The following is a 140,763-nucleotide window of genomic DNA, read 5'->3' on the forward strand; positions in this document are numbered from 1 at the left end:
AAACCAGGATCTGTTTTTATTATTCCTTCACAAAATGATCCTGATCATTGTTTGAGAAAATATAATTAATGTAGAATAATGCCACAACATTAATGAAGGGATCTGTCAAGTCGAAACACCGTTTTATGGTAAAATCATGCAACTTAACCTTAAAATCAGAACCCCTATTTATCTAGGGGTCATTTATTATGACTGTAGTTGAACTGTACAGATGATTTAATTCTAGTAAATTTCACCTGCAGTCTGTCATCCTAGTTTGAAGCATTGGAATGCTTGGAGACTTATTGATTTTAGAGCATTGTATTCCTAGGTTGACCTACCTGTATATAATTGAATTGAACTAAAACTATTAAGAAGCCATTTCATACCAAAGGTTAAAACTTGGACAATGCAATGCTCCAGGGTCGTTACATGGTAATGTTCCCATTAATCCAATTTGAGATTCTCAGAACACCGGAAAGGACAGAGCCTAGTTAAAGAGATAAAGAAATTCATGAGTGTGGACATCTGAAATGCTAAATGTTACATTTAAATATATAACGTATGTTATTGAATTTTACAGACACCAACACTGAATGAATTTCTCACATATACTATACATGTGTGTTGTCTCATTATACATTAGTTTTAAAGGAGGGATTAGTGTGTGCTGTCTGGTGTTTTGAATGTCACCCATTTCTCACACCCTTCTTCAGCTGTTATTACAGGCCTGACTGTTATGTTTCACACTGTTGTCTACACTTTTCAGTAATGCACATCATTTTGGCAGCCCAGATGGGGGAATTTTTGCAGAACCTCAGAGACTGCAGCAGGTCAGAGCACTATACAGTAGCGTAGGTGCATCTGGACACACTCGAGCATATTTTAATTGCTTTTGGCACTTGCCATACTGTCTGCATCTTTTCCTGATGTCGTTTCTGTATTGACTCATTTCAATAACGTTTAGCAGGGGTGATTGTTATCTGAGACTAGAGATTAACAGCAAGGACAAAAAAAAAACAAAAAAACAAAACAGAACTGCCTTTGCTGTTGCTGAGGAACGGGACTCCACTGTATATTCCCTGTTTCAGGTGCCAGGTTTTAGAAGGTATGGTGAAGTGCCTCAAAGGGGTTTCAAAATAATTTCCCCTCAAAGCCAATGCTGAAAATTTCAGTTCTTAGTGTGTCCTATAAAGTGTTCATTTTTTATTTGCTTAGAGTTTTGTTCTGCTAACCTGAGCTACATCTGAGCTTGCAGATGACATCCATATCCTCCTGTTGTTGCAGGCAGTAGCTTTGGTGTCTGTTAAGTTCTTATAATGCCAGAGTGGCTAGATTGCAAGTAAAGAGGCAGCTTGTTTGACTGCAATTCAAACTTTGCCCTTGGGGAATGCAAACCAACTGGACAGTGAAATCAGACTGTTTACTTATGATGCTGCATCAATTTCTAAACTACTGGAGTAACAAGTAATAAACAATTACCAAGGAGTCCTTTTAAAATTGAACATGTTTGTGAGGCACTGCCTGCTTACAATGACTGAAACACAGGAGGGATATCATTAAACTGCATTGAGGAGAAATAAATGTATTGCATTCATTCTGTTGTATTGTAATTATGTAGTGCAGTATTTTTCCCAGTATCTTTAGGTCTTGTTCTGCTTTAGGTCTTCACTGGCTGTTGTGTGGTTGTTGAATCAACAGGTTTCAATTGACTCCCACATCATAACACACTAGCTCAGGAATTCGAGGAATTTCAATTAACTCTGATTCCCCAGCTAGCAAGGCCTCCTGGTACAGTCAAGGGTTTAGGAGTGGGAAGTTTGTTTTTAATAATTGCCTTGGCAAATAAATGTGTGTTTTTTGACTGTAACAATACGCCATTCCTTCATATTGTATGAGCACCATCTCAGTCTAAATGTTAATACTACCTAACAATCAATTTTAAAGTATCTATATTATATTTAAGCTCTTGTTCTGAAGGGTTTTTTTTTTTTTTTTTTAAAGAAACAAAACCATCTACTTTAATAAAAGTTAATTTTTTTTTTTCTGGAGTTGAGTAGAAATACATAAGTACTCAAAGAAACTATTAAATTAAAGGGGAAACGTTTCAAAGTCTTCAAATGCAGGAATACCTGAATGTCTTCTAATCTTTTGGAAAGTGTTATTGTTTTGGCTTGACCCCTAAGTGACACCAGGAGACCTTAATTGCATTTCTATTATTATTATAAAAAAAAGAGAGATTTTCTAAAAATGCGAAAGCATAACACACTTCATTTTTTGGGGGGATTGTTTTTAGGTTTTATTTGCTTGTACGTTTATTGTCTTCTCCATTTAAGATCACACGTGATTTGAAGATAAAAAAGTTAGGTAGACCATACAGAAGGTTATGTTGGAATTAACTTTTTGTGTTTTGTAGTTAATCAATTGACTGTTGAATTCAGAGATCTCAAGTTATCAAAAGGTATATTTAATTGCAGCACATCAAAAAACTTTAGCATTCTTCAGAGACAGCTCATCCTTCAGACAGCTCTTCCTCATCATCATTTTAGTAGGATCATTTAGTAGCATCCTCAAGTAGGTATGATCATAAAATATAACAGACAGGCAACAGAATGATGGCACTTCATAACCTTTACATAAGCTTTGAGTTCACCTGGGCTGCATTTTTCCATTCATCTCTGGCACTGCAATGTAATCTCCAGTTGGACAAGTCAAAAAAAAGTTACCATGTACATTTCTAGAGATGCATTTTTACTCCTCCTTCTCTTAAGTTGCTCCAGAAGAATGCCTATTCAAAATAAAATAATGTAAAATGCAAATCATTTTTTTGTTGTTGCAGGGTTTCAGTGGGGGAAAGTATTTTCTATTGAAATCTTCTTTCCTGTTTTTTTTTGTTATGTGCAGTTATTAAAATGACTCTGGTTTTTGTAATGTTTTTCCAGCCATTGACCTGCAGCGTGCAATAGCTACCGTAACACACATTTTTTGGACAGCCAGAAGGAGCCTTCCCAGACTGGCATCCAAAGATGGTCTTTGTTTATTTGAAGTAGTGCTAACCAATACTATAAAATCAATTTTCTTACTCCTGACTAGCTTTATTAATATTATTACCGCCCCCTTTGTATTGGGCTGCATATCTCTTGCTTCTTCACTTGTTTTTCTAAATGCACTGGCCTCTGGTGATCACTATCATAGCAACCACTATACACATGGCCAGAGTATTCATGTTTCATGAGCGCTACATTTAAAAATAAATAAATACAATTTAATAATTTTTTTTCATCTAATGTAATTTTTTAATCTCTTTAGTTGAAAATGTCTTCACACTTGTATCATTACCTATCTATCTAACTGAATTTAGTCCTTTAGAATTAAGCTTTTATTTCAGCCAGCTGTTTTTTTTTTTTGTTTTTTTTTTTTACTGGTAACTCAATTAAATGTGTCTTTCAATACCTCAGACCAAAATAACTAATCTCAGATCTCTGTTAATTTTAGTATAATACACTGAAACTAAAGTTACTTACTGCTGAAAGAGTTAAAACACTAGATTTTACCATGAGCTGTATATTTAATTAAAACATAAGACAAAACCTCAAACCCATAATAATGTATTCTTTGTTACTGCTGATCTAAATAAATCAAATATTTCCTCAAAGGGCGTATTTTAGGAAAGGAACAGTCGTTTCCTTATGTGGTTATTTCCACCCACACTACAGCAACAGAGCAACAGAAAGAGATAGCTATTTATAGTTCTGCATTACATAAAGATGAGCCAGAGTTATTTGCATGGTATCAGATTTGTTATGAGCATAACGGGAAAGATAACTTACCTATCAAGCAATATTGAGGCATAATTCGAATAGTCTTGAAGGTCTAATGTTAAAGCTGCAATGGTTTTAAAGAGGTTCAGGAGCTGCACTATGACTATTGCTCTAAATGCTCCAATAATTAGCATAAATCAACATTAGAATATTGCAATGCAGAAACAGTGCATCAAGTAATGTTTGCTAATATGTTAACAATTAGCTTTATTCACTTTTTAAAAGCATGACCTTACCGCTCACCACACAGTAGATATTGCAAATTACTAAGCAGGTTGTGTTTATTTTTAACAGAGCTGTCATCTTGCTCTTACATGTCTACAGTGTGTGGTTCAGCCTAGATGAAACACACATCCCTACATCTGACACCCTACACAATAATGTACTGTTATCAGTTCCTGATAAGATGGTACCATTCATCTTAAAAGCCCTTTTGTGTTTTGTTTGATTGCAGGAACAATACTCAACCTGTGTATGGGATATATCCATATATATATATATATATATATATATATATATATATATATATATATATATCACCATAACATGGACACATGTAATACATCTATATAATATAGTATATATATATGTATAACATTATATATATATATATATATATATATATATATATATATATATATATATATATATATATATATATAACAAAGTACATAAAAATAAACATGCAGTGGGTATATAGTGTACCCATATAGATTCATAGATAGATATCTTTTGAAATGTACATTAATGATGAACTGTGACACAAATATTGTAAACTTTACTGAATGACTTTCTGTCTGTTCTGGTACCATTTAGTACTGACATCAGTAACCACGATATACGAATAGTAATCTTACGTTTTTTTTTTCTTTACTCAGCTAGTCAGCAATCTGGGTAGTGTGTGTGTGGGTGGTGTATATATTATATATATCATATATATAATTAATATAGATAGATATATAATATTATATATTATATGCATACACACAAAACCGTAATATACGTCGTCTTAGGGCACAGTCACTTACAATAGGGCATTGATTTAACATCTCATCCACATGAGGGAGTACAAGGAGGTTAAGTGACTTGCTCAGGGTCACACCGAGTCAGTGGCAGAGGTGGAATAATGCTAAAGTAGGCTCTAAAAATAACGCTCCAGGCACAGTAATACAGGATTAGTAATATGATGGTCAGGCTCAACTATGGCCAAACATAACTTTCAATTTCAGTACTCAGACACGTCATAATTGTTATATATCAAATTATTTTCTTATAACACTAATCAATCAATGGGCAAATGCTACTGAACATACAAGGTGAACAAAAAAGTTGTGAAATAGCACCTAGGTTGCTGACCAAGTTTGGAAAATTCGTGAATTTGAGCTTCCAGGGTACCGTGGTAAGCTGTTGCATTCTATACTGTAAATCCCCATCCTTCATTCAATGATCAGCTTTCAATATTTAACTAACATACATATATAATAACAACACATTCAAGCTTTTTTTTTTTTTATTATATATATATATATATATATATATATATATATATATATATATATATATATATGGTGAACTGTGTAAATTAGAGATGGACCATACACATGTTTTATAAGACAATGGAGAAGAGAAAGAAACACTTAATAATCTCATGGACAGCTACACTTAACAGCATTGGATTATTTAGCATTAAAGCAATTGTCATCCAAGATTATAGATATACACAAGTAGAAAATATTCTCAACCAAGACTTGTCACAATATCTAAAAGTGAATTTAAAAGGTTTTACGCATTTGATTTTTTCTGAGACAGGTTGATCTTATCCCCAAGACTAAGAGCCATCCCCTGTAATGAGAAATAAAACAGTACTGTAACAAATATACAGGTAATAAAAAGGACACTAGTGTCAATGTATTCAGAAACACAATGTTCTATTTCTATTGTTGGGTTAGCTCAGGCATTCATGAAAACTATAAAAGATATAAATTCCCTGTAAAAAATACCTTGTGGCTGCAACTTACACAGCACCAACGTAAAACTATAGACTACAAGATGCACAGTATCTTCATGTTATGGTGTGCAAGTGTGCCAAGTTAGCAAGTTCAGGAACTTGTAAACAGCCATTTTCAAAATGTAAGAAATAAATGTTATGCTGTAATCCCTCCAATGCTACCTTATTGTTTTTGATTCAATAGCATTAATGTGCGTACCGACAATGACAAAGCAAGATCAACCAGTAAGTTGTTACCTGACTCTTTGCCCGGATACGAATGTGCCCGTTGACTGGAGCGTCTGGTCCAAGGTGGATTGGTTTCTCAATGCTGACGTTAGCGAGTGCATCTTCTCCAAATATGGAACGAGCATACAGATTGGCAGCCATGAAACCACAAAAGCCAGAAAGAGCCTAACCAGGGAATATGCAAAGAGATTAGCAATCACACAAAAAAATACATTTACACACACACACACAGAGAAACTGGACGTCTGAGGAGTGGAAGTCGGTCTTATGGACCGAGGAGTCAAAATTTGAAATATTTAGGTCCAACCGATGAGTATTTGTAAGATGCAGAGAGGGTGAGCGCATGAGTTCTGCATGTGTGGTTTCCACTGTCAAGCACGGAGGAGGCAGTGTCATGGTCTGGGGTTGCTTTGCTGGTGACAGAGTTGGTGATCTTTACCAAGTCCATGGCAAGCTCTACCAGCATGGCTATCACAGCATACTAGGCATGCCATTCCATCAGGATTACGGCTAGTTGGGCAGTCCTTCATTCTTCAGCAAGATAATGACCCAAAACACACCTCAAAGTTGTGCAAGAACTATCTGGCGAAGAAGGAACGTGATGGACAACTCAATCTAATGACCTGGCCTGCCCAGTCTCCAGACCTCAATCCCACAGAACTTGTATGGGACGAACTGGACAGAAGAGTCAAAGCAAAGCTACGCACAAGTGCCCTACATCTCTGGGAATTGCTGCAGAAGAGCTGGGAAGACATGTCGGAGGATTTCCTGCTGAAACTTGTTAACCGAATGCCTCGTATTTGTGAGGCTGTTATTAAGGCAAAGGGTGGCTATTTTGAGGAATCCAAGATTTAGAGACAATTTTCAATTTTCTTGAACATTGCTTTGATACTCCTTATGTTTTGTATATTGTAACATGTTTTCATTTTCAAGTATTTACAGAAGTGTACATGACGTAAAACATCAATTATGAAAAAACCTAGTTTCCAGCAAGTGTACTCAAACTTTTGACTGGTACTGTGTGTGTGTGTGTGTATATATATATATATATATATATATATATATATATATATATATATATATATATATATATATACATCACTTTATGTCACTGAAGCTATATTGTGTATGTATTACACATACATAATGACCGTAATTCTTTGTCAGTCAATCCTCCTAACTGAAGGACATTAACATTTTTTTTATTATTATTATTATTATTATTATATTCTTTGCAAAAGGCATAAATGTCTATTAAAAGCAATTTATTGATGTCCATATTGTTTTGTAACGTTAAATCTTGGAATCACTTCTCCTGCCTATCTAATCTTTTGCTGGTGGAAAGGTCTACCTACCTCACTGGACTACAGTCCTGTCTTTACTGTACTTTTCATTCAGAATGGTGTTTTTACACACAATAGAAGCATTTTACCTTTTCTGGAGTCAGGCACTTCATGTTGGTAGACTTCAGGATATGTTGCAGATACTCATTGAGATCTACGATATTGGTATTAACTGTAACCTTAAATAGAAAAAATGTATAGTTTAAGTACATTCTATGTATGAATTACTATACATCTAATACAAGTGACAATTGCAATGAAAATACAGATAAGTTGTATATATCTAAAACTGTAACTGTAGATGTTATAGTTGTGTGGTGTATATAAAGGTAAAAAAGTGCATTATTTTCTTAAGGATTGCATTGTCTCTTCCCAAAAAACATTTACAAGTCCTCTTACCTTGTTTTCCCATTCAAATTCAGCCCACATTTGACGGAACTCTGCATCTGTGCAGGATGCAGGTTGAATGTAGTCCATAATATCTATATGAATGTCACTCAGGACTACGCAGTTTCGGTCACTGGCTGCACCAGAAACATCATATACTAGAAAGACAATATGACAGAGAAGGATCAGTTATTATTCATTTTTTTTACCTGACCTGTTATAAGCAATCTTAGTAAACTACAGCTCACAAAAATGTTTGTACTTCAATGACATTTAATAACATTTATGAAATAGCTAAATGTTCCATTTACTGTACTTACCAATGTTACCAAATATGATGCCATTTTCTGTAGAAGCCACTTTCACATTGGCCTTTATGTTTGCAAAATCATGCGGTGCCAGAGTGAGAGGGGAGGGCTTTTCCACCAGTTTCAAATCTCCTGTTGGCGCAGCAAAAATAATCAACATTCAGAACTACAGATTGTACACCTTTTTTATACTAACAATACTTATAATCATATCATTTATATTAAGCAGAAGAATCACAGTACTGTAGCTCAAAAGGAAACCAATCTACAGTTACTTTGCACTAGAGAGGGTTGTGGTACAACAGCGCCATCTAGTGTTCTCAAAGTGTTAAAACAATATATGTTTTTGCATTAAAAATCAGATACTATATAGTATACCACAATGTGGAAAAGATGCGCTTATTTAAATAATCCCCACTTCCTAAAAAACTGCATAAATTATGAATCAACTCTACCTAGTGTGGCCAGTTCTAGTGTGCAGTTTTGCAGTGTGTCACTGGTCTGGTTGACAACAAGCACATCAAGTACGATATCATACTGATTCACGTGAACATAGGCTTCCGCATAGACTGGATCTGAGAAACCCGTCAGCTGGGTGACCTGACATGTAAAATAAAATAAAATTGTAAATCATAACATACCCCCAATTATTGTATTTGTTTATTACAGTCTAAACAATTTAAAAAAGTAATGGAATGATATGTTCTTTCAATTGATGCTTTCTAGAAACCAATAGTGCCAAAAACTAAAAAGTATGTTTACATGCATTTTAAATGTCTTTTTTTATCATTGCATTTCTGGGATTTCCTTTAATAGAAATCCTAATGCAAGACTAGCACAGTTCTCTGAAGACTACTTCCTTTTCATAGAGAAGATTACTGATTTTCAGTTTCAGAGTAAAACAATACACCTTATTGAGTTTGGAAGCCAGGGGGTCAGCTGCTTCTTTCCTCTGAGTGTTGCCCATGGCTGCGAGCAGGCTCAGCTGGAACTGGTCTTCTTTTGATGTCATCTCATTCTTAGCTGTGAGCTGCATGAAGGAGATGGGGTCGTCTGCCTGTACTGTTACACTCCTCTTTTCAGATTCTTTCTGAAGAAACAAGAAAAAGAGCACTCATTAGCTTAAATTGCTTAATATATACAAACAAGATACTCAAATATAAGTAGATGTTCTAAACAGGAATATATCATGCAGTTAAAACATACATTATTGATTATTTGACTAACAATTAAAAGGAGTGAATGCACGAAAACTGAATTCAAAGCTTATTATGTTTAAGTAGTAAAGTCGTGAAAATCTCACCTTTTGAGAGAGCTTCTCCTCCTCAAGTTTCACAGACAGCATGTGGGAGAGAGATTTCCTGCACTCTTTGTTAAAGATTTCATTCATCAGGGGAGAGCACTCAGACAACACCTTGAGGCACAGGGAGATACGATCCACATCATCATCTGTGATTGGCTTCTTGGGAAGGGATGACTTCCCAAGGTGAAGAATGGTGGCCATTATCAGCATAGCCTCAGCAATGAAGGCCTGTAAAAAGAGCAATTCATGAAAATCTATTTAAGGTTTTTTTTTTTTTTTTTTTTTTTTTTTTTTTTTAAGATAAAAGCAAACAAAAAAGCCAATAAATTTAATGACTAGAACAAAGATTAGGAGCATGCTTGCAATACAGCATATTTGAACTCTTGATTAAATCAATAAGAAACATTTAAAAGACTTACACATAATTACACAAAATAGTACTAAGCCTTAATGTTTTAGGCATGCATGTGTATGCTACAAATGGTACAGTACTGTCATTCATTATTAATAATAATGTTAGCTCAAATTTTACTTACATTATGTTTCCTTTTATCCTGCACAATGGTCACATAGCGCAGGGCGACCTTGGTAAGAGTTGTAGCTAGCGCAGCAGCAACAAAGAAATCTCCATCCATCATAAACCCTCGCAGAGGGGGTCTAAAAGGAAAGGCAATACCTTACAGTGACAAACGACAATTTTACTCTGACTTATGTACAGTTTACACAGAGCAAGAACACATCAGTTGGAAGTGTGAATAATGTTTTAATAACAAACTGAATAGGAGTGCGTCTGTACATTTGTAATGAAGTGCTACAATTCCTTGGAAAGTAGGTAAGAAATAATACATGAAAATGTCCTGATGGCCAAACAGTTTAATTGACAGCAAGCAGACACAAACATAAATGTAACTTTGAATAACTTTAAAGTAACACATTCAGTACCTGTCCTCATCCTGTTTGGATGGCCGGGAGCTGCTGAGAGCACTCTGTGTGGCATAGGTGCCCATTTCTGTAACCAGTTTCTGAGTAGGCGCCACCGATACCTCCTCTTCGGATTTGACTTCACCTGCTTCTTTCTTGATCTCATTCTCCACTATGGGGATCTGCAAAACAGACAATAATGTGAAAAAGTACAGTAGATACAACATTTAATGTATAAAACACCACTACAGTACTTAAAGTTGAACAATGGAACTTAACAAAAAAAAGTCAACATATGTTATTTTCAGAAGTTACTCTTGAGATAAAACATAAAACTGATCTGTCCTGCATTTAATTTGAAGTATGCAATAAAACTGCACAGACGGGACGTAATTCTAAAACCCACTTGTTATTATATGGCAAGCTACTAACTAATTTAGCTGTGCAGCATGTATGGCCTAAAGCATTATACATGTTATTGTTACAGAGGAAAAACAATTTAATCAAGTTGCCCGTACCTCTCCCAAAGACCTTCGGACCTCAGTCATGACGCTCTGAATGTCTTCCTTTGTATTACAGTATTCTCCCAGGATCCAAAGGGCACCTCTGTAAATCCTGCGTTTACAGAAACATTTTTTTTTCTTTTTAGTATCCCTTTGCACACATTTCTCTTATAAAAATAAATACATGACTGAATATTCTCAATCTTACTTCACAGTTTTTATAGCGTGGAAGACTTCCAGCATCTTCTCAATGATAAGGGGCCTGAGGTTATCAAACCTCTGAATGGCTTCTCGCACAAACTCCAGCACGTCAGCAGCAGCTGCCTCACTACTGTCACTCAGGAACTCCATCAACTAGCAGAAACAAAGGTTGTGATCAAGCTGTTTACATTCAAATATAGTGTCCTGGGAGCTGCTTTACTGAGTTTCACTGTTGCAGTAGAAACTGAAGGCTTAGACCAACTATTAAGATATATTCCAGGATTACAGTAATCTTTTTTTATTAATAATGTAAAATTATATTTTTCAATTTAGCTTTTTATTTATACATAAAGGCCTTTGGCTATAATAATAATAATAATAATAATAATAATAATAATAATAATAATAATAGATAGAATGTTGAATACCTGATTGAACACATTTTTTAGCAACTTATAGTAACCTACAGATAAAAAAGGAAAAGGATAAAATACTGAATCTGCAATTATAACTCACCACAGGGATAACATTTGCTGCCATATCAGGGAAGCGGACACTGCAGGAGTGCAATGTTCGGACAAGCAGCTGCCTGTACTTGTCTGTGTCTTCATGCTCTGTCACATTATTTGTTTTGATAACCTCTTTCTTCAGAACAATGACCAGCTGTAAAGAAGCCAAAAAATAAATGAGTACATACGTTTAAAAATAAATGTCAGAATGAATAATGAGAAACTACAGAGAAATACAGTCCCAAACCTCTTCCACGTTGCGTGAAGAAACAAGATCAAGGGCAAGCTGCAGGGTTTTCTTGCGCACTTCTAAATCTGGGGTGCTCAGAACTCGGAGGATGTCCATTACCAGGTCCTACAAGACATAAGCTTTATGAGGAGGAACATATACTGGAAACTATATTATAAAGTTACATTTTCACAAAAATGTATGTCATTTTAAAACTTTAGGGGCCAGTATTTTAGTACGTTATTAGCTTATCGAATGAATGTGATCTGTAAGTACTATGATTACTTGCAACTGCAGAAATATAACTACTTTCATACAAAAACCTTTGTAAAACACACAAAAAAAAACCCAAACCCCCAGCTTTTTGAATATTTTACCTGTAGCACACGTTCATGGGTAGGATGTTCCTTTAATTCAATAAGACGATCAAGGACAATCAGCTTCACGTTGTTATCACTCTCCTTAATAATCAGATCAATGTAGCACTGAGCAGCAGCCTGGAAAACAGCATAAGAAAAACATTAAATAAAATCAAAACTACTGAACTAAAAATGAGTAGTTGAAACGCAGGCAAATAGAAAACAGTCCACTGTCTTCTTTACAGACTCAGTTGAGAGGCAAGAATTTTAATCATTATCATAAGGCAGAATAGGTTTCATGACTTTTCATAAAACAGCAAGTCCTTTCTTTATACCAGAATTAGATGTTGTTAGTTTACCCCCGCGAATAATGAACGAGCCTTACCTTAATTGCAGTTGGTGCACTGGAGAGAGTCACTAATGTTCCTGCTGCTTCATATTTCACTGCAGGACTGGATGATTGCAGGAGATTGTAGATACAGCGGATGAACCGAGCTCTTTCTGAAGGATTGGCATGACATACCTACACCAAGAAAAATGAGTTATTTATCTTTGTGTCAGTGAGTTAACTCTCCAACAGGGAGTCATCAACATGGTAACAATATTTACACATGCAAAATGTCTCAACTACAAAAATGCACAATGGAGAGTGCAATAGAAATATGATGGAGAGAGTTCTTTTAATAGAGCAGTTGTAGGGGGCGTTAGAAGCATTGGCTGCAGATTAGACCCATAAAACAGACTCTCTTGTTTACAATGAGCAGGCTTAAGTAAGAGACTTCTAGTATAAATTTAATCTACACTCACCTTATAAATCAGCTCAACAATAACCAATTGAAGAATGTCTCCGAATGTATGAACCTGATCAATGCAGGTACTGAGGTAATCCAAGGCTCGGTCCTGAGAAATAAAGAGTTGAAGTACTCAATTTGACTGTCACTGTGGTCATTAGTCAGGTAAACAGATTTATATACAGGTTTGCACTGTACTTACTTACTGCTAAAAAGAAAGTAGATATCTAACACATTAACAGTGCACAGCATGCCATTTGTTTTGTTTTACAATTAATACCAAACCACTAAATTCTTTACATTTACAGACAGCAAATAAATGACCTGTTAATCACTTTATTTTAGGAGTTTAAAAACACACGGGAAACCTGGATAGGTGTATTACCTGATCAGCATGGATGAGCATCATAAAAGCATTTCTCTTGCAGCTGGCATCCTTCTCATTTACCAGGAAGTCGTGGATCAGCTCAGGAGCATCGGGAATTAAATTTTCGAAATTTCTACAAAAAAATAAATAAAAGCGACTGTGTAAAATCTACCTTTTTTAAACAGACATATTATTTTAGAGTACCTGGCAATATGTTTAAAATAAATCAGGGCACCACAGAATGCATATATTTTTCCATTCTGAAAAATGAATGCTTCTAGACCCAGAATAGATTTTCAGAGGTTTTGGTATAAACTGCTGTTATACGCCTATCCACACATCAGGTTTAATACTAAGAGATTTCTGATCTTTCTTACATTCCTGTTAAACAAATCTGTAGTGATCTACCCTTATTTTTTCAACTCCCACTTATTCAGGAGTAAAAATAAATAAATAACACCTATCCACCTGTAGATGGTGTAAATAGCCAGGACAGCATTTCTGCGCACATAGCTGTGCCGATGCTCCAGACAAGCACGGATTGCTGGCATCAGGGGCTCCAGCAGCTCCGATTCTTTCAGTTTACAAAGGAAGCGCAAGGTGGATCCACGGATGAATTCATTGGGATGCTGTAGGTCCTGGAAACACAGAAAGCAAAACATAAGACACCAGGCCAAATATCCACTTAAAAATATTATAATTATAAATAAGGATCCTTAGAATACTTTTGTTTTATGTTTCACATAAAAGCCATTTATTCTTACTAGCCAATCAGGTAAGCTTTTTTTTTTTTACATAAAACATATAGTATTTTGTTGTACTGGTGGTGTAACAATGTAACAAATGCCTTCACATTTTAACATAAAAGGTTTGTAAATATTATTTATAATAACTTAAATGTGATTATTTCCATGTAATCAAACATACCATATTGCTGTTAAATGTAGAACAGTACAAATAAAACTAATACAAGTACAGAATTTACCTACTGTATGAAAAATGCACAATAAATTATATGATTACCTTTCTGTAAGCATCACAGACCAAGATCATCTCCTGCAGCAGTTTACCATCAGGGGTGGTCTTGGGTACTATCTCCCAGAACACCAGCAATAGCTTTTTAATTGTGTGGTCCTGAAGAGGTAGGACAAAGCGAATGATCGTCATCAAAAGCCCTGGCAGCTTCTCTCCATTCAGAATCATAATGATCACCTTCTTCAGGGCCTCTGTTTTTGACTTGATGTCTCCTTTTTCTAAAAGATAGAAATAAAAAATAAAGGAGCTTTAATAGCAACAAGCAAGAAAAATGAACATGAACATGATCCTATATATTTAAAATGAACTGTGCATATATTATGCATGCATTCACAGAATGAAAAACAAACAAACAATCTCAAGATGTAGCTGGTACTGTATGTGCATTTGTATAGTACTTGTATGTCTGTGCTCCTGGTCTACATGTTATTCAGAGCAAATATAAACTGGGTTCACTTACCAAGGTCCGCTTTCATACTTATTTCCGATGGAGGTTCCGAGTCCATGGCGACATTTATGAGGGTGTAACAGACGTTTTCTGCGGCTGTCATTCTGCCAGCTATGTAAAGCTATTAATGGGAGGAAACTCCAATGTCAAATCAGCGTTGAAGAGACACTGATAAAAACAAAAGAAAATTAAATGACACATTTTTTTCAGATTACACATATATCAATGTTCTTGTTTACCACTTTTTATAAAGCGTATGTGGCCCCCTTAGATTAGCCAAGTGTTTTTAACGATCATTAATTTCTGTCTTGTATCATAACTGTGTCTTAATGTTTAAAAGTTATAGCTAAATCGTTTATGGCATTTTCTTTTTGCATTAGCTACTTTATTAAAGGAAAGATAATGTGTTACTGAAACATGCAGCTGATTAAATGCAGTTTACTCAGTCATACATAAACTTAAATGAACCCGTTTGTTTTTTTTAAAAAAAAACTATGCTATATGCTGATAACATAGGATTATTGGACGTTCACGACAATCTGACACATACTGTAAATACGTCTAGTTAGTCGCTAACATACTTGCAGAAACATTAATTTCTTAATGTGAACAGCTAAATAACCCTGCTGATAATAATTTAGAATCCCTGTCTGTTGTTTCATAGTTGTTCTTTACTTGCCAAGAGAGCTTGGCCTAAGAAGACAGGCCTCAGGGAGCCAACTCAACAGTTTTTCAAAACGTGACAAAAATCAGAAAATGAAAGCATGCAATACGAAGGAAATCAAATATGACCAATTACAAATGTGCACATTCTTGTAAATCCACCTCGGTGTTTCCGTACACACAGCAAAATGTATGTAAAACGTCTTCCTGTTTTCAATTCAGCACTCAGACAGTGCCTTGTTGGAAGTTTACCTGAGTAATGTGGAACTTCTTAAAAAGGCTGCTTTAATATTTACACTCACCGCAAAATCTACATGTAAATAAGGCAACAATATACATGTATGAGGTGTGATTTTGTGTTACCTTCTAGCTGTTTTTATTTCTCGTTGTTTTCTCCTTTTCTTTGCCTTCTTCAGCTTCACTCTCAGGCTACCCAGCTGCTCAGCGGTACAACATCCCGGTGACGTGGAACTGCAGTGTGTGAGCCACAGCAGTACTACAGGAAGCCGAGAGGAACAGAATCCACCAACAGGCAAAAAAAAAAACTAACACGTTTCGAAATGTGCACCCAGCATGGTAGATTATCGAATTCTATGACATTGTGTTGAAAATAAATAAGTGCATAACATCCTGACTTTGTGGTGGGGGGTGGACTTGGGCCTAGAATACATTTAAATGATTGCTTTATGTAATTTATTCTAATTTATTTACCTTTGTTGTGTGTGTATATATATATATATATATATATATATATATATATATATATACACACACACACACACACACATATATATATATATATATATATATATATATATATATATATATATATATATATTATATATTGAGATCATTGTTTGAACCATGCTAAAATCCAGCAACGGTACGATTTGAGGTCGTTATTAATGAAGACTTTGGGGAAATTTAGACTGAGACCCATAAAATCACACAGTCGTATAACCGTGTTTACCAACGTGGTACAAATGGTATAAGATTATGGTTTTAATATTATATATATATATATATATATATATATCTTATATATATATATATATATATATATATATCTACATTAATGTAAATCTTGTGCAGAACACTTCTTGCCGAAAACTTGATACAAGTTCCGTGAGAACATCTTTGTATCTATAACGATAATATCTTCCATACCAAGGTGGCCCTGTTCACCGGTCAACTTGTTACAGAGTATGAATCATGGTCACGTATGCAAGACTTTTAAGTGCTTGCCGTACTTTAAAACTTCCTGTCTACAGGTGGTAGAAGGACAACGGTCTGTTTTAAGTCGGTACCTAGTTGACAGGGCTTTTCGTCTAGGACGTCTGAACTTTCCCGAAAATATAGGTGGCCGACGTGGTTAGATCACTACACCAGCAACACTTGTCAAAATGTCGTTAGTGAGTTTCTTAATATACACACATAGGGTCACATATTCTCCTATAATATAAACACCTTGGAGACAGACAGAATCTGTCAGCCTGGCTGCCCTGTTGACAATGTCTAGTTATTTGCCCATATTGTTACAATTAAGAAAAATAGGGAATACATATATTTTAGGTCTGTAAAAGTATTTGAAAAATACTTTGATACACATGTTTATTTCACTTGCATGTGTCTGTTAGTATCTGGACAAATGCAGTTTGGTGATCTACAGTGCAGGGAAAAGGTATTTGCCCCCTGTCTGATTTTCTGCATTTTTGCACATTTTTCATGTTGAATTTGGTCAGATCCTTTTGTGGGTTTTAATAGTATATAGAGGGAGTCTGAGAGAAAAAATGACACCAAAGTTTGGTGCTTCTTTCATTTGTTTGGTGTGCAAGGTAATCAAACATGAAATCTTCAGGTGTGAAAAAGTTATTCCCCCCTAGTTAACTCAACCCAATTAAAGGGATAATTAGGGTCAGCTGTTTGAATACTTTGGTTAACAATCAGGCCTGATTTGGGCCAGCCCTGCCCAATATAAATCTGACTAACTGTGGCCCTTACCATCAGAGTGAAGTTCTAGCACACAGGTTCTAGATGCACGTCATGCCACGATCAAAAGAAATTCCTGAAGACCTCTGGAAAAAAGATGTTGATGCCTATCAGTCAGAAAGGGTTACAAAGCCATTTCTAAGGCTCTGGGGCTCCACCAAACCACAGTCAGAGCCATATTGTCCAAAGGGAGAAAGTTTGGCACAGTAGTGAATCTTCCCAGGAGTGGCTGTCCTGGCAAAATCTCTCCAAGAGCAAGGCGTAAAATCGTTCAGGAAGTCACAAAGCATCTTAGAATAACATCCAGGGATCTGCAGGCCTCTCTCACCTCGGCTAAGGCCAGTGTTCCTGACTCCACCATCAGAAAGACACTGGACAAAAATGGGATTCATGGCAGAGTAGCAAAGCGAAAACCACTGCTCACTAAGAAGAACATGAATGCTGTCTCAAGTTAACCAAAATGAACCTGGATGATCCTCAAGAGTTTTGGAACAATGTTCTATGGACAGATGAGTCAAAAGTGGAATTTCTTTGGCCAATATGGGCCTGGTTATGTCTGGCTAAAACTAAACACTGCATTCCACAGTAGGAAACTCAAACCAACGGTCAAGCATGGTGGTGGTAGTGTCATGATTTGGGGATGCTTTTGCTGCATCAGGACCTGGGAGACTTGCCATTATTGAAGGAATCATGAATTCTGCTCTATCAGATAATTCAACAGGAGAATGCCAGGCCATCCGTCTGTAAGCTGAAGTGCAGCTGGGTCATGCAGCAAGACAATGATCCGAAACAAACAAGCAAGTCTACATCAGACTGGTTGAAAAACAAATTTAAAGTTTCGGAATGGCCTAGTCAAAGTCCAGACCTAAACCCCATTGACATATTGTGGCAGGACCTGAAACAAGCAGTTTATGCTCAGAAACCCACAAATGTCAGAGTTGAAGCAGTTCTGCATGAAGGAGTTGGCCAAAATTCCTCCACGGCACTGTGAGAGACTGATCAATAACTACAGGAAGTGTTTGGTTGCAGTCTAAGGGGGCGATTACTTTTTCACACGGGGACATTGGGTGTTGCATAACTTTCTTAAATAAATAAATGAAATAAGTATCAAAATGTTGTGTTACTTGTTCACTCAGGGTCCCTTTTACCTAATATTAGATTTTGGTTGAAAATCTGATAACATTCAGTCAGAAATATGCAAAAATGCAGAAAATCAGACGGGGCAAATACTTTTTCACGGCACTGTATGTTTTACAAATGCATATGTACGAGTAGTTGTTTTCCTCTATAGGCAGCGTCAACCAATGCAGTATCTGTTGATCTTCAGTGTTTGTTCACATTCCCAGTAAATGTTATCTGCTTTCTGCTTCTGTGACTGCTGGAATCTTGTGTACGTGATAACATGAATTCACCAATGACACAATGAAAGGTCTGTATTGACTCACATAAGCAATGAGCTGTATTGATAATATTAATTGGTATATGGAGGAATTTCTTGTACAGACATTTACAATAATACCTGGTCATCAGTCACCAATACTATTTTGTAAAACTCCCATATTTGTGTCTATTTAATCTATTTAAAACAACAGATTTAAATTTTAAACAGTAAATTAGAGCAGATCTAAATACAGCTAATGTTTAAACAAAATAAATTAAAAGCAACTTCAAAGTGTTGGAATATTTGTCTTGTAATTAAAAAAGGTGCTCTTTTCTGCCACAATGAATTTCTAGGAATGTATTTATATATTGTAATTTTTCTCTACTAGAACAAGCAGCAAAGTTCATCACCGGATTTTCAGTTTATTTTGCTTACACTGTTCCTTTAAAAACACATGACACTTTACCAGATACTTAAATAAGGCTATTGAAATCCTCTGGGGTTTAATAAAGCAAAAATATTTATTTTACCGGAGACCCTTACTGGAGGCTGTGAGATTTCAATAAAAACAGTTCATAATGTTTGCTTACATTTTCAAGTTGGTTATGATAGAAAAGCAGAAAACTACAGTCTTTGTAGAAATAAAAAAACAAGGTACTGAATATTATGGGATATACAGTGATGCATAAGCAATTCATATAACCTTTTAAACTGAACTGGTCACTGCCTCAGAGTACAGTTTCAGTAAGTAATGCCTTAGAAAGACACCGGGGCTTTTTGTTGTAATTACAAACTAAACGGCAGACATCAGTGCTCCATTGGTTCCTCTGCTTTTTCTGCAGCAGGCTCTTCAGTAGGTGGGACAACCTACAAAATAATACAAATAAATAAATAAAACACAAACAATGAAATATCTTGTATATCATTTTTATATAACTTATTGTCAGAGGACAGATGTAGTCTGAGGCTGTAGCTCCAGTTCCCCTGCCAGGTGTGTTTGTGAACTGGTGCTGGTTCAGTCCTGATCTTTTCGTACCTGTTCTAGTAAAACTCTTACCTTTCTCTGAGGCCGTTCTTCAAGGCCCTCAAGGAATGGTGCAACATCATCATCATCATAGATAGTGAACTCCATATCTTTGGCAATAACTCCAATGGAGACATTCTGTGAAGAGTAATAGGAATTACTAAAGACTGCTTCAACATGCATCCAGATAAAACAACTTAAAAAGCCTTATTAAAGACAATTTAAATAGTTTGTGTATAAGCCATTTTACACAGCGTGGTCTCTCTCTTGTGATTTGCATGCTTACGTCAGAGTGGTTACAAGCTCTCCTGTAAACTTGCGAGTACCTAGGGAGTAATAGCGAGTACCTTTGTGGTGAGGTCCTGTTCTGCAGGAAGAGTCTCTCTTAAAGCATGCAGGCCATGTTTGACAAGTTCATTTAAATTACCTGTAAAATAAAACAATAACCAATATTAATACAAAATTTTGACCCAGCTAAATAAAAGTTTAAATGGCATGTTAAATTACTATCCCCCCACTTACAGTCAAGAAATCCATCCATGTGTCTTTCCAGGTAGGTGCGTGCAGATTGAGATCTGGCTCCAATAGACATTGCTTTACAATCAAAATAGTTGGCTGAAGGACATGTCTGGAAAATGTGAGGTCCCATGTCCTTTAAAAAAAAAAAAAAAGGGCTCATTATTATTATTACTAAAAATAAATACATTTTTCTAATTTCCTATACATAAATGCACCTCATGCTCCTTAATGTGACATTACCAGTGGACTAACAAAGGTGTCAAGAGGTAATAACATGCCCAGCTGGTAACGTCAGTTTCAACAGCACATGAGACTGCCATGTGCACTATACACTGTGGATTGGAACATGGCAAGCATCTCGTGCTAGTAACTACTGCGCACAGTGCCATGGTTGGCTATTTAAGACCCACACTGGGCAAATTCTTGTCCATTCTAACCACACATCTACCACTTTAGCCTTTATAGTGTATGGCTGTTGCAGTACAAAGGGATTGTCTTTTTTGATACAGCCTGGTGGTGTCCCTCTGGTGTTCAGGGCAGTTTATTACCCATGTAGAATGTTTTAAATGCCATATGCTGTCGAACTTTGAAAAAATAAAACTTGAACAGTTCAAACAGTGATGTTTTTATAGAATTCACAATACAGTACTACAAAGCAGTTCCTAAATGCAATTGTTATTTTTTTTAATAGACTATCTAGTTTTGCTATTTCTTTTCATCACAAAACAAAAGTTCTCCAGTCAACTTACATCGTAACCTGCAATAAGCAATCCAACACCATATGGTCTCCTGCCATAACGTTGTGTAGGAATCTGGGTTTCTGAGAAACACATGTAAGGAAAGCAACAAGATATTTATCATACAACACCGCCTCAAAAGTGCCATCTGCAACAGTTAAAGTTACATAAACTTGAACTAAAACACAATTACTGATTCAAAACCACAGACAGGAAAAAAACTAAATTAACATTTAACATGGTAATTAAAAAAAAAGTTTGCACCAGAAGCAAAAGCATGACAATCCAAATCGTTACAGAAACTCCTGCAGCTTATTATAACGACTGCTTTAAAGATGCACACAGTATTCAAATCGTTATTTAAGTACTTTGATAAATATAGACTGCTTCCAAAATATCTTTAGTACATTACTTCGCAGCAATGGATTCAATTAATTTGTAACATGCTGTGCTGGTTACAACCAGGAATCACTTAGAAGGATGTGGTTCTGAATGTCTGCTACCAATTCAAGCCAGCATAACTGCAAAGGAAAATCAGCACCCATGTGTTTTGCTCTGCTTGTCATTGCAATAGAAGTCCTTCATTTTTAATTCCCACCCTTACTAGATACTATGACCACTATTTAAGCTTTGTTTTTGTTTTTTATTTTAAACGCTGTTGTACAATCTACTCATTTTTTATATGATGAAACTAAATTAGTACTAAGATCCACTCAGGTTCATTTAATGATTGTTAAACACACCAAACATATTACAATTTTTCTTACATGTGATAATTAATCAAAACGTGACTCAATAAAACAACAAATGACCAAAACAATGCCTAACTTTATATTATAGTAGCACAAGTGTTGGCATTAACTGTAAAAAGGATACTGCTTCCAATCAAGGAGACCAAGCGGGAAACAGGAAGGGGTCTGTCAAACACGAACCTGGAGTCAAGACACTCCTGGCGCATAAAATTACTGTTATTGAAAAAAATAAACAAAAAACAATTAGTATGCTGTATTGTAAAAATGGAAATTAATGTGGTTAGACTTTGAATTGTAACTGCTTTTTTAACTATTTAGCGGCTAACTGATGGTATGGTCAGAGGCGTGCTTTGTTAGTCAGGTAACAAAGTCTTTCTAAACCTGGCAATCAAGAGGTCACAGAGGACACCACAAACAAAGACTAATGACAGGATCACATGATGGAGTTTACTTACAACAGAAATAACTGTCCTGGCAATGAGAACATGCATTATATTTATGCTCAGACACAAACATATTTTCATATTGATACAATATAAATGTAAATCACGAAGGAGCAAAATACAAACCACAGAAGCCTTGCATCAGCCGTGAGGCCAGCAATGGAAATACCAACGTGGCTGTCTACATGAAGGATTTTCTTCTGGTGAGCAGCTAGTTCAGACTGAGCTCTCTGCAGGAAGAAAATTAAAACAACATGGCAGACATTAAGAAACAATAATAAAATACCAAGAATAATAAAACTAAATCATAGCAATGTTTAAAATGATTATACATGTCAAAAGAACACGCAAGACAACAGAAATGCAGTAGTTAAATGCAAACTTTTACCCCCAGCAGAAATGCACCCATACCTTCAATGCCACCAGCACAGCATGGGTCCTGGATTTTAGCCCAACAGTGGCTGAACCCTGTTTCACTGCTTCCATTGCATATTCAATCTGATGGATACGGCCCTGTAAAACAGAAGGAGAAACACACTACGTAATGATGTCCACCCCAGAGGGTATTTAAACATGCTGCACTATTCGATTTCATTTTCTACAGGTTGGTTAGAAGGTCATTTGGCCTTTCTGTGCTGCTGCTACGGAAAACAACTATTTATTGGATAATAGTAATAGTTTGTAACTGTGAAATTGCTGCATTCTGTAATTTTTAAAGCTTTACCTTGCAACAATTAGTGGCCATTTTTGGCAGTCAATACAATTACATTTCATCTACAAGGTAGTTCTAATTTAGTTCCGCCACCTGCCATGTTTCATGGATCATGGCTGATTTAAGTGTTTCAGGAGTTGAAGTTCAACATACAAGTGAACTGTACAAGCTCCCACTTTGAGACACATATTGTTTCTGTCATGCGGATACTCAAATAAGTTTCCTGCTGGAAAGTCACACAATGCATAGGCTAGATTTATAAAAACTGCATTAAGAAAGAGCACTGTAAAATATAACAACAAATCAATGTTCAAACACATTCTCGAATGTATATTTTAACCATGCATGTAAACTTCAGGCCAATAAGTTTACAAACAATGAAAGGGTTTAGAAATTACTCCATTTAGCTTCAGCATCAGCATAAATGGTCTCAGTGAAACAGATACCAAACTTAACAGCCTTTTGCCAATATGTAACATTCAGAGTCACACCACAATTAAATCTTACCTGTGGGCTCCACACAGTAACATCGTTGTCATACTGATTACGGAACTGTAAAAGAAAGAAGCAGGAATGTTAGTAACTGGGAAATTGTAGAATATTCCTAAAATTTTGTTAAGCACCTGCGTTTCCTGAATCTTTGAGCCTTCTGTTGACAGTATGATTGAAATGTCAACATTTTAATACAACACTGTAACTTACAGTGTAACCAAATTATCACTGCTATACAATCAAATAGTGCAATTCACGACCATAACTGCAGTCACCACAGAAAAAAAAAACATACTAAATTCCTTATAACACTATAATCATTAATATTTCGCATTAGCCAAAACAAAGATTTACTGTCAAGCAAGACATACATTGAGGTGCTTCACCCAAAGAGCCTTACGCTGTAGGACGATGCCACCAACGCACAATGACCAAAGTGCACAAAGTGACAAACCGCGAAAGGATTTTTTTTTTTAAATGTATAAGTCTAGCACACCACCTGTTTCCTTTACAATCACAATAAACTGCAGTTGCTACTATAGTAAATAAGTAATTATTTGATCATTCCACACCTGCTCTGTTACTGTACCTTAATAACAACAACCGCAATTCATTTAATCCATATACATTGGTGTGATTACATTTGACGCAGAGGATATCTGAACTTTTCACGGATTTAAGATTAGTTAACATGGTTATGCACTGCAATATTCTTAGAACTATCGGTGTCAGGTATATGGAAACCAACAGCAGCACAGAATGTTATAACTTTATTTATTTGAATTAATATATTTCTTGGTTCTGTTCTCCTTTAATTGCCATCCATAAACAAAATGTTATACCTGCACGAAAGTGAAAGTGAAAATAACTGGAGTGGTCTGCTACAACTTAGCTAAAGAACAAAATATGTAGTAATGTTTCGTTTTGAAGTACAATAAGTGACAAACAAAAACAACATTACTATTTTCATAATTATTAAAATAATGCAAGTTTGTCTGGTACATTGGATAAAGTTCATATCCTATCCTATCATACCAACATATTGTACAGGCCTTACGTTGTTTACAAAAAACATTTCAAAAAACTGTATTTTGTATCTTGATTATTAAAAATCCTAATATGTGGTTAAAATGACTTTTAATCATTTTGTAATCTTTTACTTTAGGGACTTAATTGGTACTGTGATTTTAATTCACACACATGACAATCGTAAACGCTTACTCACTGTTCCATCCCCGACATTCATTCTCTCCCAACACCAAAACTAACAATACATGTCAGTTTTTTAGTTACTGTATAGGCCAGGTGTGTTAATACAACTATATATGCACAATTTAATATATAACATCCTTCAGTGTAACACTTAACCTCAATATAGTTTTATTTCATTCTTACCATCTTTCCTCCCCGCTGCTGGCTGGCCTTGGTAAACTGAACTGTTATGCAGCCTATCTATTACTCTTCCCTTAACCAGAGAGCCATATTTGACGCTTTAACGAAGGGTGGAGTAGTGGATCACAGAATCATCGTGAAAAGCAAAGTAGTCCAGTGAGAAACTTTGATACAGTAATTGAAAGTTATTAGGAGTTATCGTGTGTACAGTGTTCACTAATTATATGTGCAGACAGTCACTTATAAGGGGGGGCTAGCCTACACATATTATTTGGAAAGTAAGGATTGAAAACAACATGAAGTGTAATGCATAGGTCATCATTACCAGTAGGACCTAAACTAAACCTGTTAACACTGCTAAAATAATCGCTACGGTTATAAATACAAAATTAGTAGCACCATGACCTACATCCATGTAAAACAATGTGTGTTACATACAGAGGGACAGGTTCTTCCATAAATACCCAGATTCTGCTACTCATTAACTTGTGCTAAAGCGTGCCCTGACCACGTTTAATCACAACTGGATATATGCAAAAATATACTATAGTGGCACCTTGACTTTATCCCTGTTGACGACATGTGAAAATAATGTGGTGGTTTTCACTGGTTTGCATAATGAAAATTGTTTGCAGCATTAAAAGAGGATACCCACCTTAGAACTGATGCTTTTGTAAGTTAGGATAAGCTCTAATAAGTAACTTTCATCTTTGTGTTTGTGCAACACATGTTGACGTTGGAGTGGAGTTTTGGAAATGACTGTAACACTACTGTTTCTTTGCAATAGGCTGCCCCTCTAAAAAATAATAGCTGATATATATATATATATATATATATATATATATATATATATATATATATATATATATATATATATAAGCAAAACATATGAGAAAAATATGACTGAATAAAATGCATTGAAGAATTTCTACTTAAAACTAAATTTAGACACGCGTTCATAAACAATTGAATCGTTTGTATGAATGCATTTATTTAAGCTTTTTTTAGTACTACTAACACATCTAATTTACAGCTGTCTAGACTTCATATTGTCACTTTAATCTGCTGCAATGCTTTGAATGAACTGGGTAGAAATTGTTCTTGCAAGAAAACAGGTTACAGGTTAGAGGCGAGACGTAGCTTGATTACCAAACCATCACCTGAGACTACGACTGATTTCCCGCCCTTTTTTTTGCTTTTGGTTAAAACAGAAGCAGTGTTTCTAAAGGATTTGATAAACTGAATTCTACTCAAAACGTTGCTCATGACCTTTGATCTTCAGCATTTTGCCTAGTCATTTTTACCTTGTGACAGTCACCTGTAGCTTCTAATCTGCTTTAGGAGCATCACTTTCCTTTAATATAGGAACCAGCCAAATTAGCTATTATTATTATTATTATTATTATTATTATTATTATTATTATTATTATTATTATTTTATAAAACAAAACAATAGAAAAACCATCTAATTTTGGTATCAGAAAATGTATTTTTTACAAAATAAAACACCACATTTGTGTGGTATAATATATATATTATATATTATATATACTATATATATAATATATATATATATATATTTCGGTCAGAGTCTTGTAAACTATTCGTTAAGCTACATATACATACTTATTGCAGGGAACGACCGCTGGCTGAGGCGACGCTGCGCGTTCCCCGGTGTGCTGCAGAGCGCGCGCCCGCTAGGATTTCCTCTGCTCTTACTTGTAACTAGTATGCAGGTCCGACATCTGGGACCCTCCGCAGGTGAGTCCAACTCCGGAAAAAAAAACAACATTTTTACCTTCTTTTTCGCTTTACCCAAAATGCTTGAGTACGTTTGAGTGACCATGGACCGCGTTTGCTGTCATGTAATAATACAATAATATAGCGAGGAAAAGGGGGGCTAAAGGGAACTTTTAGCGGAATAAAAGGATTTACCGTTCAAAACATGGCTGTAAGGGAAGAAGGAGAGGTTTTGCACGGTAGAATCAAGCACCACGATGGGGTTGGCAATGCAAACACCACGGAGAGCTTTAGGAACGGCTATGTGAAGAGCTGCGTCACCCCTTTGAAAGAAGACCACCAAAGGGGCTTTTTATTTAGCGTATGCCGGTTTTGCAATGCGGATTTAACAGGTTCCAAACGATTTCGAGCCTCGGCTCTTTCCTTTGGTGCATTTGCAGTTTTTGCAGTTTCTATACTGGTTTCCAGAAGCCTGCAAAGTGGACTGAGCTCTTTGCTGCTTCTGCGGACTTTGCAGTCATTTTTGCTGGGTTTTTCACAATCACTTAGCCCCCTGTTCAGCATAGGCTGTGTTTTCTTTTTTTTAACCTTTTATTTGAGGAGGAACAAGAGGGAAAGTTCTAAACCCTGGCTGGTCTCGCTGCCAGCATCATGCTACTTGGGGGATTTCTTGGTTTTGCAGTTTTTGCAATGGGAGGACAATCAGCACCAGATGCTAATGGTGGGCAGGCTGCTCTTTGTGCTGGGCTGTGTGGGCTTACTGACACTGATCCCCACTTTGAAACTCAAACACAGTGTTTTGATTTTGATTTTTGCCAGTCTGGTGTGGCTCGTTTCCTTCACCAGCCTTGGCTGTTTGTCTCCCTCAATGAGACCCCTTTTGGCATGCCTATCGGGGGTATCTGGCTCTTGCCTGGCGCTGTATTTTGATAATTATTTTCCAACAAGAGAAGCTTCACACAGGATCTCCAGCGTAGAGGAAAAGGTGCCTGTGATCAGACCCCGGAGAAGGTCCAGTTGTGTTTCTTTGGGAGAAACTTCTACAAGTTATTATGGCAGTTGTAAAATGCCCAGGAGACCGTCTTTGCCTTGCATTTCCAGGGAACAGGTAGGTCCCAAAAGACGGAAACATGCTGTTTTGAATGCCACCAGTGTAAGAGTAACTTGCACTGACTGACTGCACAACACAGCGCAACACAGACGTTGGGGATCACTAGTAAATAACACAACTTAGATTTACTACCGTTTGCCATTTGTAATACAATTCCCCTTTACATATTTTAGACGGAAAACAGGTATGTTTTATTCACATCAAATGTAGTTATAGTTCTCAACAATTTAGACAGGGTGATATTCAAATTCAAGTTTAAACCAATCCGTTTTTATACTTCTGTGCTGTGTACCCTTGCCTGCCTGATTTAAGTGTGTTTACTAGTGGCATTTCACTGCAATACAGGCCGTACTGTACACAGATATCATAATAAAAAGCAAACCAGGAACAGCTTTTAAATTATAGTTTTAGAACATTGGCACGATTACTTTGGAGTGTTTTTATGGTACCGCTACAGTACACCTTTGTGTAAAATATACCCCGCTGTTGTGGTTATTTGGTTTGTCTTAAAAACAAAATAAATAAGTAAACAAGCGTTAATAAATAATGATTTGATTGTGTTTTTTTTTTTTTTTTTTAATATTTCGGGAAATAATCGTGAAAAAGAATGTGCGAGATAGTGAATCGGGTGCCTTAAGTTTCTTTATACGCAATTATTACAAAGTTGTTATTTCTTTTTTTTCAGTCTAAAATAAAACTGCATATTTACAATATGTTATATATTTGGTATTGTAGACAATAGATAGTAGGCACAGCACCCCAAAACGAGTCCAAACTTATGACTTAATTCTTATATAATGAAATTTAGAATATATTATTTTATATTATATATATATATATATATATATATATATATATATATATATATATATATATATATATATATGCAGATATATAGATATATATGCAGATATATAGATATATAAAACATACATTCCATTTAAAGAATAAAAGGCCTAATAATACAAAACATACAACGAACTGCAATTGTGGATGAAAGGTAATTGTAATAATATTAACTTGCAGGTGACGCTTTATTTTTATTTTTTATTTTACATAAAAGAAAAAAAAAATAAACCAAGTGACATGGAACAATGGGTTTGTTTTTTAGGTTTATTTTAAATTTAAATATTTAGTTTTGACATAACAAAATAAATATAGCCTATATAAAAAACGTGGCATGCTTACTAGCCTCACTCTGTTTGGTGGCGAGGTGGTGTAAATTGGCAAAAAAAGGGAAAAAAAAGGCAGGAGTAAATTATGAAATTATAATTTTTAGCTTCATACCTGTCAATTTTCAACCCTCACGAAAACAAGATGTGCACGGTATGTTAAACTGCAAACTTTGCTACTCTTGCTAATTTCCCAACACCTAAGATGTGTAAAATTGTTATTATTATTTAATTGAAGCTGTCTTATTATCACACCCAGTCTCTGTTAAACTCCTAGCTATTAGTAATGCTGTTTTATCGATTTAGACGAAGTACAGCGCCACTAAAACAAAGTCACCTCAAAAACAATCAGATTATGACTTTTTTTTTGCTTTTGTCAAGGGTTCTGTCCAATATACAGTATTTATTGCAAGAAAACTAAATTGACGTGTTACATTCCAAGAATGTCCTATAATAAAACCAGACAAGGCCATGTGCAAATGTGCGAAAGGCGGCCTGGGAAATACGTCAACAAAATTTTAAAAAACAAACAAACAAAAAAAAACCCAAACAAACAAAAAAACAATCATATCTCAAGACTATCAAGTGATTCTAAGTGGAGCTTATTTATTGCTCAATATACGCAAAACATTAACATTTATAAGCAATGCGAGACTAAACAGAACTTTACTTTTATAAATAGTTACTATGTGAAACATATTTACACTGTGCAACGTGACATGTAATAAAGTCGCTCACATATATGCATATCTATGAGTGACTTTAAATTCCAAGTTTTTCATCGATCTAAAGTCAAGAGGTCATCACGTTGCTGCCTCGAGCTAGTGACGTAGGGCCGCGTGCTAGCTGGTGTAAACATTGTGCACGGTCACTGTTGCTTTGTTGTACAGTAGGCCACTTGCAATGTGCATGAACGGATTTTATTCCCGTTGGATTGAGTGATTGCAGTCTATCTTGACAACACCTGCTCATTTTTGTCATCTGTTTTTTTTGTACCGCTATGTTATTTAGTTGTACTTCTAAACCTGGCAGTATTGGTGGCTAATATCATTTTGTTTTCTTGTTTTTTGTTTTGTTTTTTGTTTTTAATATATAATATCCTATAGAGCAGTATTACATGAATATTTTTGCAGTGTGTTGGAGATAAATGTGAAACATTGTCTTAATTTGATCTCAAATTAATATTTCACTCTTCCACCCATGGTCACACACTTTTTGTCATGTACCGTACTGGTTAGTTTTCAACACTGCTTCCATGACTAGTTTGCTTAGTACTTACCTTGCTGTTTCAGCATACTTATGCATTAGTATTCACAACTGACTCAACACACTTGCAAAAAGATACCACACCTGTGACATTGATGGCTGTTTATGTATAAACTTTCCAGCAGAATAAGGTGCTCAATGTGGTGGAGGGTACCCCAGCCCAGCCCAGTCCAGATTCTCTTCTGCTGATATATGCAATACTTGGAAGGTGTTGGAAACAGAAAAGGCTGAGGATAAAAAAAGCTTACTCTAAAATTGATGTGAAGAATTCCTATAGATTGGTCAAGATCAGTTAGAGGTAAAGAAATAGCCAAAGTACAACATTGTTATTCAGATTATCCCTCAACTTTACCACTCGATTTTAAAAGGTGAACGGGACATGAACTGTAGATAGAAGTTTGATGTTTAATGACAAACAGAATTGTATGGTGGTCAGCTGTATGTGAAATGCTGTTTTATCTGAGGGGATGGGATGGGTTTGTATTAATACTATCTTAACGGCTGTTAAGATAAAGGAAGTATTGATCTTCATGTAAATCTTAAATGGGTGTAGATCGACAGCATTTCACTCAACACAGTGCAGTGACTATAGCAACTGCTTATAAGGTAAATGACTGCTAGGATAGGAAATCACAAGCTGGAATGTTGTTTGTTTGGGTACTATCTATAATTATTTCTTATACTTCATTAGCTGTTTTTTTGCAAACCAGAGGAACAAGCCTATAAATAAAAATAAGTAAAAAGCCTGAATGCATTCCAATTTTCACTGTATATTTTTTGTTAGGTATAGTGCAATACCGATACCCTGTTAAATTATTCCACACTGCATGTCCTTTATTAATGTTCCTTGTTGTGAAGGATGTATAACATGAACCTTAATGAGTCTTTGTAAGGGAAAAAAGCCTATCATTTACACATTGCACATTAAATTATTTGCTTTTTGCAATTTCATAGTTTTAGTTGTGGTCTCAGAGTTCTTTGACAGAAAGCCAGCAGTGGTTTTAGAACTTCTATTCTTTGCAAAGAGCACATTTATGCACTAATACTCATTTTTGTTTATGGAACAGATATGTGGTTTCCTGTTCTTTTATCTGCCTAGTTGGGATGATTGCTTTCTAATAACACATTTGGAGCTTGCTCCTGTGCATTCAAAATATATTTATTGTTTTTTTTTTTGCTAGCTTTTTTTTTCTTTCTTTCTGCAGATGCTAGTGCAACATGTAACTGCAAATGTTTACCGTAATGTAGTTAAGAATAGCATGAATATACATTAGGCATGTCGTGTGAGAAAAATTGACATTTTGTTTTGTTTTACATAAGCCATAATAAACTAACAGTCACTCTCTCTCCACCTATAATGTTAATTAAAGTAACAAATGGTTTACTAAAAATGTATAGCAACTGACACTATTTAATATGTTTTGGGGGGAAAACCTTTCATGAACGACTGGTGCATCTGTTTTTTTTTTTTTTTTGTAATGAAAAGTAGTTTTGAAGTTGGAAAATCATTACCCTAAACGTGACACTAAAGGAGCAAGAGAACACAGTTACAGAAGGCTTTACATTGTTCTGAATGCAGCACTCCTTTTTCTTGAAATAGTTAAGTGTGTTAAAGTGTGGTGTGTAAAGAGATGATTTGCATTTATAAATAAAACAATCTTTTATTTTTAATGTATCTTAATGCACTTTATAAAAGACAATGTATTCCTTTTTAAGGTTGATTATTTTTTTTTTTATCTGGAACCAAAAACAGTCATTTGTTTGTAGATGGTACTGTTGTCAACATGCGCCTGTTACTTCCTACTCAAAGCCGAAGCACTTGCCGTTAATTGCCAAGTTCATTATGATTCTGAAATGTGTATGTAAATAAGATACTGCGTCTACTAAACCATTGTACAGTCCTGTAGAGGTTGCTGGTGGATTACAATAAAGCTAGAATGACTCATGTTATGGCATTTTATTATTTACTTTACTGTAGGTTCTTGGCATTAGGTTTATAGAATGGTTATTTGCTGGCAAAGTATGTGGATATTACCTGTGCGCGTGCTTATTTTAAGGCTTTGTGTACAAATTTTAGCTTTAGCTGTGCATTTTGTGATTTCTCCAACTGTGTACAACAAGAGAAAGTCTTCCCTCTGTGCCAGCAAGCTTATTGGTTTTCTATATCCGTACATATACAGTAGATATGATTCAGTCTAGACTGGGGGGCTTTAAGGTAGCATTATAGTTTTTGAGTTAAGGTTTCCTTAAGTGATAGTCAGATAGTTTTTGCTGCTATTAAGCAGACTGTAGAGTCTTGCTCGTCTCAACCAGGTCTTTGTTTCAATGGACCTGTAAGACTTAGACCATGGATTCACGGTACCAGGTAATTTGTATTAATGAATGAGCAAACATACATAGATATAGTAGTATCTGAAACGAGCGACTGGATAACTTTCCCTCTCTCCCTCTCTGTCGCCAAACATTCATGGTAATACAGAATAGGGTAATTTCATGGAATTTGTTGTATCCACTGCACCATTTTTAATACTAAAAGCTCGATGAGTCTAAGGGTATTACTATTATTATGAACAGAAGTAATTTTCATGTTTTGAAGAATGTTTGTTTTAATGTTGTTTATTTGTTTTGTTTTTCTACTGGATTGGATTAGGCTTGAGACTACTATTTTATCACAGTGATTTCAAGATTATAAAACCATGTTAAGAGGGCATCTAACATGGAATAATGACTGCTCTTCGCAAAACCTGATTGGCTGTGATGATCTGTGAGGTTTATATTAATCTTTAATTCAGGCTAAATTAGGTTTTTATTTAGGTCAGGGATTTTGTGCTGCAATAGATTACGACATTGACAGAAAGAGTGGTATAGACATACACTTCAATCCAGCTGGTTTAGAATGTAACTCAGTAAGCATCATACTGCAGTTTTATAAACATTCAAGTTAAAAGGCAAATGGGTGCACTGAATCCTAGCAACTAAAGGCAAATAGACTGATACGTCAATGCCACATTGATGTCAGCAGCAAGTTCCATTTGCTTGTGAACTCCTTTGTTTTACAGGACTATTTACAATGGGCCAGTTTAATGCACAAGCTGTACAGGATCAGAGGGGTGCATTTTGTGTACAGACCGAAAGCACAGATGTTATAAAACACAATGAAAGCAAAAGTTTTGTAGTCAAAACTGAGAACTTAAAAACAAACAAACAACAAAAAAAACCCACAGATAAGTAAATCAGCCATTAATTGCATGTTTGTACAAGACCAAGCACTCACAACAGTGATAACATGGCTGTGCGCTTTCAGCAGAATGTGGGTAGAAAATATACATTATTACCAAAGGGCACATTGTCAAAACCCCAACAATCTACCCCAAATGTTGTTGGTGGATTAACAACATTACAAGACTAATTCATCTGTAAATTATAAAGTAAAATGATAGATATGTGCACCTGTTAATTTACTGTACTGTTTCTTCTATGGTGACATGTATTCTATTTCACTAGTTGTATTGTGTCTTTCTGTATTAAACTGACTGTGTATTCCAGCATATTTATGAAGAAAAAATACTTGAGTTGTGTGCTGTAGGTAAACTGTGGCTGAAAACATTTGCATGCCAGTAAATTGACTGGAATGCGTTTCCCCTGCTGTACTGTTGTGTACATATAATGATGAGTACGGGCTACAGAACACTACACTTAAAACAAAAAAACCCCAAACAGTTTCTCATATTTTCTAGTATAAAAAGTAGGCACCTGTACTTTTGTGTCTCAGTTTAGAGGGGTGTTTGTGGTAAACCTCTATCACGTCATCAACCTTCTGTTTCCAGTAGATCGCTTGCATGCAATAGCAGGCCATGTCAGGAAGCGTTTGAATGACCACCTGTCTTTCGGAATGGAAATATGATCACTTAACAAAAAATGTACAACCTTTCATTAACAGAGCAACAGTTTCTCAGTGTCAGAAGGGATCGCTGATTAGTGAGGCCCTTTCGGTCTCCTATGTGTTATTTGCAGGAAAGGATTTTGGCCTACTATATTGTAAAACCACTGACACTCCAGAGGTGTATCTATCACTGGTCACTGGTCACTGGAGTTCAGAACAGAGTGACTGGGTTTGTCCAACAAAGGTATTATTTTAACGCTGTCCTTAAGTAATGCATGTCTTTGTCATGAAAATTAGCCAGGAAGCCTTATAACCCATTCACCACACTCTTTGAGATATTTGCTTTTAAATTAGGTACGTAACTGCCAATTCTATTATTTTTCCCAGTCAAGTTTGATTATGGAGAAAAATGATTTTTTTGGTCACATTTCTAACCTATTTGTTTACCTCTGATCATATCTCAGAAACGGTGACAAAAATTACTTTGTAAATAACTTTTAGTTGTAAATAACTTTTAGTTATACAGGGGGAATGTTTTCTTTTTTTTTGTACTGGGGAACCCCCCCCCCCCCCAAAAAAAAAAAAAAAAAAAAACAGGCTTGGAAAATTTGATTTATAAGGTTGTCATCATTAATACATTTTGATATTTCTTTGGCTTTGAAAAACTTTCAGTGCTAAAACTATACATCCTGACATAAGGTATTTGCATGTAGGTGTCTGTAGTTACAAGGCTGTACTGACTGCTGTCAGTAGTTGGCATACAGGTATGTCGATACATCTGCAGGAATGCAAATTGAGACGGAACACACTATTGAACTTGCTTCACAGGCTCCTTTAGCTATACAAACCAGCCCTATCACTTTTCTTCCTAGCTGATGCATTTTGAATTTGTTTGCATACATTTCAATATACAGTTCTGCAAAATTAATCTCTTCAATGGATAAAAGGTACAGTATGTATACCATAATCCTTTAACATGTGACCCTTTTATCCAATTGCAAAGCTTCATGGGTGTAAAAAGGCAACAGCTGTGCTCTTTCTTTGGAAACACCAATACATTATAATCTGTTCACAGTCAGTCTCCAGTATAGGATATATAGCTATGGCCAAAGGTTTCGCATCACTTAGAGTTATAGGATTGAGGGGAAAAAAAAAAAAAACGAAACTGTGTGAACTTAATGTAGATCTTTTATTTAACATCATGTAATCAAAGAAACTACAAAGTGATGTTGCAAAAGTCTACCGGCAGCCAAAATAGTAGTACAGTACTTTATGTTAGATTTTGAAATGTCACATTTTTCAGTTTTTATCAGTTTTTCATTAGGTATATGGAAAACTACAAAGCGGTACGTAATTCAATATGTTAACGTAACATTATTCAGCAGGTTTTATTCAACGTTGTGAAGTAAAATGTGTTAATTATATAGGGTGCTGCAAAACTACTGCTTTGACGAAATGTCATTATCTCCTAAGAGGAAATAATATATATATATATCTATATATTAATATATATATATAATATATTATATTATATATAGATATATATATTATATAGACATGTTCATGTCTAGGGGCCCTCATTACTTCACATTGGAATTAGCTGACCTTGGGTTACAGAAACAGTGTACAATTAGAAGATGTACTGTACTGTAAATCTTATACAGGAACTTCCAATCCTAGTTTTATGTTATTTTACAAGCAGTACGTTTTGCAAGCATACCGTCCAGGCTGCTCGAAGATTTCAAAATTGGTTGGCATTCTTTGTGAAAGTAGAATTATTTAGAGTAGATAAAGAGCTTTAAATACTGTACGTTTGGTTGTCGCTGTGATATTTTTTTAGCTTAGTTTTCTGGTCATTATGTTTTTCGTTTTCGTTTGGATTTGTGATGTTAAGTTCATAAATCATTGTTGGATGCCATTTATTGAATTCTATATATGACTCAGGCCAACTCAGTACTATAAAAGCAATGCATCTTCCTTTTTTAATTAGAACAAATTATGAACATATAGCCTATACTACAGGTATATTCCTGCTGACAGTCCTGAAGATATTGCTGATCAGTCACTCCAGTTACCTTTGCTGTAGGCTGTGTGGTCTGACAACTGTTTTTGAATTACAACACCTGAAGTTATTAGGTACACACCAGGAAGCAGCAACATCTTTTATTATCCAATATAATGTTAAAACATGTCTGCATTCCCAAATTAACTTAAAAAAATGTCTTTGCCACAAAAAAACGGCAAGACACTGATTGTAAACCTTATCACTCCCTGTAATATGCTGTACTAGTTTTTAATTTTGATGACAGTTGTATAGGCTTGTTGCTATACTAATATTAAATTATGTCTTTGGCTTGATGTTTGAAAGTGACATGAATTGTTTGAAAAAGGTTAACATTGCCCCACTACTTGTCCAATCACCGTTAATGATTTTTCAAAGTGACATTCCATCATACTCTGTAAATCCTATGCACAGGACATGCAACAAAATTCTAATGATAAACTGCACAAGATGACATCACTTAAATGACCTAAACATTTAAAAATCTTCCTGCTGGGTTTTATGTAGCATCATGTTGAAGGTTGGGTGTCGTACTGAAGAGACTTTACTTGAACTGAAAAGGAGCAGGACTGTTTTATCTGGTTATAAAAATGGCAGGGATGGAACCCTATAATTTAAAGAATGTAACTTCTTCTAAATTAATATTTATAGTTTTTTTTGTTTTGTTTTTTTTTTCCGGGCCCTAGACTTCCCTTCAGGATATCAGGAATTCACATTTTTCAGCTGTGTAATTTGCTTAATGGGAATCGGCTGGTTTTAGAGAAAGCTTTAGGACTGAATTGCATTTTAGCAAATCCTGCTGCACACTTGGGTTGAATGAACCAAGCCAGCTGCATCTTTTTTGACCCCCTTATTCAGTCAAAATGAAATATAGGTTAAATACATCATAGGTTAATCATTTTTTCCCCAAATATTATGTTTTCTCTAGAAATATTTGTGCATGCTTCTTGACTCGGTATAACTAGCACCCTGATAAATGAGGAATTGGTCCCAAGGGCCTCTAAATAAATCAATTGAAAAGTGAATAAATAATACACCAAGAGATATGTGTATGCCTTATACCTTGCAGCTGCTTCAACCAAAGTTATTTATTTAAGCCGGACAAACAGGACTATCTGGTCCCTTCCACTTTTTCTTTTTGCACATTCCCCCTAAAAATAAAAAAAATGGGGGTGCTACTGTATTTACTGTACAGTTAATGGGCAAGGTTACATAGTGAAAAGGATATGGTTTAATTTGTTAATTACATTTGGGGGTGTAATATGTTTTACCAACTTTCTGGCCAGCCAATTAAACATGTAATTGTCTGTTAGAAATGAATGACATCTGTCTATAAGTTAAGTTTGTGGAATAACTTTTAATGGGTGCCACACTTTCATCAGGATTTAAATGTTACAAAACTTAACATTTGCCCTCTAAAGCATGAAACCTTGAGAGACGGACCTGTACCCAGTTTAGCTGCACAAGGTCAGATATTGTATTGTGGACCTCTTTTCACTGTGCTTTGAAAGTATTTATTGAAGTTCACAAGGAGTCACTAAATCACCCCTAGAGCTGGTGATTCTCGAGTTAACTGAACTGTACATAAGATGCAAGTTGTTTTTTTAAAGTACGTGTGACTAGTGGCAATTAAGATTCCTTTTAAACACCACTATAGTGTACTTTGTTTGTTTGGTTACTGTTAAATGCTGTGTATAAATCATTCTTGCTGTCTCAGTCTGCTGGAAGATGAAACTAGCAAGGGAACAGTGTTCGATTCCTGGAAAAAAGGACCCCAGTCCAGAAACACAAAGCACAACTCAACAGTTCTTGCAGTAGTACTTATCCAACAAAAAGCGGCATGACAAACAGTGATTGGGCCAGTTCAGATACTTTAAAAGTGGAGCAAATATATATATAATATATATATATATATTATATATTGTGTGTATATCTAATAGATATATATATGTATGTGTGTGTGTGTGTGTGTGTTTTGTATAGATTTATGGAGTAAAACTCTTCTTTTTATTTTAAACTAGAATTTAGTAAACAAATTAGTTTTTTAGTGGGATAACCTGATTTATGATATATCTATATACACACACACACACACACAGAGAGGTTGCGCTAGCTTTTCTGTTCATGTGTTCCTGAAACGCACATGCCCAAAATTTTCATCAAATATTAAACTATTATTAACACAAAGGCTAATAAACTCCAGGCATGTGCATTTTTGCTACATTTTATGAATGTTTAAACTCAGTACGTTTCAACAATCTCTGTGTATGGATATACATATGAACAGACAAACTTTTTTTTTTGTTGTATACTAACAGTAGACTGTTTGTTGCCTTCATCTACGTGTGTAGTTTTCTACTTTCCAATAACAGCAACAGCATCGCCATAAATGCCAATTATTGTCATAATTTTCTAATGTTGCCTTTTTCTTCAAAAGGCCATGGGCAAATGTGAAATCTACTTCAAAGGTTTGATGCATTTTTTATTTTTTTAAATGGCAAAAACCAGCAACTTTTCTTATGCCTCCATTGACTCTACGTAGAATTTTTTTTGCCAAACTCTCTCTATATACCACAATGCTTTGCACGCAGTGAGATGGAAGTCTCCATTTAAAATCAGTGGAGTTGAGTATCTTGTTAAATAGAATATCTTTTGAAATGCCCTTCTAATAAACTGCAATATTATTGGCTGAAGCTGGATTTTCATTGGTTAAAATATTACTGTGTGCTCCCATTGGCTAGAAAGGTTGCAGTGTTTTTAGCACAGTGCGAGATTGACAGTTGGAAGTTTGTCTGTTTGTTAGAAAGTTGCAGGGAAGTTCGTGTAGCTGATTGGAAATTTGCAGGTCAAGCTCCGAGCAAACGCTTCAAACTGAAGTCCGTAAAGCCTTTCGTATTGACAAACGAACTGACAAACAAATTAGTGGCTAGAGAATTTTGGCGCAAATGGCGCTCCAAAGCAAACATTTTTGAGTACGGTTCTCGAGATAATTTATGTAGTGTGTACAGGGCCTAAAAGTAAATATCCTTAATTTTGCTATTTTATCTGCTCATATCTTTATAACAGGATGTGAGTGACAAAGATGGATTAATAAGGATCTGATAATCAAAAGACTTAGGGTTTAACGTCCTGGCTTAGACAGGAAACTGCCCCAAAATGGTCTAGCCCTGAGCCTTGAAAGTGGAAATGTTATGGGAGAACAATAATAGGAATTGTTAATTAAAAACGTATAAACTTGTTTATGTAATAGCTTTGTAGTGTTTTTCTTCTGTTCTATTTTACCCATGGTCATGGGTAGAACTTTCTGTCCTAATCTGGAAAACTAACTATGAATAACTATGAATTGCATGTATTCTAAATTGCTTGCTAATAAGTTTAAATCCCTTCTTGGCTCAGTTTAAAGAATACAAAGAACATGAGTATAAATAGTACTGTTAGATCTCAAGATAAAACATATAGTTAATATTATATCTGATCCTTGTGGATTTAGTGTTCATTAAGTGGGTTGGCTACCAGATGTGCTTCCCATCGCAGCTTTAAAAACAGACCTCAGTACTGACCAGACCACCGCCAGCCAATCGGTCCTCTTAAGTCTGTGTGGTTGTCTTGTGATGGATAACCTGAGACCAGCAAACTCGTTCCACTTGTGACCTGAGAGAAGAAAGGCAGGAGAGGCTAGAGAATAACACCGCTGCACCGCTAGCCTTTGTCTTATCTCCTCTTTTAAGCCTAGTGTACAAGAAATGTTTCTTTACCTGTATGCACATCTATGGAAAGGTGTATAAATTATGTCACCGAAACATACTGTCTAAAGTTAGCTTTTTGTGAATACAGTACTGTACAGCTTGTATTTTCTTTCAACTTACACAGTTAAAAGTTTTTATGGATCAGCTGATAGAGAAAATCAAAGTTCTCACCAACAGTTTTTTTTGCCTACTATATTATGTATTGTTGTATACTGGGTGCAAAGTTATTCTGTAGTGAAATACATATAACCTCACTATATGTTGTCTTTGTGAGTTTGAGATTAAAGTAAAAATAAAATGATAACATACTGTAGTTAAGCCAGGGCCTTTTGAGTTTGAAACTCATACCTTTGACGGGTATGGATTTAGTGTAAGCATTTCCAGCCTCTCTCTTTTTTTTTTTTTAACTAGGCAAGCACATCGAAGTTACCATTGAGCAACTAAAAGGTACATGTGTAAAAGGATACACGTGGAAGGCTGTTACTGTGTTTGTCTCAGTAACATAGCGTGCTGTAGAATTTAAGAAAGCGAACAACCCATTTTGGCATTACATTTTCTTCTATGCTTAATAAAGGCGACAATATTGTTTCTTTGGTTTTGTTCACTGTACAGCTTTCTTTGTTTTTGTGGGTTTTTTTTGTTTTATTTTACAGTTATTATTTCTGATTGTATTCAGATTTGCTCAGATTTGTACCAGCTCCCACACTCAACATACAGTAGCAGTAGAAATGTTGCACTGTTAAGATAAAGGGTTAAAACCACTGGAATAAAAACCATTGTTGATACTTGTGTCTGCAAGCAAATAGGTGTAACTAGTGTGCTTAACTAACTAATAAATGTATGGTTTCCGCACATAGCTGCAATGAGGCAGAAAGCAGAGGAACCTTCAGCTGTCACGTTCTCCTGCTGTAAAGCCATGTGGAATGATATAACATTGACGTTTCTTAACAGTGACGTGCATGTGTGTGACTGAGAAAAAAAAAAGCAGCATATTTCACTTATTGCCTTGTACAATTTAGTGGCTGCGTACAGGTTAGCTCAAAAGAGAGATGCGGGACCATGAAAGTGTGTTGTCAACTGCTATAGACTGCTCCCAAAATTCAGCAATAGACTGTTTATACAGTAAATGGGTATTTTAAAACTGAAGGGTAATTTTGAAGTACAGGCTATGACATTTTTGTATTTTATTTTTAATCCGTTTAAAATTGTTTTATTCAGACAAAGGTTGATCAGATTTATTACTGCAATAATTATATATTTTAAAACACCTTGTTACATAAAAAAAGGTAGTATTGGTTTAAAGAGTTTTTTTTTTTTTAATTTAATTAAACAAGATAATGATTTGTTTTTATTGCAGAATATTTTTAATCATTTGTCATGGTAGTAAAATAATATATATCTATATATATATATATCTATAGATATATATATATATAATATATATATATATAACCAACATCAGTTTTGTTGCAGACACAATAGCTACTGTATAGACCACTATAGCTGCTTGCATATTTGCAACATTTTCTACTGGAGTGTACTTCGACAACGTTATTTTATTCCATAGAGATGTATAGTAAAATGACGATAAAGACATAAAGCATATTTGAAGCCTTCCAAGTAAGAATATGTTAACTCAGCTTTTGCCAAACTTTGTTTTCACTGTCAGAAAATTCAAGGAGAAAGAATACATTTTATTCAACACGGTCACGATTGTTGCATTTAAAAGGCATTAGTTGTAAATGTTCAATACACTGCTTCTCCTTGTTTATATTTGGAATGTGGTCACATTTGGAGTAAGACAGTAAAACAGTTTGAAGGGGCATTATGATGCATATATGTTTTGGTTTCAAGTAGAAATATAATTTCATTGGCTTGGGGTTATTAGTGGGTAATTCAAATGCCCTAGCCTTTACCCAAACCCAAAGATCCCAGCATCCTAAGCTGATTGATGGGGGTCATATTTCTACAATACTCCCAAACTTTTTTTTAATTTTTTTTTTACAAAGATCTGATTTGCTGAGAGAAAGAAGCCTAGGAATGCAAGCAGACACTATTCGTTGCTGTGAGTTTATTAAATAGGGCTTAGCAATGCGCTTTATAAGTCTTTCAAGTGCAAGCAAGACAACTGTGCTGATTAGAAGTATAGAAGTTAGTGACCCTGTGCGGAATCAGTTTTAATAAGGACTGGTCATGTTACATAATATCACAGGAGGATATGTGGTGGCTGTGGGATGGGAATGTTGAAACTGCTTTTAACTTGGTTACATTTATTATTCTGATAACATGTTTTTCTTCTTAGAAAGCCGTATTTTAATACAGTACTGAATTATTCTCAGATGATTTTGAAGTTACTTTTAGAAAGACCTATCTAATTAAGTGTAATTAAAATAAGTTTGCTGCAACAGCAGTTGCATGTAGGATTGGTTAATCTTTGTTTTGATGACTGACCTACAACTGTAATATTGACAACACCACAGCACTTCCAGTAATTAGTTGACTTGTTTATTTAGTTGAAGGTACACATTCCTCTACAAATATAGACGCACATGTTGTTAATTTTTGTTTTGTGGCTGCAGACAGCCTTGTGTTTGTGAAAGGGTTAAGCTATACCGTGTTTTGTGTTTCGCTGGCTGCAGACCGAAACAGGATGCAGTGACTGCATTGTCAGACTGCTGGTGTGAGTGCAAACAGATGAGGAAATGCTAGAGCAGGCACTCCAGAACTCTGACTGTTGCCTTGGAAACCGTTTGCGTCATGATCACTAGCAATTAGCTTGCAGCGCTTTATTTTTGATGATAGCTTTGCAGGGCTCAGCTCAACTGCAGTAGCTGACAGTAAAGAAAAAGTGACCTCAGACAGGACTCTTACAGTCCTGTAGAAGAGAGCCATGAAATGCAATACAGGATGCTCTCCTGTAGCATGCTATATTGTACATTGTTCAGTATGTAGTGTTTTGTGATACGGGCTAACAGATGTGTGTATAACATTATACTTTTTTTGTGTTCATTTAAACGTATCTATGTTAAAGTTTGGCTTTTAGAAAATGCATTCCTCAAATGAAATGAAAAACGATGTTCTGTTAAATGACTGTACCTTTATGTAACACCCAATTTTGGTATTCTATGCATTAATTATTGTTATTTTTTTTTAAAGATGTTAACGTGTTAAAAGAAGTGTTCCTAAAATGGGACTTGCAAATTACAGTACTAGTCAATTTGTATTAATTTATTTATTATTATCAGATAGGATTAGCTCGCATCACAATATTTGTCCAGTGTATGATTTTGCAGTATGAATGACTGATGCTTTTGTTACTACAGTATATAGAACAGTGGTATTTACATTTTGGGAATTTTTGTAACCAACCGAGAAACATCAGGAGAAGCCCTTCATTTTAATGCTGGTATGTTTTAAATTACATATTGCAAAACTAATAACTTTACACTCATTATACACATGCTACTGTAAGCACTACAGCTGACCACTATATTTGACATGCATATGATGGTTAAACATTCAGGAACATTTGAAATGTTTTAACACTGAAAATGTTTAAACTGTCCCTAAGCTGTATTAAGTTTTGCTTCCTACTTATAGATGAGGCTATTTTAATAGTGATGAAATGTGTTGTCTGATTTGAAATACAATAGGTTTAGTTTAAGTACTTTTTCAGAATCGGTATGTAGTTAAATTCAGCCTGTTAACAGGGTGTACAGCTCAGCCACCCAGAGTATAAAATATAAAATGTACAAATGTATGTGTAAGGATAATAAAAAAATGAAAAAAAAAAAATTTGGTAAATCTTCAGGGGAAAAAAAAAGAATCTTTATTTTAAGCCAGGTAAGAAATGACTTCTTTCAATATTAAGGAAATTGACTCCTATTTCTCCCCCAAAAGAACCCTTTCGTAAACAACAAAAGCATTTTGAAAGGTTTTATTGTTGAAGCACAGTGTCTTGTTTTATGCTAGTGGTTTTATTTATTTATTTATTTATTTATTTATTTAGGTATACAAAAGGACAAATACTAAAAAAACATACAAAAAAAAAAAAAAAAAATAACTTCGCTGAGGTTAAACAGTTGTTGTCTCTCAGAACTGATATCCTGGGCTGAGTCGCTGGGCTGGAAAATAAGTCCTATTTCGTTATAAGTGCAGCTATGAGACTTGGTGGAATAGTGTTACAAATCGGCTTTGTGTATATATACACTGCAAAAGGTGAGATGTTACAGTTTCATACTTATCTGACATTTAGCATTGCAGTCTGTTGCCTAATAGTTTATCTTATTGCACAACCATAGATATTTTATTTTTTTATTTATTCTGGAGGCAAGAGCCTCTCAATTGTGTTTTAATGTAAAAACAAACCAAGTATGTCTCATGATGCTGCATGTTTAGAGCATGTTTATATAACTAATTAAAACATTCTGCATACAGTAGCTGCTCTATGTATTGATGTACTAGATGGGACTTCTTTTGATGATTTTATTTTTACACAGTTAATATTTCATGACATTAGTTTTGTGTATAATAAAATAGATGATGTGGACACTTAGGAATATAGGGGGTTAAGTGATAGGCAGCACAAGATACTGTAATTAGAATTTTAATGCAAAGTGAACTGGGATCATTCGGGGTAGGTGTGATCATGGTGTAGTCTAAATGTGATCAGTACAGAAAGCGTCACTGCAAGGCTCCGTTACGAATGTAGAAGCGGCGATCATGTCGAGCGGCAGTAGCGCAGTGCTCAGTAGTACAAGTTCTATCTCTTAAAGGGATTGTTGCCTGGCCCTGATTGGACAGCAGATTTCCCAACCTACTCAACATTGATTGGCTGGGCGCTGTCACTGCGCCACTAAACGCACTTGCAGTTGGTTTTTATTTTGATCAGAATCGCACTTTTGAAGAAGCCACGCCCTACGGGGCAGACCCCGTTTGACCCACTGGGGGGCCATCTAATTGGGTGTTAAAGAGAAGCAGTCACTCTGGTAACCCAGACAGAGGTTGTCAATCAGGTCTTTGGTTGTATCACATTGAGTGATTAATTATCATGAATTCATGTTAATTGAACTGTAAATTACAGTGCTTGTTTGTTAGTTTGTACAGTACCTGAAAAATAACTCGCCTTTTAAAATGTAGGTTGGCACTTCCAGATATTACATGTTTTTATTTTATTTTTATTTTTTAAAGTAATAAAATGCTAATCCATGGCTCATTTAAAAAATAAATAAGGGGCTGTTGTATTTGTGTAAGGGATGGCATTTTTTGCTGCAGCCTTTTAAAATGAGTAGGAAAAACAACAGGGCTTGGACAGTAACACCTGGTGCAATCCGACAATGGGCAAAAAAGGATTGATGAAAATGCATAACATAGTTCTTGGTTTTATCTCAATTTTAATGGGTAACCCATTTTATGCCCCGAGCCCTTCTTACGATCTATTCGTGTTTTGCATCATGGGTATGTCGTACTCCTGCAGGTGCTTTTAGGGGCAGTTAAATACTGAAGATACCGTAGTGTAATTCCAATGTATGGCTTTAATGAAACTTTTGTTCCTTTCAAAGCTTTCATGCTTGCCTACTGTCATTCTTTCTCACTTGAAAACACAGTGCCGGCACCACCGCTTTTACACCAAAAGGCTGTTACTAGGCGACTGCTGACGTCAGTCACTGCTACAGAGGAAGATTTGTGTGTTTAGCTGCTGGTGGACAGACCCCCCTGAAAAGGGCAAAACTATGAAGCACTATTAGTCAATGCCATGAAAACCCAAACTTTAGTGTCCAAGGATATTCTTCTGTAAATAATCTTGCTGTGTATGACACAGAGAATCATCTGGCAAATTGTATTTTTTTTTCTATCTCTTCTGCGGCCGAATTAAGATTTAAGAGGTTTAAATCTTTCAAAATTGCTCTCCAGTTAGCATCCCCTCCCCCTGAAAAAAAAAAAAAAAAAATAACTTATGACGTAAGTGAGGTTTCGCAGAGGGGGAAAAAAAATCAATCTCTTATCTCATCTAAAGTACGGTAACTGGTCTGTAATATGTAGTTCTGGGATTCACATAATCCAGAATCTACCTGAATAAAACTGGTGTTCTTATCTGCATTTCTTAATGCCAAATTAACAAATTAACCTTTTATTCCTTCTCATTCTATTAATGAGACCAAGTAACAAGACAATTCATTTTATTTTAATAGATGAACAAAAAAAATAAAAAGTTAAATTATGAAAACTAGTAATGCCTCAGTTATAAATAAATATTTATATAGGGGATTTGCTGCTTTGTCTCCAATTTCTTCACTTCATGGAAATATGTGACCCCTCAAAGGAGAGCTGATTTACATATTTGAAACCAATTACAAAAAGAATACTGATGCATGCATTAAAATAGATTGTCTACAGACGCCTAAGGTGCAGTTGTTCCGTGCTTTAAAAAATTGCTCTCTAAATGCCCAAATAAACCTCTAAATACAGTACTTAAAATCCTTAGGCTAGTTAAATGTGTGCTGCAGTCTGCGTTGTCTTTTGTCATAGGGAAGTCCAAGAAGAGTGTGAATTAAAAAAAAATATTCAAAAATATGTATTTGCTTGTTTTATTTGTGTTAAAAGGAGCCATTAATATTCTTTCTATAGTCACTTGAAAATTGCTGCAAGTTCAAGGCATTCAGGGTGATCTACTGAAGGGTGCTTTTCAGAGAATGAAAGAAAGAAAATGTTTTTGAATTTTTTCGGACGAATTAAAAGTCTAGGCTATGCAGTGTGTGTAGTTATGAAGTGTTCTATCGTGTACGGCACTGTCTTTACCTGGTTAAAGTCTGTATGAACTGCAGTGGAATATGAAACTGCATTCCTGTGCTCTAGGGACGTCAACAGACTGGCAATCTCCTGCTGTTAACGTCACACTGTGCGGGACAGGCATGCAGTGTCGTGTGCTACAGTACCATCTCCTGACTTTAAAATATTATTTAATATCTGTATCTGTGTGTCTGGGCTTTGTTCGTTAGTGAACTGTGTACCAAACTAACATATATTTTCTAACAAAAGATACTGTAGCAATATCCCTCCCTTTTGCGCTTTTAATTAAAAATAAATAAATAAATAAATAACACTATTGAGAGGTGAGTGTGTGTTTGTGGAAGTGGCAGACGTTTTTTTTTTGTATCTGAAATATTGCTCTCGGTAGTGATTCATAATCCAAGCTGTCCATACGTATGGGAAGTTTTAGCAATGCAATTTTAGTAATGACATGACAGAGTGACTTAAAGGATAATACAGATCCCTAACAAAAAACAGTGGTGCCGGTATGTAAGACATTAATATAACGATCTGGTTGTGAGGAGAACACAGTGCCCTCAATTGTACAAATGTCAAATGTGACATATGTCTACCCCAAATTGACTAAATGTATGTCGTAGTATAGTATTTGTATAGAAACTTTTTGTTTGTACAACAAATGCTGTGAGTCTGCAGGATTATGAGTTTATTACTGTACTGCTTTTGACGTGATTAACTGCTATTCTCTCATCAAGTGGTTGATGTAGAATGTGGCTAGTGAGTGCTAGGACTTGAGTAACACACCTGACATCATCAATCAGGGAGCTTGGCAGTACTTCAGCAGTTCGATTTAGCAAGTCCGTGGTTGGCAGTGCATTTTGAATGCACTTCAAGGAGTACAAACTGTAGGCATCTCTCCAAACAGGCCTGTCAATTATGTAACGTTGAACAGAGTACAAATGTAACCGTGCAGGAAAGCACTAATGCCTGTTTGGTTTGGGAATATAAAAAATAGCCAAATCCACTATAATCTGAATTTGCGCATTGTTCTTTATAATATGTACTACCAATCTAACACATTAGTCAATTTTAGATCGGGGTGAGTCTGAATATTTGAGTAATCGAGTATTCTAAATAAAGTTAATACTCGAATACTTGTTAAATTCTATAACAAATGGAAACATGTGAATGAAGTACAGGTAAGTAAGTCTCGTTTTTATGTTATGGTAGCATAGATGTTATTGAGCAAACATATTTTGTTGTGCTTTGTTAGTAAACAGTCGTGTTGTGTGTTTTTTGTATGAGTCGTCAAGGGTGTTAAAAATGCAGCTGAAAGTTTTGACGGTCCTTTTTATCAATCAGTCAGTCAATCTGTATTTTATACAGCGTCTTTCATAGTGGACTACCATCACAAAGTGCTTTACAGAATGCAGTAACAACAAGAAAATCCATAATACTTTAAATACAGAGAAATGCATAATACATGATAATAGCATAATACATGAAATAGTAGCCTAATAGTAGATATTAGGCAAAGAGCATGGAAAGCAAGAGAGAACAGGTGGGTCTTGAGAGTTGATTTAAAGCTAGTGACGGTGGGAGCATCACGCGCCAAAGCTGGGAGAGAGTTCCAAAGTGTGGTGCACTTTTGCTTGGGGATAACAAACAGGCCAGTGTCGGAGGACTTTAGTTGGCAGGCAGGGACATAGCGGGTCAGCAGGTTGAGGAGGTACTTGGGACCTGTGTGATGAAGGGCATTGTAGGTGAGCAGGAGAGTTTTGAAAGTAATCCTGAACTTCACAGGTAGCCAGTGCAGCTGGGCAAGACGTGGGTTGTTGTAATTACGTTTTTTCATCTGGTATGGATACTGGCAGAGGTTGCAGTAGTCTAGTCGAGAGGAGACAAATGCACGACAAAGTATCTCTGCATCCGGGAGGGAAAGGTAGGCACGGACTTTGGAGATGTTTCGAAGATGGTAGAAGGAAGATTTGACCACAGAGGAGATGTGGGCATCAAAGGCGAGGTTGCTGTGAAGAAGTACCCAGGGCTTTGTATTGTGGGGGAAGGCAGCAGCAGACAGTTTCTGAGGTTCAGGGCAGCTATATTGAGATTCTTAACCTGTTAAACCCCCAGCCTCCTACAGGCAATTTCCACCTGGAGGGCCATGACCTTAAATAAATCACATTATCTTCCAAAGTATAGACAGCACAGGCATGGTTCAGGGCTTGAATTCAAGGTAACCCCCTGGCCATTAGGATTTGATATAAGTCAGTACCACACTGGAAGGAGATACCCAGAAAAAAAAAAAACCATAAAAAACAAGAAACACATTTCATTTGTTTATATTCTATCGTCATTTTTTCACCTTGTAGCACATGAAAAGACGGATTTTTTTCCAGTGCTTCACCAACTGATTGAATAAAGGGATCAAATTCTACATGTGTTTTTACAAAGCTAGACCCAAGGGTCCCTAAACCTCTCCAAACCTCTCCAAAAATGAATATTGTGTAAATCTTTATGGCCAGTCATACAGTACCTTCTGGCAACTCACATACTATACATTGCCACATGAATTAGATTTTGTAATCCTCTTTTTTACTTATTTGTCCAATATTTCATTCAAAAGGTGGCCTTTTTGGAGAGCTCTGGGGTGCCCGAAATGTATCCATGATGAGTATGCATGACAAATACTCTCAGTTCATATGCCACAACTGTCAGACACATTGCTCTCACATAACTGTGTGTTTGTGCAGGAGAATATTGCTACTGAGATTTTGTAGCTCTGAATTTTCAGTACCTGACTGTATTTTTGTTACTCACTTGCTTGAAAGTATGTAAATGTCAAGAAGCAAAATAATTAGATTTTTTTTTTCCAAAATGAAGTGGTTACACTCATTCAAGCACTGCTGACAGGTGAACATATGTTGATTATTGTATAAAGGCGTCTGCTAAATGTGTATAATAATAATAATAATAATAATAATAATAATAATAATGAGATTGCGTACACTTTTGCTGCTCTAAATCAGGCTGCCAGACTGGAAACACCTCAGTTCCTTTCATCTTTACTTTGATTGACATGGTAAACAAAGGAACTGAGTGAGTGATTGTTGGAGCAGGCAGACAGCTTATCTTGAAAGGCTAAGAAACCTACACTGCCTCTAGGTGAGTAGCATCACCCCTTGGAATCATGGAAATATAAAAAAGTTTGCTAAACACTGCCATGCAATAATCTAAATCAATGAACATCAATGAGAAAATAATAAAGACGGCTGGGAAGCAACAATTACTTCTTGCAACCTGTATTGCAACGTAAAGATTAGGGACCGTATACAGCAGCACAGCACAGATGAGACATGGTGTTGCTCTTTGCTATGCAATAAAAATTGTTAAAAAAATGCTATTTCTATTCTCCATCTCCTCCAAAACTTAAAAAAGACTGAATCTTCTTCTTTTGGGATGCTTTGGAACACTGCTCGCCATTTCATTCGATTTTATAAATTTTAAAAATTGAAAAATGATCAGAAAACGGTAAGAAACTTTGATCCTATGTGCGTAATACTGCGCTCTCGCTTGCAAATATGTGTCTTGTTTACGTACGCACATCGATTACTCTTCAGTGGATTAGGCTACAGACAAAGTCAAGGTATGATTGGACAGCTTGTGACCTCCCCTACAACGTGATCAGGGATATTTCACCATCAACAGATACATGTAAGGCTAGAGCAGCGAAACGCACAGCTAGTCGATCGGAGTTGTTTTTGAACCGTGAGGTACTAGATACGTTGCAAAGGGAATATCTCAGCGGTTAAATGGCGAATTCGAAAAATTCCTTTGCTGTTTGATGGTAGAAAACAATGTTTTTGATATTGAGTCAGCTTTTTTTACTGTTTTGCTTTTGTAATAATATTACAGATGATTTTTGAAATATAATGGGTAATTGCAGTACCAATATTCCGCCTGCGGAACAGGGGGACGTAAGAGGTTAAGTTGCGTTTTAGTTGCTACTAGAAGGAGTTGGACCTTGGCAGAGGGGCTTCCAAGGTTGAGTTTTAAGTAGAGCTGGGTGTGGTCAGCATAGGAGTGAAACATGAGGCTGTGTTGGCGGATGAGGTGGAACAGATCCTTGGGGGACACCACAAGTGACGGGGTTTGTGACACCACTGCATCCAGGAGAGACATGTTCCAGAGATCCAAGCATACTTCTGAAGGTGGTCAAGAAGAATGCCATGATCTGTGGTGTCAAAAGCGTCTGTTATGTCAAGGAGAACAAGCACAGAGGGAGCACCAGCATCAGTTAAGCAAATCATTCACAATCCGGAGCAGAGCAGTTTCAGTACTGTGACACCTCTGGAAGCCAGGCTGTAGAGATTCAAGCATTTTTATCTGTGAGATATTTCATCAGCTGACTGGTTACAGCCCTTTCGAGAGTATTGGAGAGAAAAGGAAGATTAGAGATGGGATGGAAATTAGATAGTCAGCCAGGTCGAGGGAGGGTTTTTTGAGTAACTGCGTAACTCGGGCAGCAGGAAGCGAGCCAGAATCCAGGGACAGGTTATGCATAATAGAAGGAGGAAGATCAGAAGAGACGGACAAGGTTAGTCAGCCAGGGGTACAGAGGGCACGTGGCAGCAGTTAATTTCAACAGTAGGCCGGAAACATCAGCAATGGAGAGAGGAGAGAAGGAGGAGAGGGCAGGAGGGACAACCAGAGGAGAGTCAAGGTGGTCAAGTAATAAACTGGGTTTGTGGTGAGAGAGCGTAGAATAGATGTCAATTTTGTTCTGAGAGAGGAGAAATCGTGACAGGCAAGAGAGGAGGATGAACAGGAGATGGAGCTGTCAGTAGCTGGATGTAGGATTTGGTCAGTGGTCAAAACATTGGGTTTACTGTGTTCCATAGTTATGATTTCAGAGAAGTACTTCACCCTGGCCACGGCGAGCTCACGCCTGTAGCTTGCGAGATGGTTGCTCCAGATCTCTGTGAACCGTTAGTCCAGACGACTTCCAGTTGTGCTCAAGTTTGTGGCAGGCAGACTTAAGCACGCGAAGTTCGAGGGTGTACCATGGGCACTTTCGATCTTTCTTGACGATTCTGGTTGTAAGCAAGGCAACAGTGTTGATGATATAAGTAAGGGTTGCGTTGTAGAGGCTCAACTGAGGATGGGAGAGTACCCGTTAGAGGAGATGTAGAGACACATTCCGAGAGTTTCAGAGGATTCAGCAGATTCTTGGGATGGAAGGAGATAACAGTATCAGTAGCAGAGGAGAGAGCAGGGAGATTAATATTAGCAGTGATTAAGAAATGATCAGAGAGAGAGCTATCTGAGACAGTGAGATTGGAGATATCCAGGGTGTCTCCTCAGGTGTGAGTGGGGACGTTGACAGATTGAGAGAGTCCAAGACAGTCCAGAAGCATGTTGAAGTCTGTCACAAAGGGGAGGAAGGCAAGTCAACATGAACGTTGAAGTCACCTAGGAGTAGGATTTTGTCAGTAGATGTGCAGATGAAGGAGAGGAATTTTGAAAACTCAGCAGTCTTGGGTGGACGGTAGATAAGTGAGGGACATGGGAGAGGGGAGCTTGATGGCGAGATGCTCAAATGAAGAAAAGATAGGCAAAGAAAGAACTGAGGAAGCAAGCTGCCCTAGGATGTGTTGCCCTAGACAGCTGGCGCTTAGAATGGCTAGCATTCTAAGACACTGTTTGCCAATTTATACTACCCTGTAGGCCTGGAGCCATATACTTAACACTCGTTTCTAATCAGCCTCCCAGTTCAACGCAGCCCAGCACACAAAGGAAATCTAAATTACAGTTTTTAAGTGCAATCTGGTTACTTTAGCAATCGACGATTTAAACTATTAAATTAACTGTAATTCACTTACGTATTTCAATGTTGTTTCCGCCAGCAACTGGAAACATGTGTCTCTTCAGTTATACTCACAAACTGCATTTTTATAAAGTTCTACGTTTTATAGTTAAAACCCCTCTGCTGTGTATTCTTATTTCTTACTTCTAGTTTAATTATTTTTTTACTTTGAATACATTAGATGCCTTAGATGTTTCTTCGCTGTTATTGTTGATTTATTTCCATATGCATTCCTATGTGTGGTTGCTGCTGATACATTATAAGGACATGTTACTGTTGAGCAATTAGAGGTTGACTATGCGAGTATTCAAAACTTTTATTCTTGGTATATTCGAATATCTTATTTGAAATTCCTATCTTTAATTTGAGATAACTTCTGCATAGTTTCAGTGTTATGGAAACTCCTCAAGGAAAGTCGAATAGTACCCTTTATTTTGACCTAAGTTGGCTCCCGTATTGTGGTCCTAGCACTTTTTAATTTACAAATGACAAAGACCCAGGGGTGAAGTTCTGCCGGTACTTATCGGTACTCAGTAGGGGACTTATTTTGATGCCAGTACTGGGTACCAGGATTTATTTTATCTGCTTTTCATTCACCGTGCATTCCATTCACTCCACCAGCATTCTGTTGGAAAGCAGTGTTGCCACAGCAACTACCTTAGTTCTTGGTAGCAAGATCATGAGAAGTTATTTGGCAGCTTTGGTGTTAATCCAATCATTACAAATCTCTGGCAATTTAACTTTGACCCCGTTCACACTTACTGAGACGGCCCTGGGCCGTCTCTGGGCCGCCTCAAATTTCCGTTCACAGTTGAGGTTTTAGGGGGCCTAAGTGCGTGCACATATGTGGCTGAAATGGAAGCCTAAATTGCGGCCAAGTGCTTGTCGAGAATGTAAACAGTGACGTAAACGCTGCATTCCCGAAAATCAACATAAGAGATTGAGCTGGGAAATTTACAAATATAAATATGGCCATCTTATTTTCTGCAACACTGTTGGTACTGTACTTATTGCATAAGGTAAGATAAAGGCGTGTGTTGACCATGCAGTTGGTTACTGTGGGGGGAAAAAAGCACTGCTTTTTACAGTACTGTGCAAAAGTTTAAGGCAGGTGTGAAAAAATGCTGTAAAGTAAGAATGCTTTCAAAAATAGACATGTTAATAGTTTATATTTATCAATTAACAAAATGCAAAGTGAGTGAACAGAAGAAAAATCTACATCAAATCAATATTTGGTGTGACCACCCTTTGCCTTCAAAACAGCATCAATTCTTCTAGGTACACTTGCACACAGTTTTTGAAAGAACTCAGCAGGTAGGTTGGCCCAAACATCTTGGAGAACTAACCACAGTTCTTCTGTGGATTTAGGCAGCCTCAGTTGCTTCTCTCTCCATGTAATCCCAGACGGACTCGATGGTGTTGAGATCAGGGCTCTGTGGGGGCCATACCATCACTTCCAGGACTCCTTGTTCTTCTTTACGCTGAAGATAGTTCTTAATGACTTTTGGTGTATGTTTGGGGTCGTTGTCATGCTGCAGAATAAATTTGGGGCCAGTCAGATGCCTCCCTGATGGTATTGCATGATGGATAAGTATCTGCCTGTACTTCTCAGCATTGAGGAGACCATTAATTCTGACCAAAGGGAAGGGAAGTGAAGGGAAGTAAGCATGATGCATCTTTCATCTGCTGCAGTAAGTTTCCTTGGCCGACCACTGCGTCTACGGTCCTCAACGTTGCCTGTTTCTTTGTGCTTCTTCAAAAGAACTTGGACAGCACATCTGGAAACCCCTGTCTGCCTTGAAATTTCTGCCTGGGAGAGACCTTGCTGATGCAGTATAACTACCTTGTGTCTTGTTGCTGTGCTCAGTCTTGCCATGGTCTATGACTTTTGACAGTAAACTGTCTTCAGCAACCTTACCTTGTTAGCTGAGTTTGGCTGTTCCTCACCCAGTTTTATTCCTCCTACACAGCTGTTTCTGTTTCAGTTAATGATTGTGTTTCAACCAACATATTGAATTGATGATCATTAGCACCTGTTTGGTATAATTGTTTAATCATACACCTGACTATATGCCTACAAAAACCCTGACTTAGTGCAAGTGTACCTAGAAGAATTGATGCTGTTTTGAAGGCAAAGGGTGGTCACACCAAATATGGATTTGATGTAGATTTTTCTTCTGTTCACTCACTTTGCATTTAGTTAATTGATAAATATAATCTATTAACATGTCTAAAACTTTTGCACAGTACTGTGTGTATATATATATATATATATATATATATATATATATATATATATATATATATATATATATATATATATATATGAGAGAGAGAGAGAGAGAGAGAGAGAGAGAGAGAGAGAGAGAGTGAGTGAGTGTGAGTGAGTGAGTTTTAGCATTTTAATGAAAGCTGTACAGCGAAGAAACACTTACCATTCATGTCTGACCAATCATCATCGTCAAAAGTGTCGGTGTATTCAGTGCATTCCCCATCCTATTTTCTGGGCTGGAGATCGCCTTAGGTCCCGTAAAATCCAAGATCGGTGGTGGGTTTATCTCTGGCCTAGCTCCTTGCACCACAGAGATAACACGGACATAAAGGAGATAGCTGCTTCTGCATCCAGCGCTCAAAGAATATCACGGACATTTGCAGAGTTTTTTGAGATTTTATAGTGACAAAATAATGACTTTGATCGCATTATTGAGGATTTTGGTGATCAGGAGAGGATTTATCAGTATGCACGTCTATAAAGAGGCATGTGAAAAATACAGCGAACAAGGGGTGTGGTTTGGCTAGAGATGTTGTCCTTTTGCGATTCAATACCTTTTAAACCTGTTTTACTCTGAAACTAAAAACAGCATACGTAAAATAAACCGCGCATGTGAAAATAAATTGGACCTGATGCGCCTGACAAGCGCTGAATAAATGGACAGCTAAAGGTTAATTTCCTAGTAGGGGAGTGGTTTGAGCTATGTCACTGCATTGACGCGTTAAGGCCGGCCCAGGGCCTGCGTTGGGTTCACTCATACAGATAGGCCGGCCCTGAGGCAGCATTGCCTACTTTAGGCCGCATCAAAAAGCTGGTCTAAATTTTACCCAGCCCAGGGCCGCCTTTTCATTTTTCAAGCGTTCACACATGAGATAAGGCAGCCCTGGGCCGGCCTAAAAAGCAAGTGTGAACGTGGTCTTTGTTTCAGTGGTCATTGTTGATTGGTTGATCAGCGAGAGAAGCGGCATGAAAACAGCGGTATGGAGTAATGTTTTAGTCCTATCTGAATGTGAATTTGATATTAGATATTAGAAATGTGTTTTGCCTTGTACCGATTTACCACCTTGCAAGAACCTGTGCGACAGTTTCTAAAATGACGAGTGATGTGCGGGATACATAACACAGGATCAGCACAGTGCTGCTTAAGATTTGGCTTGCGAATCAGAATCGGGAATACAGATACAGGGTCTGTACGGCACTCAAAAATGCTTCATGTTTTCCAAACAATGGCCCAACGTGATCAGTGTTTTGTTTTGTTGTGATCGTATTTTCTGTTATGAGGAGACTTTGTGAAAAATGTAACTTTTGCCACATTGTTTATTGTGAAGAAACTAAAATGTCAGACTTTTAATAAAAACAAAATTAAAAAAAAAAAAATGTCCACTTTTTGTTCCTAAATACACACAAGAAAAATCAATTTTATATAATTAAATATAATTCCATCACATTTCCTCCAGTTCAGCTTTGAGAAGCCTTTTCTTAAACAATTTTCTTTGTGGAATAGTTAATGGTAATTAATCTAAACAGAAACACAACAGAGAAGCAGGCAGAATATATTATTGTAGAGAAATAATAAGTAAGCAAATAGGCTATCAATGTAGCATTGCCAGGTCCTGTTTTGGCGAGTACCCAGAGTCTGGAAGGTATGGTGTTGATTTCGGAGAATACTATGAAAATTAAAATGGCCAAGTGAATTTGTTATTTATTTATTTTTAAGAGCAGTGCCTGTTACTTTAAAAAACGGGTATTTCAGACCCGACTGTGCATTGTTTAACCTTTTTGTATAATTTGTAGCACAGCTGTTTTTTTTTTTTTTATAACATCACCCCCTTTTTTTTAGGATCTTGAAACAAAACTCCCTGTTACTGCATAGTGTAATATTTCTTATTACTTATCATTTCAAATTTAATATATTACAGTATTATAGTTATATTACAGTACATGACTTTCAGTGTCCTTGTTTATGCTGAATTGTATGTAATTTATCATTAGTTATTTTTAAGGCTTATTTTGTAGAAGGAATAGGAGTACCTGCACTTTTTTTGTTGAATTTCACCCCTGCAAAGACCTAACACTTTTGAGTTTGTATTTTTGTCCTCAGTCATCATTTTATAAGATTTTAAATTATTTCTGTATTTTTTCTTTTATTCTTTGTCAGAGCACCTCCTGAATTTTTGGCAAGGGCTAAATCAAGCCGATATCTTACTGTATCATATCAGCAAGTGATTATGATTTAATATCTTCCAGTGACATGTTTTGTAACTGATTTACTATGATACCAAACTATTATTAGAATAGATGTTTAGGCACATGTTTATCAGGATAACGGATGATGCTGTTAAATCATTTTTGTACAGTATTTGTTAGGATCATTATCCAGTAATGCTGTATTGTTTGCTTATTCCGCTCTGTTTGACAGGTTTAACACATTAACTGTAGGGCAGCACAAAAGTAACGGTGGCAAACTTTTCATTGGCATTGCAGAGCCATCATAGGTTGTCTGTGGCATAGAGCCTAGGCAGATCAGCCCTCCATGCTAACTCCAGATTACTCCAAGAACACTTTCTGTACCTATCAAGTCAGCAAGGCCAGTAAAGCAACAAAGGAGACTTGCCGTGCATTTCTGAGCCTTCCTGTCCTATGTTTCCTTGCCCATAAACTTGCTTCAGCCCCCACATTCCCACATCAAGGATTGTAGATGCTGTATTTGTGTATCAGTGTATCCTACTCTGGCTTTCTGTGTGACCATGTTGAGATGGCAAGTACAGCAGTGCAAAATAAACATTTATGGATTTGTGTAACTGAAGTGTAATTTGTATGAGGTGCACTTTACAACGCTTTTATTAAATAAGTAATCTTGTTTAGGGGTACCGTATTGTTGTTTCAGGATATTCCAGCCCTCCAGTAAAAACACATTTTTACAGATGCACTGTATGCCACACAATTATTTTTGCTATTTGGATTTTGCAAGCTCAATCTCGAGGTCTTTTTTTAAGTTTAACAGAATTAAAGTGCTATGCTAAGTTAGACACAAATGTCAATTTGTTTTATTTATATTTGCATTGCCTTTTAAGAGAAGGTTGTGTTCTACTTAATGCTACTTAATTGCCAGTGTCTAGGTTGTTTCCAGTTATTATTCATTTTGATATTATTATCAGGAATTCAAGCACGTGTTGAAGGGATTTTAAGTCTTTTACTTTTTGGCTGAGGAATATTAATTTAATTTCAGGTTTTGTTGCCACAGTCTGGTAGTTCTTTAAGGTTATTTGATTTTTACAGTTGAGTTTTCTTTTGTGATTATGTTTTGGATTTAAATTAATACTTGGAAAGTTTTAACAATGGGGAAACTCTGCTGTACTGTACAATACTGTAAATGGATAAGATGAAGTTTGTATATTTTACATATGTTTGACATTCACCTTCGCTCCGTCATGTGATATTGTACCTTTCGTTCTTGGTTATTTCATAATTAAAAGACACGTATGTCATTAAGCCTTTGAACTAAAAAGATTGTCTAACTAACTCCAAAATTATGTTATCTTCCAAAAAACCTTGATGAAATGCAGTCAAGTGAAATGTCAACTTAGGCAATATATTACTGGTTATGCAATCGCTCCCAGTATTCACATTCCACTCCTGTGGCTGCTTCTGTACCCTAATAAAACACTTGAGGCAATGGGCTGTGGTTTTACTTTCCTGCGTTCCAAGTACAGCAGCAGCATTCAGCAGGCACACAAATAAAAGAAAAATATCAAAACTCAACGTTTCTTCTTAAGGAACTAAAGGGACAGCATGCAGATTGCTTGTCGTTTTGCACAGTTTGAATTGCTGTGTTTTACTATTTTTGTTGGGGTTACATGTAACAGATTGTGTGGTTTAATTTAGGAATACAAGAAGGGGTGTATTTTTGTTGTTGTTGCAAAAACAGGTATTATAGGTAGCCTATTGTCCTTTTTTTTTAGTGAGAGCAATAACCGTTTACGGCCACAACTACGCTGTCCAAGTGTCATACTGACCAATTGAGTTAGTGACTTCATATCTGCAGGGTTATATAAACACTGCAGGCTAAATGTGTCAGTGAACCTGAGTCATTTGACTTTTAAGTTTCAGCATTATAGACACAGGGTGATAGTGTTTAGCTAATTTAAAAAAAGACTCTTTATGTACCAGGTATTAGATTTTCCACCGTTTAGAGGAACCACATCCCAGAAAACATGAAATATATTGTAGGCTGGAACAGTGTGGCAATGGCCTTACCTCTGACTTAATACAGCTGCAACATGTACTGTTATATGTCTTTCCCATTTGCAGATGATAAGCACCACACCCTATTGACAGTACTGCTTTGAAATCCAGTTCACAGCTGTATTCCATGACTCTCTCGGTAACCGTTTTGTTATTTTAATCTCTGGTCATATTTCAGAAACCTCACATTCTTCATGGTTTATTCCACTTCCACTTATCTCCACTTATCTGTTTTACTTCATGTTTACATTCTTGGGTGCCATCCCCCTTACTTTTTCCCAAGCTGTGCTTCACAAACACACCTGTTCCTAGTTAAAAATCAGAGCTAGGAAAAGGGGTCTCTGTGACAAAGCTAAACAAAGCCTTGTATGTGTTTATGTTGAACTCTGCTGGGGTATTAAAGGCATGGCCTTGTAGATGAAGGGTGAATGCTGTGCCACCTAACCTTTCTATTGCTTGGCCTAGAGCTGGAGGTTGATTATTTTTCAGTTTAGCCTTGCTATTAGTGGTAAAACATGCCGACGAATGTCATTGAATTGTGTAAACACATAAATTGCTTCATGAGTAGAAAGGAAGACCAAATGGGCCTATATTCCTTTTTCCTGAGTGAGTCTAATTAAAGGACCCATGGGGGTGATTGTACTAAAGTCTCTTGACCTGCCCAAGTCTTCCAACCCCCGAAATTCTCAGAAACATTTTCCATTGTCCATGATACAGTATTAATTTCATAATTTTGGTGGGATAAGTTTTCTACAAAATATTTTCTTTAGTTACAGTAACTAAACATTTGAGGCTCAATTATAATTGAAACCATGCACTATCAGTGAAGCGGTATCACATATAGAGACACATTATGTCCTACATTGTAAACGTGTTTGGAACGCTATTAATCGTCATTAATGCGTTCATGCTGCAGTCACAGCTGTAGCCCTTTTCTTTTTGTGAACTGTAAAAGCCATCTCCCTCTTTTCATGTATTATGACTGTCTGATAACGAGCTACTAGATGCCAAACGTAACGTTGTGTGATCTACGCAGCCACCTGTGATGTACCAATCAGATAACCCCAACATGTACCAAGATAGGTCAGCACAAGCCATCTGATCTTATTAATTTGACAGGAAAAACAGCTAACAGATGCTTCCCATATTGGAGCAAAGGTGTGTTGACTGACAACGCCATACGGCCTGGCCCTAGGCCTTTACAACAGTGATGCTGCTCTAGATTTTTTATAGCTATCAAATTAACAATGCCTTCCACTCGGTGCATAATTCAGGCATCGTTTTCTTCTTAACCAGTTTTTCATTCCAAAATAGAATAGTGTTCATCAAGTTCCCATAATTGAAGAGACAGTTTGTTTTTTAACCTGGCTTTTTTATTTTTTTAAGCAGGCAAGACATACACTGTTTTGTAGGGATTTGTTGGTGATCTTACTTGAACAAATGTTTATGGGGGGGAAAAAAAAATGTTACTGCTGCATTCTGCCATAAAGGGAAAATTATCTGTGTCTAGTCCTTAAGTAAATGTGTTTAAAGCTACTTGTCTTTAGGACTTCATGAACATTATTCTGTATGTGAAAACAAAACAAAGCCAGAAACGAGATATGTCATGATTTAAAATAAATACATGCACCTGTTTTTCGTCTTATCACTGCATTAAACTCTGGTACATAATTTTGTATCATACGTGTGTCTTTGGTGCCTTGACCACAAAATGCTACTGTTGTGGAATAAAGTGATTTGGCGGCAGACAGTCCAAGGAAAATAAGTTGACCGAAACACACACACACAAACGTGTTTATTTTTTATGGGAACGTTTTATAAAATTTTCACAAAATTTAATTGAAACAGAAGTGATTTTATTTTTCTTTTAGTTTTGGAAAAAAGAGGCATGTTAATGCCAGTTTACCGAGCTGCATGCTTATCTGCTCATGCAATGTGTTTGACTCGTACAACAAACAAGCTGATTTGTTGAGCCCTGTACAAAGGGGTTTATTTACTTTCAAAATGTTAGGAAACCAAAATGTGCATCAAATGGCAGATGACTCAATTATTGGTCCATTGTTGAATTTTAATAGTTGAATTAACAGCTACGCAAAATTGTCTTTAAAAATCGGAATCATATTTTCTTTCTTTTTTTACCTTGCACTGAATTTAAAATCTACAGTAGGCTGCGCACACAGTAAATAAACAAATATGGTTATTGATTAGATGTATTGAAAAGCTAGTGCAGATTGTTTAGTTTACCAGGATAGTACTTTAGGCATGCACACTTACCGTATTTCCAGAGAGGCCACGTCCCCTGATAAGTGGAGGGGATGTGATATTTCACATGGTACCCTTTAAAAGGTTAATGGAAAGCAACATTAAAACTGGCTCCACAAGGAACTGTATTGAGCCTTGACGCTGGTTTCCGGCTTATGTCTAGCAGTGGTAGTGCTGTGATTGTGGCTTTTGTAAACTGACATTATTAAAGTTGTAACAGGATTTCCTGTTTAGTCAAATAATAATTCATTACAAAAGGTTTTGTGTCCCATGTGTTGTAAAATCCATTTTAAAAATAACAAAGGACATTTTAGAAATGTTACAAAGCTCATATTGCTATTAAAGAGGCATATAACAAAGGGAACGGTACAGTTCTTCAGTAACAAAGACAAATAATATATGTACTAAAACAATAATATCCTCAATTGTTTTTTTTATTACTATTTTTTATTTTTTTTTTAATAACTCAGGTCAGCAACAAAAACCTATATTTTGTTTGAATAATGCATTAAGGAAAATGTCAAATGTGGTCTACAGAAGCTTAAAACAAGAGTGACAGTTTGAGTAATTGTATTAGAAAATATTTTGCCTGGGGCCTGTGTTGGGGATTTGTTTGTGAATGATTTGCTTGTCAACAGGCTATTTTTCAAAGCTTTCCAGATGACTGGCAGTCGTGCTCACTCTCTGAAGCCGCTCACATGCTTGTTATTGGCTGGAGTTCCTGAGCTTCTCTGCACCACTTTGTGTATGTGAAGACCTAGTTCTGATGCCTTGATAATGGCAGATATTCCCTTACAAGGCTGAGAATTTCCAGAATGTGAGAGAGTACCCATATGAGGTATACACTTCCTGTTGTGTAGCGTTTAAGGCCCATGACATTCCACTGAGCTGCTAGTACGTGCAGCCCACTTCAACCTGCTATTAAAACTGAAAGCTTTTATAGAGCATAAATTGTGAATTTTTCAGCGACGTGTCTCGTAAAATATTATCTACGTTCGGCTAAAACTAGGGCTAGTCTTTCACTGGATTCACATCACAGATTGTGCATTTCTGTATTTGCTGTGAAGCTCTAGTAGATTGTAATTGCAAAAATTACACATCTGAAATTATGATGTGGACTCCGCCCCAAAGTGGTGAAGTGTGAATGTTCTCCCAGTGGTCCCATTTACAGGAATGTGTGCATGCTGATTTTTCACATATCAGACAGTTAACCATGCCAAGGTTTGAATGGCGCAACTTACAGTGGGTCACGTAGGCAACTAAAAAAAGCAAACGCTGAGATTTTAGTTTAGATTAGATGAAAAATGGTGAACACAAAAAGTGCGTACAAGAAATTCATCATGCTAATGAGACAAAAAGAAAGAAAATCTCTTAACACAATTTGTATGTGTTTTGTTATGAGGAACCTTAAATTATGTTTTTATTTGATAATCTGCACTGGTATAATTTCTTTATGAATTGACTCAATTATACTATACATTAAAGTACAGTAATATCCTGTGTTGGATGAAATATTTAATTATAGTAAAATTTAGATTATTTTAAAACACATGGACTGTCCCAATAGCTACCGTAAATTGAGGCAGCTGGGTTTTGACGGCAGTCGTGAAAGAGTTAGTGGGACATTTACGCCTGTTTGGTTGTATCAATAAAGTGCCATTTCTGATCACTAAATTCCATCTTGAGTACATAACAATGGCATCCAAACAAAGCAGTTTGTGGAATTTCTTTACCAAGCAGCAGAAAACAGAATTTGCAAACTCTGCCAAGGAAATATTTCATTCAAAGGAGGAAGCATACTTATGTGCTCCACATTATTTTAATTTAATTTGTATTTGTTTTTAAATAAAGGCTACTTATTTGATATTTTTAGTAAGAAACTGTACCTCCGCAAAAACTGTAGATAAAGCATTCCGTATTGGCAGCCACATGATTAATACTAATGGATCACAGTGTTATCACTGACTTAAACCAACAGGATGAGGTTATATTGTTTTCTTTCCAATTTAATTCCTATATTTTCTTTAAATTCTCAAATTAATAATCGATACCCGGGTAGTAAAAAGCGACCCAGGTTGGGTCGGGTAATTTAAAACCACGACCGGTACTATATATGTATATATGTGTGTGTGTGTGTGTGTGTGTGTGTGTGTCTATATATATATATATATATATATATATATATATATATATATATATATATATATATATATATATATATATATATATAGACATATATTCGATGGTGTACAGGAAGCTACTGGAAATATGACTTCATATTTGTTCTTTTAAACTTTCAGTGAGGATAGTTGTTATGCACAGTTAGTGTACATGTGTATAACAGGAAGCACAATACATGTTTCTTTCTGAATTACCCTCACCTCCCCTCCCCTCACTACACACCACACCACAACAACACACCCCACGTGCGTTTGTGTGTGTGTACAACCATAAGGATTCTGAACTTGTGGGGACTTCTCATTGACTCTCACTATATTTTATTTACTTCTATTTTAACTCCAGTCAGACAAAAACTCCACAACAGGGTGAAAAACAAACTAAATATTTTGGCACTTTTAGTTGGTTTTTTTTTAAAGGCATATTTAGTTCTTAAAAAGATGTTTTACAAAGAGGGGATGTCCCCACAACTTCATTTTTTCAGGAGTTACTGTCTTTGTGGGGACATTTTCTCAAATCTTGTCCCCACATTGATAGTAATACTCCCCCCCCACCACCACCACACACACGGTATCCAGTGTAAACTGATGTGGAAAAACATTGAAGTCCTCCTTGTTCCTATTAACCACAGATCCAAGAAGAGAAGGTCAAGTCGCAAGCACAAGGTCACAGATGCACTGTTTTAGACATACCTAGATTATTTTATATTTTTGCAACAACACTCTAGATCTATAAAAGAAATTGGCAAGAACACCAACACTATATGGCTGATGTCCCTGAACAAGCACATGCCATTGACCTAACACTGAGATACCTTATTTCAGGTATTTATGTTGAAGAGTATGCTGTAGAAGTGCCAATAATTGCAACAGTCCTGTTATGCCACTGTATGTGTTACAATTTAAAAAAGCTACTGGAATCAAAATTAAAATGCAACCTTCAACATTGTACTAAATCATTGTACTGTAATGTTTTTTAATTTTTTTTTTTTTTTTTTTTAAGCAAGATTCTGTTCTGTTTTTAAGAATGTCCTCACTTTGCTGTTTTCGGAATTAGTACTGCAGTAGTGCTGCTTTTGCTACAGTAGTTTTGTCTCGAGCACCTCCAGCAAAATGGTGCGCCAAGATTTTTTTTTCTATGTTGTATGGTGTTGAGGAGTCACTGTGGTGATTAATTCACTATGTACGGACTCCATTTATCTGCATAAATTCTGCTTGGCTGAGGTAAACAAGAAAAACCCATCACCATTATTTATAATTGTCTGGAATAATTAGTGATGTCAGAGTTTATGACTTTGGACTAGGTTAACCTGTCAAAGTTAGGTTTGATACATGATCCCAAAGAATTTTGTGTTTTTAAATAATAAAATAATATACTCTAGTGAATATAGATATACATGTGCAATTCCCTTCATAGAAACACATCTTGTCTCAGCATGTCATAGTCTTGCTGTATTAAAGATGTGGTGTGTTCCCTTTAGACTGGATGTTTTTGTCCTGATATCTCAAGCCTTTGCATACTGTAGGACAACAAATAATGCATTTCGAATGCTTTTGCAAGGAGGGTGTTAATGACACAAACTGAATGCGATTTTAACACTTGTCAATAAGGATGCATTGCTTATTATACAAATTAACATAAATGTATTAAACAGAAGGTCAATTTTAAAGGTGGAAATAGAGCCCTTTACCTTTCTACTAATCCTGTCCCTCTCTTCACTGTGGGCCATTTGTTGACCCACCATATTAAAATGTGTGTTAAAGTATCTTTAGGACGACATTATTTATTTAGATGCTGTTTCATTATCAAAACAGACCCCATTATCTCACAGTGATTAAAATTTGAAAACAGTATAGGTAGTATTCTTGGAAACAAACAAAACAAGTGTGGATGTTTTCCAGATCCTGTTGGTTGCCTAAATAGCCAAGCAATTGGTCCTTTTTCAAACTGGAGTTTTTCAGCAGCTAAATTCTTAAACTTAAAATAATATTTTTTATGTGTTTTGTTTTTTAGTTTTCTTTAAAAAAAAAAAAAAAAAAAAAAAAAACTGTTTTTGTCCATCTAAAAATAAAGTTTGAAATAGATTTTTAGTGTTGATGTTGTAACAAGAGGGTTGCTTTGTGTTGAAATGGAAGAGGCAGAGAAATGGGTTAGTTTTCACTTGAAGAGGAACTAAAGAGGTTTTTTCCTGATCATAAATCTTTTGACAAATCTCCAGCTGTCATTAAAGAAAAATGTCTGCGTTGTGCTTTTAAACTGTACGGCTGAAAAAACAAACAAACTGAAATCCTGTGGCCTAGTCTTCAAAATTCATCATTTAAAAATACAAAAAAATATTGTAAGATTACCTTTAAAAATCACAAAACTATTCTAAATGGTTTGTAATAGCTAAACAAATCTGGTTTGGTGGGAGCCTGGGGATTGAAATCTAGGTCATAGTGGTATTTCAGTTGCGTAAATGTAACTGTTTGTTCTTTTTTACTCATTTCTTGCATTCCACTTTGTCATTCTTGATGGTTATTACTGTAGGTGTGGAGTTGATCTAATGCACACTTAAAACTTAACATATCAGACAAACAGAAAGTATGTGCAACGGTTAACTACTTAATGGAGTTGTATAAAGTAAATGTTTGTTTTTCTTGATGATGGTTTTTTTTTTGGCGGTTCAGGGTCCGTGCCATAAAAGGCCATATTAACAGTCTTGATCAGGTTGTAAAATAAGAAGGACCATTCTTGTCTGGCAAACGCATCATCGTGTATCAGGATTACATGAGGTATGATGAAATTGTCTTATGGCCCAGCACATATTATAATTTACGCTAGGGAGGGGCTTTTATTTAGGATCTGTTAACCCTCTGCCAGCACTGTGCACAGATGTGTCTGCAAGCCACAGTTCACTTGTCATAATGCAACAACGACACACATTTAAAATCGTTAGCCATGTTTTTTGTCTCGCTAATGTGTTTTAAGGATCATTAAATATATAATAGCTTGCTTGGTGTGATAGTCTTGTTCTGTTGGATGTGTACAGAGATACACTCAAATATGTTAATTTCCAGATAAGTAAAGTTGGTGCTACTGCCCAAGAAAGCAACACTACTGTATTGTACCTCCAAGCTTGAGACAGATGAGCAGAGAAATGATTAAATAAATGAGTCAAATAAGGAGTTATAATCAAATCAGAGAGAGAGAGAGAGAGAGAGACCAAGACCGAGACCAAAGTGATGATGGCTACTATTGTTTCAATTGCGTAGACTGAAAGTTTAAGAATTGTTTGTAACAGGGCGTCAGTGCTTGAAATATGCCATTGTGGGATAAAGTTCATTTCTGACGTAATAGCGCTGACCTTCCTCGGCTTCTGGCATTTTTGTTTTTCCTACAAACACATGTTTGTCATTATTTTTGCTTTTTTCAGTTTGGCACTGTGCCAGGAACAGTAACTCAAAAGTAGACTGACAATCGTGTGATTTAAAAAATAAATAAAAGTACAGTATATGGAATGGCATTCTTTGCCTTTTTAGATGCCGGACATATGAAACTGCTGTTAGGTTTTCTTTTTTTGTTGAATTGTTTTTAGACCGATGTTGTATCTCTTTTTCAGGCCTTGTGCAGCAGGTTCTGAAAATTATAAAACGCCATTATCTTGAGAAATGATATTGTAGTTACTCTGTGTGATTGTTGAATTAATACTGTTGTCAATGGATAGCTGGCCAGGGTACATTCAATAATCTCATCCCTGCAAGGTTTGCTGGTGGTGTGCACATAAACAGCAGATCAGACTGTGAAGCACCCAGTTGAATTGCTGCCTGGAGCATCTCTTGCTTGCAAATGTTGGATCTTAGTGCTGATGTGCGACACCCACAATGGATGCTCTTTCGGAAGTTGAATTTGATATCAACAAGGCCTGAGGTACATGTTCTGTGTGCATTTCAGTCAAATCACAGACACGTGAAAATACAACAATACTGCAATTACATACAACAATACTGCAATTACACAGTCAAATTTAAAGCCGTTCACCTTTATAGTGTGTGCTAAAAATATTAACGTCATACTTGGCAGTATTAATGAAAATATATCCCCTAGGCCTACTCTCTGTGAGGGTTTTTGTGAACGTCATCAAATTTATCCATGGTATACTGTACATGTTTCTATTTAAAAATGTTCATAATGACGTTTTTGGGAACACAAACACAAATAACCGTTTTAAAAGTGTTACCAATTGTTAGTTATTTACTTCCCTCATGGAAACCATTCAGGGGTTGCTTATTTACACTGGAAGCGCTCTTCCTTGTACAGACATACCAAAAAATAAATAATAATCAGAACACAAAAAAGTGCTTCTACCACTTTAAGGGGATCATGTTACAGTACAGTAAAAAAGCAGCAAACACATGACCCAGAAACTATCCAGAGGAAGCCATTGGTAATTGGAAGCATCCCATCTTGTAAATAATCTTAAGTTGCCTCTTGGCTCCTGTGTGTGCCCTCGGTATGGACCATTTATTGAAAAACCCTATATTCTTCGCTCTGGTCATGGCCTCAGGCCTCAGAAAGGCTTGTATAATTGAGGACTGTTTGTGACTCCCTAATTCCCCTCCAGGGTGTGCAGCTGTATGTGGGTCAGGTTGGCTGACATCCCTGCTTGCGTCATTAGCAGCTGTTTTGGTTTGAGCCAGGTGGCCTGAAGAAGATCAGTTTGAATATATTTGAATGTTACTTCTGCTTTTTTTAGGGCAAGCTTTCAGACCTTCATTTTCTGGCTCTATACATACCTCTAACCAAACCGCAAGTGGTACTGTACAGTAGGAGCAAAAACATTTTGATTATGCAGTGAATAGGTGTGACCAAAATGAAGACATGCCTGTACAATAGTGTGTGGCATGGTGTGTTCTGGTGTTGCTTTACATTTGAAAAGTACTTTTTAAATGATCGTATATATTTGTCTGTGATACTTTGATTATAAGTACAATTGTGTACTGTAGTCGGTATAATTTTAATTTACTGTATGGGTGGTTTACCTTATAAACATGAATCAAGTTTTTAAATACTTCTTTGCCTACTTGTTGTAATGTTAATTTATAAACTGACTTGCGCAGTGTCAATTTTTGACTGGAATTTTCACTACCAAAAAATAGTGAAGGACTAGGCAATCTGTGTGCTCACTTTGCTGCACAGTGACTGCTAGGTTTGCATATGGGACTGGTTACTGATTGGGTCTATTCTCTGACCTTTTTTTTTTTTTTTTTTTTTGCAACCAAGTCGGAAACAGATGCTGATGATCATGCAGGGTAATTGTAAGCTGTTAGTTCTTGCTCCCTCACTCCCTACAACACATAACCAACATCAAAGCCCCTCTATAACTCTCTAATGCAACATTTCTTGCTGCAGGGTCTGGGGCTGTAAGTTGAACATAACACCTGTCATTTGTGCGCTTTTTCTGAGTCAGGAGATCCTGCCTCTGACCAGTCAGACAATACTTGGCTTAATCCATTTTGTTCCTTATCCTTTTGGGAGCCATGAGCATGACTTTTGTTGGGAACTATGCACACTGTATGACTCTTTCACCCCATTATATGAGACATCAGTTACAATATAGGAAGAAGCGATGTTCATTATTATTATTCTGATCAAATCCTTTACTAGTTTTATGCAATTGTGATTCCTTTCAGAAAGTGTACGGTATGCATGTGTTGTTGTCTTCAAAGGAGTGGTGTTTTAATATTTAGAAAGCATCAAGCTATTAAATACATTACCAAGGTGCATCTGTTCTTTTTACCCCCCTGATGTTTCCTGTATGGTAACAGAAGTAGTGCAACACGCCCTCAGCTAGGGTTTTTTCTTTCTGTAATGAAGTTCAAAAAGGGAAGTGTTTCATGGTTGTGCTTCACTGTATATGGTTGCGTTGAGTAGTGAGTTACGTCAGGAGTGTCACATCGAGGCTGCCTGTGTAAGCAGAATTCTAAAACCCTGCTATGTATTTAGTTCATTAACCCAGAATGTCCCAACTGTAGTAAGGCTATCCCATACTAAATTGTCATCTATAAAGGAGAGAGAGGAATCTACATGCAACACAATGTCGAAAAGTCATCCTTTCATACAGCAATGAACTGATCATCCCAGAACTATCAAAAAGCCTTTCTTGAATGTGTTTTTGTCCTGTCTGAGACCAAAGCAGAAAAGAAGGATGAAGTGACATACAGTGTATAATCAGTAACTGACCCCCAGACTGCCCAAGATAATTATGGATGGATGGATCCTTCTTTAAAAAAAATACTGTGGACTCACATACTATGCAAAAGTAACAATAACTGCTTTTATAGTTGACAAGTATTTTTGTGCAGTATTGCATTAAAACTTTGAAATTCCTTACCATAATTTGGTTGTAGAAAATGTTCACCTTGAAGTGTATCTTGCAGGTTTCTTTTTATCACTGAAATAGATGCAGCAGTGTATTATTTATTTATTTATTTATTTATTTATTTATTTACAAACTCCAACCTGTTTATATACACACATTTATATATTAGCCCAAATGTAAGGCAAGGTTTTTTTTTTTTTTTTAATGAAAATAAGAAAAATACAACTCATCTTATCAAGGCTGTTACAAAAGTGCATATTGTGTAAAGTATACAGTAATGAAAATGGATAAAACTAGCTGCAGTGATCATGTGGAAGAGTGAATTGAAAAGGGGTCAAGCATCAAAGGGATTACCAAGAAGTTATGATGCAATTTTTAAGATCATGGTAATGAGATACCCTGTTTCCGTCATCCCAAATACACGTACAGGCACTGTGCACTGACAGTGCCTGTAGCTCACTAACCCGCTTAGCCGAGGTGATGGCTAATAGAAAGGCTGTCTTCATAGAGAGGTATTTCAAGGTATTTAAAAATGGTGGGTCTGAGTCCGCAAGCCTTCGGGCCCTGCCGAGGCAGCTGAGGCTGAGGCAGAGCCTGCTTTGGAGGCTGTCTAGGGCGTTGGGGCTGCCTCCCTGTGTCTCTGTTATCCTGCATTGGCTATTAGGGCATGCAGGGTCCTTAGCCAGACCTCCTACAGGAGGGACTCGCACCAGGGCTGCGATGGTAGAAACCACTGGTGGGAATCCCGCTAAGCCCACGCCTCTGCGCCTTCCAAGGAAGCCAGCGGGTTTGTGCATCTTGAGACACTTGGTGCTGAGGCTGGTCGGTGCCAAGAGGACTGTTCTTCCAGAAAGTCTGGGAAAACCTGGAAGCGGAGCGGCGCTGTTCAGGCGCTACTGTCCAGGGAACCTGTAGGAATTTGGAAGCTCTCTCCATAAGTGCCTGAAGTGAGCTTGAGGGAGGGGTAACGTCAGCCTCTGAGGTGATCTCTGAGCTGAGGTGATCCTGAATCAGTTCTGGGACCTCTGTAAGGTTAGAAAAGCAGACTGCAATCACAAGCGATGTAGCTGTTTGAAAAAAGAATAAGAATAAAATGTGGTGCAGTTGTGTGGCGTTGAGCTCGGTTTTCAGAAGCTGAGTTTCTGATTCCGGGGAAGTGGTAAGCTGACTTCCATCAATAATACAGGCAGTAAATTGAAGGGGAACTACATTAGAGCTAGATCTCTTTTAACAGACTTATTCACAGCAACAGAACAGGTTAGTTATACCTACCTTCACTTACCTGATGTGAGAAGCAAAAAGAGGAAGTCAGCTCCGCGGAGTGACTACTTATTCCCTCAGTAGGCGGGACCTATCGGCAGCTCTGACATGAAATGCTCAGTAAATACCTGACCTGTGGTAGGCATATCCCAAAAGATTGCTTGGTGGTCATCTTCATGATTGAAAGGGAAACATACACACACACACACACACACACACTCTCTCGCAGAGGACAGTGCAGAACGCTATCATTGTGAAATATAATCCATTTTATCATCTTGTTCAATGTAAGCATCTTTGCACTGCAGGGAACTGTTTTTATTGCATTATAATGGAGGTAGGTGACGTACGAAGCCTCTGAGGCACATCTCTCATAAGTGAGAATGCAGGACTCGGTTTACAGGCTCCAAGTTTCCAATGAAAACAAACAGCTCATGCAGCAGATCAATCTTTTCTCTTTTAGTGTAAAGCTGCAGTTTACTGCACTCCCATGTTGAAATCCAGTGTCACCCTATACTGTCTCAGGTGTTCATGGTCAGTAGTCTTGTTAAGCTTTGGGAATACCTGAAATAGTCACCACATTTATGGACAAAAAAGCAGCCAGCACAGGAAATGTATGGAGTCATTATTAGGAGAAGCCTTATTAGACAGCTTCTGCAAATACAGTTCAACTACATGTTGGAATATTGACTACTGTTTGTAAGTCAATTTACAGTAAAATCAGAAGTTTTTATTTTTTGTGTACTTCTGCTATTATCTCAAGCTGAAGTTGAGTTCTAAGGTGTGAGTTATTAACCTTTACAGTGATGAAGCTTGTATTGTGTCATTTTAGGTGATTACATCATGTATATCTCTTGTTCCTGGTAGAGGGATAAAGATCAACTACTGGGTATAATGAAGCTGCAGTTTACTAAACTATTGTCGACCTTGTTCAGTGTACATTGTGTATTACAGCAGTGATGCGCAAACTTTTAAAATGCAGCCCCCCCCTTTTTTAGCATACATTTTGTTGTTGCCCCCATATTAAAACTATAACAATATTTATTTATTTATTTTTTTACACTTTGTGAGCCAACATTTAGCTGACGTGTTAAACCTGGGTTTCTAACAAATAAATCACTAAATTTAAATGTTTTGTTTGCACTTGGCAAGTCAACATTTAGCTAACATTTCTAACAAATAAATCAGTGAAAAAATACATGTGACTTAAAATCTTTTTTTTTTTTTTAAACTTGGCAATTCAACATTTACCTGACAGAGATAAATCTGAAAAACATCATCGTTCAGCAATTAAATCTTGGGTTTTCACAAAATAAAGTGTGCACACCGGGAGCGAAGCGAACGACACGAGTACAGCGTGAGTACAAAAAAAATGATGCAGCTATGAAAAGAAAAGACTGTCTCCTTTTGCTCCTTTTGTGGAGGCGAAAAATAAAACACAAAAGACCATGTGTACATCACACACTAAAAAAGGAAACAGTTCGGGGCTTGATAAATAGCTGATGTGATTATTATTATTATTATTATTATTATTATTATTATTATTATTATTATTGGTCAACATTATTAAAACGAAATCCAAAACCAGGGTGTGATGCTCCCCGTCACTTTAAGCGTAGTTCGGGGGGCCCTGTAGAAGGCACTTGCCTGCTCTCCTCTCTCTTTCTCAGCCAGTTTTTCCTGAAACCACGCCGTCCTGCCTTTTCTGTCCACATCCGGCTGGAGAAAGAAGCGACCGCATTTTAATATCTGCTTCTGGGTGGGGATGACTCAGTCTTCTCTCTGTCATCCAAGCCGATTCCAGTAGATGGCGTCGTGCACGTCTTGCCGGTTTCTGGGTGTGGTTTGCGTAATGCCGGGGATCCCCTCTGTCTGTTCCATCTGTCAGTCTCTCTCTAGTCTATTTAAGCTGTGCACTACTTCCTGTCCTTGCCTTTCGTTTTGTGTTTCTTCTCCTCCTCCTCCCTCCTCTAACCACTTGTCCCCTTCTCTCCACAACTCCTCAAGCAGCTAGTGGACCTCCAAGCATGAGGGGACCTGTCCTGTCTGTTCAACTTTGTTACTAACACTCTGTCACCCAAGTCCCACAAGCACTCTATTCCATTCCCTTCCGCCTTTGCAGGTGCCCCGTGAACTAAAATTAAGGTGAAATAAAGAGAGAGAGTCATGACAATGGTTTCCAATTGTTCTGCTATTTCTTGACATATGGCGTCCTTCTTTTTATTTTCTTTATAACCAGGGACACTGGTGCAGTTCTATATTTGCTCACTTCGTCCGCGGCATTCGCTTTGCTGGCGTTGTGCATTACTCCATTTAAATAAATAGTTTCAATTATTTTTGATTTGCAAGCTCGTGTCTGGTGCGCATAGCTCTTTAACATGCAAGCCCATGCCTGTTGACTTGTTTAATTTGCACTGTATGTTGCAGAGCTGCGCTTAACACTCCGACTTTTACGAATGTGTTTATTAACATTTATGTATTTTATCTAAATCTGGACTTTTTTTGTTGTTAAATCTAGGAAAAAATACACGATTTACATTAAATCCAGGAAAAAATGCCTGTTAAAATATTAGGGCTTTTTTTTTTTTTTTTTTTTTTTTTTTTACACTTGTCGCCCCTGTTCACTGCAGTTTCACTGACACACTCCTCACTTCAAACATAATTTCTCCGATTCTACAAGTCCTAAAGTGATCTCTCCATCTCTCTGCACCCCTGCCCTCCCCCCCACCCCCCCCTTACTGACTTTCCTCACCCCCCTTGGTGACTCTCCGTGAAAGGGAGTTGGGGGTATCAGATTGGGCACGGTAAACACCTCATAGTCTAACCAATATTTGGAATTTTTATAGGGACTGCAGGGTGGGAGTGATGTCCCACCCTACGACAATATTTTTATATATATATATATATATATATATATATATATATATATATATATATATATATATATATATATATATATATATATATATATAAATTTGTTTGGAAAATGACGTGTTACACTTCAGAACAGGATGAGTACTACCATGCATATTGTAATTGTTTAGGAGAACTTTGAAAATGCTGAATTTGCTGCATCATTTTTCATATGAGAGGGTTTCATACAGTTCTTTCATTATGCTGTGACGTTTCTATGGTGCAGTCAGTGTTTGCTTAATTCTGTCCTGGGTTGTCATGGAAATGCTTATTTACTTAACTAATGTTTTACTGTGGCAGTGATGCTGTTAGCAACCCCAAATCCTTTCCATTTGATCAATAAAAGTACTCAGAAAAGCAGACATTTTATTGGTATTTTTAAATTAGAACATTTTTTTCATACTCAACATGTGTTAAAAAGGCTGATTGTACATGTTACTAATTGGTAACGGAAGAAGCAACAGCAATGTATTGACTTTTTTTAAACTGATCATGTAAAAATTAAAATAGTTATACAGTGATTTATTATAGATAGGCCAAGGCTTTTCGACAAAAAAAAAAAGCGAAACCAAAAATTTCAATTTCATATATATATATATATAAATTTTATTACAATACAGCCTCTCTTTAATCTTTCCCAGAAAGCAAAACAGAGTGGATTTAGAAGTTGGTATTTTCAGACACATTATACACAACTCTACAGACTGGCCATACTGTGATTAAACAGTTTTGTTGCCTCCAAAATTGTGCATCATCTTCTACAGGTTAATATATTTTAATATGATGCACAGGACTTGCCATCGGTTTTATTATCCTTTTTTTATTAACTGTAAATATGGGCCATAATTTTACATTCATTCATCCAGCGGAGGTTTATATATTGTGACAACTTCAAAGGGGAAAACTCTACTAAGATTGTCCTGCTGTTGTATTTTTAATTGATTTTTGTTTTATTATTGTTTGTTTATTTTTTTTTTTTTTTATATGTAACCTGAGAATTTAATTTACAATTCTGCATGTTACGACAGACATTTAGTTGAAAACAAACGTAATTCAAGGCCGAGCATAAAGTGCAGCCATTAAAACCCAAGCGACCAAAGCATATCAACAATTGTGCTGTAGACACAAATGAACAAATACACTGGCACACGGTGCTGATAGTGTTGGCTTGAATTGTCACACTACAAAATGACAAACTTGTTGATCTGGTGATGTAGATGGGAAAATTTTAAATGAAAATGTATTTCTTGCTTTTTACCTCTACTGGTAATGTACTAATGTTGAATCGTGTTGTCTATGCTTTTATTGTCTGTTTTTATTGTGTTTATTCTATACTATATTGGTCTGATAACTCTGGGATGATGGCACAGTACAATAAGATTAAATAAAGACACGCTGGAGACCATAAATCAAGAGATGCAATAATTTAAGGGTGAATAAAGAATATGGTAGGATTTCCTGCACGTCTTGTGTAAATCTAAGTCGAGACAGAGCTTTGCAAGTTCTTTCCGTGTCCTTTTTCAGGTATGGGTGCATATACAGTGAATGCACAACCACAAGTGCTGCATTACATGGAGAAGCAGTAAAACCACACATGCATGTGTATAACGGTAACATACAGTGTCAGGGAGACCCCACATTCAATTACATTTGGTAGATTTTTAAAATGTTTTTATAAAAGGATAAACTAACATGGCTTCAAGAAACAATTTTGACACACAATCTTGAGAACCTTCTCTTGTACCATAGATCAAAATGTTTTTTGTTATGAGGCTAAACATTTTATTGTAGGCAGTAAGAGTGATTTTGTAGAATATTTTAAAGAGCAGCTGATGATGAGCTTGATGAAAAAAGTGATGTTTTCAAATAGTGTTTGTAAAAATCCATTTGTTTTATTAATCTTGTTGGAGGATTACACTGTATTTCTATATTTGCTTCCTTCTGTTTTAGATGTTGTATGCCATCTTGTGGCAGAGTGACTATAAACTTGTTGCCTTGTGTTTTTATATAAAAAAAACATTCTTTGTCAGTGTTCATAATGTTACTCGACAGGACCTGTTAGACCTGTTAATATTCTGTTGTCATTTCTGAATTTTAGATAACATTTAGTACCATACATTGTTTTTTTTTTTGTTGTAAACTACATATTTTACTTTTTGAACCACAGCTATTTTTTTCTGTTATGTACATTTTTATAACGGGAACTTATTTATTTATTAATTTTTTTTTACAGATTTATATTCCGTTTTGGTAACAAAAAAAAAAAAATGTGTGTAAAATCTTGTAATAGTGTGTTTTCTTCATAATTAATCAATATATTTAAGTAAAAAAACAATGAAAAAAAAAACTATATAGAAAAAGGCCGTAACTAGCACACCACACTTTTTTGAGAAGCAATAAGGTGTTTTAAAACCTCAATGGAATTTAAGACATATCAAACTGGATTAAAACCCTCTTAATAAAGTAAAAGCACTTACTGCCGCTTTTCTTTCATGAAGCACAATGCCAGTAGGTTCCATAGTTTGTGACTTTTCTGTCTGCAGAGATAACATGAAAATAAACCCCATTGACGTAATTTGGGTTGATAAGATCTGAGAATTCAGTTGTTAACGTTTGTGTGGTTTTGGTGGTTTTGTGTTTTCTTTGCTGGAGTAGTAAGGTTGATTTTTAATCGTATTAACCTCGAGCTTAACTGTACCTGTCGGGAGAGAGAGAAAGAAAGAATAAAAATGTAGGCAGGTAAGTTCCCCAGTTGATATTTCACCTCACCCAGGGCTCTACATAGGCTGCTCTCTGTGTTTTTTGGCAAGAATGAGGAAAACAGAAAATCCTGTGAAAGGAAATACTGTCTACTGTAGGTTGCAATTTAAGAAGCACTTTTAGACCACATATTTCGAGTTAGGTCTTATACTAACTATTGTGTAATAAACAGACAAATATTACATTAAATAATGGGGAAACGGTCCATTTATCTTTTTTTTTTTTTTAAATTAAAAAAAAAAAAAAAATAAAAAACAGTGTAGGCTGCTCGGATTAAAGGAGCTAGACCAACATCTGCTCAATAATAATCCATAAGGCCTAACATAAGCATACATATACTGTACAGGGATGGACATAAGACTCCCATTGCATAGCAATTTGATCCATGCCTTTTTTTTACTATGAGTTTAAAAAGACCACTGAGCTTGTTGCATGCACACTGTGGCTAATCAAGCTTGCAGTAAAACCTAGAATGGGTGAAACTGCTATGCAATTGGAGTCTTCTTTCCATCCCTGCATAGACTGCACTCTCCCTGGGCCACAAAATATAGTTGAAGTGGTAATCCGTATTTATATTTTGAGTTTTATATTGAAATTTTGATACATTTATTTACTACAGTATAACGTGCACAATGTACGGTAGCGTCGGGTGGTTGAAAGATAATTACTAGTTTAGGTCTTATTTGGCTACTGTATAATATTACATTGTTATTGTTGATGTCAGTCATAAACAGTGCATTGGTATACAACAAGAAAAGTAACACTTCAAGACTTGTTTTGTAAGGCTGAATTTGATGTACATGTTGGACAATGCAGGTACCCAGTGGCTGAGCTTCAACATTGCAGAGATGGGAAGTTTCTGCAGTCAGCTGCAGTGGCCAGGCTGTCAAAACAACAGAATGACAAAGTACATTTTACACACCTTTTTTTGCATTTTAGTATTTGAATTTGTGGTACATTCTGTGTTGCCAGACTTGTTTGCTAACATTTTTCTGCCAACACATTCTGCGACATAATTTTAACCAGGAAGCACATGGCCCTGTTTCACGGGGCACTGTTAAGTGTTACGTGGGTGCACGTCAACCGTTACCGGTATTTTGTGCTTACTGTTTCTCGAAAATGGTGTGGTTTTTTTTTTTTGTTTTTTTTTGCATTTTTCCTTTAAGATGTCCACTCGTTGAACAAACGATTGTAAAAACGAAAAGGAAATCCCAGAATTCACCGAATTACAAAATTCATTTTCAAAGTAATTTCTCAATGTACCAGTTTGGTAATGAGTAGGACCAGCAAAACCCTTTTTATATTAAAATTGTCTCTACAATTTTCATTCTCCCAGTTCAGATGATGTTTTACGTAAGTTTTCTCTTGTGACATTCCTGTAATTCACATGCAAAAGGAAAGTAATCCATCATCAAGGACTAATGCGTCATTTCATAGTGTCTCAAATACTCCTTACCCCCCAGATGTATTTAAATGCCTGCTCTTCTATATCTTGGAGGTTGCTGAACCATTCGCTATTGCATTCCGAATGGCACAGTTTGTGATGATACTGTTTATGTACTAGTCTGGTTAGAAACCTGAAACTTAGACCTTTGGACTACAAAATGCAAACCAATAAAACATGTTCATACTCGCACTGTGCTTGGAAGATTTATGTTGTGGGTCACTTGGTTTCTTTGATCCATCTGGAGAAGGTGGGCCTGACCTGTAGACTAGGGCTGAAGTATGCTGCCAGAGTACTAGAGTCATTTTTAAGGTCGTGATTCTGTTTGGTATAGACTGAGAGTCTTTGAACCTCTTTTGCAAGTCTTTCCTTAGCCCAGTATCTAAATTAAATGTGTCTTGATGCAAGAATATTTTAGGAGTAAGTCACACTATTAAACATGTAACCATAGGGGTCATATTTTCAAAGCTGTTACTCCAGTCTTTAATTTACTCTTGGTATTTATTTATTTAAGAGAAAATGCCATGTTAGTCATACAAAATAAATAACAAACAAATCGGGAGTGGTTAATGAAGGAGCTATATTAGTTATTAGGCTCTGGAGTTGCAGTGTTAATCTATTCAGTAAAGTATGAGTTCATTTAAAGATTGAGAACAATTTGAAATATGTCCCTTGAATGTTTTCACAACGTACACTTGAAAGATGAGTAGTTAAAGTTAGAATAATAATCTCGCAGTAAATTAACTAAAAAGTTAACTTTTTTATTTGTATTTTTCCATTAGGAGAGTGGTGAGTTATTGCTTTTTAATAGCATTGTTAAAATGTCACTTTTATTATTTAGCAACTAGTCTTGCCATATATATATATATATATATATATATATATATATATATATATATATATATATATATATAAACAAAACACTGCCTTATTTGGTGATTATGTAGTGCTGAAAGTGCCCACTAGGTGGGGTTCATGAACACTGAAGCATGCAACGCATTGTTACAAGCCTTGATACAGTACAGTGAAAATGTACACGTTGACAGAGATTATAGAAGACTCAAAGATGTGACAGTATTAATACTGCACACAAAGTTATACAATTAGCATCTGAAAATAATGTCTTGCTAATGCAGAGTTACTGGTATAGATGCTGTGTGACACTGATAGAAATGAAAAACAGATTAAATGTGAAAATGAGTAAACTAAGTGGGCGTTAACACACACAATATTTTCTTTTTACTGTGTTGCTGTAGTTTATGTATATGAAACATGACACTCAGTTAAGACTGGACTGGCAAGCTTATTAAAACAATACTTTCTTTTCTATTTTCAGATGATTCTTTGGGACTGGGACCTGAAGCAGTGGTACAAGCCACAGTATCAGGTAAGTTCTATAGAGAATACCTGTCTCAAGTAAGAAGAAAATTAGGATAGGATTTTGTTGTGTGCTGTACCTGTAATTGATGGGACAGCCTATTTAACACCTGCATAATTTAGTTTTTTCAACCTAACTTTTTTTTGAAGTGAGCACTAGATGGCACCAGTTGTCAAGAAAATCTGGTGTTAAACAGGCCTGATTCAAGACTTGCCTTCTGCATGTAGCAAGGTTAAAACATTGATGGTTGAAAACACAGCTGTGTTTTACCTGTGGCAGGGTCAGCTTTTTGGCATAGCTCAATCAGAATAAAATGTATGGCAACATACTGGTAAGTTTTGCCTTGTTTCAAAGTCTTAAGTAAATTATTGGTATAGATATTTACTAATAAACTGTATACATCAAGTACTAACTGGATAAAACAAGAACATTTTGTTAACATCATAGCTTGCTATGTTAAGGACTGCATTGCTCGCAATGCACATCCAGACACATACTCGCACATCAAAAAACAAAGAAATGTTTTAAATATTGAACACCCAAATAAAATGCGATGAGACATTGATTCTGTCTTCAGTAACCCATACCTAATATCTGTAATCAGCCTCATAATTGCAAAGCCATACATGAAATGTCAAGTGCTACACTAGAATATAAAAAAGCTCTTTAACGTGACCAGCATTTCCTCAAACTGGAGAAGCCACGATCTAGCGTTATTGAAGGCAGATAACATTGTAAAGATAATTTAGTAATAGGAAGATCACACCGAATAAACACAGCACTAGAGGGGTTAACACTATTATTTTGTGTTAAAATTCAAGGTACTCTTAAATAGTACTTATATTGGCTAAACATAAGTTGTTACCCGTCAAGGCTATGTGGTACTGTATATTTAAACAAAACACTGTAGTTTCTGTTTGGAGAATTGAAAGCACTTTATTTGTACTTCCATATTCCTATGCCACAGCTGCAGTGTTGGAAGTGGCTCCACCCGTGTGCTCCTGATAGGATCGTATAACCATTGTTTTTATAGGTCATTCAATGTTGTGTATTTTAATTTTGTGCACACGTCTTGCCATTTGCCTTGTAGTATTTGTAAATGCAATCTTTTTTAAAATCTGTGCATCTGTACTCTGTTTAGAAAAATAATTTAAAACAATGCATTGGGTCTAAAAACTGCAACAATAAATATAAATTGGGCTAAAGCAGAGCAAAGCCTAATGCCTTTGAACATTGAAAGTGGAGTGCACACTGAGTTTGTGTGATGCTATGGAGTCTAACCAATAATTGTTAAGGTTGTTTTTTTTCCTTATGTTATTGCATGTGTATTTTGGAGCTGCTTGCCAGTAGATGTTCCTCTGGAAGAGATTATTATACTTTTAAAATTTTAAAATGAGTACATGTTTGCAACAGGTTCATGCTTTGTAAAACAACGTCCCTGACTTTATTGTCTGGCAGGAGACTCAAGCTTTTCTTCTTCCCTGCATTCGCTCCTTCAGTTGAATTTGAAATATCCCAAAGCATTTGCCTCCTTGTGACGCCTCCCATTCACGTAATCCTATGAAAATATCAGTCTAAGATTTACTTCTGAGAAACTTAATGTGATTGGGATGGGACAAAAAAAAATAATAGCCTTTTTGTAAGAGTTTTTAATTTTTTAATTTATAAATGGGGATACTGTAGTACTAACATTTCTAAAGAAACCTAGCCCATTTTTTTATTTTAATTTTTCTGCAAAGTAATTTTTGCATGACTGGCAGTTGGACTTTATTCTGCAGCCATCTCTGCTTGTGTTGCTATAAAACAAATCCCAAAGTCATCTGTCAGGCAGTCTGTGGTTATATAATTTGTGAAAAACAGGATGTACGATAAAACATGTGCAGTCATGCAGAACTAAGATCACATTTATGGCTTAATTTCATAAACAGGCTACTGTGCTGTCTCCGTCATCAGTGCTACCTCAAAGTTTTATGTGTGGCAAAAAATCACAGAAGGGGGCAAGATTAATTAGCAAGGTGCCAAAGTAAGTGTGGAAAAGTTGTGTTGATGTTTGTACCATAGTGGAAACTCTGTCTGCCAGTCCCGACAGAGGTTTCACATTTTAAAAATAATTCTAACAAAAACCAATCAATATATTTTGTAAAAGACTGCTTTTTTCTGGGCAATATATTGCACCCTTACTTGATCACAATATCTTCCTTGCCTCCATGCCTCTACTGTGTTTGGTGTGGGGTCAGGTTTCTGATTTAACTGGTTGGAAATCTTCGTGGGAGACAACAGATTACAAGATGTGTCTTTGTCTAATGTGAAATCCTATCACTCAGAATTCCCTTGGGAGATTTAAAACAGTTGCTCACTGTATATAATCTTTAAGATGGATGTTCTTTATTTTTATACAATCTGTAATTCTCATGTATGCCCACTTGGTGGCCTCAGAGATCCAGTTACTTTACAGCTGTGGTGCTGGCTGATACAATATGCGATTACATACATTAAAGATTAAGTAGCGGTGTTCTGAAAAATCCAGCGTTATATGCCCCCTACTGTTTAAATGTAAATGACATAAAACATGTGTTTATGTGCTCTATTCTCTGTGTTGCAGGGTGCTGGGGGTGGAAATGGAGTGGACCTCTCTGTTATAAATGAAGCCCGCAACCTGGTGTCTGACTTGCTGATTGATTCCTCTCTCCCTCCGCAAGTCATATCCTCACTGCGCAGTATTAGCAGCCTGATGGGGGCCTTTTCAGGCTCCTGCAGGCCACGGGTAAACCCATTCACCCCCTTCCCTGGCTTCTATCCCTGCACTGAAATGGAGGACCCATCAGAGAAGGGAGAAAGGAAGCCTTACAAGGTTGGAATCCTCAGCTACTTTCTTTGTGCCTTTTCATTTCGGTCCTGCAGTCTGATCACCCTGCATTGTGGTCTGTTTCACCCCTTAGGGAATGACTAGCAGGAGCAGCTTACCCACCCCACAGCTAAGGAGGAGTTCAGGGGCTTCTAGCCTGCCACCACTGGAGTCTTCATCTTCTAGATGGGAGCGCAACAATGGAAAGAGACCTCACCAGGAATTCACTACGGCAAGGTGAACAAACCTTCTGCTGCCAGTTTCACTGCTCATGCTTGTTTCATGAATGCGCATATAGTGTGTGTGTGTGTTTGTGAGTGTGTGTGTGTGTGTATATGTATGTATGTATGTATGTGTGTGTGTATGTGTGTATATATATATATATATATATATATATATATATATATATATATATATATATATATATATATATATATATAAAATCTCTTTCATGGTTACTGCTTTTATTTATTCATGTGAATATCACCTATATACAGTGCTACCCCCTATTAACGCGACCTGTTATAGTGCAGAATCAGTTATAACACGGTAAGATCGTGGCTCAAATAAAGCAGTCTCCTGATTATGGACCCTGGCAACCGTATTATAACAGGGTAGAACTATGCCCATCTGATTCTGCTCGTAGTACTATTTTCATTGTAAGTCCACCATAGTAAGCGGGTTTAGTGATGTGCATTCATTTGACACTAGATAGAAGTCTGTATACAGTTGTGTCATTTCCCAGGTTATTTGTTTATGTACTTAAATGAACAAAAATAATTGTAGATCACTAGCTTTGCATTCTTTACAGTTAGTGATGTAGTACTGTAGTCTTTAATTGCTGCTTTTGCAGTTCCAGTAAGTAAGCAGTGACCATGTGAACAGCACTCAGCTGACATTATCATGTATATTTTGCAGAAATGTAATTTTGCCGTTATCTACCTCAGACTAGCATTTTGAAACAGCTTTGGAGACATGTATTTTTGGATGGCCACTTTAAGCAGTGCTTATACAGGGACCATAATACGATTGAAAGGCAATTTACATTAACAGACACTAATACTTGTCAGTGTGAGACCCAGGAGAATTGAACCCTCCTCTTGCTTTAATTATGGACTTGGGGCTTTGCTTGGTCAAAATTCATTCTTTTTTTTTTTTAAAGAAAAAATGTGTTCTATTGTTCCTATTTGAATACTCATTAAAAATGTAATGTTGAGGTTAAACAGTTCAGCAGTAATGTCATCTACAAATTCATTAAATCAGATGCTTGCTTTATCTTTTAGATTATGTATTTCCTAATGTCTTTATTTATAATACACCTGCTCAGATATGAAATAGGATGTGATATTATAGGTATGTAAAATGGCATTTCTATTTATTTATTTATTTATTTATTTATTAAGCCAAGGGTTGCAACCAAATGGACCTTCGAACCTGCTGACGATCCCTAAACAGAGGTCTTCATCTGTAACATTAACACATCACATTGGATCCAGACGGGCTGGTAAGTGGAACAAACATATCAAACACAAGCAAACTGAATCATTTCAATTCGGGTCGTGTGATGTATGTGATATGCTTTTGACAGATATGCTTTTAAACTTTTGACAGATGCCATTCCTATGTATTTCTAAATTTTTTTTTTTTTTTTTTCATTGCACATTTCATTTGTTTTCTATATTTGTACTTATTTTGACAAAATACTTTCACTTTGGTAGCAGCGGAGTGTATCTTTTTTTTACTTTAGCAGAATTTCTAAAAACTAGAAAGGTACGGTTTTAAAAAGAAGTCAAAGTACAATAAGCAGTATATCCCTTGCGTTTTATTTCTGTTGATTTAATAGATGCCATCAGGGTTACAATTGCATGGCACGATTTACACTTGCATTACTATTAGATTGAGTAGCAAACAAAAGATTTTTAATGGTTTGGGACCGACTTCAGCCCAAGGGCCTGAGGTAACTCCTCTCTTAAAGGTTATTTAGACATAAATTAAATTCACTCAGGTGACCATTGATTTATTCCCTTTTTACTTTGTACGATTGAGTTGGCATAATAGATGGCGATCTATTAATGCTAAAGTCAATGGAGACAGGGAGTCAGACATCTTGCCTCTAGTTTCTATTGATCTTGGAGGCATCCTATTCCTACAGCCTCATCAGTCTGTCATTTGATAAGACTTCAAATTAATTTTTAAAAAGCAAAAACCACACGAGAGGATCCAGCGATTGTATTGAAGGAGTCAGAAATACAATTCAGTCACTCTGTATGTGTTTTAACATGTCCTCTGTTTAATTGCAGGCACGTCTCCGAGTCTGAGTCCTGTAAGCTCACCTAGCCATGGCCCAGTAGTCGGCGGTTCTCAGGTGACCCGCTCTCCAGTGGAGTTTCCAGACACTGCTGATTTCCTCACTAAACCAAGCGTCAATCTTCATAAACCTTTAGGATACACTCTGGGTTCCACAGAATTCCAGCCACAGTTCAGAACTTCTGGCACTTTTCACTGCACTAGGTAAAACGTCTGATGGTCTGCTATACAGAATTATTTTGATTTTAAAATGGATGCGCTAAATTCAGTCAGAATTTAAAACATGCCTAATCTTTTTCCTAGAACTTCCAACTTATTACCAAGTTTTGTATGATATAATTAATGGGCCAGATTTCTCAAAATTTCTAATGTAAATTTCTAATGTTTCCATTGTAAATGTTATAAAACTTTTACGACCATTTATCGAAATAGATGGTATATATCTAAGTTTATTAACCCTGGTTTTCTTCCATGTATTTTTTGTTTGTTGTATTAGTTGTGGACGTCAGATGCTGAAAACGATTCAGAGTGTGGAGTCTGGGGAGAGTAATTTACAGTCTGGTACAGAATTTCTGCATAGCCGATCAGGTAGCGTTTCAAGGTCCATTAATGCTGTGTGTGATCTCATAGCTAGAGTGTCCTGAAAGGTCACGTTTGAGTATGATCTCAGTGATATTAGAAATGACACGTGCATCCACATGCCAATCCAGTTTATTTTGTCAATTATTGTGTCCATGACATCACTAATATTATGTGCTAATGTAATGAGTGTTCTATTTTGATTTAATTTTTACATCAATATATAGGTTAGTGTCTAAGGCAAGGTGGTATGTCTGTAATAATAATGTATTACAATAATTGATCATCTCATTCAGTTCCAAAACATGTAGTATTAAAAAAAAACCTTATATATTCTGTCATCAAAAATTGACACATTATTCTGAGATTAAGTTAATTATTTTGAGATTATGTTTACCCAATCAGAAACATATGTCAGTCATTCTGTAGTAGAAGCAATGTATCTTGTCAAATGTTTTCATGTAACCTTTGATCCTGTTTAAATCCTTTAACATTACTAGAAGGGTTTACAATGAACCCACTCATGTTTTACCATGTGCCAATTAAAGAAAAGGCTGCACTCTGAGGGTTTTAATCTTAAGATTTGTGTCTGTTCATTTTGATTTACCATACTATCATTAAATAGTATTTTAAGAATATGGAGATGTCAAATACATTTTGAATAAATACTTTAAAAACTTTGACTAATTACCTTGCCTTACCTGCAGGGGCCAGTAGTGCATCACACAGCTAGTATGCCTGTTACACAGGTGTAGGTTATCCTGCAATGAGTATTATCCATCATCTGCATTTAACACCACCTCTAAACACACAATGACAAGTAACCTCTTACCCAGCACTGTTTTGTACAGCTGATTTCTGGAAACTGGCCATGTTGCAGATCAAATATTCCCAAGATATTTTATGTGCAAAATAGTCAACATATTTGCATAATCTACAGTATGTGATAAATCTTTCACCGAAAAGCACTTCTGACATTTATCTTTAAAAAATAAAAAATAAACAGATTTATGATATCCTAATTGTCTTTGTGTGGGGGAGATAATGTAATAAAAAAAAATACTACAGAACTAAATATAAAAGTGTTATTGTTACCCAGAGGGGATTCTTCTCAAGGGAAGGGGAGAAACACATTTCATCATGTATCTGCATACATACATAAATCCAAATGTACTTTTAATTTAAAAAAAAAAAAAAGTTGTTGCACTGTGTTTATTTTACAAGATGTACAAAAACCTAAACTGAACAAAAAGAATGGTTTTCTTTTATGTACAGTTAAAAAAAAAAATGATGTGAGCATAATTTAAATCTTTTATTTAACATCATGCCATAAAAAAAACAACAAAAAAACCTACAAAATGATATTCTATAGGGTGATGCAAAACTTTTGGCCAGAGCTGTACTCAAAGAATATTGTTTCCCCGAAGGTGAAGGTGTTGAAAGCACAAGTGGTAACAGACTATTCAGGGAATCGGATAAGAAAGAAGAAACACCAAGTGAACAATACTCATACACGAGAGAATGCAGCAGCAGAGGCAAAGACGATCCAGAACAGCATCCAGAGCCGGCACTGAATAATAAAGAGACTGAGGTATGAGGGAAACAGGGGTGCCTTCAACCAAGAGAATGTTTGTAACTAACTCTGAACAATGCTAGTTCAACGGCTTGAACCGCTTCTGTGCTCGACAAAAATTAATTTTATTAGGCCACTAAAATGTAAAACTTGAAGTAGGTTCAGCTTCCTCTGGAAACAGTGTGGTCCAGTAGTTAAAGTCCAGGGCTTGTAACCAGAAGGTCACTGGTTCAAAACCCCACCTCTGCCACTGTCTGACTGACTGTGTGACCCTGAGCAAGTCACTTAACCTCCTTGTGCTTGTGAAAAAAGTTAAAAAATGTTTGAGCATTTGCTTAGTTGAACACACCCCAGGTTTCTCTTGCTTGCTGCACCTTTTTTTTTTTGCATACTGGTTTGCCCCAAACTATTAAAGGTACTTTATTGGTGTCACTTCAGATAAGAGAGCCCACATAAGCACCCTTTTTTATTTTAATACACACATTTAGGGATGAGTAAGTATAATGATTTTGCACTGCACGTTATAATTGCAGTTAGCTACATAAAATAACACATGAGTTTCCAGAGCTCAGAAACAATTAATGTATTGTAGTGCCATTGACTTTTATTGACGTTCTTGTCATTTTTCGTCTCCCCAGCTTTGTAAAGTGTGTTCAATTACAAAGTTATCTTGTTTAAGCGGTTGAAGAATTATATCAGAAAAACCTAATGGGAATGATGTTTCATGTACTGCAACACTGGAGATCAAAAAATGTGGCTTAATGGATCTGTACAATTGAGAAAGCTGTTCCAGATCTGCTTTGACATTATCACTAGGTTTCATAGGTTGTTAATGTTGATGATAGTCTTTAGAATTAATTAACAAATCTATGCCAAATATACAGTATTCTTTAAATGATATGGGTAATTGCTATTAATAGAAAGAATAATGCAAATATACAAATCATTGACTGCCATTCCACTCCCAATGGAGTTTAATAGTTCTAATAGCCTATTTAATAAACTTAAATAGGGCACATTTTTTATAAAGTAACATTTTATGCAGATTATAGATCTGCTTAGCACCAGAGTAGAGATCTAATTAACAAAAAGTGATTTTTTGGCCACATCATATCTAAAACACACAAGGCTGGTCAGATTTCCCACATCAACAAGGGTTGTTTAGTTCACTGCCGTAATTCACCCAAAAGAACATTCGTCTAATGTAAAATATGTTTTCCTTTTTCCTGTGTGGGGCAGGACTTTTCATTAGATCCGATATTGGAAGATCTGGAAGACCTGATGGAAAGTGTCAACAATTGGAATTTCCCCATTTTCAATCTGGTGGAGAAGACTGGGGGAAAATCAGGAAGAATACTCAGTGTGGTTAGTTGAATTGTTGACCTTTTTCTCTATAAGTCATTACAGTTTATGTGGTTAGTTTCCTTAGTGTAATTCTATCAATTTGCCCTCCTCTTAATCTATCTATTGATCTGTAAATCTTGGTTTGGTTATTAAGTAATCTTCTAATTCTAGTAATGATTTACATTGGAAGTCTATCTAGCTATTCTGTGTACTGTCTAGTATCAAGATGCTTCATAGTACACAGTGCTTCATAGTCTCCATTATAAGCTGGAATACATAAAGGAGACTAGGTCAAGGTGCCAAAAATACAAACTAAAATAGAGACTATGGGGGCTTTTGCAATAGTTACAGTATATGTGTATAAACATTTTTAGAGAACCACTTTGTTGATGTGATGACACTTTGTTGTGGCAGTCTTTCACACACACATGACTGAAAGAAATGTGTACCGCTATAGCTAAATAGCCTTTAAATTTAATGTGAATGACCATATTCATTTTTAACACAATGTTATAAAGTTAAACATTTCATCACAAATTACTAAAATGTACTTAAATATTACAGGTCAGTTACACCTTGTTTCAGGATGCAGGTTTATTTGAAATCTTTAAAATACCAACCCGAGAATTCATGGCCTACTTCACTGCACTAGAGAATGGCTACCGGGATATCCCTTGTGAGTATTGTGGACACAGTTAAAGAAAAACAGTGGCTGAAATATAGATCTTGCATGCTTGTTTTTGTTGCGCTTTGAAATCTTTGTTGGATATTTAGGAACAAGGAATGAAAGCTATATACCATAATTATGTTTTATTGTTGATAAGAGATTTATAAGAACCATCTGACTACATAATTGTTGTTATTTTAATAGATCATAATCGCGTCCATGCCACGGATGTGCTTCATGCTGTTTGGTACCTGACAACACGACCAGTCCCTGGATTCCAGCAAATACACAATGACCACGTCAATGGGAGTGACACAGGTAATGGAGAAAAGAAAAGATACACTAACTCGACTTCAGCTCTTTCACATTTGTGTATGGCCAGCCATTTCTCTCTCTCTCTCTCTCTCTCTCTCTCTCTCTCTCTCTCTCTCTCTCTCTCTCTGACACAGGAAACACATACAGATGTATCAACACACTTGAAATGCTGCTCATACAGTTGTGCCATTTTAGGTTTCAGCATAACAATATACAAATATTGTAGGTCTTTATATTTACAAAGTAATCATATCTGTCCATTCAGTAGCATAATGGACAGTTCATGTCTATTTTTGTTAACGATACTGGATGTACCATTGATCCACAGAAACTTAATTAAAAACATTTGCTGACTTATCTACCCCCTCTGCCAAGAGTACAGTTGCCATTAGATAAGAAAGGCTCCATTGTGATTGAGATCTATTCTTGCTGCTGAGATCAGCATGTTTTAACACTGCAGATTCCTATTTTAATTTTTTTTAATGGAGCTGTGCCTGCGTCACTGTTTGACTAATGAACCCTGCAGTGTATTTCCTTGAAATCCTAAGCAGTTTCCCAAAAGGGGGGTTAAGAAAATCTGGGTACAAGAATATTTATCCTCCCTTTTTTTTAAGCCGCAAGTTAGACAGACATATGCAAATATACACCAAGATTCGATTCTTTGGTGTCTGTTTACTACATTATTCCAGAATTTCTCATTCTGCAGGTTCTATTGGATAAGAGTGGTCGAGGCTCTGTGACTGTACTGGTTCAGTTTGATTAACATTTTTTGTATTGAGTGGTTTCTCGGAAAACAAAAAAAAATAAACACAGTACTTTCAGCTCCATAATCCCCATGACCTTTAATAATACAGCGATTCTCTTGTTGGAAAACAAAATATGCCCATCACTCAGCTTGTTTGGTTGATGCTACACATGCACTTTAAATGGAATAATATATACACCGAAATACCATACCAAACGAATGAATGAATGAAAAACAAAATGAAACGCTAATAGATTCTGTGGGTGCTGAACAAAAAATGCAAGTCTATGCTTGACATTAATTGTGAAGTAGTCATTCATTTTATGTTCTTATTGATAACATGTCTAATGTATAAGTACCCTTTGTTTCTAAGACTCGGACAGTGGGATTTCCCCGGGCAGAGTGGCCTATGCATCCTCTAAAACCTGCCCAATACAAGATGATAGCTATGGCTGTCTGGCTTGGAACATCCCTGCCTTGGAGCTGATGGCACTGTATGTAGCAGCAGCCATGCACGATTATGATCATCCTGGGCGTACAAATGCATTTCTTGTAGCCACTAATGCCCCGCAGGTAAGTGCATGTACATTGTGATGCCACCTGCATGTTTGATGTTTGTATTATTTCTCCTCACACTGTACTATAATTTTTTTAAACTTCCTTTTACACAAATTTTCACAATTGCCCGGTAATCGTCAGTTTTCTTTTTTTTTTTTTTTTTTGCAAAGTGCTAATTTTCAGTCTTTGGTATTTTTGCATAATCACCCAAGCACCATTTTAGATTAGGAAACTGTGTGTCATACCTTGTCAAATGGCCTTCTAAAATGTCTTCACGATCACTGAGTCTATACATTTTTTTTTTTCACTATAGTCTATTAAATCTGAGGTGACATTCCTTCTTGCTTATACGTTTATGATTCCTGAAATGTTTTTTTCTCAGTGTAAAAAAAAAAAAAAAAAAAAAAGGTTCTACTGCAAATGTTTATCATGAAAAAGCATTATATCTGGGTTGATGTTTGTAAATGTAGTGTTTTCCAATGTCTTTATACTGTGCTTTTTGCTAGACTATGAAAACAGAAAATGTGTAAATAACAATTCGTTTTTTTAACACACGTTTCAGTTTTTGTTTTATTCCCAACATTAAAAATGTCAGTTTTCATGGTTGATATGTAAATAATTTCTAAATGAATAGTATTATTTTTTTAGAACTTGTCCTTGAATAAAACACTTCAGTTGAATCTACTTAAAAGGCAATACTAACAGGGCTCTTTTCTTGAGCACCGTAACTTTGATTAATTTATTCTTGAGGTTAAAGTAAGCTCAGTAGCGAGCTGGCATCAGTAATATAGGCAGCTAAAACTACAGTTTATTCATTAAACTAATTATTTTATATATATATATAGATTCTGAAACAAACAGAATCTGATATTCATATAACTGTAGATTTACAATTATCCTTATGAATCCTCTCAAGGCTTAATTTGAATGGCCACATTATTTATTGAATTATTGTGAGACATTTAACATGTAATTTAACACGATGATACGCCCTACAACTTCTCCATAAATATGGACACAAATTTTGAAACAACTGATTCAAATTATCAGACACCCACCTGGAGGTGCTAACAGTTACACCAGTACTTATTTTCCTCGTTCTCTAATCAGTTTTGATGTCAGTCCTTGTGAAGTGGAAATGTTCACGTTCTGAGCACCTTTCCAATAGGTTGTGTTTTTTTTTTTTTTTTCAGGCTGTGCTGTACAATGACCGCTCAGTCCTGGAGAACCACCACGCAGCCTCCGCGTGGAATCTCTTCTTGTCCCTGCCAGAGTTCAACTTTCTGTCTAGCCTGGATCACGTCGAGTTTAAACGCTTTCGTTTCTTGGTGATTGAAGCCATTTTAGCCACAGATTTGAAGAAACATTTTGATTTTCTTGCAGAGTTTAATGCCAAGGTTGGTGAACAGATTCAGCAGATAATGCAATAACATGTCTTCTCTTGAAACTTAACCACTGTTACTGAAAAAAAATGTTCATTTGGCAACAGATCCACTTCAATTCCTGTTGTATTGTAAGGAGCAGTATTTATTTGTGTTGCTGTATAATTAGTTTTAAGGCTTCATTCACTGACAAGTATCACTATTTAACATGTTTATATTGTTCACTAAGTTTTTTAGCATTAGCATTGACAATTCATGCAGCTTGTTCATACACAAAGAATGTTTCTTTACAAAAGAACACTATTTTAAATACATGTCTTATTATCCAGGATAATGACCAGAGTTCTGTTTCTGCCTGAAAACAGGTTAATGATGTGAACAGCCCAGGAATAGACTGGACTAATGAAAATGATCGTCTCTTAGTTTGCCAAGTGTGCATTAAGCTGGCAGACATCAATGGCCCAGCGAAAGCCCGTGAGCTGCACTTAAAATGGACAGAAGGCATTGTCAATGAATTTTATGAACAGGTACTTAAAAACAATGACAGATTTCATTGGAATTTATGTGGAGCTTTTCCATGAAAATCCCTATGGTAAAACAACAGTATTAAACAAGATTTAAAAAAAAAAGAGATTTACCCGAGTAAAAAGTATTTAAATTATTCTGACAAGTATTCTGAAAGTTTAGATGGCATATAAACCAGTCCTAAATGAAAAAAAAGGTTGTGCTAATTAAACTAATGAGAGTCAATTGACTAATTTGTAAATGTTTTTATAAGGCAAATTATTTATAAGGCAATGTATTAGTGGCTGAGAGAATATTGTGAAATGGTCCAGTAAACTGATTTGAATACTGTATAATATATATGTATATATCTACTGTGTGGTATTTTTTAATTTATTTAGTATAACACAGTTAAACTATCTGATTTTGTCTAGTAAGTCAGGGGAAATGGCACCTAAACATTTGATACGTTGTCACTGTAAGCAATGTCTCAGAGAAGCACTGAGTTGACATTTTAACTGCAGTAGATGATTTAAAGTAGATCCAAGACATTACTGTGTCCACTTTCCATTTCTTATCTTAAGTGGTTTGGTTTTTTAACATCATTTTAGTACTTTTTGTTGCTTGGTGAAGCAAGGGGTTGTGTAAATCAGAAATAGTTACTAAATACCCCAGTAGATTTATATAATGTCTCATGGACTCAGTGGAGGTAAATTATAGACATGCAGGTCAAGGAAAAATGCCGTTCTCATGGCACATACTTTCACTTTGCTATTTTAACATTTGTGGATTGCATGTGACAAACTTTAAAGTGAATTACTAGTTCATTATTTTTTAGTCACCTATCAGGATGTAACTTGGCAAACCTCTATGTTGCTGTGTTGTTCACAGGGAGATGAAGAGTCTAATCTTGGTTTACCAATCAGCCCGTTTATGGACCGGTCTTCACCTCAACTGGCAAAGCTGCAGGAGTCCTTCATCACACATATTGTTGGTCCGCTGTGTAACTCGTATGATGCAGCCGGTTTGCTTCCAGGCCGCTGGATAGAAGAGGATGAGGAGGTGCCGGAGTGTGCTGAGGAAGATGAAGATGGAGATGAAATAGAAACAGAAGATGATGACATGGAAGAGGACATCACACCAAGTAAGCACAGATCACAGTCCTCTACTAAATGAGATATGGATATAGATTATAGCAGTGCTGTCAGACATTTCGTTCAGAAACCATTAAAAGAGCAGTCAAGTAACAATGTGTTTGGTGACTAGCCAGACCTTTATAATTATGACCCACTGTCTCATTTGCACCTAAATGGCTACATCGGTGCTAGTGTTTTGGTTTAATCCAGGCCACTTACTTGATGTACAATTTAAAAAATGCCAGTCGTGACGTTCATAGCTGCTGCAGTCCTGTGCAATTTATTATTACCAGATTAAGTTATATGTGTTCATCCTAGTCAGCATAATATGCTGTAACAAGTTAAATCATTGATGTGATTGGAATAGGATTTATGAGTCTTTTAAAGAGAGCTCTCCAACAGTAAGAATGTAATGTAAAAATATATATTTTCAACATTATTAATATATATATCAATGTCAATTTTTGTTGTACATGATATTCCAAACATGACTGTCACTATTATCTTGCCAGTTCACTTGCAGCCTGTAGTAGGTTCATTCTGTGACAATTACCCTACTACTCCCATTTAAGTAATTGTTTAAAAAGAAGGGGGAAAAAAGCATTCAGCCATCACGTATTAGTTTTCTGAATCTTTTTTGTTAAAATCCCTCCCGCAGAAAGGAGAAAGAGCAGGCGACGGATGTTCTGCAACATCATGCACCACTTGACGGAAAATCACAAAGTGTGGAAGAAGGTTATCGAAGAGGAAGAGAAGAGCAAGTCTGAACTGAATAAACAGCAATCTGAGAACTCATCTTTACCTCAAACATCAGATGACATCCAGGTAATTGAGGAGGAGGCAGAGGAGGATGAGGAGAGACAGCAGGCGGAGGAGAAAAAGTGACTCTAACACAGTCCTGCTGGAACTCAAAGGACACTGTGCTGTGCTGACACCAGAGACACATTTCATGTTACGTAGAAAAGGCCTTAATACTGTGAGAGGATTCTCGTGAATTAAGCGGGAACCCCACTCCTATGCACTTTCACCCATGGAAATAAAATAATAATAATAATAATTACAAAAAAAGCATACTTAATGAAAATAAATAAACAACAAGCTTGTATAACATGAAGTAAGGGCCTCACTGCCTTCCGTGTTGTAAAGTTAGATAGCTGTGATGCTGCCTTGTTGAACACAGAATGCTTACTTTCCATGAGGTACTTTAGAGATATAAAACAATTTAAAAAAATCTAATGACACTAGTTACCAAAGTGAACAGTGAAAATATGGAAATGTAGGTGATTCAGAGTACCCTTCAGATTTCACAAAAAAAAAAAATACATTGTGCCTGTCTGAGACTAGTACTGAACACTTCAGTGCAGACTGTATACGAACCATTATTTCTCTGAAAACTACAGTTTTACCAGAACCTTTGATAAATTTGGTGACTGTAAAAGCAGACAGTAACATTAGAACACATGCAAGCTCTGAAGTTTTGACTGAAAAAAAAAAAAAAAATTCTAAAAATCACCTGCATCAATTTTGATGCCTTTTATCATTGTGTATAACCTGCCTGTTTGGTTTTTACTTTCTGTATAAAAAACTAAAAAAAAAAAAAAAAAAAAAAAAAAGAAAATCAGCAATGCAGTGGCCAGTCAGTTCAATCAACTCAGAAAAGTCCATTGTTGTTTACCACATAGCATACAGAACAGGAAAGAGGTTTTAATGAGGGGTTATTTTTCCTTTTTTGTTTTACTATATATATTTTTTCACTGTTACTCAGGATTCACATTTAGAAGCATTTAGATAAAAAATAGCTATTTCACAAACTCATGGAGTCATAAACAAAAACTTTACAAAACCGTTTTTATTCTTTGTACGGAACATTTGCAACAACTATGTATTAATTTGATTTAAACCCTCCTCCTTTAAACTGTTAAAGAAAGGTGAATAATTATATTGCCAATTACCCCACAAATGTACAATTCATTGTGGTCTCATTTATTTTCATAACAACCCTAGTAATGAAATTCTACAAATACATTTCAAAATGGTGTTTGATTATGTTGCAGCTTAGTGAAAACAAAACAGATTTCGTACATTGAATAAATAAGGTTGACCATATATGAGGATAGGATTAGATTTTTCAGTTGTCCTGCGCTATATACATTATTTTAAGAGATACTTTTTGTTGTAAACCCACTGAGTCTTGTATCATAGTTCTACAAACATTTAATATTTTCACAGAATATATACTTTCGAAACGGTTTACATGTATATATATATATATATATAGGGCCTTAATATATATATATATATATATATATATATATATATATATATATATATATATATATATATATATATATAGTATTAGCATCCTACAGTATTTCCCCAGAACAGTATAATACTTGCTGTTACATCTTCACTATATCACAAAATAATATGGCAACATAACTAATAATTAGGAACTCAAGACATTCCATAAGAAACATTCTACCTATTGAGACTTGTTGAAAATAAGAAGAAAAACAAAGATGATTCATATGTGTGAAGGAGTTTGCAAACTAAATGCATGTACAGCTCTTCCACAATGTTTGTAAATTATTTCAGGCTGCAGATGTTAAAGTTCTCATGCAGACTGTGTAAATCAAGCTAGTATAAAAGAAATGTGTACCTTTTCCTCCCAAGCAAGTGTTTAACCTCTGCACACAAGCATATTTACACATCTGTATCAGAACTCAGAATGCATCTGTTTTATACATGTGGCTGACATATATTGTACATAGAGAACCTGTAATTATCGTCCAGTTTCCAGAGTTTTTATCTAAAACTATATACAGATGTACAGCCTGTACAAGGGGAGCTGTGGGTACGTGTGTGTGTTTTTTTTTTTTTTTTGTGTACAATCTCTACGTGTTCCTAATCATAACCACTGTTGTTGCTAAATCTCTGAACACAGCATTGTTAATACCCACAGTTGGTGCCAAACTATTCCCATCTTGTGAAATACACCCAGGCAGTGTTCCCATCCTACATTTCTACCAGTAATAAACTTAAGCTACATGGAAAAACAAAAAAATGGAATACTTTTAATAATTATTTAATCTTTGGCAATCACCATACTTTCGTGCACGCTTGGCTGTGAGGTGCAGTATGTATGCATACCTTTATTTTGTATAACAGTAACAAGTTTTACTGGTGTTCTGCCTAATTTAGTACAACACGCAGTGCTATTCAGAACCGGCAACTCTTAGATATAAGATAAGATTGATGATCATTATATTGTGAGGCTAACTGTTTATTGGGTAATCACTGTGTCCTTTTCTGAATGTTCATGTCATCTGTGCATTTATGAATGGTTGTCCTTTTTATGTAGCATCTAAATACGTCAGATGTAACTGCTCACTCGTATCAAATATGTGGGGAAATTAATTTTCACAGTTTTATTGTTATTTATAGTTGTTTAAAAGTCATAAAGGCCATCCCAAAATACCCATTGATTCTCAGATCAAATTTGTTTGTTTTTGTGTTGATGGCCATCTTTACTTTTCCTCAAGTATAGATACTGATCAGTTACCCCCACCCACCCACATATATATATATATATATATATATATATATATATATATATATATATATATATATATATATATATATATATATATATATATATATATATTTTGACATTGTCCAGGTTTTTTTTTTTTTTATTGAATTAAGCACTGGTTCTGAGAGAGAATATGTTACCTAAAGCAATTAAATGCAGCATGGATGTTTTGATTTCCTTAACTTCCATCCATCTGTCCCTTAGGATAAACTATCCCACTTACTGATAGTCCTATCATGAATGTGACATCCACAATAACAATGAGATATTCCAAAATAAGTCTTCTCAAAATTTCTATTCAGCAGAAAAGGGGTATTGGAAGAGTAGATTCATTAGAGGAAGGTAAAGGTTTTCATGCAGTACCTCTTTAAGCTATAGATTCCCATGCAATGAAAAATGGCATTGACAAACAGAACAGTGATTTCAGAAGCACTGAAGAGGGTTTTGAAAGACACAGGAACCACATCAGATATTTCTTAAAATCAATCATCACTCTGGAGACCACTGGAAGGAAACATCCCACAAGATGTGTGCAGCTTCAAATGAAAAACTGAAACTGATGGGAGACTGTTTTCTAAAACAGTTGAAGGCTTCGCACATGGGCTATTAACTGTAACATAAACAAATATATGAACCTGTTAACAACCCATTATTGCATTCATACTTCATTCCACAACTGCTATGTAATTTATAAGTCCCAGTGCTTAACCAGTTCTGCATTGTGCTAGATGGGGGTGGGGGAGGGAAAGAGGGAAGATACTGTAGGTGAACAACTAATCTATTTATCCTGCTGTTTGGAATGATCTCACAAGTGCACTTGACACAAGTTAATACTGGTGCATATTCATAGCTACAAGCTCTTAAAATGAGTTGTGATGCTACTGAGAATCCCAGATATTGATTTGTCATGTAATGTAATTCAGCTTGTGTAGGGTTGTGTCACATATTGTTCTGAAGAAAGTATTGACTAAGTAAGTAAGTCTCTTCAACATTTAATGATTAGTTAATGGTGATTACTGAATTCGGGTATGATCAAGTTCAAATAAGCATTTGATCGCAAACTAAAAGTGTTTTTTTTTTTTTTTCAGTTTTTGTTATTGTTTTTGCATTATTAAATAATAACGGATCAGTGTTTTGTATGTAAAGGCAGTAAATAGTACCCACATATGCTACTTCAGCACCTTCAGTGTAAAATATTGTTGAGGAATTGGAGTGTAAATTATTAAAAATGGATTTGTACCACTGTTCACACCCCCTTTGATAATTTAATTACTAGAACACCTTTGCTTTCATGAAATATCTTCCTAACATACGGTTATACTGTTTATGTTCACAGATAATGGTAATCCTGTTCAGGATTTTATTTTCATCTTTATTTGAAAGCTATTCTACAGGATGTAAAAATGCTTTTGATATACATACAGTAAACATACATCCCTTCAAAGCTTACGTCTCATAATTTACAAAGCCAAAATTAATCATCAAACAAATATGAGAATCAGATCGCTGACTAAAAAAGTTTGGCAATGTCATTTTTAAATATGAGGAGTCTAATTATAGTAATGCTTCAGTTGTTCATTTATTAAAGTCATGGGGAGGATTGAGATTATATAATAATACGTGTAAAATAAAACGTAAGTACAGACTGCATGTTAAAAACTATTCTGTCAAATTATGGAAAAATCCAGCAGGGTAACTGAGTAAGTTTTTGTCTGTAAATTTACAGAAAACAATTGCAATCTGGCAAAGGACAGGAGTCTCGCAGATGGGAAGAAGTGATGACTGCGGTTTCAACTTTAACAAAACTACCATAGAGTATATTAGCAAAAATTGTCTATTGCCATGTACTATTTGATACACATGGAAAAATGAAGTACGTTGGCCCACTTGTGCATTTTTGCTCATATTTGTTTTCCTTCTTTGCATCCATTTTTTAACGCGAGTGCCATCTTTAAACAGTTTCATATTTTTATATTTATCACATTATAATGCCAAACAACATACAGAAAACTGATAATATTTAAAGATGGTGCTCAGATAAAAAGTAGAAACAATTAAATGAATGCAGGCCTACATATGATTCAGTACCCATGGAAATACTGTTGTCAACAAACAAGTGCATTTCTGCAAGTGAACACTATTGTAGTTCCAGAAAATGTGAAACAGTTTAAATTGTAACAATTACCATCGTATAGGTTCCTGTTTGTTTATATACTTTGTGAGCCAAATCATATTAGATAAAGGATGATCTCTTCCGTAACTCCTTGAATATAACACTAGAATAATAAATGGAATACAAATCATGTGATATGGTACTGTACCTAACACAGCCTAGCAGTTTTTGTCTTTCATTTTTTAAGGGGTGAAATTAAATCATGTGCTTCTATAATCAATACAGTAGTCATAAAAAGGCCCTTAATGTGTCACTAAATGCATAAAGGTATTATACATTAACAGGAATGCTATTATATCCCATGATTTTTCAAAGTTTAATGTTTGTCTTATACTTGATTTCTTCCAAGTGTTGAGCAAATTTAATTTAATCTTTAAAACATATACAGTGAAAATTCAGCTTTTCGCGTAATAAGTGTCAAACTTACATAGCTAAAGAAGAGAGTATAAGTCAAACTGGGTGTGCTACAATAGTACAGTATACTTCATCAGACTTGAATGGCTTCATACCTATCATTTCAAAAGTTTGGGAAATTCAAATGGCAAAATGGTGAGTGGATACAGGTGAGTGTAGTGCAGGTAAGAATCACACAGACAATTACAAACAAGTGCAAGGGCGTTTATTGATATTACTGCAATGTCCAGAGCCTCATGGCAAACACCTGTAAATAATAATGATGGAGTGTATCACTCGGTATTTGTAAATCCCTGGGTTTGACCCGTAACCCAAAAGTCCATTTTTTTTACACAACAACACTAAACACAAAACACAAACACAGTTCCTAGTGACAGTGAATAAGTGCTAGTCGTGTATTTTACAGTTCTCCGTGAAATGCAGGGGTGAAAGTGATGTCCGGGTTTATGCTGGCTTTCGCTCCAGCTCCGGATCATGCTACTGGTAATCTATTAACAAACAGACAACAGTTAACAAAACACTAACATACACAAGACAAAACTCATGGTTTCACAATACGTCAACACAGACTCTCGAAGTTAAAACACTAACCATTTACGAAGGAACAGATCACCTACACTACGCCCCCTATTTATACCCTCACTCATAACCCCTAGGTTAACGAGTGCATCTGCTCTTCCAGTCCTTGGATGCCACGTCATCTCCTGTCCGAGTCATTGAACTTGGGTGCTGTAGCTTAGCCCCTTTCCTACATGATCGTCTTCCACCTACCCTAAGGAATAAATTGTCATGCAATTTGATTAAGGGCACTCTGTTCCTTTTACATAATGCCCTCACAGCTCGGGAGAGAGATCTAACACCAAGAATCATTTGATCTCTGTCACATTAAGGTAATTTAATTTCGGGAAATGCCCTGAATTGCTACCTCCATTAAACTGCTATTACAAACTGATTTTAGCAGAGCAGTGTGGTTAGGCAGTTGCAGGGTTTGATCATAAAGAGCTGTTACTTGAGCAGTGATACAGTCTGAAACAAAGCAAGTAACCGACTGAAGGAGTAGAATAAAAATCTGAGAAAATACAGCCAACCCCCCCAACAGACAAATAAGCACAAACATCAGCACAACAAAATAGCACAGTGCATACAGTACTGTGCAAAAGTTTTAGGCAGGTGTGGAATAATGCTGTAATGTAAGAATGCTTTCAAAAATAGACATGTTAATAGTTTATATTTATCAATGAACAAAATGCAAAGTGAGTGAACAGAAGAAAAATCTAATTCAAATCAATATTTGGTGTGAGCATCAATTCTTCTAGGTACACTTTCACACAGTTTTGAAGGAACTTGGCAGGTAGGTTGGCCCAAACATCTTGGAGAACTAACCACAGTTCTGTGGATTTAGGTAGCCTCAGTTGCTTCTCTCTCTTCATGTAATCCCAGACAGACTCGATGATGTTGAGATCAGGGCTCTCTGGGGGCCATACCATCACTTCCAACACTCCTTGTTCTTCTTTATGCTGAAGATAGTTCTCAATGACTTTCGCTGCATGTTTGGGGTCGTTGTCATGCTGCAGAATAAATTTGGGGCCAATCAGATGCCTCCCTGATGGTATTGCATGATGGATAAGTATCTGCCTGTACTTCTCAGCATTGAGGAGACCATTAATTCTGACCAAATCCCCAACTCCATTTGCAGAAATGCAGCCCCAAACTTGCAAGGAACCTCCACCATGCTTCACTGTTGCCTGCAGACACTCATTCGTGTACCGCTGTCCAGCCCTTCGGCAAACAAACTGCCTTCTGCTACAGCCAAATATTTCAAATTTTGACTCATCAGTCCAAAGCACCTGCTGCCATTTTTCTGCACCCCAGTTCCTGTGTTTTCGTGCATAGTTGAGTCGCTTGGCCTTGTTTCCACGTCGGAGGTATGGCTTTTTGACCGCAAGTCTTCCACGAAGGCCACTTCTGACCAGACTTCTCCGGACAGTAGATGGGTGTACCAGGGTCCCACTGTTTTCTGCCAATTCTGAGCTGATGGCATTGCTGGACATCTTCCGATTGCGAAGGGAAGTAAGCATGATGTGTCTTTCATCTGCTGCAGTAAGTTTCCTTCGCCGACCACTGCGTCTACGGTCCTCAACATTGCCTGTTTCTTTGTGCTTCTTCAAAAGAGCTTGGACAGTACATCTGGAAACCGCTGTCTGCCTTGAAATTTCTGCCTGGGAGAGACCTTGCTAATGCAATATAACTACCTTGTGTCTTGTTGCTGTGCTCAGTCTTGCCATGGTGTATGACTTGACAGTAAACTGTCTTCAACAACCTTACCTTGTTAGCTGAGCTTGGCTGTTCCTCACCCAGTTTTATTCCTCCTACACAGCTGTTTCTGTTTCAGTTAATGATTGTGTTTCAACCTACATATTGAATTGATGATCATTAGCACCTGTTTGGTATAATTGTTTAATCATACACCTGACTATATGCCTACAAAATCCCTGACTTTGTGCAAGTATACCTAGAAGAATTGATGCTGTTTTGAAGGCAAAGGGTGGTCACACCACATATGGATTTGATTTAGGTTTTTTTTCTGTTCACTCACTTTGCATTTAGTTAATTGATAAATATAATATATTAACATGTCTATTTTTAAAAGCATTCTTACTTTACAGCATTTTTTCACACCTGCATAAAACTTTTCCATAGTACTGTACATCAAATGGTACTTTATGTAGTTTAATAAAGCAATATCATAACCCTTGGTACAGAAAGACAAATGAAATTTTTTAAATCTGTCACTTTAGTTGCTTTTGTGCATTTTCATTTGCAAGTGAACTGTAACATTAGGGCCTTATTGAGCACTATATTCTGCAATTTTGAATACTGACTAAATTGCATTGTCTTACATTTCCTAAGCAGTTCTGTGCATGGGTAACATTTTGATTTCATTTTGCTGTTAGGTCATTAATGGGGAATTTCACATACTGCTACAATACATACATGATTTAAAGGTATGTACTGTATTACAGTTGTGTTGTCTCTTTTGGCAAGTGATATTTTCAAATTCGTATCTAAGTACATCTAATGGAAGCCTACATATTTTAAAACAAAGCCCTTTCAGCTACGTATTTTTGACATTGTATCTTTTTTGTGTGCCTTGAAGAAACTGACAAGGGCTGGAACAGGCTAAAATGAAACAATCAGATATGCGTCACACTCGTTTAACTGTCACTGAAGTCAACATTTTATAGGGTCGGATATGTGAGTGCTGACTGTATACATATTTACTGAACAATGGTTAAGGAACTTAACTAATAAAAGCATTGGATACATATGTGCACCACATTAGGCCATCACATTTCTGAAGACACTCCCTCAAATGGTGTGTGTGATATAAGTCTTTGTGATTTGTAACAGTATTGACCAAAAAATAAAAAATAAACCTCTACCTACAGTTTGAGATTCAAACAGTGTACGCTGAAATAAAGTCAGTGCTGAGCATTAAGCTTTTTTTTTCTTTTTTACATATTATATTTTTAAACAATGTAAAATAACTAATAAATGAATATTGCTAATCCTGATTTTGACATTATGGGTTAGGATAGGTTTGGGTTACTTTCTTTAAAATAAGCGTATTCCTGTCTATTTTTCCACTTGTTTCCACTACTTAAGAAAATGTACACACAAACGTGACATGATCATACACAAAAAAAAAAAAATAATCAGGATTTGGGAAATTATAGAACTCAAGTAATGCTACCACAGTTTAGTATTATTTCAAACAAAACCTAGATTGCACCTGAGGTAAATGTTTCTGTCAGTGTTCATATTTGCAGTGCCTTTGCAGTCACAGTTGGCACCTGACAGTGCAGGTAAGGATGGGGCTGTAAAGTCATTCCTAGTTTAGCTGCTAGATTGGGAACCAATCCATTCTGGAACTAAAGGTGAAATCTTTGGAGCAACATTGTGAAGAACAGGAACCTCTCCATTTTAGCTAGTTGTTCTCCAAGACAGTGACTTCTGCCTAACAGTGACAGGTAACATGCTAAAATTATTATGCAGTAAAAAATAAAAATAAAAAAACGGGCAAGGAAAAAGACAAAAACAGTGTTTTTCTTTGCCGCTGGGTTTACAAACTGGTGTGTTACCATGTTGATTATTATACTTATTGGTTAGTTATAAAATATCTTAATTAGCTCTTTAGAACCGTCAGCTGTATTGCTGTTTATCTTTTGGCATGTCACAATTGGGTATATAAATTATGCAATAGATAACAAAGAAACACAATGCTCTGAATAAATGATTGAACCTCAAATTAATAAATGACCATTTCTGTTTCAGTTTATCTTTTGAATAGCAGCTTGCACATACAGCTGATAAAAGAGGTGTTTTCATTGGCTCTAGTGATCTGAATGCCTGCAGTACATTTGGGCAAGTGGTATTCTTGGGTTAAAAAATGCACTTAAAAGAAATGCACTTTAAAAAAAACAACAATGAGCTTATTTAATCTCAGTTACTGGTTCAGAAACATATAAGCTGCCCTCACAGGGTTGCTTAATAAATCTAAATGCTTTTATATTTATTTATAGTATGTGACAAGTGTATGGTAATAAGGCGTACAAGTCTCCTTGCACAAGTAATGAAGAGTTCTGACAATTACTGTCAGGTACATGCAACAAAACTGCTTTGGAAAACGGTCATACAGTCCCAAAGCACAACATCAAATCATAGTTTGGAAGCTGTTAAAATGGGGCAATCAGAATAAAGCTAAAAAAACAAAACTATACAAGATTATATATATGGTGAGACTCTTTTTCCAATGTATTCATTATGAGTTTAATCTACTAAACAACTTTAGTGAAAATGGGACAAATGCCTCTTTCTTGCAGAAGTTTCCTGGCTGTCCAGAAATATCTCTGGATTACAGTCCTGGGTTGCTCCAGTATTTCTCATCGAAATGAGTATACAGTAGGTTTGTTATGACAGTGGTCCCTTTTGGTATGGTGTATCCCCTCACAACTGTGTTTTTTGTAGTGGCATGGAAAATCCCACGTGAAGCAATATTGCAGAACCTCAGAACTTCATGCAGAACTGCTTCAGTATACTGCATTTTTGGTTTGTCTTCTAAAGTTGGAGTACTGTTGTTCCCAACAAAACAATCTATTTCTTTATGCAACCTTTCTGCAAAAAAGAGGAATCAAATTAAATCTCTAGTTACATGAAGTAAAACGAAACCAAATAAAAACAACAGCTGCAGCGGTACAATATTTTATGGTAATGTTTTATAAGAAACACTGATAAGTGACAGGCAGTATATTTTATTTTTAAAAGGCAGCCAACTAATAATGACCTTAGGAAGGCCAGGAATTCATTAGTCTTGTAACTGTCTTCATTACAGAAGTGTACAATGGCAACAGGAAGTAAAGAATAGTGACAATTTCAGTGACAACTCAACATGGTAAACTCTGTATTACAGCATGGTCTTCTGACTCACAGTATGACACCCCTTACCATTTACTGAATATGTGTGACATTTGTCAGCAACCCAGGGTGCCTAGTAGTTATTAAAATCTAGTATATATGATATCACTGCAGTACATGGCACCATGCATAGCACTGACCTAAGTGCAATGGTTTAAATATATATGTTTAAAATAATATAGTATGATTTGTAATAACTACTTACTTGACTGATATTTTTTAAACATGTATTACATGTTTTATATAACACTTACTGTAGGATTGCAACATGCTTTACGCTTATCCAAAACTATAATACATGTGGTTGTATATGTAGTCCTTACCTTGAATGTTAGGGTATAGAGCCATGTACAGCCCTGCCCATCGTATTACATTAGTCATTGTTTCAATCCCTGCAATAATAAGCTCACCGACAGTGAAAATTAAGTTCTCTTTGGAGTATGATGCTTCAGGGTCACTAGCGTTTTGGTCCATCTCATCCACATAGGCATCAATAAAGTGCCTGGGTGAATGAGGCACTCTCTTGTGATAGAAACACTAGATTAATTTGAACAAAAAGTCATACACCTCTGCAGTGTTTTTAAATAGCCTCTGGTGTTTGCCAAAGGGCAGGATCCTAATCCATGGGAAGCCATTGTACCTCAGCGTTTTCACTAAAGATCTCGATTATGTGCTGGAACTCAGTGTCGTCGTATATAAAACGCTCACCAAAAATGATGAGGTTAGAAATATTAGACACTGCGTTGACATCAGATGCTTGGGATCAAAAGATTTACCCTCGTATTTGTCAAAAGCATCGATAAAAAACATTCTCTAATGGTTTTAACAACGTAACATGAACCACAAGGACATTTCAACAAATAAGCAACGTATTTCGTCATACATGTAATACGTCCCTTAACATAATATTTCTTACCGGAATGAGGATGAGTAAAAAAACCATCCTTAATCATAGCATTACAGTTTGCACAATTGTGACAATTCCCACATGGAATGCGAGACATAAAATATTGTGAGGGTGCATATGCATCAGTTCTCACCAGTTGGTCTCTCAGATGACTGGAACTTTTATAAGCATAAAGAGGAGAATGTATAAATAAATGACCAACTTTGGGATCACTTGTCAATATATACCAATGTGAACTGACAATATTTTACCTGAGAAATTGAAAAAGGTGGAAACAAAAGTAACAGTGTTCTTTTACTGGTTTAATCTTAGGCATCGAAAATGTTTCTCTCAAAAAGGATTTAACCTTACCATAAGACTGAGTAATTACTGCATCTTTGTATCCCTTAGCTTGAAACCTGTCACATAATTCTTTGGCATGAACCTCAAAACAATTTTCTGAATTGCATATTTGTTTAATCCTTAATGGCTAAAAGGTAAATTCTGTTTTAAAGCAGGTGTATGAAAACTCTTTACATTCAACAAATGATTTCTATCTTTGTCTTTCTTGTACAAAGTAGTAGTTAAACATGGACTAATACATCAAGAAAATAAACAGATGTCTCACTAGAGTTTACAGTAAAAGAAATGGAGGGTAATCTACTGTTAATATGTCTCAAAACATCTTAATTCATCTGTGTTACCACGCCAAATGGAAAAAAAAAAATACATATTCAATATATATTAGCCAAACAGAGATAAAATATTTAAATGGGTTATCATTATACACACAATCCAATTCAAACTTTCCCATAACGTTGTAAATCTGTTAAACTCGTGTAACCTCCAGTTCCTGGTAAAACATTAGAATCTAACTACACAGATGAAGGCCTTTCATTGCCCCTGGCGACAGGTTAAAGAATGAAAAGAAGCCACACAGACTGACAACAATAGATTTCTTGCAGTTGTTGTATCTTTTTCTACAATTCTGTAGGTTTGTAGCCAAGCAGATTATATTATACTCAGTAATGGGTTCTCTTGTTACCAAAGAATTTTCAGATAAGGTTAAGGTTTTAGATAACAGTGCACCCTAGTTTACATACTGTAGTGCAGAAAGGGTATATTTATCTCATAAAGATTACTTATCTTAAACACACACACACACACACGCACACACACACTCCTGCAAAGTTTACATCAATTTAGTTTTTGTTTTTAAGTTGTAAATTCTAATAGAAGGTGCTCTTAAGTTATAGGAGTGTTGCCTCAAGCATTCTGTTTGTGTTCCAAACTGCCTTGATTGATCAAAACAGGATGCAAGACAGACATAAGAGGCTCTACTACTTCACATACTGTATAACAAATACATATACATTGTTTTTAAATGTTTGCCCCACAAAGCCTTCAAGTACATGAAAAGACATTTTAAAAATACTAATATGTAATGATGAATAATACATACCTCTCATGTTTGTTAGTTTTTTTTAAAAGAGGTAGAGATGGTCTACCAGATTTATATTGCATATATATATATATATATATATATATATATATATATATATATATATATATATATATAGACAAAAAACAAATGAGGTAAAAGTCATCGCGAAAAATTAGTTAATTCTAATTAGATAGTTATCGTAAAACATTACCTAAACTTATTGTTGTTGTAATGGATTTGAATAACAACAAAAAAACCCACAATCAATTTAAAATGTATGCATTTACTGAAACAACTTCCTTTCTCCAGGTATGTTACAGTTGATTTGAATATACATGTTTTTAATTTAATAAATGTTTTGGGGTAGACGTTTATATCATCATTTAAAAAGACATTTGGATAATTAACATCAAAATTAAAATCTCTAATTACACTATGTAACACATTTTTTGTTCCTGGGTAGTAAGTGTTATTTCCTAATTGCTTATGCCTCAAAAGTATAGTACATGGCTATTATTCCTAACAAACTTTGCTTTTGTGACCAGGACAGTGATATTTCAAAATATCACTATTTCCAATGGGAAAATGGGCAATGTGTATCTTTTCGTTCATATAAAGTCAGAAAAAAACAACATATGAATCCAAATTAACATGTATTTATACTAAAGTAATACAAAGATGACTACAAAAGATTTAGAAGTGAGTAGTTTTTCGAGATTTACAATTATATTGTAAATATAATATTGGGGGCCCCAGAGGTATAGGGACCCTGGTGGGGGTGTGAGGAATAAAGCTACAGACATTTTTAACTACAAAAGAGCAAATCTGTCTTATTAAGTGGCCAAAAGGGCCTTCCTAAGAATTATACACATCATCTGATAAAGTTATACACATAGCAGTCTTAGATTGAAGTCATATCCATACAACTGATCCATTACAACTTTCTGAAATTACTAACCAGCCACTAACAGTGTTTCTTTTAGATTGTTTTTTTTATTATTCATTAAAGTCACATGAAACAAAGATAACAAAACTGCCGATTAACACTGGATATTAAAAGCATTCAGCTATTTTCATGGTGAGACAGGTTGCCAGAACTTGCACCCACCAGTTTTGAGGAAGGGTATATGCAGCTGTAGTGATAAACCAACTGGACACTTGCTGTTAAATCTATTTTCATAATTTTACCACATTTTATAGTATTTGCCCAGAGTGTGTGTGTGTGTGTGAGTTTCAACTCACTATGCAGTTGAGCATGCTAACATTCTTACAAACAAGAATTCTAAACCTAGGATTAATTTCATATAGCAAAGTTTAAATACAGTTTTTTAAACCATGGTACATAAATGCTGCCTGTCAAATTGTAAATACAGTATAATTGTAAATCTAGAAAAACTACTCACTTCTAAATCTTTTGTAGTCATCTTTGTATTACTTTAGTATAAATACATGTTAATTTGGATTCATATGTTGTTTTTTTCTGACTTTATGTGAACGAAAAGACACACATTGCCCATTTTCCCACTGGAAACAGTGATATTTTGAAATATCACTGTCCTGGTCACAAAAGCAAAGTTTGTGGGGAATAATAGCCATGTACTATACTTTTGAGGCATAAGCAATTAGGAAATAACACTTACTACCCAGGAACAAAAAAATGGTTTTTTTTGTTACATAGTGTTATCAGTATTACAGATACAGTAATACAGCAGGCTGCACTGTAGCAAGGTGGACTGTTTCCATTGCTGTGACTGTGGGGGTGTGTGGATGCCCTTTTATTTGCAAAGCATTTGAATGGTTTCTGCATCCCTGCAAGTGAGTGAGTGGAGGCTTATTAACCAAAGAACTGGAAGGAAGCCTGTGCTTTTAATTGACTGCACTATAAAATATGTCTCTGTGAACAAAAATGTCAGTGTGATCAGTAAACGAACATTATCAAACTCAATGACTTCATACCAGGTCTGCTGCGTCAATTTCCCTGCAAGTAAGATAACATGTTGATTCTCCACGTGGAACAGAAAGACACGTTTAATTATATCATTTCATGTCAAGTCAAATTTTTATTTTGTAAACGGACAGGGCTTTACTTCAGTAAAATATTTCACATGGTTTGTTTACCACATATTAAATCAAAGGCAAGCAGACTCTTTTCTCGAGGGATAGCCTTTCCATCCTAAATTAAATGTCACATTTGGCGTGGCTGTTAGTTGCCACTGAAATGGCAATACCACTAAGTTCCTGTCTGAGCATATAGGAAGGATATTGGTCATTACTTGGAAATCATGTAGGGGTGTCTTTGTTACTGACATAATATTCAGCATTTTCTTGCTTTTTGTGTTAAATATGAAACATTCTCTAATTCTAACCTCTCTTGAGACGATGTCCGTGTGGACACTGCCATACTTATGCAATATTAGCATGGTGCGTAAAATAAATACATAAGGCTCTGTATTAAAAAAAAAAAAAAAAAACATTTTCTAAATGTTAACAGCTCCCCTGTTTGATGATTTAAAAGTCCTGCTTACAGATCATTAATGGATAGATAGACAGAGAGATTTTAGGACAGAAAACAACTGGTCCCACTAAATCCCACTAAAACATATTCATGAAATCTCATAATTTGTGAGATAGATGGTAATAACAGACTACTGCTTTTGAATCAGAAGAACATATTTACACTACCTTGATGATACAGCTAACTTAACACAGTTTTGCAAACTCATATTCTAAAATCTAGATCAAGTTGCTGCTGACAGCACATGATGTTTTGTAAGCACTGTCTAATGTGGATCTGTACAAAAGCATATGTGTGGCATGATGTAACCATGCCAGGAATCGCACTACATTACACTGACAGGAAAGGTCACTGTAACTGTATCATCTGTACTCTCTCTATATACTGACTTTCCCTCGTTGTTTTCACCTCACGAATCAATGGGTGTATACCAACCGGCAAAAGGACATACATCATCTTCAGGAGTTCTTGCATGCCAAAGAATAATAATGAAGAAGAACTATTGGTTTAAAGCAAAACACAGCTAATTTAATATGAGAAAACACTTTCCTGGCGAGCAAATTATTCTAGACAGAGAACGCTCATTTGGTCTTCGGTGTTATTAAATTAATGCGTACAGATACAGACTCAGTTAAAATACCTGTCCTTGGATTTCACTTTGTTTCCTCATGTAAACGTGCGGCTCTGACACAAGAGAGAGGACGTTGCCAATTACAGGTAAAGGTGTCGGTCCCGGCGGAAAACCTCTGTGTCTTCTCTGCTTTAAAAGCTGACGAATCAGCAAGATCGAGGAACATATAATTACTAAACCACCTAGACTCTAAAGCGGTACCTGTCTGTTTTGGTGACACTGACTGCAAATTATATTATTATATCGGTCGTATTTTCATATTGTACTGTCCAGGACCCAGAGATATCCTGGTCACTAACTTCACTCGACAAAAAGCTTCACTGAATGAAAATTTGTGCATGTGTACACTGTCCCCGCCTCTGGCGTGCTAGGATTGGTTAAAAGTCTCATAGTCTCATTATAGATGGGCTCTGATTGGAAAACTGGATTGGTATTCACTCGGTGCCAAACTTTTTGGACAGTCCCAGGAAGTGGTTAATGTTTTGGGTTTTTTTTTTTGCTACGGCTGATTTCACGGGCTTTATAGTTTGTTATTAAGTTTTCAAAGCAGGCCTGTCTTTAAAGCATATGACAATTCTATATAGTTAACGTTACGTTAATGTATAATCCTCAGACTGCTGACTGGCCTAATTTTTCTTTTCTTTTTTTTTTTTTTTTAGCTAATTTCAAAAGTGGTGAGTTGGCCTGCGTCCATCTACATTATTTAATGCGTGATTAAAGCACTGCAGTAGATCAGCAATGAGATTCCATTTTGCCATCTATAAGCCAAAGGTAAAACGTAGATATAAACGTCGAGTTGCGACTATATATATATATATATTGATATTTATATATATATTATATATATATATATATATATATATATATATATAGATATAGCATTCCGTAGGGTTTCAGCAGAAAGCAGGTTGAGTAACCACAGACGCATTGGTTTGTTCCAAACGCTTTAGTCAGTGCACACAGTGGTCACAGGGACAGTCAATGAGGCCACCGGAACCGTGGCAACCACAACACAACAACCATATAACACAAATAGTCCATATCGCTACACAGCTCCCTCCTCAGTTCTCTTTGTCCCCGGAGAGACAATGCTACAGTTTTGAATCGATCTGGTATTCGCTGCAAGGTTGGCCAAGGTGAACTCATGTACCAGATGCCGGCATCCTGTAGCTGGTCCCTGGAACTGTGTGCGCGACCTGCTACTTCAGGATGGGCTTGGGTCCTACCCCCCGGCTGTGCTGACAGGCTCTCACGGGATATGGCCGCCAAGTTGTGGGCACAGTCGCGGTGCTGTCAGCTGCTTCTAGAGGGAGGGAGGAGTTGGACACCGCCCCCCAGATGTGCTGTCGTGTCCTAGGTGCGGTACATCTCTGCCATCTCTCCCTGGCTGGACGAGCCCTGTCATTCAGCGTCGGTGTGCCGTGCTTTCTCCAATTCCACTGTCCTGTTCAGATGGGTCCTACTGTTCTGTGTTGGCGTGCCATTCTCCCTCCGGTTCTGCTACCTGGCCAGGACGAGCCCTGTCTTTCTGCCTTGGGCGCCGCGCTCCCTCCGACTCTGCTCCAGTTCTCCATCCAGTGAGCCGACCCGATCCCGCTACCACTGTCTGGAGATGTTCTGTTCCTTTGCCATCATGCACTCGATCATTTTTAGTGTCTACTGGAATCATTGCTTTCTCCGCTCACAGCTCCAGACCCCCGGCCACTTTTCAATGCCCATCGGAGTCCACTGCTCTCTCTGGATGCATGCCGCCTCCAGTAGGTCTCCCACTGCTGACACCAATGCAGTGTTTCACAGTCAGCCAGAAAACAGGAGAGACAGACACGTTGGTTTCCCGTTCCAAACATTTTATTCAGCACACACACAGGTCACAGCTCCCTGTCAACTCCTCCAGAAACTTTGTAACAGCAATATTCCTTATTTTAAATTGATGTCTTCTTGTCTAAATTATACACCAACGGTCATTGGCTACTGTTCCAATTAAGTTGTGAATAAGAAGTGATTATAAGTGAATACTTTGTCATAACAAGCCACTAATATAAAATGACTAGACACCAACATAGGAAATATGTAGCTTGTGTCAGTTTTTTAGAACACATACCGATTAAAATTGGTACACATAGTCATTTCCATGCTCTGATTGGTCCAAATGAGTACGTGTAGCAAATATTTGAAACATGTACTACCCAACGTGTTTTTCACCCAGATGGCCTTGACCGGCGTAGTAGCTGATCATTTTATAGCAGTACCTATGTAGGGGCTGGTCATTTTACAGTCACACAGCGTATTTACAAGAGTTGCCAATTACCTTCAGGATAACTTCTTTTTAATTTCAGACATGAAATACGCTTGAAAAAATCATTACTAAGGAACATTGCAAATCATGGCTATGAGAGATGTTCTTCTACGATGATTTGTTGAGTGCTGCTGACTGCATTAGTCAGACAATGTTGACCGTGACATGGTTCAGTTTGTATTAACATTGTACACAATTGTTTTGTTTTGTTTTTTTATTTCCTGATTATATTTATTTCAGTATTTCACTTAAATAATGAGTTACCATAGCACATATTAGATTAAATGCCAGATCTTTCAACACTTGTTTAAAGTTGCATATTAGTTACAGTGGGGTTACCACTGAATTAAAGCGATGAGGGTCCGCGTCTGTTCATCTTTCACTAAACTTTACCCAGTGTCAAGTGCATATACCGCCACAAATTGGGCAGGAGTGGCAGATGTAAGGCGACTTTTAATTGGATAAGTTATTACACATACTAATTTCTTTAAATTGATTTGTTCTCATTTGATTTTTTGTGATCTGATTGGCCAAATTAGTATGTGTAATAATTAGATACTGTAGCTAGTTTATCTCGTAGCCCTAATATTTATACATTCTGTACGTGTACTATATATATATGTATACTATATATATATATATATATATATATTATATTATATATATATATTATTTGATATATATATATATATATAGATATCTAGAGAGTACTCGAGGGAGGCCGACATCAAAGGTTCTCAGCAACTTTATACATTTGAAAAATTTTTAACAAAAAAGTCGTTCGGTCCTAAGCCAGGATTCCTAAATAGGATTTTTTTCAGCAAGCCAGGATTCCTAAATTATATTACAGAACCTCCACCTTCATGGAATCGTACTCAGCCAGCACGATTACACTGTTTGCAACAGTTTCAGGGCTGTTACATAAGATATATGTAAATAGATTTAGAAGCAAACCTAAATGATCAGGCTGATTAAAAAACAAAACAAAACAAAACAAAAAACATTTTCCTATAAACAGTTTATAACACAGTATTCTTGGGTATAAATCCATTAACATTTAGTGAATTGGCAATTATTTCTCCAATGTGGAATGGAAGCATGTTTTTTCACGTGCATTTTTAGGTGCAGTTATCACAAAACAAAGGGACTGCAACATTTTAACTGAAGGCAATTCAATGTATTTTTATATATTTATATACGAGTGCTTGAAAGAGTGATAAACAACCTAGATGTAACTATATTGTGATATTCATTATAAACATAGAAAAAACGTACCAAGAATAGTGGAAATCTTTTCAATAACATTTTTAGCTGGAATGTACAGGCAGAAGTGTAGGACAGATTCTGTTACTGTTGAACTGTATTCTGATTACAATTGCATGTTTAATTTTAGTCATAAAAAGAGTTGCATTGACAATATTAGCAGCCTAAAGCTCAGTTTGACAAGTGACAAATTTCCCCAAAGGACTTACAAAAGCCAGAAAAGATCTCACCATCCTCAATTAATAATTTCAATGTCTACATAATGGTCATAACTCGTTAGCCAGACTGCAGAGTGTGTAGAAAGGGGCCTATTTGTCTGGTATTGAGCAGAAAATCATATTTCTTTGGCATATCTTTTTTTTTTTTTTATCACATTTTTTTTTTTTTTATCTCAATTTCAGCTTAATAATTTCAGGTTTTGCAGACTGTCTTCATTAATTCCCTTTTATGATGTTTAAAATCCTTATCCAGGTTACTTTGGTATAATGTGGTAAAAGCAAAAAAGAGAGATGAAACATGGCAAAGCATGACTGTTTAACTGAACCAAATATATGGCATAGACAGGGCATAAAAATATACCTGTTAAACACGGTGTAGAATGTCCACTTCTGATATTAGCATTGTTAAATGTACACTTACCAAACAGGAAAAGCATGGTACCATGCATATTTACTATCAAAACCTTTTTAAAGTAAAACAGTGGCACCATCCTAAGCTAGCAATGCTGTTATATTCTCTTCAATACAGTAGTATGAAAAGCAAGAAATACCAGTTGTTCAGAAATTAATTAGTCAGGATACTTGTGCTTCTATAGATCTTGCCTGGGAAACCTGGGAATCTTAAATTAATGGAAGATTTATACAAAATAAATTTGTAACATTAAATGTGCTATATATTTACTTTCAATATAGAAAAAAAGGAGAATGTGTCTATTCCAAATAATACAAGTAAGGGACATTTAATTATTTTGTATGACACACATTTTTTTTAAAAATCTATTTACTATAAAGATAAAAAAAATCTATCAATCTATCTATCTATCTATCTATCTATCTATCTATCTATCTATCTATCTATCTATCTATCTATCTATCTATCTATCTAGCTAGCTAGCTAGCTATCTATCCATCTATCCATCTATCCATGCTTACATCTGTACTGAAAGCTACTATGCACAGTGCACGGTTTGAATCTGTGACAGCAGTATCATAATGTATGATTGCATGATTCAGTGAAGTGCAGTAATATTTATACTTGTGTTTAATGAAAACAGTTGTCAGCTCAGGTTTTGTTTGGTGGAGGCACATTCGTCGCAGAACTATAATGAAGAGCTGGAATTGTTTGCTATACCTTCCCGTCTCAGGGGTACCATTGCAGTCTCTCTGTTTAATCAAACTAATTTATCTCCTAAACAAAGACTACAAGAGTTACTGTTTGTCCATGTTGGCAAAGTCTTTAACCAGTCACCTGGAACAGTAAGCCTTTGTGTAATTTATAGTCATATTTTAAGTTTTTCGTTAGCTGAATCATATAAATAATTGCAAATGCTAGCCATAAGCCATCCATCTTAATTGCATTCAGCTAACCTTCTAAAAATACTGCTACAGTTTTAACATAATTAAGATACAATCGAAACCCTGCTGAAATTATGCCAATGTGTGAGGAAACAGTTTAGTAAAAGCTTTCTTTCTTTCTTCTTTCTTACTCAGTGATTCAATATTCTCCAGAGGCCCTTACTGCGAATGTTAATAAACAAGGTCAATGTAAGCACTCAAATGCATGCCCTATTGCTTGTCTATAGATTTTGTTGAATTTAATTTAAACCCTTTATAATTACTATTTAGTATGCTTTCTTAGAAAAATCACGTGAGTCATATGCAATGTTTCAGCAAACTATTTGTTTCTTATTCTCCTTCAAACAATTTAGCAAGGTATTGTCTATTGAGTTTTCTGTAAAAAAACAAACAAACAAAAAAAAAAGAATAATGACAGCTTTTTGATGTGCTAGAAGGCTGTGCCACCTGTTGACTGCAATTTACTGTCCTGCCCTGCATGAGCTGGACCAAAAATAGAAACACCGGCTTTAACATTGAAGAGGGAAAGATCTCAGGGGGCAGCCAGGGTGTCTTAAAGCAATTTGTGTTAGTTTCTTCTCCGAAAAAGTTTTACAGTTTCATTCTGTGTTGCATGTAACATAAAACATCTTTGTGTACATAAACAAACACAGGAAATGTAAATTAATTAAATATACTACTCACCCCCCCCCCCCCATTTAAGAAGAGTAAACTGATGTGCAATTATACTCACATTTTCCGGACAACACATTTCCTCTTAGACTTGAATTATATTCTCTTATTGTCACTTAACAGGAAAAAGCTGATGAATCATTTTAAAGTAAATACATCTATCTTGATTTCAAATTAAGCTTTGTTTAACAGGAGGCTATATATAATGCTTAACTATCTGTTGTGTAAAAAAAAAAAAAAAGGCTTTTGTTAAAGATTCTTTCCATTTTATGTCTTGCTGTAAACATAAATCAAATAAAGATTAGTCCCAGGCTACTGAAGCCTGCAGGTGCACACATGGTAAGTACAATAGTTCTTCCAAGCAGTAGAGAGACAATAGGAGAGGCATGTATAAATCAAATTGATTTGTGATTGATTAAACCATTCCTTTGGTGATGCTAAGTGATTGAATTTGCAGACCAATTGGTAACAAAGGCTAGTAATAATACCATACAGCTCTAACACAATATATTGAATATATAATATTATATATATAGATATATATATATATTCTATAACATAGTCACATGTACAGTGTATAATATACCTACTACTGACACAACAGGTGATTTCTCTAATGACACGAAGTGGTCCTACTGTTGACTTTACTGTTGACTGATGACATGAAAAGAAAGATCATTGGCGCGTCGTCTATCCAACTACTTACCCACATATACACTTAATTAATTATCTATACTATTATCTGTGATAGATAGATAGATAGATAGAGTAGGTAAGTTATTTTTACAGTATCTATTTTAAAGTGGTGAAAGCATTTAGTTGTAAAATCCTTACATATGTAAAAGGTAATTTGTATCTAATTGAATTAACCAATTTACTGTGGTCAACAAACATTCTCAGGAACAATTCCAAACTAGAGAGAGTTCGGTTTGCTTACTGCGGTGTAGTTAATTAGAGAATGGTGTGGTGACTCACAGTGACTACTGTTTTAATTATCCCATTATGGCTGTCAGGAATCATTCCATTTAAGAAATTACTAAAAAGAAAATATGACACGTACGAGTATTGATTTGTAAGCATTTAAATAATACAGAAATGTAGGTGAGCCATTTCCTCATATATTTATTGATGCATTATCAATAAACCACAGAACAAGGGAGGTATCTTCTTCTGAAAGCCAGGATATAAAACCCTTTATGTTACATTATTCTTGCATGTGTTGTATCATTTGCTTTGTACTGAATTTTTTTTATTTTTTTAGTATGACACACACAAAGAATGAAAAAATCTTTAGCTGTCTTATGCAATAATTAACAACAGGCTGGGCAGAAAGATTCTAAAATAAGATCATAGTTTGAAAAGGTTATATTATTGACTTTAACAAACAAATGTCATCGTTATATTTGTTATCATAGTCCTAATGTCAGACACTGGGGGAGGTAGTCTCTGGAAAGCTGAAAAGTTATGACCATCATATTAAATAATGAAGGATTTTATGACTGATTGAACTATGTATAAAACAATTAAGACTGAACATTTTTCATTAAACTAGAGTAATAGCTGAAATGGCCAATGAAAAGAAAACAATAACACAGAAATGTCTAACTTACCGGTAATCATATTCATAACAATGAAGTGAATCAAGTGACCTTGATGTGTTAGATCTCAACCCTTCTGCTCTACTAAAAAACTTTTTAAAAACAGGTCAAACATTTTCAGGTCATATATGTAAAAATAACCAGTCTTCCTATATACTAAGGGTCCTGTGCATCTTATTACTGATATCATCTTACAATAGGCAGAAGTTGCATAAGGCTGTTTGTGTGAAGAACTAGAATTTATCATGGATTGATGACTTTCTAAGAATTCAATATGAATGGCTTGCAACTTTAATGTTGTCTTCCATAGATACAATGCTAAAAAATACAATTGTTTACTTAAAGTGTAGACTGAAGTACTGATAATTAATTATTGCACACACACAACTGATACTGGAAAAACATGATAAAATGAACATTTCCATTTTAAGTCACACAGCCACATATAGTATATGCTTCTGTTTACTATGCTACCAACTAGACATTTTCAACAGATATGAATACATCAAATTGGAGGGCAGTGAACCCAGGAATGGAACATGGATATTAATCTGGATTGCATATAAATAACAAAAGCAGTGGAAATAATTGGTATACACTTCTGCAGTTAACATCTCACTGCTTGCAGTGCCTGGAACCCTGCCTCTGCCTAATTCATGTGATTTACTGGTTCTGTCATCTCCCTACTTCTTAGTTCAATAGCACTAAAAGGCTCATCCACACTAATGGGGTTCTGCTGTGACGCAAGACGGTCTTTCTGCTGCAATGCTTTATGATTCAAATCCCAATAATGAAAAGTACAGGACATTTGATGCAGTACGACAAACAGATTTGTAATTGGCCATTCATTCTGACAAACCAAGAAAGGATCAAAAAGACTGATTTCGGGGGATAAGAAGGGGGATAGTATCATCCCAACAATGGAACAAGTATAATACTAGTACATGATTTTCAGAAATAGCAGATAAACAACAATTTAAGTAAAACAATAGCCACAGGTTCAATGGTATTGTTTAATTAATTAAACAGTTTCTTTCTTCGGAACTAATTATTTAGAGAGATAACACGACAGAATACTGTTTAAGATTTTTTTTTTTTATATATCTGTTGTTCCATTTAAGATGGTACATTTAACAATTATAGATGTTTTTATACCAAAAAAAAAAGCATATACTAAACCAATCTTTCATCTGAGAGTTCAGTCCAAATTCAATTAAATTATGATAACTTTGTGTAACTAGTTTAAATAAGCTATTGAGTACCCTGTCAATACTGATGAGGAAAAATCATATGTGTATAGCTGCAGTTCACAATTCCGTACAGCAGATGTCTCTGCTATTAAAGTCTGTGGATTGTGTTTATTGATTTGGCATTTGAAAAATAGCATGCAATGTTGCTTCTTTGGAAGCCCATCAAATATGTATCACTTGGGATGATTTCTGTGACCACTCATTTGATTTGCTCGTGGTTAATTAATGACCTCAAGGCATAGTTAGATGTCAAATGGTCAACATGACTGGAAGATTTTGTGAATGGAGCACTTAGTGACTAAAGAATGACATCATTGGAGTGCTATATCACATATATAAGTGTGCCAGATCTCAGAGCTCGTTGCAGATTGGCTGGCCTCTGTAGCCGGAGTCTGTGATTGGCTGATGCATGATAATTAAACACCTACACAGTGGGTACACAAACCCTAGTGTTAGATATATAGGGATGTGCACCTTAGTTGCATTCAACAGCAACAAGAGTTGGTCTACAAGTTGAAAGAAATCAACTTAATCTATTTTTTTCATAGGAAGACCTAATACTCACAATAAGGTAAGCCATTTATTCAAGCTTTTGTTTTTCTTGTTATTCTTCTCTTTGCTTAAATGCTGTGTACTGTGCATATACTTTTTTTTGTAGCAGTTTTTGAGAACACAATACAAGACTACTGTAGTTTCATTTCATGAAATTAGAAGGTTTTTGTGCTTCTTTATAATGTTTTATAAGGTTTTGGTCCTGTTGTAGAAAATGTCATTTTTTTAATGGATTTTCTATGTCAGTATAATATAAATCTTATTTGGGTGGATTATCAAGAGGACACATTGTATAGAACCTGCACTTTCTGAGAACATAGTCTGTAGTTCACTAGAGTGATGCACTTATCCCCAAGAGAAGGTTTGCAGCAATCAATATTTTTGATGATACCGCTAATGCAATAACCTGCTCTTGTTCACTTCTAAAAGTGCAAGCAGCATTTTTTAAATGTAATGTATGCTTGAATATTCACCATGTACACATTTAAGTGCGATGTAGTTAATTGGTTGGCCAACTGATAGTGAACTACACCCTTAAACTTTTTACATAAACCTTTATGAAAACCACAGCAGAGCAACAGTTAAGGTGGTAGTGTTACCAAAAAACATTCGAATTGCCAGAAGGTATTCATATTTAAATAATGCTGTGTTTCCTATTAAAACATGCTTTTGCTGTACGCTTAACAGTATAGGATCATATTTGAAAACAGTTATCAATTGTTATTAGGTAATACTGAACCTATATATATATATATATATATATATATATATATATATATATATATATATATATATATGTAAAGTAGTAGTATATGAATCAAATCTATTGTTTGGTATTGTTGTTAAAGTGCTCATTTATTATTTAGTTATAAACCGTTCTGGAATAACTAAAGCTGTCTTTCAATTTTAGGGAACCATGGTTGTGTTGAAGATCTCTGCTTTCCTTGTTGCTTATGCCTTGGTTGTGTGTCAGATGTACAGCTCACATGCAGCTCCAGCCAGGTGAATTACAATGTATTTAAAACATTTTTTAACTGAATCATTAGCGTCAGAGAAATTCATTTCCTAATCAAACCATCACTTTGTAAAGCAAATACAGTGCCAGAGTAAACATAGCATTATTCAAATTCAGTAGCATTTTTCTGATTAAATTAAACAAGGCTGTTATTAAGAATATTAAGGCTCTCATGACCGATTCCTGCTATTGACATACCTATCAATTTTAACTCTGGGTGTGTCTTTTAGTACTATAAATGGAACACATTTGACTGATGGTCTTAATGCACTTGGGGATCTAGGTCCTGTTTTAGAATTAGCCACTCTCGACATTCAATAGCAACATTTAACTATTAGGTGATGGTTTTCATTCACTCTTTGCCTGCAGAACTGAGCTTGAGTCTATGACAGATCGTGTGACACTCAGTGATTATGAAGCCCGAAGGCTACTTAATGCTTTAGTGAAAGAATTTGTGCAAATGACAACAGAAGAACTTGAGCAGCAAGTGACTGATGGAAACAGGTATGAAATGCCTAATATTTTTTCCAGTAATATAACATATTTTTTTCAAGATACCTGCATATTACAGTATATTTTTAAAAGAAAAGTAAAAATGGTATCCTTCCATTTTAAATAGTCAAAATTTTGAAAATGGTCCACTGGTGTGTTTTAACTGTCATTCTCTTCATACGATTAAGAGCAATTCCACTGTGACTCCTATTACAATGGGGCTGTCACTTTGCGTTAAAATGTGCAGGATTTAGAGGTATGTGGTCAGAAAAGAGATCATTTAAATCATACAGAAGAAAGATAAACATGTATTCCATTTTCTGTCACAATTCTGCATGTATTTATTTATTTGGGTTTTTTTTTTAATACGTTGAATAAGCTTGTTTGCCTGCTGATAAATATTCTAAAGAGAATGAGTGAGGGAATGGATTTCTGATGCATGCAATATCTCAACTGTTCTAAGTGGTTTAAACAATGGATGTGCATGTCCTTTCAATACTGCAAGATAGTGAAAATAAAAAGGCATGTTTTTTCAAAAGTATTTTATATTGTAGATGTAGTATATTTATTTGTAACTTATCAGAGTTTAATAGTCTGATAGGCTTCATAATACAATGTATATATAATTATGGAATATGTGCATGACATTTGCCTGTAGTATTTATATTTAAGTAGGTAGTGATAAGAATGAACTGACTATGCATGTGTGCATGTTATTATGAGCCTGTTTTTGCATGTTGTCTTTTTCTACAGCCTGGATAGAACTATTTCCAAACGCTGCTCCAATCTGAGTACTTGTGTGCTGGGAAAACTGTCACAGGAGTTGCACAAATTGCAAAGTTACCCTCGCACTGATGTCGGAGCTGGAACTCCTGGCAAGAAAAGAAACATTGTGAATGAGCTGGAAAATGAACGCTATGCAAACTATGAAGAAACCTTTCAAAGCAACTAAGAAACCTCATTTTTCTCTCCCCCCACCGTTTTTTTAACTTGATGCATGTGGATTTCCCCTGCTTGATTGACTTGATATCAACCTTGATTGCTAAGCCTGTGTTAGTTTCTTTTTGACTCCATTTTCGACAGAGAATGATAGAGTTGGATTTATATTACTATAAAAATGAAATAATGAAATATATTAATAAAATCAAATTATGGTTAGCCTAAAATAATTGTTTCTTTAGATTTTTTTTTCTGACTTCTCTGGTAATAATACATGAATGCTTCTTTCATGTGTGTTTAATAAACTTATTTTTCTACCAGGAAACCTTGCTTTTTTAAATTTAATATTCATTTAAAGTAATGTAATGTTAATTCCACCCAAATGTAGTATTTTATAAAATAAAATGAGGTTACTATATATATATATATATATATATAATATATAATATATATATATATATATATATCTATATATATATATATACGTATGCATATAAATAAAGCAAGCAAATAGGCAGTTATTGGAGACATATTTTAACGAACTGAACTATTAGTAACTGGTTCCCCCTGATTTAGACTGCTTCAGATTAGATTAGCCCATTATTAGATCACCTATTAAAATATTTTAATGAATACTCTTCAAGATGATACACAGGTAAGAATGATATGTTATCCAATATATGCAATCGATTTAGAATTTTGAGTCTATATTGTTACTTTTATTTTTTCATGTAATAGTAGATCATTTTGAATTATATTTATATATTGAAATAATCTATATTGTGGTAGTCTTGTCACTCAATATGCAAATTATATCAAAGTAATGTATTTATTTAAGTCTATTTACTTTGCTCAAAAGGAATTGATGCTGTGTTTTGAATGAAGGTTGATTTGTTCTCAACCATCTCAACCGTCATTTGTCATTTTCCTTCCACGCTGCAGCATTACAGCTCAAAAACGGGCCTGTAATACAGCCACTTGTGTCACTCACCGACTGGCAGATTTCCTAAGCAGGTCAGGAGGGATGGGTAACAGCAACTTTGTACCAACCAACGTGGGAGCCAAGGCATTTGGCAGGCGAAGGAGAGACATCCAGCTGTAGAATAGAAATGACCTTCAGGAACAGGGTGAATATAACTTTACTTCAAATATACACATGGAAACAGTCATACAACTCAAACTGTATAAAACTAGCCAGAAACAACTGAGAGCAATGCATTAACATCTCCTACTTGCAACTCAGTTTATTCTTTGCTAGTATTATAAAGTTGCTTCAGTCCTTTCCTTTATAAGGTTCAAACACAGTCCCACAAACAGTAAAATGTGACACAGATTTATTTTAAAGACAGCATGCAGGAGGAATATATCAATTCTTGCATGTTCTGTTAACTATTGTCTATAGAGACATTTCTGTAAACTACTTAGCTGGCTAATTAACTATGTTCAGCTAATATTGATAATGCAATAATTAGTGTAGGATTCACCTAACCTGTCACCCTGTTTAATTTATAGCTGCCTCTAAATCTGAAATTATTTTTTATTATATAATGTTCTCTTTATATTCAGTTACAGTTAGTGGCTAATACCAAAACCTTGCAAATGTGTAGTCTAAATGTAACTGATTGGTCTAACCAGTAACATATATGTAATTGATTGGTCTACTCATAATTATGCAAGAAAAATGAATTTGTGGCATGTCTAAATTTGTACTTTTTAATCATTCTTTTTAAAACTGTGTTTTTTTCAGATCAACACAACTTGACAAGGCAACATATTTTACATAAACTAAACTCATGTCTCCAGTCTCCTCCTTTATAGAAGAATGGCATAGAGAATAGAGGACTGACTTCATGTCCTCTTGATGTTATAAATATTTGTTTTGCTTTTGGCAAAGAAAAAAAATAGAGCACTTCTGTCATGTATATTACAAGAAAATCCTGAATTTAAATCTATTCATTTTTATATGCAAATAAGAACATGATAGCATTGATGATTTATTTATCCTTTGGCATACAGTATATATGTGCAATGTGATCCACGCTGCTCGAACTTGTCATGCCAGCACTCTGCAGTATCTCGGGGATTACATTAATATTCTGCCTAGCAAAGCTGATCTGTAAATTGCTGTGTGTTGTGCCTTGATGTAAACCACTTTACATAACATGATTGTACAGTATGTTAAGAAAAAAAACAAACAAAAAAAAAACACCGTCAATATTGTAACAATTGTGAATTTCAGCAAGATTAAAAATGTATTTTAGATACAGTTGGGCTGGGATATTTGTCTTATTCCGTGGAGATGATGTAGATGGAAGTGACCTTGTGTGTGTGTGTGAGCACAAGTCCTTGTTCATCATTCAATATGCTGCTTCATCACACTTTAAGAAAAGCCTGCCAGAACTGAAGAAAAGTCACCTGTTCCTTATTACATACTCCAGAGAAAAATGAAATACAGCCCCATTAACCAGATGGTAGATCTTTGCTCTTGAATTTTGGCTTGCCAGTTTGAAGGTACTCTTTAACAAGTAATACTGTTCCTGAAGAAGTCATACCTTCATAATACAGATAATCAGATAACACTATGTAACACAATTTTTGTTCCTGGGTGTTATTTCCTAATTGCTTATGCCTCAAAAGTTTAGAAAATGGCTATTATTCCCCACAAACTTTGCTTTTGTGACCATGACAGTGATATTTCAAAATATCACTATTTCCAATGGGAAAACGGGCAAACGTGTGTCTTTTCGTTCACATAAAGTCAGAAAAAAACAACATATGAATCCAAATTAACATGTATTTATACTAAAGTAATACAAAAATGACTACAAAAGATTATTTCTAAATCTTTTGTAGTCATTTTTGTGTTACTTTTGTATAAATACATGTGCAATACATACACCTTTTTCTGTTGTAGTGTCAGATAAATCTTTCATGTGTTAATTTAACAGTCCCCATAGGCAGCTCAAATGCTTATTTTTGATTTTGGATGAAAATGCTTTATGAATATGGACCATATTTAAACAAAAACTCATATTAAAATATACATTTTCTATAGGCTTACATTACCATTTCATATTCAGGTAACAGCTTTGTCGCAAGATACATTTTCTTGTCTCTCGGAGGAAATTAGAGGTAGTCTGTATTTATTTGTTTATTAAAAAAACAAAAAAAACAAATAAACAACAAAAAACAACAAAAAAATGCAACAGATCTAAAGATCAGTCTATTAATTTTCCTGAAAAACACTACAATATTGTTTTTTGGTTTTGTTTGTTTGTTTTTTTTTTTTGGTTCATTCAGATACCAGGGGGTGGCAAGTGACCCCCCTTGCTTCTGTTTGCAGAAGCCCATGTGTGTCTATATTGTAGCGATCTCGGTTAACACAGACAGGTGTATCACACAAGGTGAGCCAATCCACACATAGGCGGAGGGCGTGCGCAGATCCGAGACCTGGTAATGATGTGCTAGTCTAATTCTGCTATCTCAAAGTTGATTGCTTTCAACCTCTATGTAACTGTATTTCCAAAATCCTACTCTGGACAGCAGCTTGTTTTAAAGCAGTGTTTTACAGTGAGACAGTGAATTTCTGTAAAGCTAATAATTTGGAAGCCTTATTACAGCTCATTGCTGCTGGAAACACAATTGCTGGTACTGATATTAAACGGGGTTACATGCTCATGAAGGATACAGTAAAAAAAAAAAAAAAAAAAAAAAAAAAATATATATATATATATATATATATATATATATATATATATATATATATATATATATATTCGTTATAAATTGAACACATCTTTACTATTAAAAAATGGGGCCATGAGAACAACTGTAATAATAAACATAAATATAGTTATTTATCGGCCTATTTTAATCTGCATAATGTCACCATGCATTATAGGATGGTCTAGTATTGACATTACTGGCCATAATTAACCCATTGAATATATACATTAGTTAAGATAAACTAATTGTTGTGGCAAGGAAACATGCAGAGAACCTTTCCTTACTTGACAGTCCTCCTAATTGATTGTGTGGACTTGCCTATTCCCAGCAATACATTCCTAAACTCATGTGAGATGTAATTTCATTTTAGAGATCTTTAAACAACACAATTTAGATGCAAATTCAATGGGAACTGAACATTTTTCAATTAAATTACAGCAGAAGCGTGAATTTAACTAATAGAAAACTCTGTGGATATGTGCTAGGATTTGGATAGACCAACTTGGTGTCTTTGAAATACTTCTGTAGGATTTTCAATACCATCTGCTTCTTTTTATTCCTCAATAGTGGGATACTGTATATCAGTCCACAATATGTTGATACCTTTTGCCTTTTACTAAGGCTGGGAGATAATGTACTCTCAAGTAGTTTATTGAACATCAGTGATTTTTTGCCCAGGCCCTATTTTTTTCCTAACCATACCCAACAAGTGTACTTTTGCCACAAACAGCGCTTCTTTTTGCCCACAGCTACAGCACACCCTAATTTTGTCCCAGCATATTCTTATTTCCTTAGCTGTGGTTTATAGAATCACCCAGTAAATTGTTTTTATTTAACCTGGTTGATAATGTACCTGTATCTGTAAGATCATTTTTCAGTTTTATCCTTGGAATTTGGCAAATGGAAAACAATGCCACTTTTTCGTAATATTTGTTTAAATTCCAGAATTTTACCACTTTGGCTAAAGTTAATAAGGCTCAGGCTAAAAGTTATAACTCCCTCGAAGAGAACTGTATTTCCAAGGAGGCGATTTGGTCTGGGTGTGCACCGCGGTACAGACGCCTGTCCATGTTTTTCAAGAAAGTTGGCTCCTAAATGGAAGTGACCTGCATTATTGCGGAAAACTACAGTGAACTACAGAATCAAGTAGATGGATCATCTTAATATGATAATATTAACGTGGTTAACTTAAAACCATATTTTGGTCTTAACTCCCCCCTACCTCCAGTGGGGGTGGGGGGTGGGACGGATTATGTGTTGATGTCCATATAACAGTGACACAATAATCGTGTTACCTGTTGTGACTTAATGTATATTAAACTGTGAACCACTGTGACAGGATGGTCGCAGTGCGCAGGTGCATGGTGATGTCACGGACCAGGAAAAAGAGAGACAATACACAGACATGGGTTTTTGGTGAAGCTGAGCGCTTGCTTGCGCTCAGCATTTAATAAGTAAACAGAAAGAAAATAAAAAGATTGTAACAAAAAACACAGGACATGGCACTTTATGCCAAAAATAAAGAGACAAACAAAATGAGTAGACACTAACAAAACAGAGTGACGAACGCTACACAAGTACGGTGCTGGTGCTTCCAGCACTCGTAGGAATTTATCTTATGATATATTTTTCCAATCATTCAATTGGAGTCTCGGTACAACTGCACATGAATTAATTAAGTGCAATTCCCCATGCTCATATATTATTACATTTTACCTGCATGTGAAGTGCTGTGCAATCCCCATGCCTAAATACAAATATACATTTTAAACACTCATACTCGTAACCCATATTATTATATCCCGTGTACCAAAGACTATACACTAACATTAACACACTACATACAACATAAAACATAAATAGCACAGGGGTGGGCACTTTGCAACAACCATTTATTTAGGCATGTGTCATTTAAAAAAAATGTTAAGTGCTGATACTCAAAGGCCAATTGACAGTGTGAAGAGTTTATTAGTGTTGATTGTAATTCAGACATGGTAAGGGTTTGCAGATAACATTTTTAGACTAAAGCAATACAGGTATTTAAGCAATATACTGTACTTGTAATGAAAGAAGTGCTTCACAAGTGCCTGCTTCAGTCACTAGGGGCATAAAGTATGTTAATTAAAATGACCTACTGCTGTATGATTACAATACATACTGTAGCATTTTATTTTAACTTATTTAGCCATTTTAAAAATAATCATTTTGTACATAGTTTTTGTTAAATTTATAAATGTATGTAGAAAATTGGCTTTTTAATGTACTTTTTGTATAGCACATGATACTACTTTGGTAATTCAAGTTTTCACATTATTTTTAATTTGTTTGGTTAATTTTATTTTTTAAAATCTGACTGTGAATTTGAATTGTTCAAGTAATGTGCTATAGTTGACGTGGAGATACAAGCTAATGGCATTTAGTTGGCAAAAGGCAACTTTTAGACATACTTTTAATAATGAGGGTCATACCAGCTCAGGTGGATCAGTTGCACCAATTAAAAACAAGTTTTTTTTTTTGTTGGAAAGCCCTGGAAACATGCTTTAAAATGATAATAATGTTATTCTGCTAGGTCTTCACTGTATGGGTGTCACCCATGTGGGGCTGCATGCCTTGCACACTTCTTCTATAGCATGGGCATGTCAACACATCCACACATGGATGGAACCTTCCCAGAATCTGTCCACTTCAACTGGAACATATACAGTATACCCATTGACGTGCAGACTTTTTAAATCATGATTCCAACATTAAAAACTCTTTTTTTATTATTATTATTTTTATAGAAAGCGGCTTTTAATAACCAAGCACAACATGTACACAATTGTTAGAACCCTTCATTTTACATGACTTCCTGTTTACACCTTTTGTCACAACACTTCAACATTCTAGTGTAATTTAAAGGCTTCCTAAAACTAAAATCCAGCATTAACAGACATATTGTAGACACATGCTGATATCGATAGATTATTCAAATTAGCTATCATTAAATAAGTATCAACTGGTTTAGAATTGCATATCAATAAACAGCACTTGATTACCATACACAATGGTTGTATATTGTAAACATGTAAATCAGCATAAATTAATAGCATATAAATGAAATACTTACGTATGCCATGCAAAATAAAGCTTTACTGTGTACTTTCCTACAATGACCTAATGTACACAGTATTAAAACTTTCCAGAAAGCGGGTGGGTATTACATGTGGATTGTACATCTTCCATAAACTTGCTCAAAACAAAACATTTAATCAATGTGAAAGTTATTTCTCCTATATACATTTATTTTATGTGAAGTGCTTTGTGATGCCCTACACTCTATAAAGTCTATAGTGAATGTATGTATACCACACAATTGACATCAGCAATATTTCATAGAGGCCAGGAATTAATGGACATGGATACTGTACACCCCTTTTAGAGGTCAGAGCTGGGACACAGTGTGGAACATGTGAAAAAAACATCCAGTTCTGTAACACGGGAGACAAATATGTCAGCGTTCTTTTCCTGCCTAACATATCTTATATGCTATGCCTGCTCCCATGGCTTAATTAATAGGATTTATATGTGGAGTTATCATAATGCAATGCAGCAAAGCAGTGCATGTGTTTCTCAGTAATGTAAACCACCTGTAGCAGCTTTCAGTTTTCCAGAAGACAGTAGTTTCTATGGCTGTGCTGAAACGAGACGCCCTGACAATAAAATGAAATGGTAAAATTCCAGAAATAACATGTCTGAACATAACAAAATATTTAATGTTTTAAACAGAGGTTTATTCTTGATTTCATTATTTTGAAAGAAACTTAATAACATGTTTGAGAGCTAGCTTCTCTGCACGTGTGGATTCTTCATGGACTTGTATTCCCGTTGCACATCTGGATTTTAGCTCAATTTGTCTATACAGCTTTTACTGTTTTGCGGTTAGTATTTTTTTTCCCTTGAACTTTTTAAAGTTATTTACCTTCTACTGTTTTATACAAACTTAGACCTAACAACGTCTTTAATTACATTTTACCAGAACTGACCACTCCACAGTTCCATGCTCGACCACAAAATGTTTAAGAATACAGTCTTGCTTGCCTGATGGTAGACAAAAATAGAATAGTTTCATGTCTGCCTGGACTAGATCCCAGCTGAAACTATGCACTGCGTGACTGACAGAAGGATGTGGTCTTTAGTCAAAAGCAAAGTTCTAAGGTCAATTTAGACTTCAAGTGTGCCATACTCCAGTTTGTTGAAGGAACCAGGCAGATCTGCAGAAACAGCTACACTGTAGATTGCGCTAGAGTAGTCAAGTGAAAGGAAACATCCAGTCTAGCTACACAAAAATGTTTGGGGTAAGTACTGTCTGTTAAATATTTTTGTGTATTGTGCTGAACTCTGAAAAACTGTTACAGTATTTTTAAAACTAATTCACTTGATGAAACAAGTTCACTGGTTGTCTTTGGTAATTTGTGCTCCATTCATGATATCTGAGACATGGTATCACAGGTTAACTATAGTTGAAAAGGGTTAGAGGAGGAGCTGTTGCATTCGTTAACCAAGGGATCATGATTAATATTACAGAAGGGGACGGAGCGAAATGATCTGTTCCTTGGTATGGTTAAAGGTGAACCAAAAGTGGGAGGTGAATTTATATTGTGAGTGTTTTGTTTATTTGTTGTCATGTCTAAGAAATATACTGTTTGTTATTATTAGACTTGAGCTGTCACCAAAGGCCAGCACTCACCAGGACATCACTTCCCTTTGTTTCACAGAGAACTGTATTTACACCACAAGCACTTTAGCACTCACTGTGGACTTGTGTTAGTGTTACGTGTGGGTGTTTAGGAACAGGACTGGTTATTATATCCAGACCAACCCGTGGATTAAAAAAAAACATACACGCCGCTGTACTGCTTGTTAGCATTGTTACTGTTTACTGTATTTGGGTCATCAGACCAATTGGATTACAAAATAAAACATCATTGTCACTGCACCTGAATTATCGCTGTCTGTCTGTTTGTTGATCACCTGCACACTGTTAACCACTTTGCCACACCATGATATACAGGTGTCTATTTTTTCCTGAAGGATTTGACTGTTTTTATGATTGGTCAGGACTAAGTAACATAATAAAAAGACTACCCTAAGATAACTAAGTGCATTGTTTGGGTGTTGCACATAAATAAAATATAGATATACATCATGGTGTGTTGGGTTAGTTTACTGGTCTGCTGTTAATTTGACTTATCATGTCAACAGTATATTACTGGAGAAGTCTGCAGTTCTGAGTGCATTTTCTCCCTCATATCTCTATTGCAGTATCCACGTTGCATTCTACATCCCATTGACTGATAGGTCTTATGTGGGAATTTAAACTTACAGTAAGTTTTGGGAGCAATTGTAACATTCTGTAGGGGTAATTGTTTGATCCTATAAGTTATAACTTGACACCTGGAATTGGTTACACAGCAGAAATGTATTCCCAGTACTGCTAATTTAGTAGTCAGTTTGACAAGTGAAAGTGGAAATATCTTATTAAGGAACTCCTACATTTTCTAAACTTTAGGAAAGATGTATTGACAAGACCTACATGTGGGTGGCAGTACTGGTAGCAGGGGACTGGAGGGGGTGGTGTTTGGTACTGTTTTCTTATTGGGCTCATTGTTAAGACTGATTAAATGGAAACTGATATATATATATATATATATATATATATATATATATATATATATATATATATATATATATATATATATATATATATATATATATATATCTTTATTTGTCATTTGAAGGTTTTTCCATTGCTGGAGTCAAATCCAATAAGAAAAGAAAAGTTTATTTGTTGGGTTCCAGCATGTACCAGTGCTCCTTCATCATTCTGCCAATTTCAGTTGCATTACAGTGAAGGATTGCACTTTTTTTTGGTTTTCATGATGGTAGTGGTTTGACATTCTTCACAGGTTCCTCTTATCCTACACAACGTTCCTTTTCCTTTTGTATAAACTTTCCAGCATTTTGAAACTTTGAAAGGGTATGTCGTTCTCACAAACTGTTTGAGATTTAGTAAGAGCTCTGTGTAAAACTGTTTTTTTTTTTTAATAAAGGCTGAAAACTTTTTTTCACCAGCACTATTTTCTTATTGGTGCAATTTATGAGGGTTTCTCTGAGTTACTGCTGGAGACTGAGGACAGTTTTATGTATTTGAAGGTATAGAATTTAGTGGCTGGTATTTTTTATGAAAGTCTGAATTTTTCCAATTAACTTATTTATCTTCCATCTTACCAACTCTCCTCTTTTTACTTCTGTCCTCCAAGTTTTCTTCTCATCCTTATCTTCTCTCTTCTGTCACCTGCATTTTTGCCATCCCCTTTCCTTATGTATCCCTTTCTACTGCTCCTTATTCCTCATCCCTCTCCTTTTTTTTCTTTTTTCTTTTAAATGTAGTAGTCGCCAATTTTATCCTGTTTTTCTCACAATTTGGAATGGCCAATTGTATTTAGGCTAAGCTCACCGCTATCACCCCTGCGCTGACTCGGGAGTGGTGAAGACGAACACACGCTGTCCTACAAAGTGTGTGCCATCAGCTGACCGCTTCTTTTCACTCTGCAGGCCTGCCATGCAGCTAACCCAGAGCTACAGTTTGGAGGACAATGCAGCTCTGGGCAGCTTACCGGCAAGCCCACAGGTGCCTGGACAGTATACAGGGGTTGCTGGTGCATGGTGAGCCGAGGACACCCGGGTCTACCTAAGCCCCCCCCCCCACCCCCCACCCCCCCCCCCCCCCCCCCCCGGGCGGTGCTCTGTCAATTGTACGCTGCCCCTGGGAGCTCCAGTCCACAGTCAGCAGTGGAATAGCCTGGACATGAACCGGCGACGTTTTTCTCTTCTCCATATGTGTCCTCCATTTTCTACTGTTACCTCGGCAATCCTTTCCTCTTTGCTTCCTGTTTCATTCTCCTATTTTCCTATCTTTCAAACCCATCAATGTAATCTCCAAAGCATCTAGCCCTGATGGTGGCTACATCAATCCATGTGCTTATTTCATATGGACGAAATGTATCTCGTCATCATGTAAGAGGATCTGTTAATTAACCTCTGTGCACTCATTGTAGTGAGTCACTGGTATTTTGTCCCTTTTTTTTTTTGCTTTTCTGATGATGCCATATTTCTAGTCTTTTTTTTTTGCTACCATCTATGCAGTGTATAATCTATCCTTGTTAAAATAATGTTCTGGTCTAACAGATTGCATATATCAAATACTGGATAATATGCTAAGCTCATCATCTGACATACTGTACTTTTAAATCCCTACAATACCTCCATATGATGAAAAAAAAACCCTGCATTTCCAATTTCTCCATAGAAATACCATTATAGCTCAGGACCAAGTGTGGGAAATCTTGTTCTAGAATTGAGCTTTTGCATAGAGCAAGGTAAATAATCTGGAATTTAGTCAACTTCTAGTACCAATCTGCCAGAAACCCAATGAACTGAGAGGAGTTAAAGAGTCCCACCCCCAGTCCCCAAGTCCTTTGTCAATTCTAGAAAAGGTTTGATGCTTTGTTTGGTTTGCACTGCTCTTGTGAGGCAGATCAATCGCTATGATTATTTGTATATATTTTAAGAGGGGCGATAATCTGTTCATATCGAGATATTTAAGAAGTCTGAGTGACGTAAAACTAGCAAGATGGGGCTTATATGCTTTAATTGCAATTCCTTTTAAAATGAACTCAGATAGCAACAATACAGCCTTGTTATGGGCAAATTAGGACATTTGAATGTATTTGGTAAAACTGACAAGTACAGTATATTGAAACTGAACACATTTATATTCAGTTGTTAAAAATTGAGTTTTTGTACTGTAGGCTATTTGTTTACTAGATTGGTTGACTTCCTCAAATGCCCAAACTGCTGCATTGAAAGAATCCATTCCTAATAGGAGGTGTGTTGCTACGGAGCTGACATCACTGCCCTGTGACTTTTGCTAGTGCATGGCTTAAAAAAACCGCTTCGGTTATTTAATTTGCTCTGTGTTACTGTGCAATGCGTGTGTATATAACATTGCAATATTATGCTTTGTTTTTAATTGTTCTGTATATTTTAGTTTGTGATGTGCAGCACAAAATAAAACGAACAGTAATTCAAAGTTAAATTGTCCATGTATAGTGCAGTATAAGGCATGCTCAATTAAACTAGCCAACCCCAGGACCGCGACATATCCGAATCCGCAGTATAGCGAGGGGTGATATAATGAGGGGTGGGTGTACTAGAAATTGTCTAGATGCTATATACCTTACCAGTAATCATTTAAAGGACCATGAAAAAATAGCACTGACTACATTACCATACTGTCCAGTGTAAACTCTGCTTTCTATATGTTGTTCTTGGTGCAGAGTGGTGGTATTTTCTGTCTAGAGTCTACACACACATATATAGAATAATGGCAGCACTGATTTGATTAGGCTTGACATGGGTTGGCACTTTTTTTTTCAAAAATGGACAAATCACTGGCAGATATCCATACTGCTCCTCATGACTTATAACACTCCCAGGGCGTATGGATATTAGAGTATATCCCACACCCTGTCGTGCCTTATTGCTTATATGAAACGCTGAACTGATATAACTCAACAGATTTCACCCTTGTTGGCAAGGCTGAGGTCAATACCCTTTTAGAATGAATTTACGATTCCAATTTTAAATTCCTTCGAAGGAATTGATAGTTTAGAAATAATTATCGTTGCGATTGTTCCACTACTTTCATTTGAAGCCAGTTTAATTGATCTGATGGTGACATCAATTTAAATAATTTGTTGCCACTGAGAGAAGCTCATTTGAACAGACTACTAATAATTTCAATTTTGTATCCGTGTGTTGGAATTGATTAAAAGGGAATGGAAATTGGACTTGGGAATTTATTTTAAAAAGGAATTGGAAATGGAATTGAAAAAAGCGGAATTGACCACAACAGTCTTTGTTGAGATTAAAAGCTCAGTAACTACTCCTGCACATGGGCCTTTATTTTTTTGTGCAGTGGTTAAGATGCCTGCTTGGGGAGTGCATGCTTGACAATGAAAAATGGATGTTTTAGTTCCTCATAAGAATCATTTCATTTCAGCCCAGTGAGGAATCATTAGCTAAATGGATGTGAATAAGTCACAACCCTAATGCTTTGGAGGGTTTACAACTGAATACTAAATGAGACCTATCAGCTGAGTGCTGAATGAAGTCACAATCACTTTGAAAAGGCTTGATACTCTAAGTGTATAGTCACTGAATGGCATTTTACCAAGAATGTAGAAGTTAAAAAACATAGTCTAAGACACTTTCGAATACAAATGGACTGAGCATTAATTTAATACACTATAGAAGATCATGCCGTTTCTCAGCATTTCACCGCATCATGTTATATTTGCATGTTATATACCTGATTTAACATGCATTTCGGTACATATCCCTATTACAGTAGCATCCTCTTTACACCACTAAAACCAGGGCGTTATGATTTTCTTTGGAAAGATGGGTGGTCCCCCAATTTAACATAGAGGCTTTAAAAATACCATACCTCTATAGCTCTTGAAATTCCATTCAACTGAAAAGTCCATTCAGAACTGTGACATCGCAATTAGCCATGTCCCGCTACCACATAACAATATTCTCTTCATCAACCTTTTCGCTCTTCTTTATTAAATTAATAATGGACTACATAAAGGTTGGTAATGGTTGGAAAACAACTATAGCTAGATGTTTAACTTGTATATTAAAACATTACATAATAGATTTATAGGAATGTGTGTTATTATGTATAGGTTATATCAGCACTTGTAATGTTTAAATGGACCTTGGCTTTGAGTGTTTGCCTGTTCAGATATACTTGTGCCGATATTCTGCCATATGAAAACGTTTGTCACCCTATAACCCTATATTACTGATCAAGTTTTTTAAATAGTAAAAAATACAAGAACAATTAAAGTAACGTTGTTAGTAAAGCACAATTCTCAGTTGCGACAATAAACTCAACACAATGACCTGAGTATCCCTCAGATCTAAATCTAAATCCAAAGAACCAGAAAATTGGCACAAATGCACACAAACACACTCTTGCGCACACACATGAATGCAAATAAGTTTGTCTGCTGGTTCTGGGGATGCACTCAAGGAGATTAAACTTGCTTGCATCCATTTTTATCAGATCAGTATTTCCGTAAGTGTGGAAGAGTGACATTTTTTTAAAATGTTTTATTTGATGGCATTTTTAAATTTTAAATTCTCATTATAAAGTAAGCGTTATCATTTGGTGTTGGCATTATCTGATAAATTACAGAACATCTAAAAATGTCTTCTCAAAATTACTGAATGGTAACGATCTAGTTGAGTAATTTGTCTGAAGGAAATGTACCATAAGTCACACTGCTTTCCTTGGCTCAAGTGGTATTCAGGTCAGATTTAACAGATATAAAATTAATGGAGCAATAGATATAAAATAATGGCCACAATGAATTTTGATATGCAAAGGAACCCTTCCTTTCATCTATTTCAAAATGCTTTGTAATTTTATGCAGTATAAACTTAATTTTAAAATGTGCTTGTGCAGTGTATGATTGGAACATAGTTGCTTTTTTTGGGGAGGTGGGGGGTGGGGGGAGATATAGTGCCACATCTCGAAGACTGATGTAACCTTTTAAAAGCTGATACTCCCTTCGGCAGTAATGCCATCAACATATTTGTTTAGGGTTAATGGTTCATGGAAGTTTTTGTGCTTTCAGAGATTCAGTGACTTGTGCTTCTACTGTAAATGCAGTTTAGATTTTCAATATATACAAGACAAGAAGCCCTGTTTGTGTGTCTGTGAATTGTCAGACATGTTTGGCACTGAGTTTACATTACTGACTAGGAAGAATACTATGGTGTGTGAGCGGTTTAAAGAGGCCATTCGTATCAGCTTAAATGTTCACGTTTGATACCTTGGGTAATCTTCAACGTACATAATCATTGTGCATATCTGTTGGGAGCCTTGAGAATATTCTAAAAACCTTTGTACATGATAAATAATTGTAATTAGTTAAATCCTACCACATTCTGGCATGTCTTTTATAGTTGTGTTGGTTTAAAGGAACAGAGAACAGGTTATTGTTAATATCAGTAATGTTTGGTATATATGTTATAGTTCCATAGGAATGTCATGACATACTTTATTAGATATTCTAATATATAGTAGACCCTGATATTGATGAGATACAGCCATCTGAAATTCTTTGTATCAGATAGAAGTGACATCACATTAAGATTTACCGGTACTAGCGAGGTAAATAGACAACAAACTAAATACAGGAAGTGCTGCAAAGGTGTATCTTTTCAATGCATGTTTTTAAGCAAAATCAAATGGATCTAGTTATTTGACCTTTTATAATTTCAAACAATCTGTTCGAGCTTGAAAGAGAAAAAGCCTTTTGAATATGGTTCATGTACTACTTCAATGAGTGTAAAAATGTTAAACAACTTGATCTCCTATATAATATGTGACAGTGTTATCTAAAATAAATAATGGTCTACTATAAGAGCACTCTATTCAGTAAATATTATGTTTTTAAATCCTAGGTGCAGTACTATGTTAAAGCAGTCTGTGTCTGAAAAATATGGCTTCATCCCGAGGCACCAGTCACATTCCTTCTCTTGCTTCATGTGGGAGGGTAGTGGGTGGAGCTTTTGGGAAGGACCAGAAATGACAGCACACAGGAGCCGGAAATGGAGATTAGTCCTTAGAGCCCTGTACTATCAATGGTATCAGGGCAGGGTTTTATTTTACAAAAACAATAAAAAATAGAACAGTCCAGTATTGCAAAAAATAAACAAGAAAACCACCTGGAATACCAGCAATGGTAAACTCAGGTTTGAAATAAAAAGAGTAAACAAAAATGTCACGGTTACAAAATAAATAACAACAAAGGAAGCACTGGGTTTCGTTGTGGTACTGCGTTGGGTTTCCTCTCACCGCTTCTTAGCTCCCTTTCACAGATTAATGGCCATTCCTTGGTTCCTCACTCCGGTAATCCAACAGTTTCAAGCTTCTGTGAATAACTGCTGTGAATGAAAGCAACACAACAAGCACAGCATGTGTTTTCAGTTCAGCCCTGGGACCGCGAATGGCAAAACCATACTGCTTAAATACTGCCAAGTCCCACCCCTGCAATCAGCACGCTGCCCCACGTCAGCCAATCAACGAGAACAGCACAGCTGATTGCAATCATGGGACCCCACGGCCGCATGGTTCTACCTTGGGCCAAGATGGCTGCCTGACCTGGAACTTCCTGCATGGTCTGAGTTCAGCCTCCTGATCCAATCACGGTCAACCCTACACAGCGCTGCCGGTGGTCGGGAGGGCAAATTACAACAGGGACTCCTTCCAGTCCTGTCACACTTCACCAACACAGTGGTAAGTTATAAATAAAACAAATTGCTAGTGTCTAATATAAAAAAAACAAGTTATTGGGTAATATTTGTGAAAAGTGTTTGGCTTTAAATAAGAACAACAGTTTGTGTTACATTTAACATATATTTTGACTCCCATTTTTATGTCCTTTGTTCTAATGAACACTGTTTATTTTAACAAGAAGTCCCTTCAAACATTGCTTTGGTTGAATATATACAAACCCAGGCTTAGTCCTATGAACAACAACATGACACTTTTTATGACAGACATCTACATTTGTGTTCTTGACTTCCATTTATCAATAGAAATCTCAAGATCACTTAATTTTTTTAGTCAGATCTGGCAGGTGTATCACGTTTACAATGCTCATGTAAATGACAGAAAGAATACATTTATAATGTTACTTGACTGTAATTGAAAATAATAAAATGTTTGTCAGAATTCATGTCCTGTTTACCATCTCTCTTCAAAGCCAGTATTGGCATTAAATAGGCGAATGCACTGTATACAAAATAAACGATCTTCTGGAAAGAATGTGCTGACTCTTGTCTGTAAGACCTGTCTGTTCAACACTAGGTATATGAGCACATGTGGGAGTCAGATGTTCATAATCCTCTAAAAAAAAGATCTAAAAACTACTGTTGAAACCGACATGTCTCATTCCTTTCATCTCCTCTGCAGAATATGGTTAATATTTTCCTGTTCTTATGGCAACGTTAGGGAATAGCAATATATCATAAATATGTAATACTTTAACTCAAAAAAGCTAAATATATTGTAGTGCAGCTGTTTCTAGCAGCCTTTGGAGCTCCCACACTGATATATGTGGGGGCAATCTCACCTACTCTTCAAGTGCTTTGCAGACATTCATTTTCAATTTGAATGATTTGTAAGGATCATAAGGTGGGCAACACTCATGCTTTGTGGGCTGGATGATGCAGTGTAACTCTTGCAAGTGGCTTTATAGTGCTAGAAGTGTAATATCACAGCTTTAGCATCCCAACGATGCTGTTTTAAAATAATGTATCAATAGAAGCACTACAGAAATCGGTACTGTTCATAGACATTAAGCAATATTACAATATGGAAGTAAATTCTTAAATAGACTACCAGAGTAAATTGCTTCAACTGTTTTTTTTATATTTATTTTTTCTGTTTACAATCATTCTGCATTGCTTTCATATTGAATCGAAGTGTTATGTATCAGAATACACCTGGCTTTACTTGTGCCTGCAGAAGCATATTTTTATAAAGAAATCACATGATGCAGTGACTGTTCAACTTTACTGCCCCCATATGAGAAGGAGTGGCTAGCAGAGTTCACCACATCATATGATTTGTTATATACAGCTTGCATGTTATAAACATGACTTTAACATGCAACCTCTATATAATGTGAAACATGTTGTTTAAATTATGGTACATAATTAAAACACCCTATTACAGTAGCATCTGCCACATACCACTAAAACCAGGACATTATGGTATTTTCTTTGGAAAGATTTTTGTGTGTTATCCCAGTTTACCATACAGAGGCTTTTGGTTTTCTGTTTGCTTAACCGGAAACAACATATACCCACTAAACTCCTTAAATTGTTCACCTTGAGACATTGATTTTGTCACCCTAAAGGTGTAGAGTAGATTAGCATTAAAATGAAAAAGCGGAGTACACATTTATACATTTTTCAAATAAAGGAGAAGTCTTTACTGAACAGCACTTGCTCCAAAACCAAGTATGCTGTCTTAAATGTCTATGCTGCCGATTTCTGCTACGAGGCTTGTGTTTTGGAGAATTTCAAACATAACTTTGTACCATACCACAATATTTTAATCTATAGTCCATGTTCAGGCTGCTTAGATTGAAGTAGACCTTATTTATACTTTACAAAACTTACTGATAATGAACACTGTAGACCTGTTTTTATTGTATTATGTTCTGCAGTGCATTGATTCTGCCTTTTGAGAATATCAGTACTGACATTTAAAACAGCATGTATTATTGATGTAGCTAGAACAGAAAATTGTTCTCTGTGTATGTAAAAATGAAGCAGCAGTTAAATGTATAATCATGCAGTTAAAGGTGAGTGGTCCACTTCAAACAGTAAGAGAACCCTTTTATCACATCCACAAGAAGATGGGACAGGTAATTACTGTAATAGAAATGATTGCGCCTAGCTGTTTTTGTTATTCTTGTTTATTTTTCTCTGAACAGCCAGTTTTCCCCCTATTTCAGAATAAAATGAATGTCTCATTTTCAATTTTGATACGTTTGTACTGTAAGTCTTAATGTAAACTTTTAAATCTTTAACTCTCAAACCCTCAAACAAATCCATCCAGATGTCCCATTTTGCA

The 140,763-nt window shown here is 35.8% G+C and overlaps 4 protein-coding genes and 1 pseudogene across 5 annotated transcripts; 2 read left to right on the top strand and 3 right to left on the bottom strand.

The window, feature by feature from the left end:
• Positions 1–5,047: 5,047 nt before the first annotated feature.
• Positions 5,048–15,872, bottom strand: LOC121330060 (coatomer subunit beta). 2 transcript variants are annotated; one of them, XM_041276319.1, is made up of 22 exons: positions 15,767–15,872; positions 14,753–14,861; positions 14,281–14,510; positions 13,726–13,895; positions 13,276–13,390; positions 12,907–12,999; positions 12,485–12,622; positions 12,118–12,237; positions 11,759–11,866; positions 11,519–11,665; positions 11,010–11,155; positions 10,817–10,913; positions 10,320–10,480; positions 9,914–10,034; positions 9,378–9,605; positions 8,985–9,164; positions 8,530–8,674; positions 8,087–8,206; positions 7,779–7,924; positions 7,469–7,558; positions 6,046–6,201; positions 5,048–5,642 (listed from the first exon to the last, which is right to left on the bottom strand). In XM_041276319.1, exons 2-22 carry the CDS (start codon positions 14,841–14,843, stop codon positions 5,583–5,585), a joined length of 2,862 nt encoding a protein of 953 aa, XP_041132253.1. In that variant the 5' UTR covers positions 14,844–14,861; positions 15,767–15,872; the 3' UTR covers positions 5,048–5,582. The 2 variants fall into 2 exon arrangements, with proteins under 2 accessions (XP_041132253.1, XP_041132252.1); XM_041276318.1 differs by having other exon boundaries at positions 14,753–14,908.
• A 3,403-nt stretch (positions 15,873–19,275) lies between these two features.
• Positions 19,276–24,912, bottom strand: LOC121329481 (proteasome subunit alpha type-1). Its single transcript, XM_041275046.1, has 10 exons — positions 24,848–24,912; positions 23,468–23,512; positions 22,660–22,761; positions 22,375–22,478; positions 21,930–22,018; positions 21,066–21,136; positions 20,320–20,449; positions 20,145–20,224; positions 19,831–19,935; positions 19,276–19,640 (listed from the first exon to the last, which is right to left on the bottom strand). Exons 1-10 carry the CDS (start codon positions 24,848–24,850, stop codon positions 19,581–19,583), a joined length of 789 nt encoding a protein of 262 aa, XP_041130980.1. The 5' UTR covers positions 24,851–24,912; the 3' UTR covers positions 19,276–19,580.
• A 1,699-nt stretch (positions 24,913–26,611) lies between these two features.
• Positions 26,612–94,704, top strand: LOC121329848 (cGMP-inhibited 3',5'-cyclic phosphodiesterase B-like). Its single transcript, XM_041275760.1, has 16 exons — positions 26,612–27,692; positions 79,490–79,540; positions 82,134–82,382; positions 82,471–82,613; positions 83,780–83,880; positions 84,677–84,887; positions 85,180–85,271; positions 86,690–86,853; positions 88,075–88,200; positions 88,744–88,855; positions 89,051–89,164; positions 90,280–90,479; positions 91,658–91,861; positions 92,212–92,373; positions 93,242–93,494; positions 94,145–94,704. The coding sequence occupies exons 1-16, from the start codon at positions 26,790–26,792 to the stop codon at positions 94,369–94,371; spliced, it is 3,312 nt and encodes a 1,103-aa protein (XP_041131694.1). The 5' UTR covers positions 26,612–26,789; the 3' UTR covers positions 94,372–94,704.
• Positions 94,705–103,483: 8,779 nt separating this feature from the next.
• LOC121330099 lies at positions 103,484–112,285 on the bottom strand (annotated as a pseudogene).
• A 7,454-nt stretch (positions 112,286–119,739) lies between these two features.
• On the top strand, positions 119,740–124,533 carry LOC121329779 (calcitonin gene-related peptide-like). The gene is made up of 5 exons (XM_041275562.1): positions 119,740–119,840; positions 120,732–120,823; positions 121,206–121,340; positions 123,210–123,394; positions 124,015–124,533. Exons 2-4 carry the CDS (start codon positions 120,738–120,740, stop codon positions 123,367–123,369), a joined length of 381 nt encoding a protein of 126 aa, XP_041131496.1. The 5' UTR covers positions 119,740–119,840; positions 120,732–120,737; the 3' UTR covers positions 123,370–123,394; positions 124,015–124,533.
• The last annotated feature ends 16,230 nt before the right edge of the window (positions 124,534–140,763 follow it).

The sequence above is a fragment of the Polyodon spathula genome, chromosome 17 (assembly GCF_017654505.1).
Source record: "Polyodon spathula isolate WHYD16114869_AA chromosome 17, ASM1765450v1, whole genome shotgun sequence".
NCBI lineage: Eukaryota > Metazoa > Chordata > Actinopteri > Acipenseriformes > Polyodontidae > Polyodon > Polyodon spathula.

Bases quoted from the DNA above. Each gene is read 5' to 3' on its own strand.
- LOC121330060 (XM_041276319.1), bottom strand. From the start codon at position 14,843: ATGACAGCCGCAGAAAACGTCTGTTACACCCTCATAAATGTCGCCATG. The intron at 12,238-12,484 runs GTAAGGCTCGTT...GCTGTTTTCCAG, and splicing joins GTGCACCAACTGCAATTAAG to GCTGCTGCTCAGTGCTACAT. The intron at 9,165-9,377 runs GTGAGATTTTCA...TTGTTTCTTCAG, and splicing joins AGGAGAAGCTCTCTCAAAAG to AAAGAATCTGAAAAGAGGAG.
- LOC121329481 (XM_041275046.1), bottom strand. The intron at 22,762-23,467 runs GTAAGATTTAAT...TCTGTTTTACAG, and splicing joins TTACTGTGTGGAGCCCACAG to GGCCGTATCCATCAGATTGA. The intron at 20,225-20,319 runs GTAAGTGGGGGG...TTTATTTTACAG, and splicing joins CATGGATGGATTTCTTGACT to GTAATTTAAATGAACTTGTC.
- LOC121329848 (XM_041275760.1), top strand. From the start codon at position 26,790: ATGGCTGTAAGGGAAGAAGGAGAGGTTTTGCACGGTAGAATCAAGCAC. The intron at 85,272-86,689 runs GTAGCGTTTCAA...GTTTCCCCGAAG, and splicing joins ATTTCTGCATAGCCGATCAG to GTGAAGGTGTTGAAAGCACA. The intron at 88,201-88,743 runs GTTAGTTGAATT...TAAATATTACAG, and splicing joins CAGGAAGAATACTCAGTGTG to GTCAGTTACACCTTGTTTCA.
- LOC121329779 (XM_041275562.1), top strand. From the start codon at position 120,738: ATGGTTGTGTTGAAGATCTCTGCTTTCCTTGTTGCTTATGCCTTGGTT. The intron at 120,824-121,205 runs GTGAATTACAAT...CTTTGCCTGCAG, and splicing joins TCACATGCAGCTCCAGCCAG to AACTGAGCTTGAGTCTATGA. The intron at 121,341-123,209 runs GTATGAAATGCC...TCCACGCTGCAG, and splicing joins CAAGTGACTGATGGAAACAG to CATTACAGCTCAAAAACGGG.